This window comes from Cebidichthys violaceus, unplaced genomic scaffold, assembly GCF_023349555.1.
Source record: "Cebidichthys violaceus isolate CVI_PGR_0920_01 unplaced genomic scaffold, fCebVio1.0.p SCAF_3, whole genome shotgun sequence".
Taxonomy (NCBI): domain Eukaryota; kingdom Metazoa; phylum Chordata; class Actinopteri; order Perciformes; family Stichaeidae; genus Cebidichthys; species Cebidichthys violaceus.
In genome coordinates this window covers 16,555,395-16,699,573 of record NW_027176483.1, presented here as the reverse complement: position 1 = coordinate 16,699,573, position 144,179 = coordinate 16,555,395, and the positions used below count along the sequence as shown (strand labels likewise).

General features: G+C 42.5%; 4 protein-coding genes across 6 annotated transcripts in view; 2 read left to right on the top strand and 2 right to left on the bottom strand.

Annotated features, from left to right (window-relative positions):
- The window catches only part of tspan9a (tetraspanin 9a), a 149,949-nt gene extending 100,217 nt beyond the window's left edge, over positions 1-49,732 (top strand). For all 3 annotated transcript variants that reach the window (XM_068722975.1, XM_068722974.1, XM_068722973.1), the window contains 6 exons: positions 29,355-29,546; positions 32,473-32,547; positions 39,863-39,964; positions 40,344-40,475; positions 41,596-41,679; positions 45,070-49,732. In XM_068722975.1, coding sequence (XP_068579076.1) covers positions 29,355-29,546; positions 32,473-32,547; positions 39,863-39,964; positions 40,344-40,475; positions 41,596-41,679; positions 45,070-45,141 — 657 coding nt within the window. In that variant the 3' untranslated portion in view covers positions 45,142-49,732. The remainder of the gene's footprint in view (positions 1-29,354; positions 29,547-32,472; positions 32,548-39,862; positions 39,965-40,343; positions 40,476-41,595; positions 41,680-45,069) is intronic.
- A 3,219-nt stretch (positions 49,733-52,951) lies between these two features.
- tspan33b (tetraspanin 33b) lies at positions 52,952-71,370 on the top strand. Its single transcript, XM_068722711.1, has 8 exons — positions 52,952-53,047; positions 56,839-56,896; positions 57,484-57,611; positions 57,787-57,861; positions 63,216-63,311; positions 63,719-63,847; positions 69,594-69,755; positions 71,101-71,370. The coding sequence occupies exons 1-8, from the start codon at positions 52,952-52,954 to the stop codon at positions 71,167-71,169; spliced, it is 813 nt and encodes a 270-aa protein (XP_068578812.1). The 3' UTR covers positions 71,170-71,370.
- On the bottom strand, positions 71,225-81,931 carry ttc38 (tetratricopeptide repeat domain 38). Its single transcript, XM_068722710.1, has 14 exons — positions 81,851-81,931; positions 81,376-81,453; positions 81,133-81,214; positions 79,520-79,691; positions 77,369-77,542; positions 75,777-75,852; positions 75,502-75,621; positions 75,315-75,374; positions 75,048-75,086; positions 74,477-74,558; positions 73,842-74,007; positions 72,571-72,730; positions 72,062-72,135; positions 71,225-71,666 (listed from the first exon to the last, which is right to left on the bottom strand). The coding sequence occupies exons 1-14, from the start codon at positions 81,878-81,880 to the stop codon at positions 71,582-71,584; spliced, it is 1,398 nt and encodes a 465-aa protein (XP_068578811.1). The 5' UTR covers positions 81,881-81,931; the 3' UTR covers positions 71,225-71,581.
- A 977-nt stretch (positions 81,932-82,908) lies between these two features.
- mical3a (microtubule associated monooxygenase, calponin and LIM domain containing 3a) lies at positions 82,909-143,338 on the bottom strand. Its single transcript, XM_068722792.1, has 47 exons — positions 143,188-143,338; positions 127,305-127,729; positions 126,118-126,325; positions 125,908-126,024; positions 125,670-125,771; positions 124,829-124,984; positions 124,291-124,391; positions 122,560-122,817; positions 122,320-122,435; positions 121,793-121,919; positions 121,583-121,676; positions 121,410-121,439; positions 120,728-120,875; positions 118,171-118,367; positions 117,881-117,999; positions 117,732-117,794; positions 117,409-117,582; positions 116,311-116,412; positions 115,865-115,948; positions 114,001-114,111; positions 113,401-113,463; positions 113,075-113,188; positions 112,799-112,903; positions 112,274-112,387; positions 111,378-111,479; positions 109,912-110,019; positions 109,327-109,513; positions 108,472-108,566; positions 108,196-108,284; positions 105,512-105,712; positions 104,406-104,662; positions 104,014-104,106; positions 103,096-103,257; positions 102,567-102,629; positions 101,291-101,365; positions 101,028-101,141; positions 100,858-100,937; positions 98,723-100,775; positions 98,536-98,630; positions 96,710-96,760; positions 95,776-95,883; positions 94,008-94,101; positions 93,029-93,079; positions 91,880-91,930; positions 85,855-85,954; positions 85,139-85,212; positions 82,909-85,055 (listed from the first exon to the last, which is right to left on the bottom strand). Exons 2-47 carry the CDS (start codon positions 127,581-127,583, stop codon positions 84,871-84,873), a joined length of 7,470 nt encoding a protein of 2,489 aa, XP_068578893.1. The 5' UTR covers positions 127,584-127,729; positions 143,188-143,338; the 3' UTR covers positions 82,909-84,870.
- Between the last annotated feature and the right edge of the window lie 841 nt (positions 143,339-144,179).

The window sequence follows — 144,179 nt, the reverse complement described above, 5'->3', positions numbered from 1 at the left end:
ATCTGAAAAGTCAGTCAATTAGAGTTGAGTAATTAATCAAGCAAAAAATATCTGGATTTGATTGGATAGATTATTGCATTAAACTATTACATTGATTACTATGGATTTTGGTACTCGCATTCATGTCCGCCTCTGAATCATTTGTGATTAATTTTGTGATTTTTCATCCTACACCACTATCGGATCACAATTAAATTAGTCATTTATGTCCAAATACCCGCAAAAGGAATGACATTCGCATCGGCCTCTGTGCTTTTGGGTTTTCTGCCAATTGGAAAATGTTGAATGCTAACACACTAAACTAAGATGGTGAACAAACAACATTAAACCTGCTTAACATCAACATGCTAGCATTGTCATTGTGAGCATGTTAGCATGCTGAACGGTAATTATTTTGATTTTGAATTTATTGTTTAAGTCATTCTCAAACAAAACACGACATTTAATGACATCACCTTGTGCTCTAGAATGTTGTGATGGGCATTTTTTCACTGCTTTCAATTTTGTAGCACATTGAATCCAAATACTGCAAAATACTACATGTGGCAACCATTGTTTAATTAAAAACAATAAATCCCAGTGCCTTGTCATCCTTCTGCATTTGTTTGCAGATTGGGCCAAAATGTCAGATGTTTTTTACCCAGGCCAGTCACGTAAAGCTTGGGTTTGCACTGTGTGTGAATGGAATATGAGATGTACCGGATGATGAGCTGTCCTTGTGTGGAGAGGGTGGAAGGAGGACTAGACTGGAGAGGAGACAGGTGTTTACAGTATTATAGTGGAGGGGAATAAAAGAGCTTTCTGAGCAGCCATTGGGAATTCGAAAATAGTGTTTACAGCAGCCTCCTTCTCAGTTAAATCTATTACCTGTCATCCCTCTGCTTTGTATATCTCAGAATTCCTCTCTGATGTGCACCATATTATAGGTTAAACACTGCTTACCTCGCTGTGATGGAGTACAGAAAACCTGGACTGGATTAGCATCTGCTTGAAAGTCGACAAACATTAGAATCATATTTGTTGCAATTATTATTATTGTTACCTTCGTGTGACTTTTTCCTTTCTCGTTTGTTAGTCAGATTCGGTCTGAGTTATTGCACAAAATGGAAAGAAAGCATTCATTTGGGATACCACCATCTGCGCTTTTACCAAATACCAAATGTGGAGTTGGTGCTGGAGTAAATTTTGCAACTAAAACCATGTGCTCCTCTTTGACATTGATTGAAACCTCTTTTTAAACAGCCACGTGTGTTATTCCCATGAGAACTTTTCTCAACAAGTTAATAGAAAGAAAGATTTATCCTGAATAATTTAAAAACTCCATCAAAGTTGACAAGAGCTCACAAAGACATATCTACAGCTGCAACTGAGTTTAATAGAAACTTGTTATTTATATATATATAAGATTTACGTTTTGTACTCTCACATTAAGCAGAGGAACCAGTGTTTTCACTGATGGTAAATCATATTACAGCTCAGCCACAGGTGTTATGTAATGTGTACTATTCATTGGATTTGGTTTTCTGCTTTCTTCACACACATTAGTTGAGAAGATTGATTCCACGCTCGTGTCTAATGCCAACAGCCTGTTATCTTAGCTTAGCATAAAGACTGAAAGCAGGAGGAAACAGCTAGCCTGGTGCTGTCCAAATGTAACACACTCCTCCTGTCAGCACCTCTAAGGGTTAGCTATTTATCACCAGCAGGCCGGGCTAACTGTTCCCCCCTGTTTCCAGACTGGGTGCTATGCTAAGCTAAGCTAACCGGTTGCTGGCTGTAGATTCATATTACCTGTACAAACACTAGCGAGGTAGCGATCTCTGCATCAAACTCTCGACAAGAAGGCCAATACGCATATTTCCAAAAAAGTTTAACTAATGCTTTAACACTACTGCGTTTGGCTTATATAAAAAGCAAAACTAAATAATAATTAACATCCTGTAGTTTCAATATCTGATCAAAATATGAAGCACTAAACTGTAATCATTCATTAATCAGTTGCTTGTTTCCCAAGAAAGAGATCTTCAATTGTTAATCCTCCTGCAGTGAGTAAATCTCCTGTCATGGACCCTCTACTCCAGCTAACAGGACTGACGTCCACGCCCATTACTCAAACATTTGTACAAGGGCGTTCTCAAAAATAACAAAATCTTTCAAGTAAAAATCAAAAGACAAGAAGGTCTGAGGGAAAATGGTTGTACCAGGCTAGTAAATTACAGCTTTTCTATCACAAAATAACTTGCATACAGGAAATTCATATGTTGATGATAATAAATAATGTATGAGAAAATATATTTAGCATTTCCTGGAATGCCAAGAGGCAAGACGAACTTGTGAGCACTTATTTTGTTGTTGAGCAGGCACTCAAAGTGGCCCGTAACTTTGACTAGACCGTACTGTATTTAGTTCAGGAAACGGTGACACATTTTTGTTTTAGAAATGGATTTAGACTTATTTCATAATGGGTTATCATCCTCTAAAGTTTGCATAAGTCTAGACACAGAGTCAGGGCCGTGTCACCGACCCAGACTTCTTTGTCTGTGACTCAGTCATCCTGTGGTTTTATTCCTTCCCCTCCCTGCTTCACAGCATTCACCGTTATCACACAGCACAGCGCTCCATGTCATTCAGTGACTTAGACACGCACACAAAGAGAAACATAAGTGGATGCAAATATTCAAAAGACGTCTCCATCCAAGTGTCCTATTAACCTAAGAAATTAGCATTGTCGATGTATCACAGCCCTATAAATTTGGATTTTGACATCCTTACAATTCAAAATCAAAAACAATACGATCCTACAGAATTCACATGAAAATGTCTCTCGATAAAGGTGATGATGTGTATTTGAGACTCCAAGGATATTTAAAGCGATCCAAAGTATTTGGCATTTTTTTTTCCAAAGGATTTGCAGGCTGTCAAGAATAGAAAATGTGCTTTGACAGAAGGATAATTGAATTGACCACGTTCGCCGCCCACTGTTATACGCTTTAGCTTCACACCTCCTCTGTGTCGGTGCAGCGGATAGGGATTTCTTTGAGCTTCAGAGAGAAAATAGTAAGATGGGGGTGTATTGATCAGTCTTCTCGAGAGCTTCACAGATCACCGAGTTTTCTAGGCAGCCAACACTTTTGCACCGGTAGGGATGCTCTTCACATCCAGCCTCTGGTTATCTCTCAGAGATGAGCAGGGACCGGCAAGAGGCTTTACCTTATCATTGCCTGGAACGTAAATCACCTTTATTTATGCCCATCCTCTTGTGAATAAACAAAATAGGGAGATATCAGCGACCAGGCTTTTCTTGCAGCCTCATCACTCCGGCGGGAACAAGTATAATGAAATATTACGATAGACGTAAAGTCTAAAAACTAAAATGGAGCACTCTAGGCAGTCATCAGTTTCCTGCAGTCCGCATAGTGGTAGTTATCCTGCAGTGGAATGTAACTAGGCAGGAGCAGAGCCACGATCATTAATTATTGATACCCATGCAGGCAGATAGCAGAGAAGTGAGTACACGGTCGGTGCAGGTGAGATCTGCACGAAAAGTTCTTGTTAATGGATATTTTTCACACCCTGTCAGATACTATTGTCCTTTTTATGCCGTCTGAGGTTATTGACAATGACCTGTTCATTTCAAGATGAGGCTGATCGGGCAGAACAACAAGGAGGTGTTTATATTTCAGACATTTTAGATTGTGTAGCATTGTAAAGATCAGGCAGCTGGTGTAACTTGCCTGCAGGGCTTCAATGTATACCGTAAATGAAATGAAAGACCCTGAGATCTGCAGCCTCCACTCTGGCCCGCAGTTTGTTTACAAGCTCTGGCCAGTCGCTCACACTTACAGTATGACTTCAAGCATCTGAGAATATGTAAATGTGTGTGCAGTCATGTTTACTGAGGCAATTCATCTCTTCTTTTTTTCCCCCTGTTGAGGCTGGATAATCAGAGTTTTAGATGTGATAGGGCAGTTTTGTTTATGTTATCTAATCTCAGTAATGATGTAGGTGATCATTTCTGTGCAAAGATGAAAGGGAGGAAAAGAGAGCGCCAAAAAATGGGAGCATAATTCTTACCTTCGCTTTCTGTCCCTTCTCAGCACTTTCTCAAATTAGCAGCACACAATGGGTTCTAGCCTTAATATTTCAGCGGAGAGGAGCTTGGCAAGGCGCCATCTCCCTTCGGGCAGAATGTGGAAACCAAATGCAGTGATGTGTCAAGGCAACTTCCTCTAGCAGCCCACAAACAGAAGGATCTGCGTGTGCATGTACGCATACATCTGAGTATGTTTTTGGTGCGCTTCGTATGACCTTTCCCGATAGGCAATCATGCAGAACGGCTACAGTGTATAGTGCTTTTTTTCTCGCAACCCATATCCAGCGGCGATACGCCAACTTCAACACTACATGTATTTCTGTACTGTATTCTCATCTAATTACAACCCAATTATCTACACTGTGCAGCTGTGATGAGGATGCCACAGGGAGGAGTAGAGTCCTGACATGTTGACACAGACTCCTTTATATGTACTCTATCTTCTGGTGTGTGTGTGTGTGTGTGTGTGTGTGTGTGTGTGTGTGTGTAGGTGTGTGTAGGTGTGTGTGTGTGCGTGTGTGTTGAGAATGTATGAGAAGATAGTCAAGCAGAGTTGCTGGGTCGGATATGCAGATTATTAAAACTAGACCGTTTTCATCCTCCATGGCCAATCCAAGCATTTCATTGTTGTGTCCCAGAGGAGCTGCGTTGGTATTGGTTACCTGTAGTCTCACAATAACCAAATACAAATCACCACAGTATATCTCCACAGCTGTCAATCCTCAATATTAAACAACGTTACTATATGTTCCTCCTTGCGTTCTATCTGCCACAGCAGCCTGCATCACCGTCAGCCTCGGCCCGGCCCGCAGACTCACAGATCAGCTCTGTTACACTGGTTCTTCTTTCGGGGATCTAGAGATGCAGCAAGCGGGACAACATTGCAGGGCTGGGCGTCAGAAAACAGCCCAAAGATGCCAATTTAGATGTAATTTTGTCTTGAAGTCCATCTGCGAGAGGTGATGTAGGAGAAAGCGGTTATTGCGTGCAGTGCCTTATCATTCGCCAGTATCGACCAGCTGTATGTGGCGGATCCGGGGATTGGAGCGAGTGTTAGGTAACAGCAAGCGATTCTATCTGCTCGGCGTTTCGGCATGCAGGCAGACGAGTTTCTGGATCCCGACCGGCAGTTATCCAGCTGAATCCTGATGTGCATGCATCTGCAGCACAAAGGCAGAAATGAAACATGAGCTGCCTCCTGCAGAACCACTTGACCTCAGCCATTCTTCGTATAATCATGATAAGGTACACTGCATGTTTTATTCATAACCATAAAGTTTTCTTCCCACAAAGAGACCAAAAATACTAACCAAAATCATTTCAAACATGCTGTTAATTAACTGGAAGTTGAAGTGTGCCCCGGACCCCAGAGGCTCGGCTGGCTCCGTTGTGCGATCTTGTTTTCTTGTGCGTTTTCCTCAGCAATCCTCTGTCCCTGGTGTGCCCTACTGCGGTTGGAAGGCACTAATAGGCAGACTCAATCAAGAGGAAAATTAAGTGTGCACAACAATGCCAAATGGAGTGTTTCACTCTGGTAATGAATATAAGTCCAGATGAAACGATGGGGCATGTGACTAATGGACAGTATTATAGTCCCAAAGAATGTCAATGTTCCTGTTACCCTGAATTGGATTTGCTTTTATTGCAATTTTCAAAATTTTCAGGGTGAGATTGCTTGCTCAGGCATGTGCACGTCTGTGGAATGAATCCATTATATGATCTCTTTGTGCTTTTATCAGCATTCTTGTCATAATATATTTTTGATTTATTCAGTTTGAACACATCATGCAAAATAAGCAAAGGTTAAAGCCTTGTGAAGTAGAACGAATGAAATGAAAAAATGCTTTATTAGTTTGAGAGCACGTTGGCGACATTGTTAGTCAAATTCCCCGGCACAATAAGTGTTTACCCATTGAAATAAAGGAGCAGTCATTTTGACGTATTCAAACAGATTTTTCACGGCTTATTTGTTTCACCTGTCTGACACGCAGCACTGACATTGTCATTCATTATTCATCACCCAAATTGCCGCCTCAACTGTCTGTTGGAATGAATTGAAATAAAGAAAACCGCCTCGGTAATGTGAAGGAGCCTGGAGACGAGGGGACAGACCGTGATGTGGCCATCTGAGGAGTTTTCCTGACAGAAGTCACGAGCCTTCGTTTAATTTCTCCCATGTGGTGTCTCTAAACTAAGAGTCTTTATTTTTATTCGGCCCTTAATCCTCCCTCGCCAAGTCATAATTGCTCCTCCTTTTCTCTAAGCAGTAAGTGTGTGAGCTACGACCAAAACACCGAGCCCAAGGCAGGAGATGCCATCTCAAATTGGATTTGGAAAAACCCTCCGAGAATACATTGTTCAGGTGGTGCCGAATACAGAAGGAGCTTTCCGTATATATGCTGCGGGGGCTTTTTAGCAGAGTTCGTTCGAGGATAGCGATACGCTAAAACCTCTTTCTCTCTCGCTCCCTGTAAACCCCTCCTCACTCACTCTCTGCCTCTTCTTCCATTGGGGGACTGACTCTGCAGATTTTCAATTAACCAGGGCAAAGTTGTCCTCATTAATTACACTACATTAAGATGACGCAGGAGGATTTTATCAAGGAAATTATGCAAAAGAATTATGCAAGGGTCCCCGGAGTGGACCTGTTCCCTGTTGCTTGGTTGAATGTCCCTCGTGTTGCACTTAGCTGGAGCTTCCACTGAATATGAGAAGTGCAAGCATGCCAAAGCTGGGTTTTACAGCTGTCTGATTCTTAATGACAATCCATAAAACATCACTTAAGACTGAGTAGCTCCTCGCTCATTCCAGTTCATAACATTCCTCACTCCGTGTGGGTTTGAATTCTCGGTGAGCCCAGCTGTAGCTACTGTTCATTTAGATCTCTTTAAAGGGACAGTGTGTAAGTTTTGTGGCAGGTTGACCAACTAAATACCCCTCAGCCCTCCCTTTGCAAGCGTGTCGAAGTCTTTTCAATACTCGGTTATTCTACATGACTAAATATTTGTTTTTAAAAAGATACATAAGATTTTATATAAATTCAGAACAGAATCAGAAGTTATTTATAATTTAGATACAGCTAAATATTGTTTGTAGAGCAGCAACAGTTATGTTTACAACAATAAAGTCACTATAAGTCATTAATGTCTCACTAGAAACAAATGTAAAATGTCATAAAAGTGTATGAAGAATGAAGAACACAGACATTCGTCAGTATCAGTCATTCCTCCTGTCTTCTCTCCTCCTGGCTGCTTTGTCTCAGCCGGCAGAGAAGTTTACAAAAGAAAAAGAGCTTTTGGCCGATCTGTCATGCGGCGCTTGTGTAGACATACCGGCTGTCGCCGACTGAATTAGGTTTCAATTTGTTTTACATGTTCACAGATGTATTGATAGAGTATTGATAGAGTATTGATAGAGTATTGACTTTTTATTCGCATATATATTTTTTTTTTCCACGTACAGTAACTAGCGTAGTTGCCATTAACTCGAGCCTCCTTGACTTCACCTGGTTCACTTCACCGTAGAGGCATAGCTGCTCGCTCTTGGCGTTTGTTTGTGTCCATGTTTGTGTGTTTGTGTCCCTACTTTGACATAAGTGGCTTTTTCTCAGCAAAGGATAACATAACGATTCTTAGTTTCAGGTGATTGTACACTGACTAAAAGGTAGTTCTGAATATTATATTCAATATCTGCCAATAACCCCCCTAAATGTTACACACTGTTCCTTTAAGTGTGGTTTAGTATTATAGATCTGTGATTTTTTTTTTGAGATTTCGTCTGGTCATCTGAGATTCTCATTTGAGCTGTTTGAACGCAGACCACTGCCTTAGCCCTTGTGATTTTTTGAATTGTTTATTGCAGGCTCAAGGTGGGCTGCACATACTGCCGTTTTTTTTCCGTCCTGACCTGAATTTAGAGCAGCATTATGTGTTGTTTATTCTTATTCAGGACTCCCCACTGTGAAGAGGCTCTTTAGGCTCTCTAGACTCCCCAGTTTACAAAAATGAAATATAAAAATAAATGTGGAAAATACAGAGCTGCTCTCTGCCTTGCATGCTTATGGGTTTTAATAAAAATTATAGCATGGATCAACAGCCAAGTACACTTTAATGAAGACACAGACGGTACGGGGAAGTAAACTAGGTTAAAAAAGGCTAGAAAGCTATCATCAGATGAATAACGACTCCCATAAAACATAGGCATCCCCACTGTATTTGTTTATCTCTTTCTTGGGAGAACATTTTATCTGCGCACTTATTTTCAGTTTTTCATCAATAACCCAAATAGTCCCAGTGGCTGCCTTATTTTTGTGTTGCAGCGTAAATTACCTTTGAAAAGAAAATTACATCTCTTCTTAAAGAAAACCACAAATAGTTTAAGATTATGTTATGGTGGTGAAGACTAAATGAAATTATTAGATATAATTATAAATTAGATATGTACTTCTATGTATCACTCTGCAAATGTGTTCTGTGTGCATGACGTGTGAACCACCTGGAGGCTATGAAAGTGCGAGGAACTGTTCCTTCCTAGAATTTGGGAAGTCATCAGGTTGCATTTAGAGAAATTTAAATCCGATGACGTCCCCTTAGAAGCCGCTGTAATGGAGCAGCACAGGATAGGGTAGCCATAGATTTGCAGCCTCATGGAGAGAGAAAGAGGGAGGCATTAATGTCAGCTCGCAAATATAGCTCAGGGTTGTAGCGAGCCGGGCCACATGGGAGGGATATGGCAGTGTCAGGCCTCTGTGTGCCAGTCCTGATGGATGAAGTTGAGCAACTCGTCAATCACGAGGGCTCTATTTCCCCTAATAGATCGGGCCTCACATTGTGAGAACCTGCCCTCCGTCACCACCGACCCCTGATTCTCCGCGAGGCAAGAAGCCATTTAACCCACAGCACAAAGGGGCTTCCACACTGACCTCAGAGCAGGGATCCCACCTCCAACAACAACTAGCTCTGACACAGGGTCAGTATTTTGACTGTCAGTGACATTTCCTTAAGGTCATGTGCATATTTTAACAAGCTCAAAACTTTTCAAAAGCTTATTTCTGACCAGCTCTGGTTGCAGAGTTATCAGCCAAAGAATACAGCCCCACTCGCGGTATTGACATTATAGCAAAGGCCAGGGCAATTAACCCATCTCCAAAGGGTAATGAGAGTCTGTTGCTTCATTCAGATCAGCTGTCATATGGTTAGCGTCTGTCCAATGAATGATACAGGACTCCACATTAGACAATGGTGTTAATTCTGCTTTCAAAGCAAATATCACGGTTCACTCGAGGTCCGTCGCTACAGATTTAATCCTAAACATCCAACACATAATGCAAATTGCCACCTCATCAATGGCAATCAGTGGTTCATTTTCATGCTAGCGGGCGGTTTGTTAGCTTTTTTTTTTTTTTTTTTTTACTTTTCTTTCCTGAGCATGTAGTATTTCTTGGCACACAGAAAGCTGCAAAACCTTCAGCCACAAAGAAATTTCGACTTCTAAGCAGCTTCAAAAGTTCAAAAGCCTGTTCATAAGCTTGATTTTGTTTCCAGTCTCTGGTGGTGCTTTTATAGAACGGCATATTATTGACCAGCGATGTCAAATTAGATGAGACCCAGAGGAACTCACCAACTGACAGCTCCGGGCAGAGTCGTCGAGTGCACTCCAAAAACCTGGACGACATCCTGTAATACACACAAAATGATCTTCTCTGAGCAGGAATTTGTGTTGAATCCATAAGCAGGGACTTCACGTCAGGTTTGCCTAAACCGCTGCATTAAGCTTCGCCATCCACATACACACACATACACACATACACACACACACACACACACACACACACACACACACACACACACACACACACACCAAAATGCCGCAACACTGCTCAGGTTTCACAGCAATTGCACATGTTAAGTACTTCTCCCTGTGTAATCCGTGTCCTCTGCCCTCAGCACTTGCACCACACAAATCCAATTTTGAAGCCTCTTTCTTGTAATGGAGATTTGGGGATTTTTGGAGCTTTTTTATTTATTTTTTCACAGAAGTAACTAGTTTCATGGGGAAAGTGCACATTTGCAAATGAGTTTTCATAACTTGTATCTATAGTAATAGATATTATGCAAAAAAAGCCCTCAGTCTTCATTCTCCCTTCTCTGTCTCACTGTTTTTTCCCAAACAGGCTTCAGGGTTAACACTCCCCTTGCCAGCCCAACACAGTGTTAGTGCCTCAGGAAATCTCTGTTTTAATGTAGCTGAAGAGAGCATGTGTCAGGGAGGTTAAAGTCTGTTCGCACTTACAAAACATCACAGCATCCACTCATGAAGCAGCACAGCAGGAATAAGAGCGACAGAGTATGCCCTGCACACAGATGTGCTCTTTATTTCCCCTCAACATTTGATGCTCTGTGCTTAGATTATGTGTAAACTATATTATGTTTTAGATAACAAACACTGCCATCATTAATATTTAGCCATTGTTCACTTTGAAGGAAATAAGTGAAACCGCTTAAAAGTCAGCGCCGGCATTCCTAAAGTACGACATGTGCGCTTTAAATTATTCAGCGACATCTGTCATGCTGCAGATGTTGATCATTTGATGTTTCTTTTAAATGTGGTATTACAGTAATTGTATTAGCGAAGGCTTAAGTGGCTGCTCGTGTTTTAACAGGTATGAAACTAAATCTTTAAAAGACTTTAACAGGGCCTCTGCTGCTGCAATAGAAACACCCCGCTCAAAGAAAGCAATTGAATTTTCTGGCAGCGAAAAACCTTAGACGGCAGTATTTGCTTTGCATTTTCTATCTTGTTGTGTTCTTGGTGAACAAACAAACGCCCAATCCCGTATTGATCTGATTTAATGAGAATCCTCGCACATCATTCTAGACCTCAGGGATTTACAAAGCTAGGAATGCCTCACTAATCACCATCTGATATGCTTACAGTTTTATTTCAGCACCGTATTCACTCGCTCAGATTCTCCTATTGTCTCCATCTCTTTAGTTCTTTCCATCACCCCCTGGGTCAGCGGGGAATAGGTCACACTACCGTTAAAAAGGTGTTGAGTTCATGCTAGATTACACAGGATTGGCCACGGGAAGAGCACAGAGACGATCAGATCATTTGTAAAGACCTACTCCTTCATGAAAGCAGCTCTCTCGTGAGGTGACACAGGGGATGCAGCTTAACCTTCCAAGTAGGATCACAATGTGCGCTGCAAGTGATTATTGCATTTGGAGGGGTGATTCTGCAAGGGACGAAAGCAGGGCTTCTGAGGGGAAAGATTGAGGAATCACTCAACTTAATTGGACATTGAAGCAATAATTTAGCAAAGAGGTCAAATGAGTCATTTCCTCATGTGGTGCAGTCTTTAAGCTCCAGTCTTTGTGTTTCTTACTGATGACAGTAAGTAAGTGCAAAAGAAAATCGGCTTTTCCTTATAATTCTGGAAAATTAGCATGTCATTGTGGCATTTCTTAGATTTTGGAAAAGCATATTAGCTTGTTTGGTTATTGGCTCTGGCTTATAGTAAAGGTTGTTGCTCTTTAACTCCAAGTGATGAAACACGTCTGTTTCTATGGAGAGAGCGGCGCAGGTTGGGTGTTTGGAAAAGATAACCTAGAAGGCCTTTCATCACACCAGGCTGCCTGCCAATATCGTTATCTGTAATATTTTATAAGCTTTCTTTTTATCATGGGAAAGTGATGTTTTAATACAAGCTTTATAGGAAGTAAGCTGTCTGGACATCAGTAAATACACATGCTGTGCTCATGAGAAACCAACAGATAAGGCTTGATGACAAAAATGTCCTCTTTGGTCTTCGTTCAAATGGAAGAAAGGCTTAACTTTGCAAAACACATCCAGTGGGCTTTCCTCCTCCTCGCAGAAATGTGACTCACTTTCTCATTTTCATTCACTCCGAAAAAAGACACCTTGACACCATGAAAGGGTTCCTTTTGCCCTCCCCATCGACTGACATAATAAAAGTAGATATTTGAGGAAGGGTTTCAACGGCTCAGTCATGTACAGTAATGCCTTTATTTGCCCTCCAGTCCAGCAGTCACAGCTAAAGAGGGAGCGTGTGGACTCTGACATGACGCCTGCACACTGACCAGTCTGCTCAAAGGAATAAGAAAGACATTTTCGACATAAAAGCTTGCCATGTTATACTCAATCTAGCTCATAAAAGAAGTAATTTAAGGTGAAATCTTTGATTTTATCCAGTGGCGATCAGTATCATTCAGTCTATTTAGTCTGTCTTAACTCCCAAGTTAAGATTTAATCTTTTGCTGGCTGCCGTGTAGATCTTCATTTCCTCAATTCCTCCTTCTTGGGCTCAGCTCACAGGGATTATCGCTGTTAAAGTCCGCTAACTATGAGCAGCATGGATGACAGATGTAGCTTAAGTTAATTAATCAGCTCTGACATTTAGAGAGACACACCTCTGCTCCACCTCCTCTGTTGCTCTGCCAGTCCTTGTGTACAGTATACACAACACACACACACACACATTCATTCATTTATTGATTGATTAGATAGTTACTTATTCATGTGTTTACTTTGCACACTTAATGCGTGTGTGTGAGTGTGTGTGTGTGTGTGTGTGTGTGTGTGTGTGTGTGTGTGTGTCAGTGTGTGTGTGTGTCAGTGTGTGTGTGGTCCATACTATGTCTGGCATGTGCTGTGTAATGAACTTAGTAAGTAATGTACGAGATGGATGGTATCTTTTCATCCCCAGCTGATTTTTGCTTCATTGGGGAGACAAAAAAAATAATTCCAGCCTGTCTAAAGTCTTCATTGGTTATGCGCTGCTGTTTCCCTCTGTGTCTACTTTCATTTTCATTTATGAGTCGTGTATGAATGGAATTTCGTTTCCGCACTCACTCAAGAGTGATGAGTGTGTGTCCAGAGTGTGAAGATCATGCTTAATGAATGTCTTTCCATTTTTATTATAAGAAATTCCATCAATCAAAGAATACCCTTGTAATGGAAAGGGGCAAGAAAGAATGAGCAGAGACTTAAAGTAAAAATAAATAATAAATCCTGCACTTAATTCCATCCACATTGAAAAAGGCTTTTGTAATATATATATATATATATATATATATATATATATATATATATATATATATATATATATATATATTTGCATTTTGTCTCATATCATGTTGCAAAAAAAGTACATCAGGACAGAAAAAGTCAAAAGTCATTTTGTTTCAAAAAGTACAGATTTCTCTTTTTCAAATATCTGACTTACCGCTCACTGGTCTTCATATCTTCTTCTTCTATATACACTGCTTGATTTATCTATGGGAAGACTGTGTTACTGTTTTAAAAGTTACATAGTCTAGCTTCAAATTAAAGCGAGTGAGATTGAAAGAAACTCCTGTTCTTTCTCCCCTCCATCCCCTCATCATGAAAGTTGCTTAGTGATGCATGAAGTCTAAATGGCTCGACTGTCGAGTATAAAATGACTGGATCTTCAGCATCCATGGGCTCCATAGAGCAAGCGCACTAGCGTTTCCTTTAACACCTCCTTCCAGCCACTTGGTTTCAGCTTTATAATATGAAAGGCAGTTTATTTTGCCATGGAAAATAACTCTGGACTCGGCTATTTGTTCATTTTAATTAAGGACCTAATGATTCAAATGAGGACCTTTCGAGTTTTTGTATTAGAAAGTTGATTTACCTTGAAAAATAAAATGTAAAAGTCTGCCAATTTACAGACGTCTCCCTCCCAATGCAATTCTATGGAGAAAAAAATATTTTTGGGCCCAGTGCTTGGGGCTTCGGTATGACACCTTAGCTAATGGTGGCTAATGCTTGCTGTTAGCACATTTTAGAGATGTATTGCTGTGTAACTGACATTGTTGAGTTAGTTTGCTGACTTGATCTTTTTCTTTTGCGCTGTGTTTTAGCATGCACCACCGTGACGGTCACTTGAGGCCACAGAGGCTGCAGTTCAGCAAATACATTTTGACTCCATTAACTTTAACTTGATTAACAAGGATGTGGCAAGAATAACAACCTAGCTGTACAAACCCACAATGCCACTTTGCTGCGTGGTGTGATGGTATTTGCTTTGCTTGTGACATTGAAAAGATGGTCACACAGAAAACCCTCTGCTCACATGCACTGTATAACCCTACTCACATTAACATCTTCCAAAATACCGGGCTATTCACATTATGTACCCTGAATCCCAGCGTTATGTTCCCTTTGAGTCACAGAGGTAAAGGGTTGACCCCCGTCACCATTCCCCCCGCTGCCCTGCTTTTGAGATCTGCCTCTTAAACCCTCCACCAGGGCGGTGAAGGGTTTAAGAGTGCACCAACAATTAATGTCTCATCAGCCTCCATTTATTTTTAATTGATTCACTTCATCTCTTCAAAGAGATTGTTCTGGTTTGTGTCATGGAAAACAGTCTTGCTCCATTACGCCATTGGCTGATTTTAGATTAAAGATCTCGCACTAAATCACAGCAGGCCTTGTGACATAGCCCTAGCACGATCCCCTGGACAAGTTAGCTTGCCAGTGCTATCTATATTTAGCCACATCTATCATCTCAGCGGCTGGTTGGACTTCAGCTGACCCTACTGCATTATGGGTCTCATGGTTTAACTGAGCCTCTAGAATTAATATTAAACAATCTGGAAACTTAGATAATGACGGTCACGTGAAAAATGGAGACAGCCGAAGGCGTCAGTAGGCTAATATTCAGTAGCAATGTCTACTTGTCCATTAAAAAGGTAATCAATGAAGAAGCGCGGGGAGAAATGCAGTAAAACTTGCTCATCAACCTGCCATTTTTTGTGTTATTTCACTTAGATTTACTTTTGAGGAAGTACCTCATCATTATGATTAAAGTTATAATCAATGCGTAGTGTTTTCAGATGTAAAAAGCAATGATTAAGAGAGAAATAAACTACTTGTGGCAGGCCAATCCCCCTTCAAAGCCAGAATGTCTAGCTTGAGAAATACCAAATAATAAAGACTGCAGACCTCAAAGCCATTGAACTAAAATTACAACAGACCCAATTTTCATTAATCAATTCCTACAGAAATGTATCCCGTGTAACATTTATGATAGATGTTGTGGTTGCCATTATTCAAATCAGAGATGGCTGTCAAGTTTGGGGAAATTAATACATCTTTGTAGTTTCTATAGGTTTGCAAATCTCCATTAAAACACCAGCAACCCGACTAACATGCAAATAAAACACTTCCTTTGATCATTGCTTATGCCTTGTTTACTGTTTCCAGAGGCCTGTGTCCTTGCTACAAGGCCTTGGCTGAGAAAGATTTAGCGGTTAGGGAATCTTTAAAAATAACCCTTTTGAAATTCAAGGTGGACAAGGGTCAACCGGTCCTTGAGATACCCTCATGAACACTGTGGTACTTGAGCAAATCTCCCTCTTTGCCTGACTGGGTATAACTACTTAGGTCAGCATCTCTTAGAACTTGGTGTAGTCTTGTTTTGGTTCCAAGGAGAAAGAAGTTTCCTGTCTCCTCCAAACTTGCAGGCTGTACTCCAGGTATTTATTTATAACTGTTTTATAACTGAGGGGACTCTCAACAAATGATGAACCCTTCAGCTGTCGACACCCACATAAAGTCTACAGCCTGCAGCTTCACTTTGCATTTATATGACTTTGTGTCACTGCGAAAGAAGAACTTGGCGTGCCAGGAAATGATATGGATGGCTGTTGCTTACTTGTGTCATTTCCCTTCCGGGGACCTGACCTAGCTTAGCCCTCCTGACACTGACCTGGACCACAGGCGTGCTTGACAGGTCTTTAAATCAGCCAGGGAACACCGTATTCCCACGAGGACACTGTTAACAAAAGCAACCAGAGAGGCATGAAACGCGCTCTGATAATCACATACACCTCTCTATTCTAGGAAGCAGGAAGGGCCCAAAGGGATTTTCACACATTCAAACACACACATAGACAAAGAGTAGCATAAAAAACAGTGAATACATCTGAAGACTAGCTGCCCTGCGACATGTGAGGTTAGAGTTAAATGTGACCTCTGCTCCAACATGAAACCCTCTACCCCGGCATACTAACAGTACTGGCTTGACACCAGTGAGTGAGGGGGAGGTTGAGAGAGTATGAGAAATACAGTTGTTATACATGAAGCTTTTTCTGGTTCCGTTCGTGCAAAGATTACATCGTTAATCCAGAGAAAAGACTTACCAACAGAACTTCAATATACACTCGCTTACATTTTCCGTTGGCGTTGAACTGGTTCTCCCTCATGCACAGGAACAGGAAGCTGATTGCAGGAAATACAGTAGTGATGGGTGTTTGTAAAGGATTTGTTTTTCATCCTGTTACTTTGTAATCATGTTTTTTGGGATGCAGTAGAGGTTTGTCCTCCTGTGTGATATCTATGTTTGCCAGCAAGCGTTTACCCCACATGAGAGCCGCTCAGCCTCCAAATACATCATCACAACATTTTGAGGCCGAGTAAACAGAATCATCTTATTTTATCTTATCTCATCTAATCTTGAGACCTTTTATTTTTTTTTTAAATCAACCTTCAACTAGTGTAGGAAAGTGAATTTCTCCTGCATTTCAGTTTTTGCTGTAAATATAGAAAAGTGAATTTGGCCTTTATTGAAGCTTTTACATATTTGATGACTGATGTGGAATTCCTCCCAATAATGGCTGTTTTTGTGTCCCCGCTTTGAGCCTTTTTGGCTGCCTTGATTTTAAATAGTTGGATCTGTGATCATGTGATCTTTTAAGCAAGGTGGCAAAGTTTGTGCACAGTCCTGCTGACCGAAAAAAGGAAAGGTTAAACTCTTCAACGATCACCATACTTCATATTTGAGGGCCGTTGACAAAATGTTACACTCTCCAGGTTTGACTCATGCTTTGGCGCAAGACCAAGCTAACAGTCAGTGTGACGGTGTTGCGATCACGTACAGAAATTACACACAATATACTGCTGAAACTAATCCTCCTCTTAGTTTTGTCTTTGAACTTGTGTCTGATGACAGACTGGCCTCCACTGCAGGCGCTAGAATTCTTCAAGTTATGACTGGAGGTCACTAATGGCAGCTGGAAAGTGAAATACACATACATGCAATCATCACATAGGCTCACACGTGGTCTTGAGCACATTAAGCTGTGTAATTTATTTGATTGTTCCCTCCACAGTATATATAATATGCACCTTGATTTTGACATATGCTCTGCATACACCCTACAGTGATTGATTGAGGTTTTCCAAGAGGTGAGTGAAGAGTCTAGTGTTCACTTCTATTTCGGGACGATAAGATGACAGTAATTCATTGAACTCTCCCAATCTCCCACAATTAGTTTTTTTCTGAACTGCAGCTACACTTAAGAAACCCTTGCACATGCTTTAGTAACTCATTCAGACACTTAATTTAAAGTGTGGCCATGCATTAGCAAAGTGAACTGTGCTTTTGCTGAACAGAAATGTCTATTTTAATATAGTTGCTCAGAGATGACGATAAAACCAGAGGACATATTCTTGGTTTTTAATATATGAAAGATTCAATGAAATGTCATAAATGTATAGAACACCTGTTAAAATACGTGATCAAGGCCTTACACTATAACAGGAGACGAGGGATGATGTCATTCAGATAAATGAATGACTGTGGTGCTTTTCATGCACGTATTAACTGTCCCCATGGGGCATTTTGGAGCCATCCCCACACTAGATAAGTGTGATGAGAATATGGGTGTGGGGATTGTGTGTCTTTACTGCTGTTGGACATACTGATGGGGGCTGTGCATTGAAGCACCAACTGAAACAACTGAAACCCCACCTTACTCTCCGCCAGCTGGCAGCCAGTTCTCGGATTTCTGCAGCATGAAACAGGCTCCTTAACTTTCACACGCTCATTGGGGAGTAACATATATGGTGCTGAAATATGGTGCTGAAAGGGTTAGTTTGACGAGCTCGGGGCAAGTTCATAGATTGGGCTACAGAGATTCCGTTTTACTGATAGACTTTAATGCAGGTCTAATGAGTATTGATTTATTTCAATACTATTTCTGAGCAGGCATTGATCCATAATGATCCTTTTCACTTTGTCATCCAAGCTAGTTGCCCTGTCCCCTGAAAACAAGAATACTCTGTTGTTTCGTAAAAGGAGTAGACCTACTCAACCGTTATTTTATTGACGCTTACGACATATCTTTTATGGACTGAACCAGCATTTACTCAGGATAGGAAGTGTAGTTCTGGGAATTGTTGTGCGTTGATGACTTCCCAGTGGAGGTCACAGATGGGGTCGTATTACAGCGTCCTTAATGCAACATTACAGCCAGAATGAAGCCTCATTTATTCTCCTTCTCCCTGAATCCTTCCCCCCCTCGTCTCCTTCTCTTTCAGCCTGAGGTGGTTTACAGTGAATAATACAGCGACTACTATATCACAACATTAAAACAGGGATTGATGCCCCACTATTATTTAGTGATGTGTGTCTTTGTGTGGTCCAGTGCATTGAGATGAAGGGCTGATGGGGATTCAGGGGTTGGCTGACCAGAAAAGAGTAGTTACACAGTCCATTTCCCTCCTGCGCTAATTAGCATGTCAACTGTGAAGTCGCCTCCAATGAGCCGTTTAGGAGAGGAGAGGAAGAGGGGCAGAGCCAGTCAAGGAAGCTTTTCTGCATGTGCCATCAAACCTCCACTAAAATCTGACCTTTACACCGGACAAAAAGGGAGGACAGCGTTTTCTAGCAGCGTGTGTTAGGCGGTGGGGGGTTGCCGTGTTATGCCCGGGGCTCTTGTTTGCAATGGTTTGTGGTCGTGTGTGAGTATTGAGTGGAGGAAAAAAAAAAAGATTTTACCACTCAAGTGCTGACTTAAGGTAATATCTTTTAGGGAGCCCTCCATGAAAAGTTTCATATCCTCACAGAGCTCCAGATGCACACAATGCCTCCTAATTCTCCCCCATTCATCCCACTTGAGCTGTTTTTGAATGAATAAAAAGAAGCAATAGGATTCTGAGGGAGAGGAGGTATAAAGGGAGATAGCTCCTGCAACAACCACAGGGAACACTGATTAGTGCTTCACCATATGGCACTACAATGTCATTTGAGGCACATTAAAAGTAAGAAGTTTGAGTTTTTTCAGAATAAGCTGAACACTTTTATCAGTATAAACTGAAGTGTTTCAGGAGTGTCATTTTTTTGTTAACGCTACAGCTGTCAAGGCTTTGTTTTGCGTCAATAGTCTTTCTTTTTTGTACCTCGCGGTCTTGTCTAAATCAAGAATAGGTTTTCATAATGATGGATGAGCAGAGCTTTTTGGCCTTTAGACAAGACTCGGGCGGTGCGGCTGTCATGCCAAAGGTGAAATAGAATCGCTCCGGACCCCTCCGGATGAGGAGCAGATGCAGACGGAGCGCCATCAACATTCAGATGGCGCCCACGGACACGCCGCACCTCCCATGAATACAGATTAGCTCTCTGTATTGGTTAATGTAAGGTGTTGTTTTCATTCCGTGTTCTCTCACACTCTAAGTTTATTATCTCCAAAGTGAAGTCAGTTTGGCACACGGAATAAGGTCAACCTTCCAGGATTTGTGCCGCTGCAAACTTGTGAGTGACAAGAGAGGGGAAAGAATTTCTGCAGAATTCCCTTATTCCAGCAGGCCTGCAAATATTCCCGGAGCTCTTTTTCTTTTTTTCTTTTTTTGTCGCAATAAAGCATGAATTATGGCATGAATAATAGGATGCTTGGGTAGAAATGAGTAGGGAAAGAACTGTTCCCTGCAGCCTGAAATTAAGCAACAGGGGGACAAATAAGATTTAAGGGGATGGGGAGCAGGTCCAATAATAAAAGTCTAAGTTGTACACTGTCAGGCTACTTAATCACGTCATAGGAAAGGGTGTAATAACATTAGCAAACCTCTCCCACCACCATATGTTCCCTTAGCTCTGCCTTTAAAAGTGTGGTGAATAATTTACAGTGTGAAGAAAAAGGGGTATTAAAAAAAAAGCCCTTTATACAGTAAGTGCAGGGAAACAGTCATTTACCCTGTGGCATGGCAGGCAGAGTGACTATTGATTATATGTCTTTCAATCTGAATATCCTCTTTTTTTGCTAGACATCCGCCTGGTGCTTTGGTTTTCACTTAAGATGATGTGCATATTTTGCGTCTTCATCTTCCTTCTGTCCCTCCAGGGATGCATAATGCCTCGCATTGCATAACAGGAGTGTTTTCATTCACAGTACCGCTGCTCTAGGAATAAACATATTCTTAACTCTTATGCATTTGTGAAAAATTTGTTCCACCCCCTCCTGCAAAGCATCTGAAAGCACAGAGAATAGACCCTGCGTATTTTTCCACCGCTGCAGTTGGGCTTCAATTCACCCCCTCATTTTTCGTTTACAGTCACTACACCCGTTGGCGAATGAATCCTGTTCATTAAGAGCGCGGGTAAGCCTTTATCACGTTGTCGTGAAACGTTAGGCCATGTGCTTGTTCCAGGGTCTCTAATGGATGCTGTGTTCGAGCAGCGGCAGGTCAGATCTTGGTGGGCTGTGCAGTACTCAGACCACCCCTGCAGCAAGGCCACGCACCCACTCTGTGCTTTTTCCAAGTAACTATGAGATAATACACACATCTGCATGGACACTAACACACGTGCGCTAACACATGCACGCTCACTATCACCTTTCTCCCCTAACAGCTCGCGGTGAACCCTGCAGCTCGTCTATTTTTGCACGCGGTCAGACAGACTGACCCTGTAGATAAAACTATGACAATGCTCCTCTGTTGCCCAATTGCTTCCCTCATTTCCAGGGAGAGATCCCAGGGCTGCTTTTCACCTAATATTTGGCCCAGCAGTTGTCAAACACTTGAAATACATTTGCAACGACATGTTTTTCTCTTCCGGCAATCTCAAACATAGCCAGGCAAGGTCGCCTCAGTTCATCCCACAAAGTCCCCGTGCCTATTAGGAAAAATAAATTACACTACAATTGTTTATATTGCCAGTGGAGGTTCTTATTTTGTTTGTGGTTTTCTGAGATGAGAACTCGAGTTAGACGATGTGGGTGTATTAAATATATGGACAGCTCACACAAGTCTTTTTAGCTGTTGCCCTACACGGTGACATTGACTCTTGGGCATATTTCAATACTTCGAGGGGTGAAAAGCAGCAGAGGAATTTGCTGAGTGTAACATGCCGGCTTCCTCTTTTACTTACAGCACACTACAGCTGCCATATAGTGCATTGGGGGTTTCGTATTTCCTTGAGCCCTTTGGTCCTCTGCTCCAGGTGCTATGCGGGGAACAGGTCGAGTGTCCAACCTGTCTAATACACAAGTGTCTGGCCATGCTCCTACCTCTGCTGAGCCAGCATTCTCATTAAGCCCCTTCAACTAGTGAAACTCAATGGGAGAGCGTCCAATCGTCTGCCTGCCTCTGAGGATTTTCGGCATGGCTGCACTGGCAGACCAGAGTGAGATATTTATACGGGCCAAATGTTGGTGTGCTTCTACAGGCGAGGCAGTTTATGTTGAGGAAAACAGGCACTCGTAAAAAAGGCACTGCTTTCACATAAATAGATATTTATTCTTCTTAACGCATTGACTTTTTATTGTATGCAAATGCCTCGTAAGACATCTTCATAAGCACATTTGATGTCAACAGCAAGCGGCAATATTCACATTTAATTAGCGCCTTGTGGAGGAACGTCTCCCTCTGTAATCAGCTCAGTTTATGTATTTATATCTCGTTGTCCTCATTAGAACATCACTGGGATTTTTATGGTCCTTCATCTCCTTAAAGGACTGAGAGCTTTGGGTTTCTAAGCTTTGGTCCAGCGCTGACTGGGAAGAGATACTATAAAAGTAAGACAGCACAGCTGCCATCTCTGCATCCACCCCGCCTCTGCAGCATGAAGAAGTAAAGGAGCTTTTTGCCTGTACTTGGACCAGGGCTTTGGTCTTTGGCACTGGGCTTTGTACTCTGTGCTTGACTTGCAGGCCCCATTTCCCTCCCTCTGACTAACGCAGAGCTTCTTCGCTCTCTGGCTGCAATCGTGGGATGACTTTCCTCTTCCTGGTGCTCGCCTTCTTGTCCTCGATGCATAATTGAAGTGCCTGTGGGTTCCCAGGCTGATTGAAGAGTCTTGTTGGAATGGTACAGATTTAACAGCAGAATTAGTCAGGGATGTCTAATAGCATTTCTTCTGCCATTGTCCTGGCTTTCTTTCTTTTTTACGTCTTGTCCTCTAAGGGTAGATAGAGGCTGTTGTCAGGTGTGAAAGTGTGTGGATGTGTCAGCGCAGACGGCAGGGATGGCTCTGGACAGGCAGCAAAAGGCTTGTCAGTCTTTAATCCTTCCTGGCGCAATTGATTTAGTCACTTTGCGGTGAATAGGCCTTTCAGCTCTTCTCGGGAGATAGAGAGGGAGAGGGAAGGAGACATGTCAAAGCCTGCATCATTGATGGGTGCATCACTGAATACCAGATCCTAAACAGGGTAATCTAGGATCCCTCTTCAAGGTGCCCTATTAAGGCATCCGCCACAGAATTGCTCCATTCTGAATACTGGACTAGGCTTGTGATGGATGGTGGGAATTCTTCCTATATGGAAACATTTCAGCAAGCCAAGTCTTTTCGTCTGTCTTTTTTTTAGATTGCCGAATTCAGTCCTGAAAGTCAATTGAATCATACTTCAGATTGTATAAAAGTGGACGCGGTCAAAAAACTGAAAACACACTGTGAAAGGGTTAAACTTGTAAGACGAAAACACAAACAACTCTCAGACCGGACAACACCGTGGTAGCGCTCTGTCAATCACAAGGTAGCCACGACCTCCAGCATACTCTGCTTCATCGTCTATTTTGCTCTAAATGGAACCATCATTTACAAAATGAATATCCTGCTGTATTGAAGAAGACTTAAGACTAGTGATTGAGACCATACACTCATGTTGACAATATTTACTGAGGGAATAAATCAAGTGAAATGTAGGGTCATTTTCTCATAGAAGTCTATACAATTAGACTTCTTTTTGCATCCAGAGGAGTCGCCTCCTGCTGGCCAATAGAAAGAATGCGTAAGAATGTTTAAGACAGCTTGGCTTCCTTTTTCAGACCTGGAGCTGCCAGGTTGAGATGTGTGAAACCCGATAAAAGCTCAATTGTCTCCGAATTAAAGTGTATGCATTCATAGAAAGCTGCCTGCTGCGTTATCAGTCGACCCGTCAGCGTGATTTTCTAGGTAATCTCTCACATTGTGTGAATCCACCCGGACTCCAGTGGGTAAATTAAATTTTAACCAGGCAGATATAGCTTTTTAATCTTATGCCCCGCATCTGTCTCAGCCTTATGAATTCAAAGTGTTTATTCTGGGCCTGAAAGCACTGTTTCCCTCAGCCACCATCACAGACCCTGTGAATAATTTACTTGTTATACAACTGACATGAGCTTTGCACTATTCAATGGGGAATGACTGCGATGCCTTCAGGAAGTCTAGGGAGACAGGGATAGGGAGTTTTACTGGAAAACTCTATATTGCCTACAGCTTAGATGTCTTCCATCATCAGGATAAATACTGTGTAAAGGGATGTAGTGAAACACATGGGCCTCATAATGGAAGAGTTAGGGTTTCATTCGACTATAAGTAACCATGCTTCACTGAGAAATCTACTACCTATTCATGATTTGTTCTTGTTTAAATTAGTTTTTTTGTTGTTGTTTTTTATAGCAGCTTCACTTGCCCCAAGTGTCTTCAAGAGTATTCATGTGGTTCTGAATCGTAGAAACTTAAACCACAACTGCAGCATCCACTTCTCTGTTGTCTATCCAAATGTTTAGTTTGTTACAAACATTTCTGCTTCTGTTTGCTTCCACTGGTGCAGTTAGCAAACAACAAAGCAAAGCGGTGTACTTATGTTTTGGAGCATTTTAATATATGCACGAAAATTGTCAGTAGCTGTTAAGTGGCTTGTTAAAAATAATACATGTTGCCTATTATTATACACGTTTGTACTTAAATTCAACAAACAACCATTAAAATGAAGTGTCAGTGTGCTGCCATTGACACACACACATGTGGGTTTCTTTGGTCAGATTCAGCCGTCAGCTGCTATGTAGTGAAGCTGAGCTTTAATGAGAAGAAAAGGGAATGAAATGACCGTGTTCCTTATTGAGCAAACTATTGGCCATTAACAATAAAGGGACTAAAACCCCGAACGTTTCTGAAGACCTGTCATGAAGGACATGGTGTGTCAAAGAAAAACATCAAGAATTTAATGTTCTTCTGCACCACCTAGGCTTTATTTTTGTTTGCTCCAATGTGACCACCATGGAGGATAAATACAGTAAAAGTACTTCTTTATTAGGAAGAAATATTTTTCTGACAGGTACACACAAACACTCTCTTGAGACTCTGTTCTCAAAATGAACCATTTTTCTTTCACAGCATGCCTCAAAGAAGACCTTTTCCACTTGCTGGGTAGAAAATACAAATAGCCTGTGTTTATTTTCAGGCTTTTTTTTCCCTCCTATTTGATGTTTACATTTGCTTTATCATGTTTGGTGTTCTGTGATTCTGATTCCCTCTCGTCCTGTAGTTGGCAGGCTATTTCGTAGTTATATAGCAACATGAATCACGGGCTTGCGAGATCACATGGTGAGAAATGAAAAATGGTCCTTTATCTGAGGTCTTCATTTCAATGCAAAATCAATTCTGAAGCAGAAGATGCTGTGTGCCGCAGGACAGAAAAGGTTTTTTTATCCCAATAAAAAGAGAGATGGAGTTCCAGTAAAGGGCAGAGGGGATTGTAAAGTGATAAAGTGGCTCCATCCTAAAGCAGTAAGGTTGGCATTTCCCCCAATTTTATGGTTTATTATGCTGTAAGGGTAGAAGTGCTTTCTAATTACTTAAACAAAAGGCTCGTTTTTAGTATGGCACGGCAGATGTCTATGGAGGCTTATTATGTCTGTGTAAAAGACGCCTTCTTTCGTTTATTTACCCTCTGTTTTAAAGCATTAAGTAAACTGAAGTAAGAGGCTCCAACACACACACACACACACACACACACACACACATACACACACTCTCAATGCACTCACAGCCACACACACACACACACACACACACATCACTCACTCAATCAAACTTTATAAACTCATTCACAGGAGAGTTGAGCCACCGAGGACAGTGGTAATTTGACAAAAGCTGTCATTCTCTATGACAGGATTGTGACCTCTCTGAGTGCTCAGGGTGTTAACGGGTCAATATCACCCAGCCTCCGCGTAGAGACACACTGCACAGCCCGCTCTCAGACCCCCCTTTGTCTGGGGGAGATTGAAGTGGGGTCCTGTGTCGAGTGGCTCCGTGTCACTGAGCCAGTTTACTGCAGCAACTGATAATTCTCTGAGCCAGCCATTCGGATGAAGGGTCAGCCTCTATTTTCTTCTTCTCTGACTCTGAACTCAATCTCTCTTTGTCTTACACACATCTCACGTGCGCATCCAATCTTTCTGGCTTTAATACTTTCTAACCCTCTTCCACACATCTTATGGTTTGACCCCCTTTACCTCTCTTTCCTGTTTGAAAAGTTGCCTTGCAGTTGATTCACCTGCTATTATTGCAGCTATTTCCACCCTGAGCTTGTTAAAGGGCCCCAAACAGCAGGGCCCCAAACAGCAGGGCCCGATTTATCCAGTTAGATAGATTCACACCTCATGTCCTCCAATTTCCTCCTCTCGAAAGTGAATGCTGCTCTACTCCTCTCCTCACTGCTGGGCTCCTTTTGTCATTCCTTCCACAAATGACATTTAGAAACCAGACTCCATTCTGTCCTGCCACGGAGGTGCTCTAAAAATATTGCCCAACACGTGTGAAAAGGGCACACATTTCTGCTGTCCGCTCTAACCCTTTTTTTATTGATTTTCGGAAAGAAATAACGCAGTTTCAAGCACAATATTACACGTGCCCAGCATCCCTCCCTCCTGTCAGAACTTTTCCTGTTAACTTTCCAAATTCAATTCATTGTTTAGAGCAGCAGGTTTTGTGTTCCATACTGCAAATAATTTGTCATTATCACGGCTGGAAGTTTCTGATCAGCCTCCAACATCTCTGCGCTGCGTGGATCCGTGGGGGACCCATTGTCAACGAGACAAAGCAGCCAAGTTTTGACAATGGAGCTAAACCAGAAATACATATTTGAAAATCTAGAGGGCTAAAAGACTCACTGTCCCTCACTGAAGCTTGTTAAAATTGAAATAGTAGTGGACCTGGCAAGCCGTCATGTGTCGCCCTCAGTTGTTTGATGATAGGTCCTGCGCTCTGCAAAGTTGCATACATGAATTGTGAAAGCGGAGTAATAGCCCAGAGCAACCGTGCGAGCTGCACAGATTTCCTAAATTGGCATGTAGCGTTATGCTGGCTCAAGCAAGTTGCACAGATAGGGACCCTAACAATGAGAGAATGCGTAAACAGCGGCAAGGTCAGTAGCACTTTAGGACATTTGTACCGAGTAGATCAATTATTAAGTGTGAACACTGGATCTTCAATCAGAAAAGTCAATTGCATGAGTCACTCATTTGGTCATTCAGATCAAAAGCGAGTTAAAAAAACACCATTGCATAAACATTTTTCTTTTCTGTGTCCCTAGAAAATATGGTAATAGGCCAATTTATTCCTAAAACCCAAATGTTAATCATAACCCTGCAGCATCTGCCGCTCCGATTGATGTAAAAACAATGAATGCCTTAATAGAAAGCCTTCTCCGTGACTGTTTACAAGCCTCCCCGCTATTTGGGGATTCCTTGATCCTTTCCCCGCAGATGGGATATCAAAACATGACCGCCCCACAATTAAAAGTAGATAAGGAGCTCAGCGGATAGCCTTCGAGGTTGAGCTCAGACGCACGCGCCAAGGTCAGATAGCCGAAGAGATCAGAGCTTATACTGGAGGTATTTTACTGTGGCACCGACACAAAGGTCCGATGACCACATGTTGTTGTTGTTGTAGTAGTAGTAGTGGAAGCAGGGCAGAGAGATTACTTCTGGTAGGCTCAGATCCGACAGATTGTGCCGGTGGCTGGGCGGTTTCACAGTCACTTAAGAGAGCGCCACACTTGGACGAGCTCCCTTCACTGGGCATTAAACACAATTAAGTGAAGGCACTGTAACCCTCCCCACTTGGACTCTTAAAGCTCCTTGTGTTCCCCTCGCGAGCTTTAAGACCACTCCATCTCCAATCTATCTGTCCTCTTGAAAATTCCTCCCCTGCGTCCTCGAACACTTCCTCCCTAATCTGTCCTTCTGCAGAGTGTCAGCAGCGATATCGTATTTTAGCCTGCTCTGCATAGGGACATGACCTTTACCAGCCTTTGCAATTGACGCTTTCATTCCGCCTTTTTTTTAATCAAGGAAGCATAAAGGGCCAGCGGGCACCTCCCAGCAAATACAGTTGTCTCTGAATTATTTAGATGATAGACGATTGAAAGTCTTACCAGCACCACTCAGACCACCCGTTCACTCCGGGTGAGAAATCCAATGCGACTTTACTGTCATCTATATGTGACTAAACTAGAGTCTCTTTCTTAGAGTCTGCTGGGCAGGTAGTGTTTACAGCCTCCCTTGCCTTCAACCTTGACAGCAGCACTCAGACTTTTATTTGTTAGAGCGTCTGACTCCAATCGTTCACAAAATCACACCCTGGGCAGCGCAGTCAACTCTCAAATAGGGCTTTTATCTGTCCTGATTCTTTCTCTCCGTGTCCTCTCTTTTAATTGCATCTAGTCATTACTTAGTCCTCAGGAGAGCATGTGTATCATATAGCCACCTGAGTGTGCTGCCATACCTACTGAAGGACACGGAGGCTGTGCTGCACAAAGTCAAACCTCACTGCTCAAAGGTTGCAGGTCAATGAGAGGGACACTATCTTCATCTGACACCTGAGAGGGGGCTGTGTGAACTCAGCTTATTTATCTACAGATCCTATAGGACTCATTAGACCTGAGGCGTCTCTCACCAGCTCATGAGGCTTGCATTTGAAACCCCAAAGTGTCTCTTACACATCATCACCTAACATCTCTGAGAGCCACTTATGAAGTTTGTTGGACTTGTTGTGTGCTTGAAGTCACTTTGTTTTAACACGGCGTGACACAGCTGATCAGCAGACGTAGGCTGCGTGTTTGTTGTGAAAGTGCTGCAGCACATTTCCAGGTTTGTTGTCAGTTGTGCCATTTATCAGTTCAACGTTGTCAGATCCAGAGGTGAAATGGCATTTAATTCATTTGTTTTGACAGAGAAAAAGGAAGCAGAGATTTATTCATAACTCTTACCTGATGATGACTGTGTGGGTACACCGTGTGCCTGTGTAGGTGTGTGTGTATGTGTGTGTTTACATGCACAGGAGGTTTGTTTCACATATTGCTGACAGGCGTTAAACTGTTCTGGAGCAGCGGTGCAAAGATAAGAAAGGAGGGGAGCGGTGTGAATAGAGGGCTGTGGTGCGATGATTTACCATGGTGCCGTTCCATATTTTACCTCATTTGGGATTCCTTTTTTTTATTTTTTTATTCATAGCAAGATTGCCTTGGGTATTTCATTCTATTAGGTGCAGGCAAAAATGTCACCACTTACCTCCTAGCCGATATTTCACAGAGTGGTGGGCATGCTGTATGGCTCTTATCTCTGATAGATGGACCAGCACATCAACAGATGGGACACTTTGGCTATCAGAGCCCTCCGTAAACACTTCTTTGCATTAATGGACTCGCATTGCGGACCTCACACACATCAGCGGGAGCCCGGCAGTGTGACTGAGGGGGAATTAGTGAATTGCTCCCTCTAGGTGAAGTTCAAGTCTACTGCGGGTGGTTTTGGAAGTTTTCATTTGAGAGGGTGGCAGTAATTACGTCTCTGTTTGTTCTGGATTTAACGTAATCAGCTCAAACATACAAAATTAGCGCGGCCCAAGTCCAATTTTTCCTCTAATCTCTTGCGGAGCTGTTATTGGCTTATCATAATTTTAATTGGTGTAAACCCTCTTGTTTTTTTGAGCAGTGTTTGGTGATGGATGACTGTGTGGGCACTTGAGCCTGTTGCGTTGGGCTTTTTGAGCTGGGATTTGCCTTCATCTATAGCTGACGTTGCTCTGTAGATCACCGTATTGTTCAGAAGGTCTATCATTGTGTTACAAGCAAATCCTGCCAAGGGAGAGCTGCAGATGAACTTTTTTTGTAACTAACTGCCTGCTGTTGGTTTGCTAACCTTGTGGTCTGTCTCGTCTCTTTTCTTGCAGTTATGCGGCTGCGGGCTGCTCGGCGTGGGCATCTGGCTATCTGTGTCGCAGGGCAGCTTCGCCACCTTCTCGCCCTCATTCCCCTCGCTGTCGGCTGCCAACATGGTCATCGCCATCGGCGCCATCGTCATGGTAACGGGCTTTCTCGGTTGCCTGGGTGCCATCAAGGAGAACAAGTGCCTGCTTCTGAGCGTGAGTTCAATCTACATGCAGTACCTATGCAATACCCCATTATAAATGAGACCCATACAGACGACTGTCTAAGGATTAATTCAAACACGGCAACTCCGCTTTCACTCTTACTCTCCTCCTTTGAATTATTCCCTTATTCCCCCATGTCGGCCATGCAAATATTGACAAAGACGTCTTGTGGAGACAACCTCTCACATGTGTGGCTGTCTATACACCCACACATGCTGGTCACAGGGCAGCGAGAACTCAGCATGGTATCTGTATTTGTCTTCCAGCCAGAACCTCAGCAGAGGTAGCCGACTGCGTTGTTTAAAACCCCAGGGGCTCTCAAAGGAAAATTAGAGCTGAGCAGAAAGATTCTCCCTTTCTGCATATTAACACCAACGCATTCATGACATCTCCATGGCTTTGGTCACATCCCAGAAAAAGAGCTGTCAGTCAAGAGGCCTTCTGTGTCCCCAGCGTGGTTGAATTACTGTACGTACATAGCGCACTAAAAGCACTTGATATTTTTGTGCTCAATAATTTAGAATGTTCTATTATTCATTACAAAGACTCCTCTGTCTTGGCGTTGCACTGTTTGCCCAAAGTTGTGTTTTATCTTAAGCAAAAGTTAATTAAGAAAGTTCACCCAATGGAATGAGGTTTGTGTGGATCCGCCACAAAAAAAGAAAAGGAAACTTTCATATATAGGAACTTTAAATGAGAAGTGGAGTTTTGGCTTTGGGTAGTTAACATCACAAACAGCTCAATCCCCCGAAGCTCTTGCATCTGTCAAAAGCCCCACCAAATCCTCAGTGTTCGACATGGCTTCCTTCACCTGCCTAACAACTGTGAAGCAGAGAGAGGAAGAGAGCCGGGTGCAGGTAGGGGGGAGGGCGAGGGGGACGAGAGAGAAAAATGTAGAAAAAAGAGCGACTGGAAAATCTAGAGGTTCCGATGTTTTATTAAGTCATCAGTGTGCGGCAGCGTTTCATATTTAGCCATGATAATTCTGTTCAGTGCAACGGTGTCTGCTAGGAGTTGTTGTTTTCTTAGCATGACTTGTCCGGCTCAGCACACCCAGGGTGGGGTGGGGTGGAGTGGGGGAGAGCAGGACGTGGAAACATTAGAGTGGGTTTAGATCTCCCGCAGCAAACAGATCTGAGAGTCTACCTTGACATATTATCTCTGGAGTTTCTCTGCGGACAACTCTCTCTGGATTAGAAATACTCATAGCCCAGACATCCTTTGCAGTACATTTTCATTCTCTCTTTTTTGCTGCCAAAAAATGTTTACTTAAACAAATTTGAAGAAAAAAAAGTGGGAGAGATAACACTGAAATATCTGGCAGAAACTCTTTAAAACCCTGAAAGTGTGAATTGCTACATACGCCCACGAAGCTGTGTGTGTGTATACGAATACACAGACTTTCTCACACGATCATCAAAACACCACCAATTTAGTGTAAGCTGTCACTTTAACTTTCAGCACCGGGAAAATGTGACAAACCAACTGTGAAAGCACAACAGTGACACGCTAAACTGGCAACCCAGATACTTAACCAACAGCAAACTGCCGTTACTATTTCATTTGGGCCTCGACACAAATAATAGCCTACCCCCTTCCTCCCAAATGAGTTTGGAATTAATGGGGTTTTCTAGAATCTAGGTCTGCCTGCCTCCTCCCATGCTGCGCAGAAGAGCTTGGTAAATATTGAGCTGAAGGGGAGTCAAGTAGGGAGAGGAGAATGGTAGATGAAATGCAAGGCTGTGTTGGAAATGTGTCCAGGGAGGTATTATGCCTTCTTTCCCTCCTCTCACACGTCCACAAGCTCATTCTCCTTTTCTCCTTCCTCTGTCTCTCCCACCTTCTCCTTCATCTCTCCTTTTCCTTATCTTATTTGAATGTTTGTGATTGTTGCTTTGTTTTTATTATTGACAAATCTGTGTTGCTGTGTATTCTGCCCACACACTTAGATCATTGACTGTAATCTTGAAGGAATACTTCAACATGTAGCAAAATGTGCTTATTTTTTTTCTTGCCGAGAGTCATATAGAAGATCGATCTTCGTATGCTGAATATGAATCTACCGCCAGCGGTCGGTTAGTTTAGCTTAGCACAAACACAGGAAACGGAGGGAAACAGGCTTTGTCCAAACGTAACAAAATGTGTCTACCAGCACCTCTAAAGCTCGCTAATTAACATGTTATATCTTATTTGTTTGGGTGTTGGGCTATTTCTTGGCTGGGCAAAGTAACATCCTGCAGTCCTGTCGTCACGGTTAGTAAGGCTGCCAGGCAACCAGCAGAGACTCCAGTCCAGCGCATTACTTCCAATAAAACTAAGTGTCCTTTTTACACTTTGTGCTTTGTACTGGTTAAAGAAGATATAATGTGTTAATTAGTGAGCTTAAAGGTGCTGGTAGGCAACATTTTGTTACATTCGGACAGAGCCAGGCTCTGTTAAGTTAAGCTATATATATATCTATATATATATATATATAGAGATATATATATATGTATATATCTATATATATACATATATACACAAGTAACTCTCGGCAAGAGAGCAAATAAGCTTATCTCACAAAATGTCAAACTGTTCATTTAACCTGAATTGACTGATCATGTTTCTATGCATAGCTACAGAAGGAATCACATACTCACACATTGCATTTGAAGGTAGAGTACGAATCAAAGCACTGCAAATCCCAGATGCAGTGCACATTGAAAAATGTATGTTGTAAACTGTCATGTACTGTATGTCATCTACAGTCATGTAATTGCTGTTTTTCCTCACATCTTGTAGCACTCGGAGACACAAATGACTGCAATAGAGACCTCTCAGATTGATTTTCAACGTGTTTACAACGACATGACATGGTAGAATAAAAATACTGCCAAAGCAATTGTTAAAACAAGGCTCCTCTCCCTCTCTCTGACAGTTCTTCATTGTCCTGCTGATAATTCTCCTGGCAGAGCTGATATTGCTCATCCTGTTCTTCGTGTACTCAGATAAGGTAAGTTAGTTTCCTTTTCCATATTACGTATGCCTGGATGTTAAAAACAGCATCTGTTATTGTTCCAGTACACTATATAACGTTTTCTTCATGCAGTCTACCACTTCACAACGTCTTATCCATATATGTGTACCCGCAGTGTGACGGCTGTCCGGCATACATCACAGTTTGAACAGCCTAGCCTATACCACTTGTTAGTGGTATAACCATATCTATCTCCAGTTGCTTCTGGAGTATCTGAGTTCACTCTTTTTTTGGGTTGTGTTTCTCAGACAGGAGGTTGAATATCTTTATTCAGCCATTAACCCAGCAGCCAAAGGTTAGGCCACAAAATGCAGCCCAATCCCCACCAGTTGCTCCCTGTAGTTGGCCCCAAGCACATTTCCCATGACCCCAACATGGGCTCAAGTCAGGTGAATGCCTGTGTGGTGGCAACAGATGATGCTACGTAAATCTCTGGAGATTACTGACATCCAAGAACAGACTAGATTCCACTCTGGTTAATCAAATGGCCCCACAAATGTTTCATCCTGAACATGACAAATGTCTTGCGCAGGGAAAGAAATGAAGACTTTTTTTTCTGTTTTCAAGGACGCGTCGTTGATAGATCCGTCTATTTATACATTGAACGTCTCTGTCGCCCAGCCCCCGGGGCGTCGGCTAATTCTCACTCTTTGTTCTGAGGTTATTGCTCAAACTTAGTCTCTTCGGCAGATAAAGGAATTCATTCAGCAGCCAATCCATTCTCAGATTTGGATCAGGTCTCGGAGGCACACCCTGTCGGGAGTAAATATGTCTGTTGCCTTATCTCCAAAATATTACCGGCTTAACTTTGGAGAAAAAAAAAATCCAAACTCTGATCCCTCCGGTGGAATTTAAATAGAGAGACTCTTGACTTCACAGCAGTGCCTTCCCATCACCTGTAAAGTCTGGAAAAGATAGCCATGCTGGGCTGAGGATTTCTTAAATGTGAAATTAAAGTCTGCGTTGGTGCCGAATAGGGTATTACTCTGGCAGAACTGTCTGACTCACACCAGTACCAGTAGATAGCAAACTTATTTTTTGTTTCTCCCATCTTGCCAAATTGAGTGTTTATCCCGCATTAGACCCTAATGGGATGTGAAACCACGGTAATGCTAATCACTACCCAATATAATTCCCTTTATTGGTCTTCAAATGTCATTGGAAAGCAAGGTCATTACAGCAGATCATATGTCATTGGTGATGGCATTTTCAGGAAAATTAGGAAATTGTGTGGCGCTGATACTCAGACTGCATTATTGCATTCATCCGGATTGGATGAAGGGTAATCGCTGTCCATCACACAAGGCCATCACACAGTTTTTTTTCCTCTTCTCTTGACTTGCCTCTCTCCAGTGAGATCTAGTATGCTGTGTGAGCCTCTCCTCATCCTCTCCTACAGGCTGTGATCAGAGGAATCACTAATTCACTTCTCCTATTTGATCTTCTAATCACAAGGCATTTATTAACAAGTCTGGAAGACATACAGTAGTTGGCAGCTTTTGAATGTGTATAGTCAGAGGTCTGCAAAACAGATATTTTAGTCTTTCAAATAGGTCATCTTTAAGTCATGAGTGACGCCTCTACAAACTGTGATCTTTCTGGGTGACAAGCTGTCGACGATATGTAGGGAAGAAACGAACATATAGTATCTGGTTTTGCTGGAGGAACACGTTTTTTTCACTGTTTTCATTTAGTCTCCCCCTTATTTCTGCATTTCCACCAGTTTAATCCTTCTTAAGAGGTTCTGCTCTTTCTTCTTAATGGAGAATTTCTCTCCCTTCTTCCTGAACCCAGCAGTCTTGCCTCCAGGTATGGCTTATGTGTAGGTACCCACTCTTTCCCTCCACAGCCCAGTGGTGTTAAGCTCTTTGATTAAATGCCATGTAGAGGCCGTAGTATAATAAAGGCTGGGCCTGCAGTTAGCAACCAGCTGACTACAGCAGATGGCTGGGCCACAAACCAGATTACAGCCATCCGTCTTTAACGATGTGACCTCATTGTGCCTCCGTCGAACCAACATGCCGAGCCGAACACCAGTTTAGGTTAACTAGCTCAGAATGAGAAAGCAGAACCTGGCAAGCAGAGAAAGGGAGCACTCGAGCATGCTCATGGGGGTGTAGGGAGAAGGGAAAATGCAGAGGGGGGGGGGGTATGTAGAAAAAGCAGGTAGACACAGAAAATGTGAGGTGAGGGAAGGAAGATGAATGTGTTAGGGAGGCAAGGTGTTAGAGGAAAGAGGTAGAGGTACATAAATATAGTCTAAAGGGAGAATCAAAAGAGGACAAAAGTGAGGTGAGGCGTTCCTGTAAAGTCTTAGAAAGAGAGTTGGGAGAAAGGCAATGAAGTCATGGAGGAGGATGGAAGGTCAATCACATTATAGACTAGTTCAGAGAGCAGAGAAGGTTATGCCACATATATGATTTATCCATCTAACAACCCAGCAAACCGGCACACACATCTAGTCATGTGTTGCATTAGTTTACAGGCGAAATTATGTTCAATCCCTGGCCATGCTTTATCTTTTTCCAGACCAATTACAGAGAAGTAGTGGGGGTCTTCCCCTCGCTCTGTTGAGTGCCACAACCTCAGGCTACCCGGCACAGGCCTGCAGAGCAACTGAGGGAATTAAGTATCCTTTTTAATGATGTGCTGTTGGGGACCTCTGGCTGTGATGCTGCTACTCTCCACATCATTTATTACACTTTCCGGGCAGTTAGCTAACGCACTTGTCCAGAGTTGAGCAATGAGAGCAACAGTAAAATATCGTTAGATTTGATTCCTACGGTCCTCGAGAGTCAAAGGACGTGACAATTACAGCCAGTGTGACCTGACAATATACACGTGACCCGAGAATGATTGAATGATTGCGGAGCGCAGTGTAAAAGTGTTGAACACAAAGAGACATGTGACATGTGAAGAAGGTGTACAACTAATGATGTAAGATGTGACCGTCACTTTAGTGTTTGGTTATTAGCTAACACTCTTTCAATACTGTTGTACAGCTGACTGGAGAGGCTCTGTGATCCGACAGTACAGAGAGAAAACGTAAAATTTGTTTAGATGTGCAGCTGTATAAGACTTCAGGGAATGAGTCATGTTTAAAGACTGAAGACGAGATGAAAGGGAGGAGAGGAGGTGAATATTGTAGAACATGCAATAGAAATTTGAAGAATAGGCCTGCAAAATGGACATTTGGTCCGTCAAGAGTGCTTTCTTTTACAGTAAAGACCATCAGGGTTGGTTTCCATTTACAGTTTTACAGTTGACATGATTCTGAAGCCTGCTTTAATGGAAAATTTCATGTCATACTTTTCCTATTTTCTTTCTCCACCGTTTTCAACTTATGGTCAGCGTCATTCCCAGAGTGCAAATAGTGAGTGTGTTGTATTGTGTTGAGAATCTGCCCTGGTATTCTATGAGGGTAAATGTGCAAGTAAAGGAAGGTTTAAAGTGTTTAAAGTGGCTATTGTGTCATCAATATTGTTCATATCAACAATAGATCATGGGGCTACATGTATATGAAAGGGGTTGCCTTGCGAAAGCACCCACATTGAATTATCGAACGATTCCACCAGCCTTCAATTTTGCTGTATTGGTTCCCTCCCCCCACTCTCACCACATTGTCTCTGGCCACAGCAAGTTTTTAGCCCAAATCTCTAAAAACCCACTTTACTCTACCTACCCAGCACCAAACGGCAGACACACAAAGTCAGTGGCTAGCTGGTGGTTATACTGACGCATTTAGGAGCCAGATATTTTTCTCAGGAGTTGGTAGAGACCAAACCAGCGCTAAAAGGAGAGTGAATATTGACCTTATGTTCACCACATGGCCAAGAGAATGTTGCTCCGTATCCGTAAAATCATATATATTAAAGGTTTAAGAGATTTTTCATTAAAAAGTTGGTGTTCTTTGCTTCTTTTCTTTGACTCATGCCTTGTCTCTCCCTCCGTTATGTACTTTATGGTGGGCTCATGCGTCTCTCCAAGCTCTGTTCTCCTGTGAGTGTGCACAGAAGGTGGCAGACTACTAAAACTTAATCTGGCTATGTTTTTACATACTGAATGTACCATTTGTCTCATTTCACAGACGGCTTGTGTTTTCATTTAGTTAGCTTTTTCCTCAGAGTGATAATATGTTTACTGAACCTCCTGCATAGTCTGCTGATGTTCTTTTTCTTTAGTGAAAGTTTACTGCAGAGACTGTGATTCATTTGGAATTAAACATTGTTTGAAGATTGTAATCCCTCAAAGTGATAAATAGCGGTTGGGTAAAAGTGAATTAAACTCAACACAATACACTAATTGCTCTTCTATACACCCATTGCACCACCTACTGTAAACAAGCAATACTTTCTAGTGTTTTGTGAGGAACTCAAACTGCCTTCCGAGACACCAGTTGTTAGCCAGTCGTCCTCAGAGGTTAAACTAATGAGAAAAAAGATACAGGAATTTCACTGGGGTGCATAATCTCTACACTTGTTATTGCAGAATTTGTCACCTACGTGGCACAGATGTCACCTTTACTTTCTGACCAGGGAAATTGGATTCTAGGTGCATATTCAACATTGAATGACCAACAAAAATCACATTTTAGAAATTTGGAGCAGTCAGCTCAGTCATGGCAATGCACTCCAGTAATGAGTAAGCAGTGTTGCTCCATATATGCACGGTGACAAGTCCCAGTGTACCCGGTCCCCGAGGTGTTTACCTGTCACCAGATCTGGGGCCAGATTCTGTCAGTAAGGAGTTCTTGCACATGAATTATTAATGTCTCTGTGGGATAAACCCCCCAAAATATGCTCTTGGTAAAATTGAAGAAAAAAAGTGTTTTGTTTAAATCAAAGAAGAAACTGAAAAATACATGAAGAATAACTTTAATACCTTACCATTTGGTAAGTTCAGCACTGACTGGCTGTACTATAATATTACACAAGTGACGGGCAGACAGGTGTTTATCAGACAATCCACCACCCACTCTCTGTTCTCTGCTGTTGTGCACAGTGACAGAAAACACACACCAATTTGGATAGAAGGCCTATTCCTTCAATCCCCGCTTCAACCTGTATATCGGCTCTGTCTCCCTCTGTTCCTCCCTTTTTGTGACTGTTGTGTGTTTGCCTACGGTGGTCGAGCTGAACCCTTTAGATTTATGTGATAAATGTGCTTTCCTGTATTGCTGAAACCACAAGCTTATCTATGTAATGAGAAGTATGAGCCGCGTCTCAGGGTTTTGTCAATATGCCACATCTGAGGAGTTGCACCGATGCCCTGTGGCGACTCTCAGAGTAAAAGTAACCTGGAGTTAGATGTTGCCAAAGTAAGGTGTTGCACTGTTATTTGTGAACAATTTCCCGTACCCGTATGAGCTTCAGTCAAGAAGTTAGTTTCCCTCATCAGAAGAACTAGGCTAATGCAACAAAGAACGTGTATGTATCCGCTTCTTTTCGCAAGGAGAGTTGCATCATCAAATCCCTGCTTGTTCTGCAGTGATTTGTCTTCCTCTCGTTAGCGGTAAATCTGGATCATTACGTTTCATTCCAGGCTGTAGCAAAGACTTCCACACATGAAACAGAAAAAATGCAAAGACTTATTGGCGACTCAGAAGATGTTTTTTTTTTTTTATTGTAGCAGGGCCCCCCCCCCCCTTCATGCTCTCTAGTGACTATGTTAGCGCGAGGAGTCAGTAATGAGCAAGCAGCATCACTTATAGCCTAGATGGAGAGGAAGAGATAATGGATAGAAACAAAGTACGAGGCAGAGATTGATGATGCTGCTCTTCATCTCATTTCCCTGCACAAGGACAGATTTGCAAGGGCCTGCAGCCCGAGGTGCACTACACAGATACGCTCCTCTGCATCAGCAAAGTCACTGAGCAAGAAAGACGAACGTGATTTGAAATGATACCAATCTTATTTCAAAGGTTTTAAAGGATGTTTTTAATGGGTTTTGCATGATTAGCGATAACTAAAGCATTTTATTGCCAGGGGAACTTTAATTACTCAGGAACAAAACTTTTTTGGCTTTTATGTTTGATTCAGGAAATACTCCTCTGATGCCAGTGAGCTCACAAAACAGGGGTTTTAGGGGTTTTGTTCCCATCAATAAATTGCTGAACCACTTAATTTAAAGCTTGATTTAGATTTATTTCTGGTCAAAGGGAGATTTGGTCTATCTCTCTTATTCACTACAGTGTACAGAATGCAGGTCTCTGCTGAACTACACAGGTAATTAGTCAAGTAACATTAAGATTCTATTTCTTTTAGAAAAGCAGGCTAGACATTATCTACAAGGATAATTTTTTTTACTGTGGGATTTACTGAGCAGCCTCCAAATAATGTCTAACTGAACACCAGTCCTACCTCTCTGAGTAAAGAAATTGAAGAATAGCTGAAAGCAGCTTGTTGTGTCAGGCGGTGACAGACATGATGCCGCTTCTCTTATTGTGTGAAGAATTTATTTTAATTTTTTTTCCTCGGGCACAGACTGAGGCCTTAAGCTTTAAAGCGAGTGCATTTCATTTTGTTGCGATATAACTTGCCTGTGAAGATGTGTGCATGGTTCTGTCGGTGCATGTCATTTTTTTCCAGTAATAATTACCCCATATCTGAAGCGCCTCTCAATCTGTCCAGGCAGTTAGCAAATCCCCACGGGTAATGCAAACTGCAGGAGAACTGAAGCTGTGATTTTGTATCTCATTAACACATCCAATGAGATATTAATCTCCATCAGACATGGCACAACCCTGAGCATATTATTGGGGTTCAGTCAAGAGGAAAATGATTTGCTTGCTCTGCTGAAGGGCATGAGTGTGTGGAGCGATGCGACACATGACATGTGTCAGATCTGCAGTCGTCATTCAAAAGTCCAAGTGACTGTAGCAGGGTTATTTTTAGATGACAAGAAAACAAGCTACCTGTAACTGAGCTGCTTTTGCTTTTTATGTTGGCAGCCACAGGTATTTTCTGTCTTTAAATTTCAGTAACAGCCGTCTATGTACCCTTTTCATCATGATTAGTCGGTTCACAAGAAAAAGGAATCCCAGTCAATCATACATAAACCTGCGAAAATAACTAAAAAGCACTTCACTGCCACTATCATCATATATATGATCATGTAAATCTACGTGAAAAAGACATAGACAATGAATGCACCCATACTAACACTTAAGCTTCAACTGCCTGCTCCAACATAAAGACTAGGATTAATATTGAAACTCAATTAACAGTTCTTCAACCGACCCCTTCAAACCAAGGTCTCTAATAGAGGCTGTTGTTTTCTTTTTCGTCTTCAGGTGAGTGAGAACGCCAAGCAGGATCTGAAGGATGGGCTGGCTCTCTACAACTCAGAAAACAACATAGGCCTACGAAATGCCTGGAACATCATCCAGGCAGAGGTAGGCAGACCTCACACCATGCATTACATCAAATATTAGAACAAATTAGCATGAATGTTCACTCGCAACCCTAGAAGGGACACATAAATGCAAAGTTTTACTAAAATATTCCAGCTAATGTATTCCCTGGCTTGGCAGTGGCTTTAATGCAAATTTAAAGTCAAAACTAGCTGCTGAAGTACGCTTCACTCCATTATTTCAGTGCTTTAAAGCAAAGGGACTAATTACAATACTGGTTACATTAAAGTTAGTTTGACGGGAAGCATTAACTCATATTTTGTCCGATGTGCGTGTGTGTGTGTGTGTGTGTGTGTGTGTGTGTGTGTGTGTGTGTGTGTGTGTGTGTGTGTGTGTGTGTGTGTGTGTGTGTCATTCACAGTGGAAGTGCTGCGGTGTGATAGCATACACCGACTGGCACGAGGCCCTGAAGGAGAAGGTAGTACCTGACCGCTGCTGCCAGGAGCATTACCAGAACTGTGGGCAGAACTCCACAAACATGTTCTGGAACAGGGTGAGTTCACACTGGCTGTAACATATTCAAAAAAATGTTTTTGTTCTTCATGCACTGTATGATATAGCTATGGAAGCATAACTGAATGAGTCTACTGAGGCTCAATGGGTTAAAGAGCCCCTTAGCTTAGAGGCTCTGTTTGACGTGACTGTAAACATTTCTCATTAGAAAGTCAATTAAACAACTACAAAGTGACTCAAAACGACCACAAAGAGATGCAAAATGACCAGAGACACTAAACGACCAAAAAGACACTCAAAACAACCACAAAGAGACTCGAAACAACCACAAAGAGACGCGTTTTGTGTCTCTTTTGGTGAGTATATACAGTATACACACAGACTTTAACGTTTGTGCATTCTCAAGGGACATAACAACCAGACGTCTTCGGTCCATCTGTTCAGTAGTTTTTAATTTTTTGTCTTATTGCTGATCACACTGGATTTGTTGTCATTATGCATTAAACAGTAGGCTTTTTTTCCTCAAAAGGCTTGGAGCACAACATTCAACAATCGCCCTCCATTACAAGTCTAATCTGCTGTACTTGGTCTGGCATGTGGTTTGTTAGCAGGTCCAAAGTAGGAGATTAAAAACTGTAATAAACTCTAATCGAATTGCCGAAACGAGAATAGGCAGACATTGAGCTGGCCCATTGGGAAAGCGCAGCACTCAAAGCTTGTGTGTAATCCTGCCCAGAGGAGACGGCCACACACTATATAGTTAGTTTTACATGCTGCGTCAGCACCCACACTCAAGAAGGGGCACCACTTTGCAGCTGAAACCACCATTAAGTCCTTCACCCCACCTCCCTGCCAGTGAGTGACCCTTGAATGAACCCAGGTGGTAATATATTTAACGGTCTATATGGCCCATAAGTCTGCATATAAAAGTCACCACTCATGGGCAATTCACTTGTTTTAACACCTCACCTGGTAGTTCATTCATCCAAGGGTATATCCCATGTGCAAAGAGATGCAGTCGAGTGGATAGATGTGAACAGGATGGTTGGGTTTTTCCTACTTGACCAAACAGGCAGCAACTGAAGTGACATGATTCCTCTGCAACACCGAAAATGCACATTTCTTTAGTGGTATTTTTACAAGCTTGTACTCCATCTTAGGGCTGCTTCGAGAAAGTGGAGGAATGGCTGGATGACAACAAGCACCTGCTGGGAACCATAGGCATGGTCATCTTAGTAGTGCAGGTAGGAGACTTATTGATAAATGGCTCTTTCATTCTGCATTTCTTTGCGCTTCGCTCCCATTTTCTCCCTGTTTCTTCAGTTTTGCTTTGTGTCTATGTGCATTTGTTTGTGTCTGCCTGTCTGGCAACGTGTTTTAAAAAACAATGTGTGCATCCCATGGCCTCTGTGCCACCATCTTCTCCTGTGGAAGTTATGAGGACTGTGCTCAGTAGGCGTTCTGGGCACCCACACATCTTGAAATATTGAAGTCACTGTCTCCTGCACCCTGATCCTGTCTGGGAGAATCAAAGCCACCTGGATTTGAGCCAAACAGGCTGTAGTCACGTATAAGGAGCGATCAGCGGAGATACTGAATATGGAGGAGTAGGTATAGAGTCTCAGATTAAAGGCAAGGCTGATAGATATTCCTCCTACGATACCGTTTCTCTTTTCGTCCTAAAATCTGCTTTACATCTATCCCTCTTTGTTCAGTGAGTGTCACTGACGTTGCAGTACATTTCCCACTTACTTGGAGGTTGTGTCCTAAAAGTGTCTGCAGACTGAAGAAAGCAAAGTGTACTTTTTCCCTCGCCTTTGCATACATTTGACTGCTGGAGTTTTTTTGCAGTTTGTGGTTATTCACTCCAGGCAGCCAGCTAAGTACCAACTATACAGACGTTAGCTGTAGCTAGCTAGCAATGCACCAACCATGACAGCTCAGACTCACAGTTTTTTCTGTAATCTTCCTTCAGTTTCTCTCCTTCTTCCTGCCGTCTATGTACGTTAACGAAATAGAGTCATAAAGCTCAGGGATAAGCGTAATGTTTTTGCTCAAGTTGAAACATATTTAGTTCCTGGGTTTGGTGGTTCTGCAGGACAATACCGAACAGTCTTAGATACATTTTTCACACAAAAACCCTGTTCATGCGATGCGTTGTCCGCTGCACTCTGCTTCTTACTTTTCCTTTCTCATGCTTTCAACATGCCCTCTTGCTTTATTTCCCCTGCCCTCGCTCTCCAGTTTGCTTATTCATGAACCCTTGTTCATTCAGAGCAAGGTGGCCTCACCATGAAATCCCCTTGTTGAGTTTTGTAAGATTCTTCACATTTCAATTGTCCTTGGGGAAAGATGGTGCTTGAGCGTCTGTTAAAGTTCACAGCACCCACTGTGAGAAAGTCAGCATTACTGTATACAGCCGCTATGTATTCATGACGAGATCACACTCTTCTTACATGGAATCATTCAAGCTCACCGACCCTCTTGTCTCTGTGTGACACTATATCTTCCCTGTCTGTTCATTCTTCTGCACACACACACACACACACACACACACACACACACGGGCTGCGGTTGAAAAGTCCATTTTGCTGAAGTATCTGAGTGGCCGCAATGATAGGAGCTGTTCAAATTCTCTAAATGCTAAGGAAAGGGGCTTCAATGCTTCCTTTCTTAGCTCCTTTAGCATAGGATACACTGGACCATCCTTTACCAAAGGAAAGAAGATAATGCTGCCCCACAATTCCTTTTTTAACATTTATTTTCATACAGTCATAAACTAATGGGGTTTATGTTGATGAATATGAAAAGACAGTAACAACCATTTTGTTTGATTTTATATGTATTTATTAAATGAACAGTAAATATAGCAAACTGTCCATGAACAAATTATCATTCTCAATAACAAGAAGCATCAGTAAAACAAAACAAGGTAGGCCTTTGATAGATTATTAAACAGTTAAGAAGCAAAATAGAACCGAATGGTTGAATCAACAATATTGCACAAAGAAAATATAGATATTGATCATTTGCATTGATATTGCACGAGTGAATTGTTTCTAGGAAGCAGTGTTGATTGTTAAGTGTGACAGCAGCAAGAAGGAAGGAGCTCCAGCTTCTTTCCTTCACACACCACGAGTGAAGAAGCCTGTCCCTGAAGGAGCATTTTATACCGCCTGCAAGCAATTACACAGTAGATTTCACGGACTCATGTTTTAGCTGTGCTTTTTGAAGTCCTTCTTCGCTGTAGTTTCGTCCATTGCAGACCTCTCTGCGCTCCGCGTTTGTCTTTTCCTAAAGCCTTATGAATTTTCCTTCAGATATTTCCTTTACCTCATCGAGGTCAAGGGAAAGTGGCTTGGAATAAACGTTAGGAGGTAACTTTTGGATTTTTCGACCGTAGCCACAGTAGAGCGGTGACAGATATTGGCTCTATTTGGAGACTGATAAAAGTCTTTGTGCAGAATTAAACCGAACAACTTCTTCTCGGCTTCCATTAATTTTAATGATCTCTCTCCCCCTCCACACACACACACACACACACACACACACACACGCTCCACATACTGCGTCAGGTGAGATGTGTGAGAGTCGAAGAACAGACCTTGAGCTGTCAGATTAGCAGATTCGAAGGAAAGTTGGGGGATATGATGGAGGTGAGCCTCATGAAAAGCTGATGCCTCACAAGTCTGCAATGTTACATAATTGCCAGGGGCACGGGGAAGTGGCTTATGAATGATTTAGACCAGCAGCATATATGCCAGACTTCGGCAAAAGCCCTTATGTATAACTTCATCCACAATGGTTTCAGAAATCTCAGCCGTATTTATATATTCTTAAGCATGGAAGGATGATGGAGCTTTGAAGAGCCTGTAGGAGCGACTGTCGTGCTGTCTCACTCAGACTGAATGAATCCGACAGCAAAAAACGCTCTGAGACTGACAGAGCTGCACAGATGAGGCACATGTAAATAACTGGGTTGGTTTTTCATTGGTTTGAACTCCCTCTTAGCTGAATGTTTACCTCAAACGCCACTTCATGTGTTGATTGGCAGCGGCTTAAGGTAGCATTTTCTCTGAAGCAGCCCCACGAATTAGGCTTTGACTTAAACTAAAGGAAGAGAATCGGAAGCTTTCCCAGGCTAATCACATTCCGTAGGAATCCCCAGTGGAGGCTGTTTGCAGGAAGTCCATGATGCCTTTTGACTGAAGACTGTGCACCATACAATACTTTGCAGTTTCCCTGCCATCCTAACTTTGCCAGATAATGGTTTTAGGATCAGCCTTGTGACTGTGTTTGATGTAGAAGTATCAGGGGTAATGGAAACTTCAAAGAGATAGCTGGCTACTTTGATTCAGTGGCATCTCAATTTACTTTATTGACTTAATGCTGGGTCACACTTCTACATTTTTTCCATCACAAAGATTCCAGAGCTTCCATTTGAAGGAAAAAAAAAAAAGAAGAGTGAAACGAATGAAAAAAAGTGCTTGTGCTTCACCACAGGATATATAGCGCATCAAAACTCATTGCAGCCTAAGGCATCAGCATCAAAAAGACCACACAGAGACACACATGCACACATATGTACGTACTACACATACAAATTCATCATCTCCTTCTCCGCTCTTCCACAGCTCCTGGGCATGGCGTTCTCCATGACGCTGTTCCACCACATCCATAGGACAGGGAAGAAGTACGATGCTTAGCCTTGGAGGGAGGCACCCAATGGAGAGGAGCCCCACTGCCTGATGGGATAAGACTCTGATTTAAACAGCTTCCCCCCTTCACTTTACAACCCTCTTTGCCCCCCCCCCCCCCTCCACCCCCACTTCCCAGACCTTCTGTACAGATTCCAGCTGTCTCCCCGCTCCATTCTGCTCTCTCCTCTTGCTCCATTCATTTTGCCAAAGAGTAACACAAGTGGAAGAGAAGGGACACCTACTTTTGGCAAGGAAGAGAATCCCATTGGTTGTCACTCCTCTTGAGTACATTTCTATTTTATTTTATTAATCTTTTTTTTTTTTCTCTTTGCTTGGACTAACAATTTGCTGGAAGGAAGGAAGGACATACTTTAAGACAATGAAGACTTTACTAATGCCCACACACCCTTCTCTGAGGCAAAGAGAACACATACAACTGATAGTACCCTCCAACATTTGTGGAGTTTTCCTCATGTTTATTAAAGTCAAGCCTCCTTTTCACTTGTAAATGAAAAAAGTTTCAACATGGCATGGTAGTTTTCTACTTTACTGATTTACCTTTGTCGTTGAAATGTCAAACGTCTTCATTTTGGTTTTTTGTAAGTTGTCGACGCTCCTGTGAAGTGTAAGTGTTGAACAGATCAGTGCAATGAGCTCTCAGATGGATTTGACGTCATGTTGCTGTGGAGGAACACAGACATGTGAGGATGCTGTTTAATGTAATACATGATTCATATTTTTTCTTTTCTTTTGGCTTTAGATGTTTTGGTTAAAACGAGCGTGATGGAGGAATGTCATGTTGGTGTGAGACATCATCGGAGGATTTATTTTGCACCAAATTCTGCAGTATTCTCTGAACAATAAATTGTCATACGCAGTGAACACAGACACACACACACTTTGTACTGCAACACATCAGCAGTATTCCCATTCCCTTTGAGACAACACAAATGGTGTAAAATTGCTGTTTATTAGGGCTCCACCCGGACTGTCAAGTGAAGAGATCTGGGTGATTTAGTTCCCCCTTCGAGAATACAGACTCAAATGTGTGTGCGTGTGCGCGTGTGTGTGTGTGTGTATGAGACTTTGTGGGTGGGTTTTATCACATTCTCCAAACTGCAGGGGGGGGGGGGACAAAAACATAGAAACACGGTGCAAAGCAAGGGCATGAGGGGCGAAAGCAGTGTCATTTCCACACCAATGCGGTTGCGAGGAGCTGCTGCTCGCCATGGTCAACAGGTGCTAATACAAAAGCCCTGCACAGCCACACAGGTGTTTTCAATTACCTTGGCTGATTAGATCCATCCATTGTGGGGAATTGGAGGCTAGTCTGTGGGGCATGAATTCCACACTCAGAATTCGGATACTGAAAGTGTGGGACTGTAAAACAAATATTTTTTTAAATGCACTGTCTAGTTTGGGGAGCGTGAGGACTCAACAAACCCTCATCAATGAGCACAAGACTTTTTGTCAATTGTTAGAAATAGTCTGAGATGTGAGCAGCAATCCAAGAGGCCGGCCTATATGCTTCTTTCCCCATCCGACTTCTTTTTAGAGGCCACATTTCCAGATCTCTGCAAAGACTTTACAGCACCATTACCGATAAGAATGATGGCCAAAACTACCACAGTAAGACCCAAATATACTGGAATTATCAGGAGAGGACAGGTGATCATTTCCTGTTGGAAACGGAGTACAGAAATCATTGGGACCAGACATTTCTGTGCTCTAAATTGTATCCGAGGTAATTATTGACAGGAGAGTTTGTTGCTTTGGATGAAGCCTTGGAACTCAGACACTGTGCATTGGCACTACATGGGCAAACAAGTGACACGGCATGACCCACCAAGATTCACTCATTAGACATTCTTCCAGTCTGTCAGCCTGTATGCCTCCGAGCATCACCTGAAGTCATTTTTAACAGGGTTTTTTTTGTATTATTGGTTTGATAATGACTTAATCTGAGAGACACATTTTTAGGAAGAGGTCCGTGCTTCAGGAAGCAGCAGATCTGGGCTGTTATGTGCACCGACACTGCTGGCTGTGATTCACTGCCTGTCCCCATATGCTCCAACTCTTCTTGTTGTGTCCACGGGGGGAACATGACAGCTGCTGATGTACAGCGCAGGCACGAGTGGTCACATCTCCTCTGCTTGGCTGCCTCCACAAACCCCTCCACACATCTCTTATTTACTGCCTGGCTCTGCAGACACCCAGCGCTGCATATACAGTAGCTGGCAGCACTGACACTGTGGAAATACAGCTGTGCTCTTAAGACTTCTGGAACCAGCTGTGAGGTATATCCCGAACACGGGCATGGTTATAGAACTAATAGCTTGCCTCTACTTCTGGAAATCCGACTGCATTGTAACGCTAACTGCGTAAAGTTCAGAAAAAAAAACTTTTGTTGTGGCGCTTCATCTCGCATCGGGCGGAGAAGTGTTTAAACTCGGATGCCACAGAAAATGTGAGAATGGAGTGGAATAAAGCAAATCCAGTATCTGCCTCAAAATCTGACGTCATGCTTCAGAGAGCAAGCTTGCAAACTTTTTGCTTCCGACTGATCTGACTCTGCTGACATTCTGACATTTTCTCCTCCATGTGAACCCCCCTTCAGCTCTGCCACTGTCACCTAGATTTCATGGTTTTGTCAGAGAAAATGTTCCTTCGTGTTTGTAGAATGCAGGGATTAACGCCGTTTTAACAAAAGCAGATTAATGAGGTTATTTTTGTACATTGGTTGTCGCTCTGTTTTAATGTTTGTTTTTATACGATATACTGTTGTTTTTCTTGTTGTAGGCTGTTTTAAATGGCTTCTATTTGTTTCATTCATGACAGAGGCTCATAGTCTCTCATTGTGAGAACATGAAACCATTAAGCATTTGTCTCTTAGAGGATTAGTCTTTGCGATGTTCCTCTACAAGTTGCAAAAACGCCTTTCTGTCTTAACACGGCTACAGGCAGTTAAAGCAGTTAAGTCAGAATTGATAGAGAGGGAAAATTTGGCACATAGCATCGGATGAAGCCCACAAAAGACATAATGCACGCTTGTCTCCGTGCTTTTCTGTATTAAGACCTAGTAAAATTAAATTAGGACGTGCTGACATAATCTGCAGTATGTCTTTTAAAACTGCCAGTGTAAGACCCATTATGTATTTCTAGAGCATGATCTATTAGATGACACTGTACAACACAGAGCTCATGTCACTACAGTATATCAGGCCTGTACGTTAGCCCCGGATGTAAATACGCTCATTTTACAACTGATGTAACTTACTGTTATACTTTACCTCTTGTAATCACATTGACAGTTTCATTGCCATTGTGAATTGCCTAACAACCCATGATCCTTTGTGCTCATTTAAGGACATACCTTCCAGCCATACGTTATTCATTCTCTCATGTTTGATAGTTTTTCTGCCTCTGTGAAGTGCAGGAGCCGTGTCAATTTGATGTAAATTTGTGTTTTTGTCAGTATGGTTTTCATATTTTATTTGCATCTTGTAGTAAGACACACTTTTCCGTATGATCTTTTTTTTTATTGGAAGGAGTATAAAGTATTCCCTCTTATCCATGGAAGCACTCCCAGTAAGCCACAACGCTGGTAAAGGAAGAATGCACATGCAGTAATTGGGTTTTGTCTGCTGTGAAGAATTTTGAGACCTAGGAGCTATTTTTTATTTTTTTTTGCCACCTCCGACATATTATTTCTGTAATATCCTCCTAATCCTTCTCCTGTGCTACAGCTGAATATCTGAGCAGTGGAAATGTATGCTCTGGAAATGGTGTGTTTGATGTTGTGTTCTGCTGGGGGGCACTATCTGATACCTGCCAGCCTTGTCCTGTGGAGTTTTCTGCTACATGTGAAAGCACTCTAAATATCTATAATAGGTGGTGCACTAACTTCTCTTTATTCTCGAAATCAACTATTTTATAAAAAATAAAGGAAAGAGTGTCACAAAATCCCACGATACCGTACGCTCATTGCCTTTCATGTTTAATGACTCGATGCTCCTGATGTATTCCCTTTTTAAGTCACTGTCAATTATTCAGGCAGCATTTAAACAGTGTTTGATGCTGATTTTTTTTGGTGGGGGTTGAAAGACAGGACTTGGCTTGAAGAGCAAAGTGAAGCGGTGTCACAGCGGATCCCATGGTGTATTAAATGAAACCGAGTGGCATCGCCGCCCTAAAAGGGCTTCTTTTTTAAAAGAATGACAAAACCTGAGGCTCTGTTGTCCTAAAGACACTGAGATGGGCTAATGGTAGTCAGCCAGTCGAGCAGAGGTTTTTTTCTTTTTTTTTGTCAAGAACAAAAGGGAGATGATGAAAGTGGAAGCCCTCGCCAATTTGTCTCTCATTTCTACAGCATGGAGTGAGCAGCAGAGTATTTTTGTACGGAGCTCTATCCCTTTTTTAACCTAATTGTTATCAGGCCCATGTGTGATAGTGGAGTTTATTGTGCCATTCCATCCTGGCTTTCTGTTTTACATCACTTTTCCTTCTATGCAAAAAATATGACCTATTTTAGCCTTTGTACAGATTATTTTGTATGAGTAACATGTACTGAAATAAAGTAAACAGAATCAACCATGTATACTTTTTTTCCCCTAATTGTTATTACAGCATTTCACTTTTTTTTCCCCTCATCCTTAGCAGAACTCATTACATTAACCTGAATTGGAAAGGGTTTCATTTTGATGAGACCGTGTAGTTTGTCCCCACACCGCATCATTCAGCTTGTTAACCTGCAGTGGACCTAATTTCTGCAGGTTGTTTCTGCTGCTATCAGTTCTCAATCAGTCTCGTTTTCCAGAGTAAACTTGCTATCTTTTTAACTGCACGGCAGCAAGGCTTTTAACTTTGCCATGACTCCACATGCAAAAACAGCATGACTAATGCTGCTGTAGGCTAACTGTAGCCTCATACTGTTTGTTCTTCTTTAAAACTTTACAGTTTTACAATATTTGTATGAATGTAATAACGGTAAAAGTGAGATTCTTTTGGAATTAAGGGGAAAAGCTGCGGGGAAATGTGTTTATTTGCTGAGAGTTTGATAAGAACATTGATTCCAGTCCCAGCTACAGCTGTCAGTCGGTAAGGTTAGCTTAGTTTAATATAAAAACTGGAAACAGCTCATCTGGCTCTGTCCAAAAACAATAAAATCCACCTAACAACCGCTCAATAATTAACATACTATATTTTACTGCATTTTGTGTAACGTTGTGGTTTTACGGGGGCATCGTGTGCTAGACTATTTCTTAGCTGGGTGCAGTTAGCAGTAAAACCACAACCTTTTTATTTTTGGATGTTGACTTCCCACTGTTTCCACTTTTTAATGCTAAGCTAAGATAACCAGCTGCTGCAGTAGCTTAATACTGTACAAACATGAGCATGTAAAAAACTATTGTTTTTTAAAAGGAATCCTTCAGCATTTTCTTGCTGAGAGGTGAATGTAAAATTTATACTACTCTTAGGTTTTTACGGTAAATATGAAGTTAAAGTTAGCAAGTGGTTAGCTTAGCACAAAAACTGGAAACAACGAGCCTGGTTCTGTCCAAAGATTTTTTTTAAATGTGCCTACTTGCACCTCTGAACATCACCAATTAACAGGTTGTGTTAAATTCGTACAAAAACTATTTTATAATAGGGGCCTTCTGTGCTGTTATGTTACCCCTATAAAACCACAATGTGATTTTTTTTTTACTCTTTGCTTTCCCCTCAAGATGTTGTCTTTATGCTGAGCTAAACCAACCAGGTTCAGTAGCTCAGGGCTGTGCTTTGCCACCAATCCTGTTTGTAGTATTCATAGACAGGATATCGAGGCGTAGTCATGGGGAGGAGTGTTTACAGTTCGGTGGACTGAGGATTGCATCGCTGCTGTTTGCAGATGATGTGGTCCTGATGTCTTCATCGGGCTGTGACCTCCAGCACTCACTGGATCGGTTTGCAGCCGAGTGTGAAGCGGTTGGGATGAGGATCAGCACCTCTAAATCTGAGGCCATGGTTCTCAGCAGGAAACCGGTGGATTGCCCACTCCGGGTAGGGAATGAGTCCTTACCCCAAGTGAAGGAGTTCAAGTACCTCGGGGTCTTGTTCACGAGTGAGGGAACAATGGAACGTGAGATTGGCCGGAGAATCGGAGCAGCTGGGGCGGTATTGCAGTCGCTCTACCGCACCGTTGTGATGAAAAGAGAGCTGAGCCGCAAGGCAAAGCTCTCTATCTACCGGGCAATCTTCGTTCCTACCCTCACCTATGGTCATGTGGACTGGGTCATGACCGAAAGAATTAGATCGCGGGTACAAGCGGCCGAAATGGGTTTCCTCAGAAGGGTGGCTGGCATCTCCCTTAGAGATAGGGTGACAAGTTCGGTCATCCGTGAGGGACTCGGAGTAGAGTCGCTCCTTTGCGTGGAACGGAGCCAGTTGAGGTGGTTCGGGCATCTGATAAGGATGTCACCTGGGCGCCTCCCTAGGGAGGTGTTCCAGGCACGACCAGCTGGGAGGAGACCCCGAGGGAGGCCCAGGACCAGGTGGAGGGACTATATCTCCAAACTGGCCTGGGAGCGCCTCGGGGTCCCCCAGTCAGAGCTGGCTGATGTGGCCCGGGAAAGGGAAGTTTGGGGTCCCCTGCTGGAGCTGTTGCCCCTGCGACCCGATCCCGGATAAGCGGTTGAAGATGAGAGAGTGACAGAGGTCATGTTGCATGAGTAGGGGCAAACTTTTCCCAAATTAGGTGTCTCTGGAACTAAAAACAGGAGTTTTATCCTGTTTGAAAAAGAGATCAATGTCATTAAGACTGCATGTAGCTCTGGCAATGTACTGAGCTACCTGAGGGACCTCATGTCCGAGACATCTGATGTAAAGATTAAAAAATGTAATGATTAAAAAAAAATCAACTTGTGATTAAGTATTCACATACAGTGTTCCTATTTCCAAGGACGGTTCTGACTACATTTCAGAGTTTGGAGCTGTAGTTAGAAAAGAGCCAGTAGTGTCTCCTTCATACATTCACATAAACTTTATAGTTATTTCTGTTCTCTGTCCTCAGATGGTCTCTCGTCAGTCTGACAGATGGGCCATGTTGCCGGTCGATTATCAATTTCGTTTCTACATCTAAATCTCATTACAGAATGGTGGCCTGACATCTTTGCTCCTTGATTCATTTGAGTGATGTGTGGCTGAAATTCAACAGACTCGCTCTCGAGCACAAAGCGACACGGCACAGCGGAAACATCACAACAAACTGCCTGATGTCATTTAACTACATGAGATGTTGTTGTCCAGCCTTTGTCAACTGTGATTCTACTCTAGTCTTTGCAGAAGAGCATCCGTCTTTGATGCTGTCATTTCTAAACTAGAACACAAGCCTTTTAGAGGCAATAAGCAATGATATTGAAACAAGTGGGCAATATGCTTGTCGGCCTTTTATGCGGCATCTAGGAACTTTGAAGCGACAGAGGAAGCAAGACAGATAGAGTGGCTGGGATGAAAGAAGGTCTACAATCTAGCAGCAGGCTGACAATACTCCAAAGCCCCTAAGCCATTCAGCTGCAGTCAGCCAGAGATATTTTCTGTGTAATCTGATCTTCCTGTCTACATAGACAGTTCTGGGCCCCACCAGCATGGCAGGGCAGCGTCACAGCCCCCATGCCCCCTTTTTTAGCCAGCCTGACACCCCCACAGCGGGCAAACAACCCCCTCCTCACAGATCCACATGGTTTCTGAGTATCTGCGGGGTGGGGCTCGGCCCGAGGACTGTTTTGAAGTTCAACTCACTGCAGCACTTTGGTGACTGTAGAAACACCAACAAACAATGGACAGGAAACAGAATCTGAACCGAGCCGAGACGTTCTCCTTCGTCAACCCCTGGATCAGATATTTTCTCTTCTTCTTCAGCTTCTTATTTTGGGTGAGTAGAGCTTCTCTGTTGAAGGATTAGTACTGACAAGAACACAGCCGTTATGGTGTCCCGGGACTGCATATATTCTTAATATTTGTGAGCATACAAATCACCAGCTATCAGGGAGCTGCAGCTTTCCAAAAAAAAAAGTCAGATCTGCTAGAAAAGGAGGCCAAATTAAAACAGGCAAAAGAAAAAGTGCTTCTGAATAATAAATGACCAAATATAATTCAGAGAGTACCCGTAGCGGCAAACAACAGGAGCACCCAGCCACCCTGCTGCTACCTAATTTAACACTGGCAGTGAGATTGCTCATACATCAGTACGGCAAATGTTGAGTGGTGTATTCTTATCAAATCAGTTGAGCATTGACTCATACTGAACTACAAAACATCTGGCAGCTGTGGAAAGCCTGCTGGTAGTCTGTATCACAATGCTTCGATATACATGTATTTTCTTCCACATGCTGTTACTTGATAGCCACTGCTGAATTTATTGTAGGTTTTATTGTCTAACAACATGACTGCACAAAATTAGAATCCATATTATATACAGCAGTGATTCCCAAACAGAGGCTCTTGTACCCCAAGGGGTACTTCTGCAGTTGCCACAGCTATGTAGAGAGAATATGGAGTAACTAAATAATCAAAAAAAATAAAAGAAGTAAAGTAGTAGTTAGCAAGCAAGTGGAGTTAAGCTAATAACAGTTAGCCAAAATGAATGGATAACCGGTTGAAAGAGATAAATATCTATTTTAAGCATTTTCTAATACATGTAAGCTTAGAGTAATTAATAAACTGTTTAAAATAATCATAAACGTCATAAAAATCATAAACAGTTGAAATTCAGCCAAAAGTAAAGTATGAATTCTCAGAATAGTTAGTTAAAAGGAAGTATAAATTATTGAAAAAGAACGTAAAGGACAAATGGTTGAAAAAACAGTAACAGATAAAAAGTTTAAATTTAAAATGGTTTTCCATTACTTTTAGCTATCAATAGATGATAAATGGTTAAACTACTAAACTACTACTACTACTACTACTACTACTACAGATGCAGCCAAACCCACCTAATCATTGAAGTTTGGAAACATTTTAGTGTCAACACAATATCCACTTCCTTCCAGTTTAAAAAAACCCTCAAAATGAACACCTTTAGTTCATGTGGCAGAGCTTCAGGGTGCATCAGATATAAAGTATACAGTATAAGTACAAAGTCTCAAGTTACACAAGCTTCACTGCTGGTTGTTAGTGTAACTGAGAGGCCAGGAGACAACTGTTAGAGAAAGAGAAAAGATTAGAAGACGTTTTGCTGCAGTCATTAAACCTTCCATCGGGCCTTTTTGTCTCTCAACAGAAGTTGAGTTCACACAAACAGACACACACTTTAGACTCTCTCTGACTCCCTCACTTCCCTACCACATTACTACTTCAAGCGCACGGATCACATCTGTAGCTCTGTGGAGTCCCTACACCTCCATTATATCCCTGTTCATCCGATCCTGCACAAACACAGCGAGGGGCCAAACACTGTACCGCACCCGTACTGTGTTTGGAGCCAATCAGCAGTAACTGCAGCCCCAGCAGCCGCACAGCCCGGCCCGCGTTGACTTTGTTTATCAGACACGGGCTCACAAGTGAACACTGCAGCCCTAATCCATCAGGTCTTTGTCCCCACGTCCTCACGACTCAGTTCAGCTGGCTTTCACCTCTGCACACAATCCTCCGGGAGAAGCCTGATTCATCCCTTTGAAAAGCCTGAAAACAGAGCTGGAATACATTCACTGTGTGTGTGTGTGTGTGTGTGTGTGTGTGTGTGTGTGTGTGTGCGTGCGTGCGTGTGTGTCTGCTGTTGCAAATGCACGCTGTCACCCGTATTCACATAAACACACACAGGTTGCAAACTGACAAACGGAGCTGCTGGTGCATACACTCCAACACAACAGAGGATATACTTTAAAAAACAAACAAACAAACTCTGCTTTCACAAATCTGGAACACATTGCAGTTCCATAGAAAATGTGCACCATCGATGTCTTGTGTTTTGTCAGCTATTGTCTTGTCAAGTCATATTATTGTTTGAAAAAATGTGAGGGAGATGCAACAAACCATTTCAAAGTAACAATTTACTTCCCCAGAGCACATAAGAAGAAATAGAGCTGGACGTGAAGGCATCCAAATAAAAATTGCAACTCTTTCATAGCAAAAAAAAAATATATATATATATATATATATATATATATATATATATATATATATATATATATATATATATATATGCCATGGCCCATTGATCCTCATGACCTCCAGAGATCTAATAGAGGTTTTTCACATAGAAACAGAACAAATACAGGTTGTATCAGGCTGTGTACTCACGCTGACACATACACAATCAGTAATCAGGTGACTCTGTGAATCTGGAGGCTGGAAATGAAAACCATGCAGATTGTTATTCAAGGTGAGAAAAACATTCTCGGAAAGGAAAGAAATTAGTGTTGACAATGCAATCAACACGAAGCTCTTAGTCCGCCTACTTTCCTTTGCTGTTTTATTGTGTAGCTTCTGTTAGGGTAAGCTCACGTCCTCAGCAGCTTTACAACATTACAGGACACAAACACACACACACACACACACACACACACACACACACAAGGCCGCCTGTGCCTGTATGCTGTCGCTGGTGTGAGACCTCATCAAAAGGACGTATTCTTCCCTTTATCCAATGCATGCATGTTGAGGGCTGCTAACGTCTCTTTTGTGATCAATATGTTGTACAGTAGGATCTTTTTAGCCATTTTAATGTAATGTAATGTAATGTAGCAGGTCTCAGACGGCCTGGACACTTCACACGCACACCGTATCTCGCATTCACCTTTTTCCTCTCTGACTACGTGTTTCTGTTGTAGTTCATGACACTGAAAAATAATCCGTTGTCCACCTTCAGTAGTGAAATCACTGCTGAGTAAAGCGAGGCTGGATAATAGACATGATTTCTGCTCCACGGGGAGATTCATGCAGAAATACTCTGCATGAATCTTTTAAATTCTGAAGGTGGACTGAGTTTGTCAGTATTTCTCCACTTTGATGTTCCACATTGACGCTAACCAAATTCAGATGATTAAAGCCGAGCTCCATATGTTTCGTTATTTTTTTTTTGCCGCTGACTTCCATCTGTCTGTTTATGGCAAAGACATAAACTGTCGCTGTCGCCACGACTACAGCTCTGCACACTCAGCACCTGAGGAAAGGCTTATCGTTGCTAATCTGATCACACCTGTCCCCCTTGGAAGTGCAAATAAAGTCTGTTCAAAGCCCGTTCAATAGAAGCACTATATTTTCCTCGCAACTTTTCACACATCCAAATAAAGAATACGCCCAGAAGAATTAAACATCAATAACCGATGCATTTTCTAGATGTTTCAATGGATAATTAAGTAAAAGGTGGATATGTTAAACTTTTAGGGAATAGTGTGAGTTTTAGGGAATTATGTTAATCCCTTTAGAGAGTTAGCAGAGAACATTGATTCCACTGTAACGTCTCCGTTAAATTGGAATTAAAGCCAGGAGACTGTAAGCTTAGGTTAACATGAAGTCGTAGGGGGAAAGAGAAATTAGAGAAATACAGCTTCAGAGGAGTTGGCAGGTCTTTTTTTTTACCTTTGGACAGAGCCACATAAGCGGATAGGGATGAGAGTTCATCTATCTTTTGTATCTTAATAATAAGCGTATATCCAAAACATGTATAACCAGGTTTGCTTCTCCAGTTATTACAGCATTTTACAATTTATCTCTTTTTCCCAGGTTTTCTCCTTGTTGATTGTTGCCATTGGGGTGTATGCTCAAGTCCAGAAAGCGACAGGTACATGACACACTTTTTACATATTCAGGTGCATATAGTTTCTCCACACTTCTCAAGCTCTTCAATAATGTCTATTACTCTGTGTTTTAGCTACAGAACATGATTTTTTTTCAATATTTACTTCATGTCAATTTATTCCTGTGTTATTCCATTCATTGCAGTCTCTTGAGCTGTGCTGGCGTGAGATGGTGGTCTCTTTTAGCTGCACACCTGTTGAGCCAGGCTGACACAAAGCAATCGCTTGATACGTTTAGTGGGTCGCCGAATTTGAGCTTTATCCTCATTTTACCTCGTGTCATTATTTCAATTTGCAATATGCAGTAGATGGACAGCAAAAAAGGATTTACCTGGGCTCACTCGACTGATTATGTCTGCCTAATCCACAACAGTGCATTAATATTTTAAAAGAATGACGGCAGCCGGTGGAGAAAGAGAGGATTGTAAAACAAGATAGGAGGGGGGGAGGGAATTAATTAGGTAGAATGAATAATGTTTTGAAAAGTAGAAATAAAAGCAGGAAAGGAAGTAAAGGTAGGAACAGAATAGGATAGACTATTCAAAAGGGGCTTTTCCTGTCTTTCTGCCAGACACGGTGCGGGACACGTTCCTGATCGACCCGGCTGTCATCCTAATTGTGGTGGGGGTGGTCATGTTCTTCATCACTTTCTGTGGTTGCATCGGAGCCCTGCGAGAGAACATCCGCCTCCTCAAGACAGTAATAGACACATAACTAGTACTGGCACTGTGCTTTGCTTCCGATATGGTTTCTTAAATTACATTTAATCCAAAGCCAAGTCTTACATATCTTGTGTAGCAACAAATCTGACAGTTATGATTCTGTATTAGTCAAACTGTGTTTTAATATGTATATGTTTCTTTTCTCACTCTAGTTCTCCTTCAGTCTGACATTGGTCTTCCTCACTCAGCTTGCCATAGCAGTTCTGGGCTTCTTCTACTCGGATCAGGTACTCATCTGACAACTCTGTGCACTAGATTGTATTTGAACATATAAAGTCACTATAAGGTCACATCTGGTCTCCAGTTCTCTTCCACTATTGACCATGAATACCCCTGAGCTTCTGTGATTTAGTGTATTCTTCCCCAGCTTTTGGACATTCTGTGCATTTGTAAACGACAATGTAGTAAACTTAACAAGGCATACAATCTGAGCCCACAGATTGGCCCACTGAGCCCACAGGGGGACTGTCTTGTCAGTGTCAGAGCCACACAGCATACAGGCAAATAAAAACACATCAGTGGAAATCAGTGTTTGTATCGCTGTCTATAAGTCCTGAGACTGTGTGTGTGTGTCTCAGGTTTGTTTTGTAGACAGCCAGAAAGGAGAGGAAAGCATCCCAATTCTCTCAGGATGCACTGACGTAAATCGACTTGACTGCTAAATACTCTCAGTATAATTCCAGTTTATTACAATTTAGGCCTTATTTTCATAGTTTTGACCATCAAAGAACAGTGTACTCAAGACGAGGCAAGAAACAAAAACAGTCAGAGTGATCCTCTAACCTACAAATACTGTATACTGTCCTTTGACCTACTGTCTTGCCATAGCTGTGCATGGACAGAGTTTTTCTCTGATATTAGGGCTTATCCCATTACAGACTTTTTGGATACGTTCATTTTTGATTCAACATGTTAAAAGCAATGTCCAGGCGAGGGTTGCTTTTCTGGGGTACATGGTCCCTGATCCCTTTATTTTAACACATTGAAATGTTGGCTGACATTCTACACTGTGTTCAGACTCAGAGATAATGAAACAGCTTCGCTGGTGAAGCCTACTTTTTTCTCCCATCAATAAGGTAATTGATAAAGAATCTGACGAATAAGCAGAATCGATAATGACAATGGTATCAATAATATCTTATCACTTCCCATCCTTAGTACTAACAGCTTGCATGTATATCTGTGTCTTAATCTCACAGATGTAGTACATACAAATTCTAATTATAAACACTTCTTAAGCATGTAGTGCAGGGGTATTCAATTAACATTCCAAAAGGTCCAGATTGAGAAAATCTCCTCGGGCAAAGGACCGGAACATTACAATAATATCTAACTTGCGCTATTTAGTGCCATATATATATATATATATATATATATATATATATATATATATATATATATATATATATATATATATATATATATATATATATATATGCATAGTTACAAAATAGGGTTAGGGTTACTGCTATCAACCTCAGGTTGATAGCAGACCCCCTCAAGGTGTCACTCAGAGAGAACCAGGACATTCTGACAATTTGTCTAATTTCAGATTATATTTTAGAGGAAATGGTGCATAATTACAAAATCATTTCACCTCAGGTTAAAATTAATTAATTCATTTTAGAAAAAATAATTTCACTGAATTGCTATGCATCCTTAAATTCAGTTTATTCAGGTGTGAAGTGATGTCAATCAAAAAAGCCACGATATTATATTTTTCTCATCTTCTAACAAGAGAAATGTGTGAGCATGGACTTTATCTGTGGTTATTAAACTACTTGTTTCAGCTCTATTACCTCTGTTAACATCATAGTTGGTCAGTGACTTCATGTGTTAGGATTCTGATCATATTGGGCTTTTAGGTTTATTTTCTGTCTTCATTTCAGATGTGAGTGGGTACGTTTGCTCAAAAGAGTTGTGCTTTGTCTTGTAGTGGCACTTCACATTACCGCCTTTAATAATCGTCACGGTCTCTGAACATATGAGACACACTGGGTTTAAACTGTCCGTGGAAGAATTAACCTCTGAAAGAGTCATTATTGTTTAAAGACTCTGGTCTCTCTGACCACTTCTCTCTCTTTGGAGAACGTCATGTGAAATAACTTCTCTGACTCACGTAATAATACTCCTCGTTCTCATTCCTCGTCTCCCCGTGTGTCTACATCTCACTCGAGTCAGGAATCTTGTCAGAATACCCATATTTGATTGGCTGAGCTGCATCACGTGATGTGATTTACGCCGCTGAACAAGTGCCGTAAAGGCTGGAAAAGCTGTGCCGGTTAAAATAAAAGCGCTCCGTCAAAATGTAATAATTCTCAATTATCTATCGGTTTTAGGTCCTGGGTCCGGATACAACGGCATCTGGGTCCGAATCCGGTCCGCGGTCCGCCTATTAGTGACCCCTGATGCAGTGTGTATAAACTAGAAAAGACTAAAGCTGTGTCCCAAATTCGGACATTTAGATTTGTCTCATGTGCAAATTTATTTTGCAGCAAAATTGTTAAAGGTTCAAGATCCGAGATTGGGAGCATTTCAATTGCCTGTCAACGGCTCTCTTTCCAACAGCCAACAATCGAGCGTTAAATATTTCAATCACACAGACAACTTGGATCATAGGCTCATCTCGAACGAGCCTGTGATCAGCGGTAACCTCAATATGAGCAGTGCCGTGTGGCCGCAGTGGGCTAACCAGTGGGGCACGCTCCCATGTATTAACATGCACTAACAGAAAGGCGGGAGGCCCAGCTATGTCAACAAAGCAAGGAGAAGAGTGACTTCATTCTCTGCTCAGGGAGACATTACTATATGTTGAGCCTCAACAGGATCAATTATACATCATTTAACAAGGAAAACATAGTTTAGAGAAAGTCCAAAGAATACATATAATTGTGTGTGAAGGATTCTTTTTTTCTGTCCATTAAAAAAAACAATATTTTTATAATCCCTTGTTCTGATCATTGAATAATAATGCCTGTGTCTGTATGAGAACAGGTAATCCATTCAATGACTGCATGAATATATGTTTGTGAAATCCTATATCCATCTGAGCACCACATATGATCCCATTGATTTAGTATCAACTTATCTCCTTTAGAGTAACATCCCATTAGGGCTCCTTTGAGAATAAATACATAAGAGCCAGCGGCGGCAACGTTCTCTGACACCAATGTGTGCCCAGGTGCCGGGTGCCTGATGACACCGCTCCTCTCCCTTGTGTTCCCTGTCAGCGCTCGGACTGCCTGCTGCTAAACAGAGCAGTTTAACAACCCTCCCAGCATCCTTCCTTGCTAAATGATTCAAATGCTTCGGCACTTCAAAGTGGAACCAAATGTTCCATTTCAGCAGATCCCTTGAAGGAGACTTTGCCACTAATGACATGGGGAGGTGTGACGGTGGGAACCGAGACCCACAAGCGTTCTGCACCACGTGGAGAGACAGAAAGAGAGGGGAGTGTAGGGTGAGAGTGGGGGAACGCCGTAAAAATACTAACACAATTTAGTAAAACTACTTCAGGATAAAAAATGTTGGGCTATATTGATACAGCTCACTGTATTTATCAACATAACCTGTTCTAACGTCGGCTATAACGAGAACAATTCAGAGAGCCTTCAGCAAACTGCTTTCAGAAGTTAATTTCAGGCTTAATGAAATTTTTAAGTTCAGTGGTACATTAACATACAGTGCTCCTATTAGCATATATTACATCTGAACTCAAGGCTGTGTAACCATGGCCCCCCTTGTTTTGACATTTCTAAAGGATGGAGATTTGTATTAAAACCATTTTCTAACCCTATTTATATGTGTGAATAGAAAAACTAAATAAAATGAAAATAATATCATGGGCAATGAAAGCTAACAAAATACAGTAACACACAATTTGAATGTCTGAATCAACCGTATCTAGTTTAAAATCCTCATTACAGATTATTCAAACAAGTCAATGGATTTAATTTATATTTCATGTGGGCTTTGTTTATTCAGCTCAAGTGGAGCTGATGACAATTTCCAAATGGGCAAATTCAACCAATTATCTACCGCAGCTGAAACAGCGTAAAACCTGTGTGTGTGTGTGTGTGTGTGTGTGTGTGTGTGTGTGTGTGTGTGTGTGTGTGTGTGTGTGTGTGTGTGTGTTCTGTATTTGGTATGTGTCGTGTACATTGATTTCAAAGGCATGAATCATTTGTATTATTGTCATTATATTGCACTCCAGCCATCACACTGCAGCAGTTCCTGCTCTGCTGGCGTATTGTTGAGCTACATCCCACAGGATGCTCATACAACGCACACAAGAGGATGTTATGTGTCCCCTTCATACATATATTAGTATTATTTGTGTTTATTTTCACGTGGGCAGATAGATGAACATAGATGAAGAGAACTAGCGCCGCATATCATAGCGTTTATAGCCTAAAAGCTAATTTGTAAAATGTGTCCCTTGGTGGCCTTTTATAAAGAATACATTTGTGGTGCAATGCAGCATAATATGCATTTAACAATAAAGGTAAAAGTAGATCAAATAAAAACAAAGCCACTGGTTTAACAATGAATATGTGCCTGATCTCTCTTGAGAAATGGTTTTAACTAAGATCTGAAACTATCCCAGATATGATCCATTTTTAGTTGTGTGAGGATTTCCACAACGTCTGTTCACAGGACGTGTCAAGAAAACGCACTTTGCAATCCTCCATAGATGCAGCCCAAGTGATTAAGGGAGCCCAACAACCTGAGAAGTTCACTGCTCACTGAGCACTTTAGCTGCCTGGTTATAGAGACATTTGTCGATAAGTTCCCCACTGGCAATTTCAATGTATTTAGAAGATAGCAATGTTGTTATTAACGGTATATAATTCTACAGTTTCCTAAAAACCAATGCATAGACTTATTGCACACACGTGTGTGGCGGTGTCTGTATGTACATTTTGTACATATTTTTTTTTTGTCTTCTTATTTTGCTGTGTTAGCGACGTTTCTGGGTGACAGCAAAGACTATTTTGGTCCCCCATGGGTGTGTAACCCCCAGCCAATATGTGCAGCCCAAAGGTCAAACACCACTTTATCACGCACCCCGGTGCACCAAGGCTCAAGGTATGCGGCGCTCTTGAGCGGGGAACAGGTTGTTACGTCGCTGCATGTTCTTATGCGCTTCTTTCTTTTACCTGTCTCTGCTATGCGGTGCTATGTCAGACTGTCAGACTGTCAGTGACAGCACAGGGAGAGCAGACAGGCAGCCACAGCAGGAAAAAAACATGCCTTGGGCTGCATCCATTAAAAATATGGCACCCTCCTGCAGGTTTGTGAGGAGGTATGGATGTGCTTGTGTGTGCTTTAGAAAGTAACTGCCGTGAAACAATCACAAAATAAAGTTTTATTCTTCTGATTCACGGCTTTGTACTCACTCTCTTCATCCAGTCTCCAGATTGCTCGTCCACCTTTGCGCTCCCTCTCTCGCAGGTAAAGCTGGAGAGGAAGGGGGAAGTTTGAATGCTGTGTTTACAAACAGCAACTGACAAAATGACTTCATGTGATACCTTTAAAGCTATTATCCTGTGTATAAACTCCTACATGTCCCCTCTCTTAGACTCGGGATGCTTTGGGAAAGTTTGTGAAGAAAGCCATCGTGCACTACAGAGATGACCTGGATCTGCAGAACCTGATGGATTACATCCAGAAAGAGGTGCGCTGGTCAATTCCACTTATGGAGAGCTTAAAGTGGCTGTGTGTGTGTATAGCTATCCATATCACACAAGTCTATAAATTGATCACAGCTAGTGGTTTATTGAACATGTCTGAGCACTTGACCAGGAAACCACCACAAAAGACCACAAAGCTGTATGACTTATGTTTGTTATTTTGGCTTAGGTGAGGGATTTCCACATGAGTGGCTACACGTTACGTACAGTTCCTGTACTCTGCGGGACTCCTCATGTGATATTCCTCTTCCATCTGCACACACTGGCACACTTGTGGGCCTGGGTTTTCCCATGGGAGAAGCCCAGACTGGCAGGATGTATAGTTCACAGCAAGACCAGGGTTCTAAATATAAACCTGCTGTGCTCTCCTCTCCCTCTCTTTGTCTCTCAGTTCAAGTGTTGTGGGTGGAACAACTACACAGACTGGTCTCGGAACCTGTACTTTAATTGTACACATGAGAACCCCAGCTCCGAGCGCTGTGCTGTGCCTTACTCCTGCTGCACTCCTGTTCCTGGAGAGGTGTGTGTTTCTTGGTGTAGCGTAATGACATACCATGTGTGGACAAAAAACTCACCAGCTAAAAGCTTGATGGAAAACCGCTAACTGTACAGCAATTTAAACTGTTAAACACTCCCATAAAGAAGACTCAGATTAGGTTGAATGCCAGTTAAAAGCATGTTTTAGCGGAGTTTTCAAAGTAATGTGAAGCAAGGTGCTCTGCGTAAAAACTTAGTTTTACTTCATTTCAAAATCGAGTTTGCATAATGCCTTATGCTGTGTCTCAGCAGCATCCACTGAAAAAAAACGATTGCCCTTTCCACCCAACCAAGTCTGAACTTGGCCATGACACACTGTGATTGGACCCCTTAGGCCTACATCACCGAGCCTGCCCAGCAGTAAATAGTATCACAGACTGTGTGGAAGCAGGCACTTTGCCAACATTAAGCTAGCTAACATTAGCTTCGTCGACAGTTGCTGGCTAGCCATGGAAGAATGTATGCGTTGTTTCGACTGTGGTTCACACATGATTAGGAGGGACACCCACACCCGCTGTTTCCGGTGCCTGACGCTTTCGGGCCGGAGAGAGTACGAGGAGTTGCCATATGCCAACTACAGTGAACTTCCATCGGAAGAGGACGTGGAGGACGTACCGGAAGAACCTCTGGTGCCGTCCAATCCCGCTTCAACGAAGGGTCCATACCATCAGGAACTCGTGAATCTTCTCGAAAGGGCCGTTGAGAAACTGGTAATTACGTGGCCGGATCACGAGGCCCGCCTCGCCCTCTCCCGATGCTGCACGACAATAACTAACGTGGTGAGGTTTTCCTGGGGCTCCCCTCAGAAGACTCGCTCCCCCATCCTGTCTTCAGCGCGTGGACCACCCACCCATGGAGCCAGAGTTGGGTTACCACGCCATACTGTACCTCCGCAGGAAGAGTCCCTCCCTCACAACGGAGGAGAGGGTCTCTGCGCCCTCACCCGGCTTTTTAGCTTAAGGTTATCAAAGCCAGGTTCAAGTCTACACTCGCAGAACTTTCATCTTTTTGCCTCCTCCTTTTCAATCAAAGGAAGATGAGAGGGTCCAGACTTGGTTGGGTGGAAAGGGCTATCGCTTTATTCAGTGGATGCTGCTTAGACACATCATGAGGCATTAGTACGAGCTCTCGCGGCCATTCGTAAAAACCGATGTATCAGTCAACAATGAATGGATGCAGCTGCTGATAGCATATTGCGCTTAAGACTAGGTTGCTTTCCAAATCTCAGTTCTTTGAGTGAGATGTTAGGATGCAATGAAAGAGAACTGCAAATGCAGATTTGCTCATGTGCGCCATCTCAAGGGAATTGGGGAAGTAATAGCTTGTGAACAGATGCGCTACCTGGAATTTTAACAGGCAAAGAACATTATCCTGGTCCCAGACCTCTGAATAACTGCCCATAACTGTTCAAAAATTCAAATAAGTCTGGTGTAGTGGCCACTTAAAGCTGTTTCCCCACAGTTAAAGAGAGAAATGGTCAGCAATACGTATTATGCAGGATTAGGACTGGGGACATCATCTTTATACATGGCTAGTACAGTACATTCATAAAAAATATAGATAGAAAAATGGTGACAAGCATGGATGAGATCAAGGCAGCTCTACAAGTTGTTGTAAGTGGACTTAAAGAGACAACAACTCTTAAACTCTTTGAATCATGTGTAAAGCAGAAAGTTAATTGATTAATGCAGCCACTACTGCAGCTTCTGTGTCAAGTGAAAATGACAAGGCCTGGCATGGGACAGATATGTCACTAATACTGATTGGTTATGGCAAAACAAAATAACCTTTCATCTCAAGAGGGCTAACATGAACTCTAGGCTGAATGAATGAAGTGAAATGGCAAGTTCATTTCCTGATTATCAGGCATCATGAATGTCACAAAAGCATTTATTTTTTTACAATTGATAAATATTTTGAACCAATAAAAGTCTTGCAAGTTTTGCACGCACACACACACACACACACACACACACACACATATATATACAGTATACTGTATATAAAAGTCATAGTATGGTATATCATAAAGTAGCCATACCATGATGTAATAAAAAGTCATAATTTACTGTAGTATGTAAAAAAGGCATATGATAGCATGTCAACATAAAAAGTCTTTAAAAATGTATATTAAAGTATCTCTTAAAATAGTAATAGTATAGTGTGTCATAAAAAGTCATAAAAAGCTATACTAGAGTATGTAATACAAAGCCATAATAAAGTATGTGATAAGAAGTAAAAAAAAAGTCATACTATGGTATGTCATAAAAAAGTCATACTACAGTATGTCATAAAAAAGTCAGTGTGTAAAAAAAGTCATAGTATAAGTAAAATGTCATATGTCAGAAAATTCATACTATAGTATACCATAAAGTCATGGGATAGGATGTCACAAAAAAGTCATACTATACTATGTCACAAAAAATCATAATATAGTATGCCATAAATAAACATATAGTATTTCATAAAAGTCATAGTATAGCATGTCGAAGAAATCTTTAAAAAGTCATAGTATTGCATGTTGAAAAAAGTCATAGCATAGTATCTTGATGAAATTCATAAAAAAAGTCATAGTATAGCATGTCGAAATATTTATTTTTGAAAGTCATAGTATAGTATGTCAAAATATTTATTTTTAAAAGTCATAGTATAGTATCTCGAAATTGTTTTTTTAAAGATTCTAAGCATTGCATGCCAAAAAAAGCCATAAAAAGTCAATGGGACGTCAATAATGTCTTGTGATATACATATATAGTAGAGTATGTAAAAAGAAAAACGTGAAAAAGTCATAGTATAGAATGTCGAAAAAGTCACGGCAAATTATCTTGATAAAAGTCAGAAAAAAGTCATATTATAGTATGTTGAAAAAGTTTTTAAAAAGTCATAGTATAGCATCTTCAAAAAAGTTATAGCATAGTATATTGATAGAAGTCATAAAAAAGTCATAAAAGTCAATGGGACGTCAATAACGTCTTGTGATATACATACTGTATAAAAAACATGAAAAAGTAATAGTATAGTATGTCGAAATGTTTTTTAAGTCATAGTATAACATGTTGAAAAAATTCATAGTATAGTATGTCTAATTTATTTCTTAAAAGTCATAGTATAGCATGTTCAAAAGTCTTACCATAGTATATTGATAAAAGTCATAAAAAGTCATAGTATAGTATGTCAAAATTGTTATTTATAAAGTCACAGCATAGCATGCCGAAAAAAGTCAATGGGACGTCAATAATGTCTTGTGATATACATATACAGTAGAGTATGTAAAAAAACAAACATGAAAAATCATAGAATAGTATGTCGAAAAAAATCCTTAAAAAGTCATAGTATTACATGTCGAAAAAAGTCATAGTATAGCATGTTGACAAAAGTCATAAAAAAGTAATTGTATAGTTTGTCGAAATTGTTTCATTTTTAAAAAGTCATACCATAGCAGGCCAAAAAAAGTCATAAGAAGTCAATCAGACGGCAGTAAAATCTTGTGATATTACATTTTTAAAATAGTCATGCTCTATAGCTCACCAGGTAGAGCAGCTGCAATCATTCATATTCCTTATTGCAGAATCAGGTGTTCAAATCCAGCTCTTGGCCTTTATCTGTATGTAGTTAACCCTCTCTCTCGCTACTGTCTTTCAATTGATAATTCAATTAATAACCAGGAAGTGAAGGTTCCTTTCTGCAAAATCCACATTCAAATCCAGCCCGTGGCCTTTATCTGCATGTAGTTAACCCGCTCTCTTGCCCCTGTCTTTTATTCTTATTAAAGCAAAAATGTATTAAGAATAATATATTGTTTAAAAGTCATAGTACAGTCATAGTACACCATGTCGAAAAAGACATGGTGTACTACTATGTACTACTGTCAGAAAAGAATATTTTATAGGATATTGAAAAAAGTCATAAATAAGTCACAGTATATCATGTTACAAGAAGAATAAAAGGCCCTAATATAAAATGTCAAAAAGCGATAGTACATATTTAACAAAAATGTCATAGTATAGTATTTCGAAACTATGTTGTAAAAAGTCTTAACATTGTCATCGTGTAGCATGTGGAAAAAAGACAAAGCATATTTTCTTTAAAAAAATACATAAAGAAGTATATGTCGAAAAAAGGTCATCATATTGTCATAGTATAATTTGCAAACAAATTTATAAAAAAGTCATAGTATTGCATTTTGAAAAAAAGTCATAGCATGGTATCTTGATAAAACTCCTGAAAAAGACAGTAGTATGTCGAAAAATGTCATAAAACGTCAATGGGACGTCAATAACGTCTTGTGATATAAATATATAGTAGTATAAGTATGTAAAAAAAACATGACCAAGTCGAAGTATAGCATGTCAAACAACATCGTAGTATAATATGTTGATAAAAATCCTATAAAAGACATAGTATGGTATGTCAAAATTTGTTTTAAAAAGTCTTAAACAGTCATGAAAAAGTCATGGAATAGCATGTTGAAAAAATGTCATTGTATAGTATTTTGAAAAAAGTACAGTATGTCAAAAAAGTAAAAAAAACAAAAGTGTCTTTGGTTGAAGTAAGTTGTCGTGTGTAGAACTGGTCTGATAATGACCAACCAGTTTCTTCCTTGTGAAGAATCTGCAGCTTTCATGAATGACTGGTGTTTGACTTTGAGAGTCTAATTTAAGAACCAGCTCCATGAGGTTATTTGCAACAAAACAAAAGATCTAAATAATGTAATAATCAAGGGTAAAGTGTCTAAAATCAAGCCCAAGCTAAAGCTAGCCAACTGGTATATAACGCTCATCTTCAACATATAGAGCGTCGATATGTTGTCTGATATGCAGTCTGCAGTATCATGACCAACCTTTAAAGCAGTGTTGGCAGTGGCAATTTATTTATATTTATATATAGATATATATATATATCTATATATATATATATATATATATATATATATAGATATAGATATATATATTTATGTTTCAAAAGGTTTTATGACATTTTTTCCGCGTAGAACCAACACTCACAGCCGTCTGCACAGGCATAACAAATTAAATGTGTGCAGATAAGGATGCATGCTGGAGCACAAGCAGTATATATGTAAATATGTCCTCATGAATGCATGAATACACTCATTTGCACTCACACAAAGACACATTTACAATGCTTGTCTAACCTATGCAGACATACAGCAGCACAGCTTACAAGCCAACAATTCCTTGTATTCTATGTGAAGACAGTAAACAAAAGACTCCATGTAGATCAATCACACTAATATTGATTATACATCATGCTACACGGAAAACAGATCACAGCAACCTTTTTCTGCATGGGTGAAACATCTATTAATTAAACACTAGAGGAGCTGTTGCAGTGCTGCAACCTGCTGTTCATAGCCTGTAACTGCACGGCTACTTCAGGGACTGATTCATCTTTCTTGTCACATCAAATGGACGTGGTTGTATCGGTATCTTGCGGTTTTCTTTCCCCTTCTTTACTCACAAGTCTCTACAGTCAACAAAAGCATCTGCAGAACTCTCCCTTGGCTGTCCAAATAGTGAATATATTGTCAACGCAAAATAACACAAGAGACGGGAAAAGCAGCTTATGAGAGTCTCTTCTGAATACTACAGTATTTCCATTGTTTCAGGTTTAGTAGACAAGAGAAAAAAAAAGTAAGACTGAAGACAATCTCTCAAACCCTCCCGTTTTCTGTCTCCCTCCATCTTTGTCTTTGTCTATCTGGCATACAGACAGTGATCAACACTATGTGCGGTTTTGGGGTTCAAACCATGAGCTACCTGGAGGCGAACAAGTCAATCTACCCGGTAGGCTGTGTGGACAAAGCAGTGGTGTGGATCGAGTCTCATCTGTTGCTGGTGGGGGCTCTCGCCTTGGGCCTGGCCTTGCCTCAGGTAAACCCCACACATGACTTCACTTAATTCAGGCTGCGCACTAATTGACAACAGACAATTTCCCATTGGCAACCTCAAGATAAATCTGGCTGAGAAATGGCTCTAGTCTGATCTTAAATAGGTTCTCACACTCACACACTCACACACACGCCAATATAATTGAGCGTGTAGCAATCAACATATTGACGGGCCCTGCTCCCTCTAAGGCAGACTTGCATGGTGTATTTGGACACGGCTAAAAAGTAGTCCGGCAACACTTCATCTGCACCTTATTTGAAGGAACGCACACACTGTAGAAGTGCAGAAAGTCTCACATTGAATAACCCTGTCCTTGTACAGAAGTTTAAAAAAAAGAACTAATGAAATTCTTATTCTGGAAGAAACCCACGGGGTGTAGGGTTAATGTGAGGCCACTGGGATAGAACTGATTTAAAATGGAGGGTTATACCTAGACAGCAATAACTAGGCACAGCGGGACAATGAATTTTTAACTGCACATTATTCATTTATTGCACTGTTCTAGACCGAAAGCTCAGGTTAATGTGCAACCGAGGTAGAAGTCTGCGTGCGATAATGTCAGCTTATGAGCCTGAGACAGAAGCATAGCGACTATTCCCTGCTACTCACCACTGCACAACACACCTAACGTACAACATCAAGTACTGTTAATAAGTCAAGTCAAAATGTTAGATTGGCCATGAAATCAACTAAGCACTTATCAAAAGCTGCCTCTAAATAATTAGTGCGCTTACTTATCAAAACGAATGTCTGTCACACTGCATTCTGCCACAGCATGCAGCTTTGCCACTGGATCTTTTGCCCGATCTGTCTCGCTCTCATATCTGGCTGATTGGGTCCCCAAAGATCCTGCTAAGAGGGAAGCATGTGAATTACCCATGAGTCCTGTCAAAACAATTGCACTAGTATTCCAGTTTGCCTTGATGTGCAGGGAATCGGATTATGAAGTTCTCTTTTTGGTCTTGCACATCTTAACTATAAACACTATTGCTGGATTTGTCTGCATAACATACCGCGTTTAAATCAAACTGTTGATTATTGAGCTCCGCCACCCTGAATGTGTGTGTGTGTGTGTTCTCGCTGAGAAACACTCTGTGATCAGCTCTATCGGAAGTGAGATATATATATATATATAAATAAATAAAAAGTGTTATAACCCAGTTAATATGACTATACAGTAAATTCAAGTGTCACAATCCAGACATGTCTTATCTCATTTTGAAAACTGTTCCTCCTTGTGCCAAAAGGACCTTGACATGCTCTGCACAGGCTGTACAGTCACAGCGAGTCTGTTCTGTAATCTAAAGTGGCTGCTACTGTCCTCTAGATTGCAGGCATCGTGCTGTCCCAGATCCTGATCTCTCAGATCCAAGATGAGATTACCTCAGTGTTGTGAGAGCGGCCCGCCGCGGGGGGGAAAGCGCCGAGAAGAAAAGAACTTGCGGTACTCGTTTGACATGTGCAAGGGCATCTTTTTTTTATTGCTGCTGTATCACTGCGACATCCAATACATTTCTCATTTCAACGTGCCTACAGGTATAAAAGTGTAGTCATCACATGCACAATTTAAAGTGTATATTCATTGGTTTTGAACATGACTTTTGTATTAGTTTATTTATTTAAATGTGACAGTTACACTGCTCTATACTGATTAGAAGAATAAATGTGTTCACTTACAAAGCTTAAAAGGTCTGCATCTAAAAGAGCACCAAGCTCTAGTGCTGTTTAAAAGTTTTAGATGTCAAGTAAAAGTTAAGCAAGCACATTATGCTGTTGACGTTATTAGCATGAGAACCGCTCTGATCGGTCTAGTGAAAAGCCAGCGCTCTCTGCATCAGACGACCCGTCAGAGGAGAGTTCGGCCTCATGGCATCGCGCTCCGCCAGAAGACATCTGCAGGAATTCCGCACAACACAGAACAGTATGTTAAGTTTTAAACACAGATTTACAGAGACAAGCTGAGAGGCTAACCTGATCAATAATACAAGTCTAACATGGTGTACAGACAAGGGGATGTGGATTGCATAATGGGAGCACGCAGCCTGTGTTCTGGAACAGACAGCAACTGAGGAAAACTTGAGTGGACAGCTTCATCCCCACCAGAAGCTACACTGAATCATGATGAAATCCAGTGCTTCAAATAGTGCAAGATCTTTCTTTTTTTTTTTTTCCAACCATAAACTCTTAGCAGACTTTCACATAAAAACACAAATGGCAAAGACGTCCAGCACTGAAAAAACAGAAGATTGAAGCATTCTGTTTGGCTGGAAATCCCTGTTGTGCATTACCTTCCCAGTTTCTGATGGTGCTTATTCTCCGATTTCATGGCTGCATGAATGAGCAGTTGATTGAAGACATCCCTCTGAGAACAACAGTGGAAAACATAACCCTGGTCCAACACTGTACATAGAGTCTTTCTTCCCTTTTGTGTTGTACTGTATGCATGTACACTTGTGCACCATGGGGAATAGTTCTCTGAACACATGGAACATAAAATGCATGAAGTCCATCGGCGTCCATCACAGATTCATTATTCATATGTCAGTGCACTGTGCGCCGCATTCTCACACTTTGTTGTGTGTTCATGGACTGAAAGGCTTTGGCTCTTATGCAGTGTTATTCACCTCTGGCCTATTTCACAACAACAGGGGTTTCTGTTTTTCAAGAAAACACGACACACAGTATGATCAACGTTATCTAAAGAGAAACAAGTGAAGTCTCATGGCGCTACGCTTAAGAGAACCGCAGTTTGGTTTGGACTTTTTTTACCGCAGTTACCCGTTCCTGAGGACCTTACCTGTGCATCACTGCCACCCATCCCCACCACGTGGTAGCGTATAGGGTACAGTAATTCCATGCTTCGATCGTAGTTGCCCTGGTTGTACTCCATCATGGCCTGACACATTGATACACCTATAGCTCCCGCCAACTGATGCTGTTGATTGTCCCCTGGCTCTCTGTCGAGGAAAGAAGACGAGACGTTTATTGGTACAGCTGGAAAGTTGGGTGTAGTTTTAAAGATCGTAAACGAACAAGAAACTGCTAAAAGACTTTCACAAACTGCTTTCCAAACTATTTAGAACTCAGGAGATAACAGTTAGAATTTGGAGGCAACTTCACACAACTAGGCTCCTGCCATGTTTACAGAGGAAACTCGTAAGGTTTAATGAAATGAAAGCCGTAAATGTTGCTGACCAACGCTTGTAATCTCCTACATTAAAAAAACATTAACATCAACAAACTCTATTGAACAACTCCAGGTTGTCTTATTTCTTTTACAGACTGACAGGGGTGTTAAAGCATTGCTCCACTTAACTGTGAAAACCTGAACATCCGAGTAGGATTCACTTCACTGTAAGGCCAAGGAGTCCACGCTGTTTAAGCTGATGCTGGATACTGGATTAGCTAATGCTTAGAGTCATTGCCTCAGTTTGTAAGAGGGTGTATGTGAAATGACATCATGGCAAAAATATGGATTATGTTAACCTGTGCATTCCTCTGAAAACCAAGGTAATAAGACGCGGCATATATATATATATATATATATATGTATGTATATACTGAGTGATGGAATAAAAAACTAAAATGCAAAGCTCAAACATCCTCATGTCTGATAATTCCAAGTAGAGCTGCGTTGAAGAGAACATTTCTGTTTCTTACTACCCGTCCCCGAAGATGCATCATTCCCCAACTATTGTGACTTGCATTATATTACATAACACTGAAAAAGAGGACAATTTAAAGAACTGGTTTTAAGTGCTAGCTTTTTCTGTGGACTGTACGCCGGACAAAAGAGCACAGGATGTCTGTGGTGCCAGAACACATTGTAACCACAATTCCACAGAGGCAGCAGCTGCTGGTACATCTGCTGTAGAGGGAAGACTCCGGTCTCTGAGACGGACTGCAGCTCTGAATCCCCCCCCCCCCCCCCTTCTGACTCTCTAGCTTGCCAGCCCACGCTCAGCCTCGTTTCTGTCTCCGTTTTACATAAGGCCTGTGTGGCTCTTATGTAAGGCTGACAAGAGTGTTGAGGTGTGCAGTGAACAGAAGAAATGGTGCGGAACTTACTTAGCCAATTCCTGGAGGCCCTCCAGCAGACGCTGAGAAGTCCCGCTCTCCTTGGCTCCCAGCGACGCCATGAGGAAGTGGACGTCGTTAAACAAGGTCACGTGATCGTCGGTGTGCGGGCGCGTTACCTGGAACAGCTCTTGCCAACGGTCCTCCACGCACACGCCTGGCACGCGCACCAACACACACAAATATTGCTTGAAGGCTACATAATTATGAGACAAATTTTGAAATGTCCGCAGGTCATTTAGTCTGTTTTGGTGGGAATAGACTACGAAAATGTGGTCAAAGGTTCTGCAAATTACAGCCGTTTCCAACACAGTTTCAGATTAATGAGGTATGATAATGAGATTATCTCATCTCATTAGCAGTTTCACTTAAGACCATACTGTCTTAAATTATCCCAAATTAGATTTCTGCAGTCGTCCTTCAGCCAATAAGCAACACATTAGCAAATGTTGCAACACCTTGATTAGGCCGATCAGTGTAATTCTGAAGAAGTGATGCACTGTGATAAGTGGCATCCAAGATATCCTATTTTTTTTAGATGGACGGTAAGATTAAAAACTACCTTTCCAATTTCCTCAATGCAGACAGTGTTTACATTTCCAACGACACTTCAGCCTGTATCTTACCTTCCATTTCCAGTCTGCAGAGCATTGAACTGGCATCCACAGTGTCCAACATGGATCCTGTGGTTTTGCAACGTCTGAAAACCTAATGCAGGACAAACATTTACTATTCACCTTGAACACTGGGGGACGTAACATGTAGCTGCATCCACACAATGACATTTTTCAGAGTGAAAAAAAAAGAGACACGTTTACGTCTCGTTGCGTTCCCCTGATGTGAGCGCCTCAAACATTCATGAGACTCTTCTGACTTTATGTAAGAACTTTCTGCCGCGTTCAGACTTACGGCAATGTTAAGTAACATTATGAAACGTTCTCGTCTTTCCTATTTTTAGAGTGAATAAAAAAATAATCAGCTTTGGCAGTTGACACTGAAATTTGTCATCACATGGATCTGACTTCCATTTGCACACACTTGCCTCCTTGACTCACAACAAGCACAACACACATTACTTTTAGTCTGAATCCCTTGTGTGTCGGTACATGCATGGCTCTTGAAAGGACTCGGTGTGTATGCACTCAGACAGATTTAGCATTAAAGGTTTGATGCAAAAAAATCTCAACACAAACAAACCTGAGTGTCGTATATTTGCAGAGCGGCTTCGTACTGCCCCTGTGGAGGAGGGAGAGGTGAGGAAGGTGAGTGTGAAGACCTCCAGACTTGAGAGATAAGCGGGGTTGATAGATTGTGTGGCACAGATGCAAACACAAATTAACCTCGCAATATAATCAACTTCAGACTTCAAATTACCCAGGGGAAGGGATATCATAAATACAAGTCCCACCAACACTCTCACTGCCAACTATTCGCATGGATGAGAAAACTCATTATGATATTTACCTTCTCGATGAAGTATAGAGCCCAATGCCAATAGTTATGACTGGCAAGCACGTCAGCTACCTGAAAGTAATTAATACGAATTTGAAATATTTATCCGTGGGCTATTTCAGTCTGTGATTGAATTCAGTAGTACAAGCTGTACAAGGTCGCTAAAATGACACACACCAAAGAAAAGCACAAGTTGTACCTGCCAGTCTTTCTCTCTGCTTTCCAAGAATTTCAAGCCTTTGTCCACTTCTGCTGTCATCTCATAAACATGGGCGACAGAGTGAACGGACCAGGCATCATCCGGAGTCAGAGCGAGGCCCTGCACCAAAGAGTTTGACGGTTTGAAGTAAGGAGAAGCAACACAAATGCAGATAAAATGCTGTATTTCTGACACCAGTGTAAAATCAAACATAATGGCATAGCACTTCATCAAGCGGCTGTCATGTCGGACTATGATGGAAAAGAAAATCTCACCTCCATGGCTACTTTCAGAGCCTGGTCGTAGAAGCGAGTCTCCAGCAGACCAAAGGAATACATTCCGTTCAGATAGCTACGAGAACAAACACACACACACACACACACACAAAACAATCACGACTACGGGGCAAAAAACGAGAGTGAAATGACCCCAAATTGTTTTTAAAAACATGATCATTATGCTAATAACTGCCTTCAAATTACTCCTAAGTAGGAAAATGGGCTTTAATTTCCGCTGTGGTAAAGTCGTGACAGTATATTGAGTATTTCTCTCAGTAATACAGTGATAGCTTGAAGATATATTTGTCGCATCAATGTCACCTTTAAATGTTTAAATATGAATTGGATTTTGTTTGGTCTCACTCACCTACAGCCTGTGCTTGGACTATGTGCTGTTACATGACAGATGTGGAAGAAAACCAGAATTTACTTGCTTCAAGTTTTCGCCTTTTAAAAAGGACATAAAGGAAGAGCGAGGCTTCCCGCAGTGAGAGAGATTACCCTCTGCAGGACACCTCAACAGCCTCTTCTAGAAAACACTTTGCTTACAACCACTAGCTAACCAGCCACAGCAAGGTAATGCTGCTATAAACAGGAACATTAGTCTCTAAACTATCCGTTTGCACGCGCTTGTGTGACTTTAATCTTTAATGATCCATGTACAAACTGATCATTTTCTTGCATACATCTTATTTTTTTCTTTTATGTCTCCCCCCCCCCCCCCCCCTCACCTGCATCTCAAAAAACATATGAAGTTCATACCTAATGTAGTTTTCTGTTTTCTTTAGAGAATTTGCATGTACAGTATTTAATGAGCTCTGGGCCAGCGGATACAAGTTGTTCACACAACATAAAAATGTCATAAACATTACATGAGAAATGTCATTAAAAAGACATAGCAGAGTATTTCATAAAAAAGTCATTGTAATTTTTATGACATTTGTCGTGACATACTATATACTGTGTAGTACGCAATATAATGTCAAACAAAAGTCTTAGTAGAGCATGACATTTAGTCATAGTATATGGTATGCCATAAAAACGTAATAGAATAGTACATCAACATATTCTATAACGTTGATATGGAAAACAGTTACTTGTCCATAAAGACACCTTATATTAGTTTCTTCCCTGAAAGTTTTAATGCTCCCAAGATGATTGACATGCCAAACTATTTGTAGATGGTTGCTATGAGATATCTCATTGATAACTGTTAAATAAACTAAATTATTATGATTTAAAACAATCCTATAGACATGTATTCATGCATATTGTAGCTATTGTATGTAGTATAAACTCCATTCTTTTTTCAACATGCTCAATATTACACACTGTACATATAATATAATAATGATTAGCTTATGTGCAGCGAGTCAGTTTATGAGTGAGCAGAGATTTTTCCTATTGCATTAAGGCCTATGGAGGCCCATTCACTCCCATTGTACATACAACTCAGCACCTGTATACAGAACAACCCCCCATGTCTGAAGTGTTTTAAAGCCCACTTTCACTCCCACTACATATACATATATATAACTAGGGCCAATACATTGATCCAAAAGGCTTGTAATGTTTGCCGTCTTCTGTACCTGTAGAAAGGCATATGTGGTTTCCAGTGGGGCAGCACCCTGGCCACAGAATCCCTAAGGTGGGCCTGGGCTCCGATGTAGAAGTAGCCATCATGGGCAAACTTGAGAGCCAGCATATCAGTGGGGTGATCCACCAGAATGTCTTCCCATACGTCGCAGGCCTTTCTAAAATGTCTGCAAGAAACACGAGTCACTGTTAAAGAAGTCAGTGGAGGACATGGAAAAGGTGTACCGTGAGAATCACTCAGACGTCAATACACTCTGTGCTGAACGGAGGAGATGAGAGGCCCTTGAAAAACACAAGTATCCTCTAAGACAATATTGAGAAACTAAATGTATTTCTCTATATTACAGTTTATAATACTGTACCATGGGGAAATAAGACACTGCAGATAGAATCTGAATATTACTCGCTGCACTGTGACTGAAATTTACATAAGAGGCTTTGGAACACAATATAAAAAGATGAACGTTGTGCATGTGAAGCATGTGACTGTATCACACGGGGGCAGAAAAACATTCTTGTAGTCTAAAAAGAGTTCTTTCACAGGAAACTTCCTCTGTGAAGATAAACAGAACTGATCTTTTCTCAATTTGACCCCAAATTGACTGACTGCACTGTAGCCCTCACTCATTAAAATCAGTGAAAATGTCTCTTCGTAAGATTATACTGATATTTGAAACCATTTCATAAAATATATTCCATATTAAAGAAACTAGATGTAAAGTATCTATGTGAATATACTACAGTTTATGTTTCTAGAAAAAGCAACTTGCAATAAGTGCATTCAACCACAACCCAAAAACTCTAAGTATCATGCAAGTACATCAACTATAGCAAATATGTTGAACTGCGTCAAGTACTGCATTCATAAACAAGAGACGGAGTATTTATAGCTTCATGGCAGTAGCAGATTGTAGCTTACAGGCTGGTTATTGTTTAGTAAATATTTTAATAACACATAATTCTACAAACACTGCTCACATGAAGTGATTTGGCGTATATTTAGCTTAACTTTTTCTTAGGAGTGACCTCGAATAGTCACTGGTTAATCTAAGGAGCCCGACTCGACTGCCAATCTCACATTTGAACCGTTGCAGCAGCGTAGTCGTGGCTGTAAAACAAAAGATCCTCCTTAGTGCGCATGAATAAATAACCATGTATGGAGAAATAGCTTATTGCAGCGTGCGTCTCTCTCTTGTTGACTGTCCCTTCGCTTCCCTGTGGTTTTACTTCGGTCTGTGGATTGCTACAACGGAAATGGAACTTGGGCCAAAAGTAGGAAAAGCAAGCGGCCTAAGAAACCGTGTCCGTCACTCAATCAGTACTTTGGAAAGAGCCTCATCTTCAGACAACAAACGCCGCTGTCTATTTCTCTGAAACAACAGCGAGAGACAGTCACATGTATCTCGGCCAATTATTATTATTTATTTATTTTAAACATTTTCTATGGATAAATAAAGCTTGAACAGAGGGTGATCAATGAGCAAAAAAGCAATAAAAGCAAACATACAGGCAAGTCTTGAACAATTAGATTTGACTATGTTAAAAATGTGTTATTGTTATTTTCAATGCAATTAGACTATTTTTTTTATTAAACATGTAATTTTGCAAAATGCTTACACGTCCGTTTTATTTTAAGATAAACATTGTAAGATGATGTATATTTTGATTTTTTTGGGTTTAATTGATGATTAGTGATGAATATTTAGTATTTACCATTCACCAATAACAGTGTGATACTTTATGTCCAAACCTTTTCATTTTCAAAGATAGGTAATATGCAGTATGTATGTATGTATGTATGTATGTATGTATGTATGTATGTATGTATGTATGTATGTATGTATGCATGCGTGTGTGTGTGCATTATTCCACAGAATACTTAAAAAATGTTGTCTTTTAGAGGGAACTACTGCACTGCATGATTTATTTTATTAAAAAGGTTTATATGTATAGGGTAGAATTCTATACATTTCATTAAAAGCCCTTATGTGGAAGACAACAAAGCCTGGTGGGATCCCCTCTTACAACATCAAAGAGCACTTGAGGTCTTGAGACGCTCTTTCGTAACCACTGGTATCACCGCATTCCTTTTCATCCCTCTGTTTGGTCGGTAGGCGCTGTGGAAACCTGGCTCTGGATCTTACCCATGTGAATACTGCTCCATGGCCTCGACGTGGAGCCTCTCCCTGGGAGAGAGGACCTGGCTGTTGGCCAACTCCACTGTTCGCCTCACATCGCTGGCCAGGCGCTCATTCGTACGGGTGGAGCTCGCCGTTGACACCAGCTCCAGCCCCGTACTGATCACATGACCCATGACTACAGGGGGAAACAGATAACACTGGACTTTCTTCTGGACTTTCTTACCGCAGTTTAACAATTTACATGACAAAAATCACATGCACTTGTAAAAGTTTTCCTTTTGATGAGAAGTAACCGCTCTTAGGAAAGGCCACTTAACTTGTGTTTGTGTTTAATGAGATGACGTTGGTGTTAAAAAGGCCCTCAGACTGTTTTGACTAGCGATCGATCAGTAGTGGATTTTTAAAGGCCGATATAATGACAAACGTTTGCAGCAGGAAACCCCTCGATACAAAAAAAACAAAACAAAGGAAACAATAGATCTGAATGAACAACCTTTGACTCTATTACAGACTGTAAAAAACTGAACTACCCTGTGTGACTGTGGCTGCGCAGCCATCAGCCCAGCTCATCCTGTCTGCACCGTTCATTTGGACTTTAAACTGGATGTTCTGTTATGAATTACATGAGGCTAACTGTCCAACATTTTAACAATCCAACAACAACAACTTCAGTACAGTTTTGTGTTGGTTACAAAGTTACTAATAATTCCAAATATTGTTTGACAAATGCTTTGTTTTCAATCCAAAGACAACTGTTGTATAAATCAGATCCATTGACTCTGACTCATGTTAACAATGTTATTCAACCTGACGACCCCAATTAGTTTCCGTTACGCAACCAACATTCAATAGCCAACATTTCAATGGTCTGAACCCTGTATTTTGAGTCACAGCCAAAAGCAGCATGCAAGTTCACGGCAGCATCAATAATTGCTGAACTTGCACAACAACAGCTTGATTCATTTGCATGTACAACGACCAAACATTTAGATGAGAGTTCAAACTCGCGGCGAAACAAACGGCAGCATCTATAAACGTCGACTACCAGTCACACAATGAGCTTTGACTGACAGACAGATACTGACTCATTTCCAGAGCTCGCATGCAAAATACCAGGGTCACGGAACTGGATCATCTTGATTTGCAGCTGGTACTGTCGCTGTACTATGTGCACTAACGTTTTATAACGTATCAGAAGGTCTATTGGGAAAGTGCTTGTTTAGCTGAGCGGATCTTTGCTTTTTTACAGGTCATGGTCCCTTCTATTAATGCGCCCCAAAGTACGAGACATGACGATAAGCTTTTAAGATTGATGCTCCCTCTAACTAGAGCCAGGACTTTGAGGATCTGACCTTTTCAATGTTTATTTAAAGTATCTAGGGTCACAGTCATTCCTAATCAGGTCTCTTCAGCAGTAGATGTATATTTAGCACCGTTGCCTTGATCCCTTTCCTTGTTTTCTTTTTCTGAACTTTTAACACTGGTGTGCTGATGTCTCCTTTAATATGTTTTTCACTCTGCTGCTGCCTGACTTCCTGTGTCTCATCAGGACTTACCAAGTAATGCAAAATGTTAAATAAAGCTAATAAATAACGTTTGACCAACTATCTATTTACCAAAGTTGGGGTCAGCTGTCTGGATAGCAGAAATGCATCCTTCAAACCCTCCCAAGGTTTCATCATTCCGCCATGTCACATACTAGGAGACAAAAAAAAAAGAGATGTTGTTAATTGTAAATGTATCTCTCACTACTACAGCCTAGCCTGCAGACAATATCTATGTGTGTGTGCGTGCGTGCGTGCGTGCGTGTGTGTGTGTGTGTGCGTGCGTGTGTGTGTGTGTGTGTGTGTGTGTGTTACCTGAGTGAGTATGGCGTCATATAGTTTACAAGCCTCGTTGCTGCTGGTGGACAATGGAAGACCTTCTGCATTCCATGCCTGTAAGGGAGAGAAAGCACATGTATAAGGATGCAGATGTAAATACTGTACAGTCACACAGCACTGTAGGTGTTGTATTCACACACACACACACACACACACACACACACACACACAGTAACGCCATATGGCTACGCGGCACTATTTTCTTTCAAGTCCACCTGTGCACTCGTAAGATTGATTCAGCGCACTCAATAACGGACAGGCCGACATTAAATGTAATTTAATCCTCAACGTTATGTAAACGGAGTGTGCCACACCTATCCCACGAAGCCCGTGTATCGCTTTAGTTAACTTTAAACATGCATGCACAGCGAACATCGTGCTTTTCTAAGATTATATGCGCAACGTTTCCTATATATGATGATTTTATTCTTCCTAAAGCACAACCACTCACCTTGCAGTCCCTGAAACTCGATGCCATCATTACTGCAGAGCGTTCACGTCTCCAAACTTTCGACAAGTACTCACTGGCGCTGCCTCTGGTAACTTTAACGAAACATCACCGGAAGTCAGTTTTAGTGGCAATTCCTTTCAAAATAACAGCATGGATCAAACGTGTAAAAAAAAAATTGTATAGAAGTAATTCAACAGGTATCTCAATTATACACGGTTTAACGTGTGCATTTTGTTAATAGTAGTGAGGAGTTGTTAAAGGGTGCAAGGTAGGAGATAGGGAGCATTCTGATCGCCTCTAAATGGCTCTCAACAGGGATTGCCTGAGCTGGCGGCTAACGGTGCTAACAACAGCCAACATAACAATATTTACATAAATTTAAATAACAGGCAAACCTGCAGACAGAGCTAACAGTGTTTACCTGAGTGAATTAACACACACACACACACACACACACACACACACACACACACACACACACACACACACACAGGGAGAGTAACTTCATTCTCTGCTCAGGTAGATATTACTCAACTGTATATTTGCATTGCAAATAGTCGTTTGCTGCTATGTATGCTCTGAATATGTTATTTTGCTCCTTATTTCATTTTTTTAATTCCTTTCCCATTGATTGGTACATAGCCTTTTCAATGTTGAAGAGGTATTCCACTGATTTTAAACATATGTTAGTTTACCTGGTACTCAAAACATGCCTGTCCCTTTTTACTAATATATTAATATAGTCACTTTCTTCACCCCACGTGTTCCCATTTTTTACTCCTGTATTTATATGTTTTGATTATGTGTGTTTTTTCTTGTGTGTCTAGCTGTTTGTTATTTCTACTGCCGTTTCTACGGTGGAAAAACAATTATAAATGCTACCTAAATGTAAAAATGTTTCAAAATCCCTGCTGACTCAGTGACTGCGTTACTTAATCAACTTTTATATATATATATATATATTTGGGTTTACAGTTAATCTCATTGTTACAGTATCTCATGTTCTCAGATTTTTAGCCGAACCATAATGCATTAAAAAGTGAGACTTCAGACCGACATTTAAAAGAACTGCATTGTTTTATTGCCATTTTCAGCATACATCCAACACCCCTATGCATTTAGCTACATGAAGCACTTACATTACAAGTCATGAGTCAACAGAACAGTTTAAAAATTAGGATTCATTTTCTTTACATATAATACAGTTTGCACACATGTTAATAAATATCAATACAATCATGTCAAACTTGTCACACATCATCTAAAGCAACAACCCTTAAAATTATATCACTTTTTTTTTTTATTCACATGTCATACCAAGTCATAAATATAGCCTCTAGTGTGTCTGTGCTGTAAAACAGTGACCACCTGGATTTTTACAGTTGTCAAAAAGGCTATTAGATTTGACTAACCACCAGATAAACCATAATGTTCCTGTTTGATGCCAGTTGCTCATGAAGCACTTTGCATTTCTTCAGCGGCCCCATTTAAAATCATCTGTTTGTTTGTTTGTTTGTTGGGGGACCTGCTGTATAAAAGTGTTTGAAAAATAAAAGACAAGTAAAAATCTTGAGTTCCAGTGGGATACACATATGTGACTACCTCAAAAACAAGTCAACTCAGAAAAATAAAACATAACTTTACTATAGAGAATGAAAATCAAAAAGGCATCTTGTTCAAGGGTAACGTATAAACACTGCCATATAATGATGAAAGTGGTGTGTAGTGTGAAAGTCCTTGTGGTGAACTCCTCAGATACTGCAGCACATCTACCAACAGAGACAGTCAGGTGGCACAAAATGAGTACTGTGATCTATGCTAATCTCCCATCAACAGTGAAATCGGCTTCATTAATGATATCCCGACGTTGACGCACACGGTACAAAACGCATCTAAACTTGAGGACACAGTTCCTTCAAAGATAAATCCATTCAACGGCTTACCATTGTAGGAATCATAAACATCCAATCTCGACTATGGACAAGTAATTGTAAACGTTAACAGTCGGTGTGATATACAGTGAACAGCATGTCAAGGAGAGGCCCATCATTATCGAGTCATGTGAAATGCTGAAGTGTTCATATAGAGCATAAGTCTGTATTCTATGTCCTAGCTATACAAGACAAGGTAAAGGTATTCTATGAGCCTGCAGCCTTCATTCCTGACATGCAATGGCTTATGGGTGCATCTAAATCATGCACAAGTGCAGGATAATGAGATTGTGGGCACTCTCCTGTGAATGCAAAACAAAACAAAAATGTGTATCTGTTAAAAGCAAACAACGGTAATAAATACACAGAAAAACCATGGCCATATTTTTAGTGTTGACTCACTAAGTCAATCCGTGAGGGGGGGGGGGAAAGAGCCTTTTATGTTGTCTTTATGGTTGATAAGGATGCAGAAGTCAGTTTGTCTCTGGATCGAAAGGCAGCTTCAGCAGAGGATGTTCGTCCAACAGTCGGACTGAGACGGGTAATCTGAGAGACTGGAGACATCCCTCCAGCATTTAAACACACCTCTGTAGCAGTCCTTTTTCGGAAAAGAGAGAACCCTCAACCGCCGAAAAATGTGACTTGTTCTACACAACTATACACAAAAACACAATTCTTTACAATTCCTTTACATCAGCAGGACCTGACTGCATTCTTCCCTTTAGATAATCGAGAATGGAACAAGTCTTTAAAATTTCTCCCTCTCTCTCTCTCCCCCCTCTCTCTCCATTTGAGAGGATCCACTTCAAGGCTGGGATGATAAAGCTGTGAATGTACTCGCCTCTCCAGGGAGGGAAAGCAAAACTGCAAAGTGATTAACTGGGACTGCTTTGTGTAAACGTTGCGGACTGCGTCAATGCCAGAGGCAGTCGTAGTGTTTGAGAGTGTGTGTGTGTGTGTGTGTGTTGGGGGAATCTTTACACATTCACTGCTGCGGGTGTTCAGCAGACCATTCTGATCAAAGGTGACCATTGAACACCGATCCCGAGCCAACTTTTTTTTTTTTGATGAGCAATTATCTCACTCCTCTTAAACCCAGTTGAGATTGAAGCCTTTGGAGAGCATAACGCCCTCCAGGTCCTTGTCCTCCTCCTTCTCCCGGAGCCTCTGCTCATCCAGGAGGGCCACCAGGGCATCGCGCTGCTCCACCACCTCCAACATCTCATTCAGGATCTGCTTCTCTTGACTGAGCTCCTTCTCTGTCTTCAGGTTGTCTGAGAGACGCACGGGGGGGGGGGTTAAAAAGAGGGAGCAGATTGTATACAGGTCTAAATATTCACAGCTACAGTGCATTCACCTTCCACAGCCATTCGCTCCCTGAGTTCCTGCTGCAGTCGGCTCTGTCGGTCCTCCAGCTCCAACTCTCTGGCACTTGGGGACGGAAAAGAAAAAAAGATGAGCGAGCTCAACGTCTCACCGGGGAATCATAGCTTTCAACATTATCTTGGCAGGATCTTTTTTATTATTTGTTGTTTTAAAAAAAGATGATTATATAATCTAAAAGCTTTTAGTAATCGATCGTGAGATAACGCTGGATGATTTAATCACTTGTCAGCGAGTAATAACGTTGTTTCTCTAGTGGATTGCAAATATGATGACATATCAAGATGAAAAATGATGATGACTTCATTAGGGCTACAACCTTTTTAAACTCACGATGTAATAGCAATCGTAAAAATAAGAAAGCCAGTATATTACCTTCTGTATAGTCTGTTATAATTGCCTTGTACTTAAAATGATGGAACATTATATCGTCATCATGCAATTTATTTCTTGCATTGCATTTTTAAGGATGACACTATTGTTAATTGGTAAGTTCATTGCTTTGCAGACAATCATGATCCCAGGAATCAATGCTCCGGACTTTGGTGAACCCTTAACATGAATGGGATGAATGTACAGCTTAGTTCAGAACAGTTGGCATAGCCACCAAGAACACACAGCTAAGCTCTGCTACCCGTCAATGCAAAGCCCCTTTGACAAGTCAGTTCAACAGTCGAGAAATGCACTTACAATATCATGAGTTCCGACTCATAGCGGACCAAGGCATTTTTCTCCTGCACCAGCTTGAACCACTCTTGCATTAGCTTGGGATCGTCCTTCTTGCCCATGCCTGGAGGGAAGGAGGAAGCACAGAGTGGGAGTTAAGACGCCAGATGGCTGGGAGATGACACTGATGTCACACAGACAAGGACTGACACGGGCAATGCAATGACAGCCAAGCCAGGATGTCCTCGCTGAGGGGACGGTGAGGTGGAAGGATGGACTCGACAATGACGCGGTCAGTCGCACCATACTTAAGAGATGGCGCACAGAAGATGGAGTGGAGCTACAGGTTTCAACTTAAAAGGTAAATGCGCACACGCACACACGCACACACACACACACACACACACGCACACACGCACACGCGCACACGCGCACACACACGCACGCACACACAAGCATAAACAGACAACACTCGTATTTGCAAGGTTGAGAGTTTGTGTCACCCAGTTTGGACTTTGTGTCAGACGTAGCTGCTCTTCTGGAGCAACTACCTCCTCCGAAGAGTTGTTGTTGTTTTTCTCTCCAGAGTGGGTGGGTTGTAAGAGAAAACGCAAACACACCAACCAGTAGCTAAGACATTACAGAGAAGTAAACCCAAGGACCCTATAGAAATTCTTCATCCTCCCCTGCCCACACATTGACCCACCAGCAAAAATAGAAATCCTTTTTACATCCCATTCATGCTGATTGGTTTGAGGGTGAAAGAAAAAAAAAAAAAAAAAAAAAAAATTATTCTGCTGTCTTAACATATTCAATTATAATGTCAAGTGTGACTCATCATTGAGACCAACAGTGAAGTTCACACTCCTCTATTAAGTCTGCCTCAGGGTAAAGCATGTTCGGCGCCAATGGCATCATGCACTGCGCGCTTTTCATAATTATCACAATCAGTCAGAGAGCAGAACAGCTGCACACTTCTCCTGCAGTCCGACTTTATGCGGAGAAGACCGCTCTACGTGGCACGCTTAGAAAGTTCTCCTGCCGGGGAGATGCATCCTTTTCATTTATCTGACTGCAGCAGGCGGAGCCAAGCAGTTTCAATGACGCACCGGAAGGCAAACCTCGATGCAGCGTGACATACTTAGCTGGGGAAGAGGAAAAACAACGTAGGCGCATAAAAAAAAATTAAAAATGGCACGGCCGTGGTCTCGGGGGCTGCCTTTAGCTAATTAACAGACACAGAGAGAGGTGAAGCTCGAGAAGAGCTGCTCCCACTGGAGAGGAACACAACATGTGGGTTTCCAAACCTATTCTACAAATAGATGTTCTTCTTTGTCTCTTGAACTACTTCAACTTGTTCCACCATCATCACCCCTCAGCCCAAGGCTCCAAGCACAAAGGAGAGCCGTCCGGTACGAGGCAGAAACAACAATAAAAAGGAACAAAACACCAGATCGCACACAAACACGAAAGCATGTGTCTTTACACGGATTAGAAGCTCGGGCAAAATGTGCACTGACGGGTGTTAGATACTGGAACACACCACACGATCCATTATTTTGTTAGGACTTGTTTTGTGTAAAACTTGAATATTTAAATCACACCAAGCTGTTGCCCCCGCGACCCGATCCCGGATAAGCGAACGAAGATGAATGAATGAATGAACCAAGCAGGTTTCTCCCTCGTTGAACCACATACTGTACTTGCCCGCGAGCTAGCTGCGTCTCATGTGCTCACCCCCAGGGCTGTAATCATGTAATGAGTACATGACATATATAACTTTTATTCAAGGGATAATAACGGCAAAGACGGATACTGCAAAGGACTATGCAGCTTTACAATTAAATTTAGCGAAACAGAAAACAGACCACATGCTGTTGATTAGACACACCACAGCAGAGTAATTTCCCCTTTGTGTGAATGCAGCCGCTAAGAATTAGAGGTGGAGAAAAGATCTTTTTTTCTTCTTATTCTGAGACGCTGTGCTTGTATGGTTACATTGAGGCTGGTGGTTAAACTTGAGGCTACAATTGGCCACTCTAAACCCTGCTCCTGAACAGCAATTGTTGCCAGATTTGACTGACAAAACACCCCAATCAAAGCCTAGAGCCCCCCAACAATTGACACAAAACTAGCCTAATCATTCCTACTTTGGAGATGTTATATTTTTTGTTGTTGATAGTTACAATAATGAAATTATTTTCCCAAACCTCTATTATATGTACATCTTTGTCTTTGATCACAGAGCTATGACACATCACAACTCAATTAGGAAATACGTTTTCACCTAGTTGTAATAAGGTGGTTCAGGTTACACAACCTAAAGAATAGCTGCTCAGGCCTTGAACATCTACCCTGTAGGAGCCAAGATGCTGGTGCTGTAAGTTAGAGTTGAAAGGAATGATATTGGTTCTTTCCAGCTCCTTATTTGGTCAGGGGAAGATGACAATCTACATTAAATAACTGTCGTGGGAAACAAGTGTAAATTAACCAACCGGCCAATACCTTTAACAGCATACATTCTGACGCAGAGAGCAAAATTGTGATGACATTGGAGATTTTTTTTTCAAATCAGTTTCCTCAAAATAAATGCCTCAATACTTCACTGAGTTTTGGGAACATTCCGGGGAAATCTACTGAGCCTGATCACACACACAAACAGGGAGGACAGGAAGAGGAGGAGGAGCAGTCGAGGTGGGGGGGGGGGTCTCCACGGGGTAGCCCGGTTCTGGAGATCCTTACGGTTGCCATGGTAACCCGCCACAACCGTCAGCAGAGGCGGCGGGGTTACGTTACCTTCAGGGGAACAGCAGGGGCAGAAGGAGAGAGGTCTTCGTCGTGGCATCCCCACAAAGGACTCAACTTCCCACAAAACAGGGGGGGGGGGGGGCATGAGGGAGTGACGTAGACAGGCGCATGGGTGGGTGGGAGAGAAAGAGTGGTGGAAATAATGCAGGAGGGAGAGCAGAGGCATTACAGAGAGAAAAAGAGAGCGTAGATGGAGGGGGAAGCGGAAGGGTGAGGAGGGAGAAAGAAAATTGAGGAGAAAATCAAAAGGAGGGTAGGAGCACTGTGACAGAGAGAAGACAAATCACCTACAGAAAGGAGGTGGGAGAGATCAGCTGTGTGGTGTGAGGGATGAAAAAAAGGGGTAATAATAGGAAACGGAAACAAGAAAAGACAAAGGAAAAAAAGAATCCCCCCGTTTAATCTTTCATCGGTAGTTCTTTAGGTAATCTGCAACAGCTCCCTGTGTCGATTACAAAATGGGAATCGCCTACGCATACGGCCAGCCAGCGTTTATCACAGTACACAACAGGATTTAATCCCATTATTGAAGCCATTACTGATCAGCAGGAGATACGTCTCCTTCACCGACACGGAGAATTGCTTCCGCTTTGAAGATGTTTCAGCCGCTTCTTGTAAACACTACTTGAACATGTTCGGACCATTCGGCCCAATTAGTTGCTCGTGTGGTGACTTTTAAAGTGTAGCTACTATTGAAGTGCAAATAGTTATCTAATATGCACCCATATTTCTCATTTTCTCGCAAAGGTGTGATCAAAGATAGTGGCGTCCTACCTTAATAAACCCCCAAAATAAAGAAGATTTAGGGAAAATGTGAAGATAACTGGGGGAAGCAGATCTTTGATAGTCACACATCTTTGATAGTCACACATAAGAGGCAAACACAATGTTCTCAGGAGCAAGGAGCGTGAAATGCCAGATCATTACTGAAAGGGACCATCACAGAGAAAAAGTACAAATCTTTTGGGAAAACTGCAGTTTAGAAAATCTATTGTAGACAGATTGGAGTAAGTATAAGGATAAATCAGATTCAGAGTAAAAACATGTTGATCCCGGCTTTAGTTTTGTCGCCACCTGCAAGGCTAAAATACAACCAAGCTGATAAAGCAACTATGCACCTTACTGCAAAATTCAGTATTCAGTCAAATATCTACAATTCCCCAACCTGTGATAAAACAAGGTAAGTGAAACTGCTCTTTCATTTCTCTATTTGTGCCTCCTCGCTTCCTCTGTCCTCCATCCTCTTGCCTGTGACCCGGAAATCGATCGCAGCTCATCATCTCGAAGGATTTCTCAATTCCTAAAATGCATCTTCAGCAGATTGGAGCGAGGATGCACAGGTGTATCCTTTGAGGAAGTCTTTTCGGCACCTGTGACGTCTAAAAGAGGCGTTACAAAGCAATGGACAGCTGTGCCACACGTAGGATTGATGTCGCTTTAAAATGACGACATGGAAGCACGGATGTCGACTCCTTGCCTCCTTTCGCTCGCATCTCAAGTGGGAGGGACTAAGATGCCAGAAGAGGAGACAAGGACAGGGATCGAGGATGTACAAACTGAGCAATGAGAAGAGCCCAAAAGACGAATCTTCCTCCGTAACGCATTCAGAACACTACGAACACAGGGCTTCCAGTTGCAAAGACTCAAAGTGAGACACAAAGAAGTTGTTAGTAGTCACACATTCTTCAATGAATGAATCAAAAATTGGATTTGAGCTCAGAAACGTCAAGCCCCTGTTAGAACCCTGGTCAACCAGTTATGTTGGAAAACTCCTTTTGTGTACACTTGTTCACTCCACGCAATCTCCTGTCTAATTAGTGACGACAACCAGCAGGACATAACCAACAGGGAAGCACAGGCCTTGCTCAAATATTTGGAAATGCACCTTTATTCCACTCCTGCTGGGACACTCCACTGAAACAGAATAAATATTAAGCAAACAAAGCCGGCTGACTTTGCCGTACACACGTGGGGGAAAAAATGCATTGTACTCATATTTAAACAAGGCCACCGTCTACACAAGAAAACAACAGATACCACGAGACGTCTCTTGCAGACAGGGTGGACACGGTGTTATTGGCCCATAGCAGCTAAGGGTCAAGGGTTGCAACATTGCCTGTTAGCACACACCACACACACACACACACACACACACACACACACACACACACACACACACACACACACACACACACACACACACACACACACACACACACACACACACACAATTGGGAAGTTATGCAACTGAGCAGGTATGAGAAAGTCAAGGGAGCATTTGCTGGGACTACAGGGCAGAAGTTCAGCAGCTCTGAGGGGAAGATAGGAGCCATGCCAGCAGATTAAAATGTGAAAGGTCCTATTATAATACTAATACTTTTACAGAGAGTGTGTGTGTGTGTGTGTGTGTGTGTGTGTGTGTCTTTTGTACGTACACTATGATATTTTTGTTACAACAACAGAAAAGCTGTTGCATTTGTTGGGGAGTATTCTCAGCTGTGGAATAATACACATTTGATGCACTAGTATATGGCAGTACGATAGAGTGCTTGTGTTTCCCTTGTGCAAAATTGATGTGTTTTTTATTAGTTTTTTGACAACAACTGAGCTCTATGACACAGACGCATAGACTGTATCGGCTTGAATTTGCACATAATATACTAGCTAGTAAAATCAATATTCTATTTTTTTTATGGGGTTCACTGACAATAAGAAAATATAGAATATCAGCATCTTTAAGCTTTAAATCAGGATCCAGCCCTTTGAAACACAATTGCACTTGTCCCCAGCGCGTGCACAGTGTTTCTTTTGAATGCAACAGGAATCTATATTGCTGCTTGGATTTCTGACTCTGCAATATGTTGTTGTCTCTACTGCAGTTTGCATGATGAAGTCTGCGTGCTGAGGAGTCCCAAATAAAAGTTACTGATTCATTCATCATTTATGAGTTCATAGAGATCAAAGACAATCTTAAGAGGACAGCACGAGGCCAAGTGTCTGATCTCTGTTTGATGTAAAGAGAGTCTGAACTAGAAACTCAGTGCGGGTGGAGGAAATGGGGGGGGGGGGGATATTGCAATGAGGCTGAAAGCCTGCCAGTAGCTGAAAGCCTGCCAGTAGCTAATCAAGGTAGATATGAGGGGTACAAAGCTTAAGTAGTAAAAGGTGAAGGGGGGGGGGGTAGGAGGACAGATGGGTTAGCCATTAGGTTAGTTTGAAGCGACAGATTTGAAATACATACCGCCCAGATGCAAGTCCAGGATTTCACTGTAATTAGAATCTCCCCAATAGTCTACAATGACAGGGATATATTAGAGATAGGCGTTATTTCACACAGCCCCAAACTGAGCACACAAACACACGCACAAAATTCTCCAACAACAGCAAGTCATGCATGTTCTTGCAAATAGTTCTCTCACACACACACACACACACACACACACACACACACACACACACACACACACACACACACACACACACACACACACACACACACACACACACACACACACACACACTGCAGCAACACTCAGAACAAAGAGAGTCCATCAGTACTCACCACAGTGCAAAATGCAGTCAGGCTGAGCAATACTAATATATGGCATTTATTTAAAAAATGATAACAGGCTGCAACATAGATTTGCTGTGTTGCTGTTTATTGGCTCAGTCTGTTTAATATCACACAACGCCTCTTGTAATGTGTTGAGGAAATTATCAATTTTGTATTGCGTGCACTTAATTTGACAAAGTTGTAGTTAGAGCAAACAGCGAGAAAAGCTTTCATTTCTCCAGTTACGTATCATCCAATCCATGTGCACAAATGTTCCGATTGCAATAATTCAATTATTTAACACTTAATCGTTTCAGACTGAAAGAGCAGCTGAGTGTTAAGTGTGATCATTGAGTGCAACAGACAAAGTCATAAACAACTCTGGATTGCTGTTACTCACCACAGTAAAAAAATAAATAAGAAATGGAATAGATACGATCTCAGAGAAACATCTGTATCAAGTCAATCAGCCACAGCAAACGTTTGCAGAAAATATTGCGATAAACGAAGTTGTCAGCCTGAAAACCAATTAATATTTGGTTTCTCGCATTCTGATTGTATTTATGAAATGTAACGTGATCGGAGTCTTGATCAGAGTACAGAAACAGTCAGTCAAGGCAGTGAAGGAGACAAAACACATCCAGAATGAGCAAACACAAATCTATGTCGGGACACACATTCTCCTGATCGCATGCAGCTCGGACTGACAAGTTATGAACGAACAAAAGATCAACATGTTCAGAGATGGAGAAATGGTGCAGTGTGTCACCACAGATGGAGCCTACATAACAGTGTGACATGTCATTAATAAAAAGGAAACTACGGTAAATCTAATACCTGATCTTCTTTTGTGCTGTTTGGGTAATGTATAAGTACCTTTATACAATCCTTTAAGAGAGTAGAGTAGTAAACAAGTTAAAACATACTCAAACAATTGGCTGGAGACACAGCTGATGGGAAAAGTAAAGAGTTATTTGGTTGGTAGGAAAATTGGCCGAATTTAAAGAAATGTTCATCTGCGTGCATGCATTCGTAGATAACAGCGTATGTTACCATCATCATCATTAAGCCCTTCTCGCATACAAAACTAACATGACGTAAATGATGAGTTATTACTACTGATGTGCTATTCATGCTTCACACTCTTATAAAACTGTACCCAATAATGAACTGTACTGCCCTCTAACACATAACGCATTCTTCCCCCTCGGAAATATATCGTCTGTGATAGTCCCTTGTCCAGACCAATTTAGGCTTATTACTTCGGAGAAACAAATGTCTTTCTGCTCCACACAAACCTACGTGCTGGAATATCTGCTTCAGTGCGGCTGCGTGAATTGGAAATGCAGACTGTGATTTCAAACACAGCGTAAACGACCGCAGAGGGACAGCTTTTCTGAGTTAATGCACTTTCTTGGTTACATCATCCTAATCATCGATATTATTATTATTCCCTTTAGAGCTCTAGAAAAGGCTGAACTAAAGATAAAACGTGGTCTCACGGAGCCAGCGCTGACACAAATACCAGACTTAATTGCCATGCATGCAGTAAATCACTTGTAAAATGTTAATATAGAAATTGTTCTAAGCGTTATGGAACTTACTACACCCTTTGGTTCACTGAATGTGGGTAATTTGTCTAACTGCAGCAGCACTACCGGTACATCAACGCCACATGGGATGACGAGATTGACTTAAAAAAAATGAATGAAGGTTTAAGAGGAAAGTTAACTTTCAATTCAATTCATTTAAATGGTTTCAAATCATAACAGAGGTTTTTTTCCCCATATAGAGCAGGTGTAGACTGAACTGTTACCTGCTTCTCCTCTCAAAGCTTTCTCCACAGCTACGCCCCTCTCTTCCAGCTGCCTCTGCTTCTCCTCCACCTGCTCCAGCTGCCTCTGGATGATCTGAACGGACAAGAGAGTCACGGTATTAATGAAACACAGTCCATTACAAACAATCCCAGTTATCTCACATGGCTGCGCAGAATAACATCTACCACTAAGTCCTTATAACTTATTCGTGCCACACGTTTCTAAGGGAGGCTGCTGCGGAGGTTACCTTTACGGTCTACTAATGCAACAGTTTACCCTCATTAAAAATAAACCTATCAAGGCACAGCGGGAGCACTGTGATTAGCACTGCTAATGAAAGAATACAGGCACATGAGCCTGCTGTGACGGCCAAATATTTCGCGAATTTGATCAGAAACGATTGATATTTCATAGTTCTCCCCTCTTCGGCCCACACCACGCTCTCTCTTGTGATTGGCAGTAGATGATAGAGGGGGTGCAGCCTCTTAGGACGTCCGGGAGCGGCATGCAGAATATCTCCTAAGGGCTCTGTTAATGGAGGCCAAACCCACCTACTTTTAAACTATTAATGCTATGAGGAAAAAAGTTAAGGACATATTTACATTTTGTATGTAGCAGTAATTCTCTTTTTAAAATGTGCTGATAGGCGATGTCTTTGAGTGACCCATGTACAAATAGTTCAAACTAGTTCAAATATGACTTGATAAATGATTAAATGGTTCAATGTGGGTAAAGGTGATTTAAGGGGTAGAATGAGAGATGTACAAAATGAGCAGAAACGGCTTAATCCAAAGACTCGAACTTCCTCTGTCAGTGCTGAACTTTATCAGTGCCATGCAGCAAGAGGAGCTAAACAAGAAGCGTGGTTTGGGTTCTGCAAATAGCCACTAAAAGGAAGAGGCAGAATTTAGGCCAGCTAACCGCAGCTCCAGGAGCAGAGACTTTAGCTGTAGCTTAGTGCTGCGTCAGCGGACTGGAAGCCGGATGCAGAGTTTCAACATCAGTAAATTTCCTAACCAAAGTATGAATTTGGCCGCAATCCAGGACGGCGCTGGGAATAAGCACCAGCCACCAGGCCAATGCTGGTAAAATATGCAAGTGGCTGCTAGATTTTAAAATCCACCAGCCACAGAGGCAGTTGGACAAATAAGTTCATTTCCAATTTCGTACATAAAAAAACTAAATAAAGAAAACAACTGGACAACACTGAGTAGCAGTGAAAACAATACGTTTGTAGCCTATTTCCAGCATGCCACTAAAAATACATACATAAACTTAACCCACTTCTTTTATAAATAGTTTGACATGAATGAGATGAATAATGGTTTGGTGAAACGGTTTAAAAAGAGCTTTTCAGCACATAAACACCACAAGTGAACGAACACAAAAGAATGCATCAGACCTAATTTCAACATGACATCAGAAGACTGCAGCCGAGAGCCTGCAGCCACGCTAGCAGCTCTGTGAGTACTTAACCACAGTGATGCTAGGAGCTGAGCCTACATCAGCATGCTAACGCGCCAAATAAAAAGTACAGTGAAAGCTGATGGGGATGTCGAGTATCTCGCTGCGAACCAAATTATTAGACCAACTGAAAATGTTGACCTGATGATGGAGGGCAAAATGAAAAGTTAGACGATCACCAAACGTATTAGTCATCCAGAGGAGAACATAAATGTCAATCCGTTCAATAGTTCCTGAGACATTTAACGAACGAATGTCCACCTCACAGCGGTGACGGAGGAAAAGCCCCCAGAGGTCAGTTACCTGAGCTCTGTGCAGCCTCTTCAGTTCCTCCTGCTTGGCTTGCCGCCGTGCAGCTTTCTGGACCCTTCGTGTCAGCTTGGCATTCAGCTCTTCCTCCGTGTAGGTTTTCTGGTGCAATAACAAAACAAACGCAGGGTCAGAGAAGTCTCACTCACAAGCTACTAATATGTTGACTCCATGGGGCCCTGACCCTTCCGAAAAACTGAACAAGAGAGGAGGGGGGGGGGGAAACTCATTACATCTCGTAGGAGGCGAGGGTCAACATCGACTAGCACAATAAAATCTACTTTGGGATATTTCAAACTTCACTCCACAGAATCTATCTACACACTACACATTATCTACAGGCTTCTAGTCCTACAAATTGCAATTTCAAGGTAGGGAAACACAATAAAGAGCACAATGTGACTCATAAAATAGCAACTTCACTGCAGCTCTCATATTTATAATCCTTCACATTATGAAATCTTCCGAAATAATGGGCGATACAGTATGTGAATAAGCTATCAGCTCACTTGCGAGGACATAAAAAGCTGGCATGAATCAAGAGAAAAGAGAGAACAGCACTGGAGGAAAACGTCAACGTTATCCCTGTAACCAGACTGGAGTAAAAACAGTGGCGCAGTGACAGAGAGGCAGGTTAATATCACACCAGTCAGAGAGGAACAGCCCCTGATATCAAGAGATGCAGAGGCAGCATCATTGTGACCAGGAAAGTGAGGCGCTGTTGGAAAAGTCCATGTTTTAACAGAGCGGATGTCCAGCAGTGAGTGAGCGGACGCTGCGGTCCGACTGCCACATGCACACAGAGAGGACGGTTAGTTTTTAGGCCAGATGCACATGAGGTGTTATGACAGTAAACTGGCACATGCGCTGAGGGGTTGGGGGGGGGGGGGGGGGGGGGGGTTATCAATGGGAACGTATGTAATACTACCTTTGTGGCGTACGATCTCTTGAACGCCAGTGCGTGAGGAACATAAACAGACTTGGGGAAGACAAAACAAAAAGGGAGGAAACGATGATGATTAAATGGGTTAATGATTATGTTAAATTGGTCAAAATTAAAAAAAATTATAATTTAGCTGGTACACTCAAAACAGGCAATGTTAATATCCCACACCAACACAAAAAAATGACAAGGTGCAGCAACATTTTATACATCTATGTTAATCAGAAATGAGTCGAACAAAACATCAATTACAAAACATATTGTAAGAAGATTCTAACACCAAGGATTGTACCATAAAGCAGATAGACAGGTCTGTTATTTTCAGTCTACAATAACCTCTACGGCAATATATACAATACACTCACTGATCTAGAGAACTATACACAACCACAACAGTCACTAGAGACTAGTCTACTGGATCCCTGTGGACTCGTATTAAATTGCGCACGGCCTGGCAGGCATGAAGCAGCTTTAACCTATTACTGGAGCTGTATAAGGTCCAAATTCAAATCACCATAATTGAAAACATAACAAAATGTCAATTCTTCATATGGGTAGTAAAAATGAAGAAAAACAAAGTGGGAGCGTGTTTGAGTTTTTAAAAAACGTGTTTACAATGGTTAATGAATTCATGCCTCGGGCCCTGAACTCGACTGTACCTATCTAAACCACCACACACACACACACACACACACACACACACACACACACACACACACACACACACACACACACACACACACACACACACACACACACACACACACACACACACACACACACACACACACAGCAGCACTGGAGACAATCATTTTGAATTTCAGTCATAACATAATAAATGCAAATGGCTTCAAATAAAGGAACTCATATGATAGAAATGTGGGTATTCTGTGCAGAAGTTCTGCATCGTCCTAATATTCCATCTGCATATTTAATGAATCCAGTCTTTTGAATAATTCCCTCATTTAGTAATTTTGTTATTGGCTGTCGTGATGACGTTAACGTGTCGTTTTGTGGTACTGTGTTTTATATCATGATTTGTTCTGAGATTACCTGGGGCCAGAATGTAAACACTCTATTTTAACACTACTTAAAGAAAAAAAGGATGTATAAAGTATTGAAGATTAATTTGAGGTCGGTTTTAAAGCCAGAAGCAAGCTTTGTGTACATTATAAAATATAATTTATATATTTGCCTCCTTACAAAATTATGTTTAGATGAAATTCAAACTCATTTAACCCCTTTCTGCACAATACCTCCTCATTGTCTTTCTCCTTTTCTCGATCAACCTCTTTTTCCCGCTCTCTTTTATTATGACTCTCTTTCAACCTCTTTCTTTCCTTTAACTCCCTCCTTCTCTCCTTCTCCAGTTTCTCCTCCTTAATCGCATCCTTCTGTAGGTCTGATACAAGGTCAAAGATGTCCACGTGTTGCTGGCAGGGGAGGAAATCATTTCAAGAAAAATGGTTTTCAAAGGAAGTTAAACAGCGAGGATAGATGTCACATCTATTGCATCCTTTCCTAAGCCACAAATGCCATTTCATTCACTGAGGTCTGGAAATCTAAAACAACAAGAACCAAAACGATTGAAAAATGTTGAGAATCTTCGAGTGGTGGTGGTGAGTCACGTCCTCATTTAGACGACCGCTCCCTGGAGTTTGCTGCCTGGCTCTGAGCAGCTGCTCTCCACTGATTGTCAGCAGATGTCTCGCAGACTAAAATGTCTTGGCATTTTAGTCTGCGAGGCTATACGCGTCTCAATACCTCATGGTGAAGATGCGACATATTTTACTGCGTCTATTATTACTCACATCTGCCTTTGACTTCTGGGAGGACCTCTCCAGAACATCATCACAGGACAGGTCCGACTCCTCAGAGAAGCTCAAGTTTCTGCGTGATTTCAAGTCTGTAACAAGCAAACACAGTTTTGTTTTTGTTTTCTAGAAATACTACGAACAAGTATCGCATTCACAAACTGCTCTGGATCGCCTTTCTTACCTGAAGATCTCCCAAGAGGTGACGTTTTCTTCTTCCCAGAGTCCTGAGTGGTGGAGCTGGAGGATGGCGTGCTCGGACAAGATTTATCGTCCTTCTTCTTTTTGTCCTTCTTGTACCCCGAGAAGACAGCCTTCCACAGTGACTTGTGTTTGGGCGGGGTCTCGTCTGTGCCGGAGGGCTTGCTGCTGTCATTCTTGGCTTTTTTCTCCTTCTTATTCTTGCGCGGCGAGAAGAGGGAACTTCGTTTCTTGCTCTTACTCGCGGAGGAGCCGTCCGACGAAGCCACCGAGCTGTCCAGACTCTTGTTGCTGCTGAAGAAGCGCTCGGGTAAAGTCTCTGCCTTCTTCGACTCCAGAGCTTTCACGGCTGACGTCTTTGGAGATCCGGCGGACTTTTTACTTTTTCCGGCAACATCTGGGGTTACGCTCCAGGCCACTTTAGGTGAGGCACCCTTGTCTATTTCAGACTCTTTCATTTTATTTAGCTGCTTGGCCATGGCGTCTTTCAAAGCCTGGCTCTTAACGGACTTTTCTCTGGCCTTCATCCTCTCCTCTGCGATCTCCTTGGCCTCTGGGGAGAATTGAGTTGCCCTCTGGTTCTTAAGGGCTTGGTTGACAGGGATATTGGGTTTACCGTTTTCCATTGCTAGAGCCAGATGCAGTGGAGGTCTGTCCCTGCTGGGCTTGCTGGTGGGTGGCGTATAGTACCTGTTCATGCTCGTTTCTGGTGTCCGCTCGTCGTAGGACTCCTCCACGTCATCAGCAAACGGAATCTCCTCCACCGTCTCCACGAACGACTTCCTCACCTCCTGCGGCCGTGGCTTCTTCTTCTCCCTCATGACGACCACTGGAGTCGTTTCTGGATCTGCCTGAGGCGATTGGACCTTCCTGGGCGCGGGTTTTGGTGCAGACACGGGGCTCAGTTGGGTCCTCGGTGCGGGAACAGGACTCTTGGTTTTTGCCGGCTCTTTGGCACGCTCGGATGGAGGTCTTTCTGTTCCGTTGGTCCAGCACACCTGATGTCTCTGCTGCCTGAACACGGCTGGAGACTGATTAGCAGGCACAGGTGGCGGCGGGCTGGAGGGCGGGGTGAGCATGACGGAGTCAGACGTGTTGTAGCCGTCACTGTTTGCTGTCTGGCTCGTGGCCATGCTCCCATTCAGCCCCAAACCAGAGCTGCTGCTGAGGTCCCTCCTATCAGAGCCATTACTCTTGGGCTCCGCAGGAGCAATGGGGGTGATGACCTGACCTTCAAGAGTGATGTTGAGTCTGCGGATGACAGCTCGGCCAGTGAAGGCAGGCTTCTGCTCCTCTGGCACATCTGGAGACTGAGTCGTGATGGGGGTGAAGTCCTGCGCTGGAGCAATAACAACACTCTTCTCCAAGATTTTACTACTGCGGTCCAAAGGAGTCAGACCGAGGCTCTTCCTGATCTCGGCACTCTTCAACCAAAACTCCTCAATGATATCCGTCTTTTTAGATGGAGTTTCCTCTGTCGAGGAATCTATGGACTTCGAGGGTTCAGGCGTGCCCCTGTCTGTTTTGGTCATGGGCGTCGAAGTGACGACGCCGGGGATGGGCTGAGTTCTGACGGGAGAGTCAGAGGTGAGGGGCGACGAGGGTTCCTGGCAGGGCAAAGGCTGAGCACAGATTGGGGAGAGGGGGTTTCCCGTGAGAGGGCAAATAGAGCGGTGAGGGTAGACGGGAGATTTAGGTGTGCAAGTCTCTGGTAGGGGGGTGGGCTGAGAGCAGATCGGGGAGCCAGCGGGTGACTTGTCCGTGGGTCTGACGGGCGATCTGACAGGTGACTCGACGGCTGGAGAGTTGATGGGGGATTTGGTGAGTGAACTTAGGGGAGATGAGGCAGGGACGTTGACAGGGGAAGCAGCAGTAAGAGTAGGAGAAGGGACAGAGGAAGGATCCTGGGCTGGAGCAGGTGAAGGGCACAGTGGGCTCTTGGCGGCTGGAGAAGGAGTTGAGCCCTCAGTCTTCCTCTCCTCGGGTATGAACGGCTCTGGGAAAAAGCGTGTGCCAGGAGACTTCACCGGCGTTATCTGGAAAATAAACAAGAAGATCAGGATTTAATCATAACCAACATCACATATCTTTCACTTGAGAGGTGTGGAATTGTCTCACCTGTGATTCAGGCTCTGGAGATGGTTTGAGTGAGGAAAGAACAAACTCTTCTTTCTGCATGGGGCTGACGCTGGATGGCTCTGAATGGAAACAAAAATAGTACATTTTTTTTTATTCATGTAAAAATATTTCTGGGGGATCAATTTAGATGAATTATTAGGGACACATACCGATACTGGAGGCCATTTTCAGACTTTCTGATTTCCTGTCTTCCTCCTGGAGCACTTCAGTGCGCTCCGACGGGTGCAAACGAGCCTCAGCTTCTGCATCTGAAGGGATGTCATCTAGAATTCAGACACAACATTATGAAATATTGAATTGTTACACAGCACTATATTGTTAATCATTCACATTCTTTTATCATAATAGAGTTCTTTGTGAACCAAACATGTTGTGATTGAATTGATACATTATTATTTGAATGACCGCTCACCCTCATCCATCTCTGTGCCGGGCTCAACATCTGGACTGTCTGCTTCTGCTTCCAAATCGTCATCCTCACAGGGCTCTGACATGACAATGAAATGGCAAGAGTCATCTGGGTGACACATTCTCTACAGACAATAACAAAGCAGGAACCTTTTTCAACTTCTTAACCATCACTGAACTCTTTTTGGAAAATTCACCCCCTTTAGGCAAAATGTTAAAAGAAGAGCACCAGAGTTCAAAGACTGCTTAATAATAAAAAAAAATCTATCAAAACCAGTTTTGAAGAGTGGAGCGCAGTAATAGGAAAAAATTAAAGGTTGAAAAAGGATGAAAAGGCTTCAAAACCAAAATCCATAGGGTTTTTCTGAAGACAGCTTTTGGGGAAAGTTCTCTGGCAAGAAAATCAAACATTAGTTTTGCGTACAAATGAAATCCTACAAATGAGTCAATAAATATGAACAAAGGTTTTGGCTCAGAGCAGCATTAGTAATAGATACATGCAGCTATCCATTGTTAAATGAGCAAATGGATGACATTCAAACCAAGCAAAAGCAAAACCAAAATGTTAATGACATCGGTTAAGTGACGAGCAATAATCCCTCGTTCAAACAAAATTTGATGGAAGAGACTTTGTTTCTAACAAAAGCTAAAACCAATCTATTCAGTTTTTGAATAATATTTCAGCATCCATCACAGTAGACACTTTGTCCATGTGGGTGCACAGGCAAATCCTGAACGAACATCTAAGTCTAGTGGGTTTGAGCACAAGGATTGTTACAAAGCTTTTGACCTAGAATATAAGTGTTTCCTATGAATCCAAATGTGTGTGTAGGACTCTCATTACAGTCAGACAAGTGATTAAAAAGTCGATAAAATACCTCAACAGCCTCAATATCTGAACTTTGTGCGAGTAAAAGTGCCATTTATGGGTTAGTCCAAAAAAAAATAGCAACAGTAATACTTCACACATCAGCGCAAGAAACACATTGGTGTTAAGTGTTTTCAAGCATTGATGGCTCCTCTGTCTCTGGAGTACATTTCATTATAGTGTACTATGTGAGTGAAGAGAAAATATTTTGGAAGTTGGGGTAGGATAAGCGGTTGGGTAGTGAAATGAGTCCCAAAGAGCGCAGAACTCTCGAGTGCGACAGCCTTGCAGCATGCAAGATTGTGAGTTTACTGGCATCCGAGCGTGTTTTCTGCATGCTCCTGGAAAAGGCCAGACAGATAGAGAGCGAGTCTAAGGCGGGATGTCACGATCCCTTATGAGTCTGTGCTACCTCCAGACATGGACTCCAACCAGACTCTCACTGCCTCGCGTCGGGCGGATGTGTGGGCAGGGGCTACGTTCAAACCAGATGATACAGAACAACGAGGGATAGATGGCAGGGAAATAACAGTAAAGTAATTAGACACATGGGGAAAGAACACAGCAGAACACAAAAGAACAAAGCGGAACAAAATCAAAAGGAACTGACAAGGGGGTTATGCGGTGCACTGGGATGTGGTTAAACATTTCGTTCACCGCAGCGACTCTGAACGACAAATGAAAAGATTGAACACAAAATAAGACATTCCAAAAAAAAAAAAAAAATGACAAAAATGTACAAAATCAGAGATGATTATAAACAACAGGTGAGTTAGTTGTGGGAGGTGGCTCCTCCTGTCGCAGACACAGACGTACGAAACAGAACAGCAGCAGCCACACTGGTGAAATGAGACACCCTGAACCTTAACCTTGTAAGGCCTAAAGCCTTGGACTCGCCCAGCAAAACCTTCCCAGGTGTTCCGCTCCTCTGGGTGGGTTACCTGTGGAGGAGGGCTGCGTGAGCGCAGAGGGTTGGGAGAGTTGGGAGGCTGAGGCCAGCTGGCCCTCCTTGTCTTTCTCAGAGTCCATGTGGGTTCTCACCAAACCTGGAATGGCCTGGGGATCCACCGGCTGCAGGACTTGTTGGATCTGTAGGTTCCTGGCTAAATGAGGGTGTCAGCATTCGGTGGAGTGTTGTGTTTATGGTGTTGTGGGGAAGTTGTGTTTGATCCAAGAAATCAGAGACAGATAAAGAGAGAGAGCCAGATAAAGAGAGATGAAGGCAGGTGTGCCGAAAAGGTAGGAGTAGATGAGAGAGAGAGAGAGAGAGAGAGAGAGAGAGAGAGAGAGAGAGAGAGAGAGAGAGAGAGAGAGAGAGAGAGAGAGAGGAGGGTCAGGACAAAAATGAAGGAGAAAAGGCAGAGAGGCAGTTAGAAAACAGTGGCACTAAAATAAATCATCAGAGAGGCCAAGTAGAGGGAGGCTGCATGCACTAGACTGCAAAAAAATACAAAATAAAACCATAAACTTCAAAGGTATAAGGTTAAAGAAATAAATAAAATCCACATGTTGAAAACAACAATTCTGCCACTCAATGCCAAAACATAGCTGCAGCGCCTACGGGGGAAACACAAGAATCTCTCAGATTAGTGTATTGAAGCCATATACAAAAACTGAGGTATTAAACGGGTCAATGGCAGGTTAAAATGGCTCACAGCAAAGAGACCCACCTTTGAACACAACATCTTTTGTTAAAAACACAACTGCAAACAACAAACCAAAAAACAAAGACAACAAAAAAAAAGTAAAAGCCACACACTTATTGAAGAAATCCTTTAAAAATGAAACCCACAGCAGCCAGGATTATATCTCACGCTCATAGACACTGCAAACGCATCCACAGGCCGTTTTGCTGCTACCTTTAAATGTACCAACATCGTCTTCGTCTGTGAGGTGCTTCTCCAGCCAAAGGCCTGACTGGAGCTCTCTATCCCACGGGCAGTAGTCCCCCTCTGCCAGCAGGGGGAGACAGAGGCCCGACAAAACAAAACAAAAGACAGATACATACATTCATGCGGGCACACAAACACAGAGGACATGTGGGGGGGTAATGAAGAGGAGGGGATGGGGAAGGAGGAAGGCAGAACGGATGAGGAGAATGTTTGAGATTGACACTTCACATGAAACAGATTTGGAATAAAAGCAAGTGGAGTTTTGAACAGGGTATTAACATAACACCAAAGGAAACAAACTACATTTCCAATCTCTACAGAGACCGTCTTGAACTCTAAAGAGAGAAAAACTAATTTACCATCGCTCGACTCCTCATCCTCTTCCTCCTCATCGTACTCTTCATCGTCTTCGTCTACTTCCCCGTCTCGGCTGACCGCATCGGCCAGAGCCTCCCCCTCGTCCTCCCCCTCGTCGCCTCTCAGCTTGGCGTGGAGCTCCACCGCCTCCCTCCAGGGAACACCGCCGAGGTCCGAAGGGCTGAGAGGCTGCTGTTCCACCTCCTCCAGATCCAGATCCTCCTGCTCGTCCTCCTCCTCCATGTCTGACTCTGAGCTACTGTTGGAAAACAGAGGAGGAGTCCCAGTAAAGTGTTAGAACAAGTGGGAGGCAAAAACAGACAAGAGAAGCAGGGTCAGTGACGGGCTTCAGCTTATGGTACAATACACGTGTGGTATTTAGCTCTCAGGCTCACCTTTGTGTTATTCCATAGGTTCACCTGCAAACCTTTCAGGCGCTTAAGCCAAAGAGTACACTAGGGCCACAACTAACAATTATTTCACTGTTGATTTTTATTTGAATCATTTATTGAACTCTTAATCAGTAAAATGTCAGAAAAAAGCTTTTTTTTTCTATTTCTATATGTTCTTTTACTTAATGTTTCACTGTGTGATGAAGCGTGATCGACTGAAAAGTAGCTTTCGAATATAAACAGTGTGAAGGAGCTGATTTCTTTATTTAGAAAAAAAACCTCTGGTTCCAGCTATAAGTGAATATATTTGGGTTTTGGCCTGTTGGTCAGACACAAGAAGACATTTTAAGACTTTATTTTAGAATTTATTTTGGGCATTTTTCTTTTTTACTTACATGCCATATACCTAATGATTAATAGATTAATGAATAACATGATCACTAGATTGAAAATGTTTCTGTTTGTTAGTGTGTCTGCTGGATGGAGACTCATGTCTCTGAATGTTAGTTTGTCACTAAACTCAACACCTCATTTAAAGAAACACACACAGGAATAATGAGGATTATTTTTGTGACTTTGACCAACTAGAAACAACCCATCAAAGGATCAGCTGCAACATTCAATATCAGAATTAGAAAATTAGAAAACTCAAAACTCAGCATTCAACGACAGTGCCATTTAAAAAGTGCACATCTCAGTTGTTTTGATGCTCTTACCTGGAGCCCAGGTCGGCGTCTGTGGCCTTGTCCAGCACACTGCTGAGGTTGTGCTCTGCCAGCGTCTCCTCAGGCACCTCCTCAAGCTCCTCCTCCTTCTGCAGGGACAGACGGTAGTTCTCCAACTCGATGCGCTCTGGAGTTCCCCGCAGACGTTTAGCTAGGCTGGGCTCCTGCAGGCCGTTAAGCACCGGTACTGAGGTTGTCCAGGGTGGAGGTGAAACGGTGACATCGGGGTGGGGCGGCAGGTTGGAGGTAAGAGGAGCAGAGGGAAGAGAGCAGAAAAAAAAGGCAACTGAGAATCGTGTAGAGAACAGTAGAGAGAGGAGAACATCTCTGCAGAGCAGGAGCCATGCAGGGCTGACTGAAAGGCTAGTTGAAGCTATTTATCAGTCTGTGTAAATAAACTGGACCAAAACAGATCCACTGGGGCACTTTTTGTGAAAACGCCCGTGATTATGTGAACATAACAGTAGCGTTAAATCCATCACACATCCAACAATGTAAGTAGTGCATTTCCCCCTTTACCCCCACTAAACCAAAGCAACTTTCTACTTCAAGAACAAACTGACAAGGACACACCAATTGAAGATCTATAACTGAATTTATTGCATTAGATTATACTCCTACAGAAAATATTATCAACAAACACACATAAGTTTAACATTCTAAAATTATTGTGTCATACTACAGTTGTGAGTACCAGATTGGTGCCTTGCCTTTTTCCCATCCTGAGAAGCAAATCTTAAAACTGCATTTTTATTGGCCTAAATTTGTCTTTTGAATTTACTTGGATGTCGGTTAATATGAATGAAATGGATCAAAATAAGTATTTTTCACATGATACTAAACTTTTCGTCCCTCCATTTACTTAAATTGCTATCGAATTTGGACAAAATGTCAATAAATAAATCCCACTTGAAAAAGGGCCGGTGTGTGTGATGTTTGACCCGGTAGTTATTCTGTGTCGACACGGAATGTGGTCAAACAGCTGCAATGGTTTTCTATTTATTTCCCTCTAAATAAGGCAGCATGCCGGAAAACGCAAAACAGCTGTGAAGAGAAGTCCCCAAAATAATTTCACTTTCATGGGTCACCTTTCCACTAAAACCGAACCAAGCAACCCACGACTTTACAAATGCTTTATGCACCTTTTGGGACTTTCCAATATCTACATATGTACCTTAAATATTTAAAATAATGAATATTATTAACCCTATTAAAGGAATTACTAAACATTACATTAGGAGTACTGGAAATAAGTGTAGTCTAGAGGGATAAACTTCATCCAAACAATATGACATGATTTTACCTTCTGGTTATCGCAACACTATTTTTCCATCACGCCTATCATTAATAATGAAAGTAATTCTTCAAATGTATTATCTAAAATGAATGTCGCATATCTTTATAGTATCATTAAACGATATAAATGTATAATACTACACTTGCCACACAATGCAGCAGGCCTACACGTAACCTACTTACATTCATACGGTTCTTTTTCTGTTAATCTTACCAGCCGGTTCAGTTCAGCTCTTTCTAGTTTTGCTGTATTATAGTGAATAATATGCAATCCAATTAACGTCGCAAAGATGCACTATATTAAGCAAACTCAAGAAGGTCTTAGGGGTGAGAGGCCGAGGGATGCAGGAGGACAGAGGAGTGAAAATCACAAGAGAACCAATCACAGGCACTAATTCAAGCACTAGTCGAGCTCTCAGTTTTAAGCTGCTCTGATAGGAGGGGGAAAGGTAAAGCTCACAAAAGCACTGATACAGGCACTTCATCACAGTAGGGTGAGTTTTAGTAAAAGGGATACTGGAGGTGCAAAACAGCTTACAGAGAAAGAAACACATCACAAAGCAGGCTCTAAAAGAAACATCACACAGGAGGAGGTAGAGCTAAAAGAAAGCGGTCACAAGCCACCAGAGGTTACAGTCACAACAGAACGAAGCTTGGCTCTTCATTAAAACACCAGCAGGCGAAAACGTGTTCATGTAATTAACTTAGATTATAAGAATGTATTGCTACTTGTAAGTTTTAACTGATATTTTGAGTAGAAACAGCTGGCACATTACCGCCAGATGTGATAGTAAAATCAGCACGGGAAGAGAGTTACAAATAGCGAATATTGCTGCCTGGAGAGCTGACCAGAAGGAATTCTGACCAACTCTTTTTTTAATTACCAAGCCAAGAAAAATAAATAAATGTAAGATTCAATTCTAAAATCAAGCTGCCAGAGGGCTGCTTAACAGCCTCAACCAATCCCAAGTCATAAAATGTCGGCGACAGAAAAGAATGATGCATCTTCACGAGGTAAAATCAACCACTGAGACGAGGAATCACAAGATTTACATGAAAAAGGCCTCAGGCTCAGTGAGTCAATACAGTCAGCTAAATCTATACAATCCCATTAGTTGGCAAAGGAAGGAAGGAAGGAAGGAAAGAAAGGAGGGACAAGAGAGTCATGCTAGAGGAGGTTGAGCAGGACGTTGATGGAGAAACAGCAGAAGAGGTAGATGCAGTAGGTACACAGAAAGGGAGAGTCTAGGGGGTTGTGTGCCACCTGGTGGCAGGTCCAGGAGAGCGTGCGGCGGAGGGTACGCAGCCGGACTCCCGCGCCCTTGACCAGGCGGTAGGGCGCAGCCACCACAGCAAGAGAGGAAAGTCGGGTACCTGAGGGCTGGAGCTCGGCCGAGGGCGCTGCAGCAGCCATCGCCCTCCCGGGAGCGTCCACGGTCGCCGTAGGAGTTTGGGGCGCCTGGTTCTCCTGCAAAGACAGACGACGTCAAACACAGCAAAGTCGCCCTACTCAGTCGCTACTCCGCCGTTAGCTCTTGTGCACCTATGCCTCAGCAGTGTGTTTCGAAGATAAACAAAACAATTTATTTCTTCATTATTGTGCCAGTGAATTGCGATTTCCACGGGGATTTGAACTAGTAAACAGAAACGGGTACCTTAGCAGTGATTGGAGTCGGGGAGGGAGCCGGCCTCTTTCTCTGAGCATAGCCAGACAGACGGTAGCAGTAGTGGGGCTTGCAGTAAAATTTCCCTGTTGGATAAAGGAGACACGTAGCACATAAGCAAATAAACTCAATACAAAAATAAATGTATGCAATGCACATTCTGCAAATTTCACCCCGCGGAGTCCATAGGCTTCGTCTCTTCTGCAGGAGTACACTGTGTGTGTGTCATTTTTGAAGAAAAAGATCTTCCCTTCTGTCTCAGCTCAGACCGTCAGTGGGTTTAAGTCCCACGGCTGACTCTGAAAAACAGCTTCTCTGTCTCAATAAACAATCTGCTGCCTGTCCTTGAGCGAGAGAAAAAAAATGAGACTGGACTTGACTCTGAGGTCAATGCAATGTAACGTAAGCTTATGTCTAGAAAGTTGAGATCTACATGTTAAAAGCCAGAGGGTGTTGAAATGTCGTAGCATCTTTTAAACTATCTTGGCGGCATATGTGTTTGTACAAAAAGGAGACAGGCCCGGTGAAGCAGTCTACGTGTTGCATTCAGCTCATTTATCTCAGTGTCTCCGGTAAATAGCCATGGGTGGAGTGGGAGATTGTGTCCATCTGCCATAGTCTCTTTTTCTGATTGAACCACTGGAGAGCGCCAGAGTCTCACATGTTTAAATTGTACAGATAGTGGCTTAAAAAAAAAAAGAAATCAACTGAGCATGAATCTGTTTTTTCCTCAGATTGTTTTGTTTTTATTCAGCTGTTGTGAAAAGTTTGGTTATTGGAAACTTTAGGACAAACGAACAATCACAAAGATAAGAGAAAAACTTGTTATCTTGACAGCAGTCTTACCGTCCTCCACATCGAAGGCGTAGGAGGACAGTCGTAGCGTGGTGCCACAGTATTCACACTTGAAGCAGCTGCGATGGAAGAACTTCCCCTCTGCACTCAGCCTCTCCATCACGTACACGCGCTTTCGGCAGAAGAAGCACACATCGCTGCCACCGATGTTGACGGGGAAGTCTTTTCTGAGTGAGCCCTGCGGACGGATAACGCATTGATCAGTTTTTAGGGAGAGGAGAGGCTTAAATACATCAAAGATTTAACGGACATCACACACCAGGCCACTGCTGGGTATTGAGCTACTTTATAACCCAAGACAAGACCACAACAGAGCAAGTCAATGGTTATTTGTCAGTAGGAATGGGGATCTCCTATCATTATGAAAATGATCTACAAACACAACAGTATCCCAAACTGAAGTTACTTGTGGAGCAAACACACACTACGGCTACAGGGAGAAGGATTAATGTTGAACTGTGACAGAAAACTAACACTTCAATGTATCAACAACATATCAGTGTCTGAAACAACACGCCGATCGACACTCGTGAGCTACAGCCACATGCCTTCTACCACTGGGGGCAGCATGCTTACCATATCCGTCTTTTCACGTAAAGGCTTAGGGTCTCCCTGAGATTGAAGCTGATTGGCTATCTGCTCAGCCAATGAGCTAACTCCGCCTGTGTACCTCCTTATATAGCGCTATCAACAGCATTAAAGGGAGGAAAAAGAAATACAGGTGGACAAACATTAGAAAATGATGGCGGGAAAAAAAGAAAGATAATGTGAGAGACGGTAGAAGTGGGAAGAGGAGAGCTTAAACACAGAAGGCGTTCACAAACAACAGTGTCTGACAGGACATTTAGACATGACAAAGCAATGTTTTCATGCTTGATTGATCAAGCGTTTAGATGTGCCGACAGCCCCGCCCAACCACAAAACCAAACATAGCTCCAATAGCTGAGACTCACTGAGTATTTACTTGCCAACACAGAGCATTATTGGATTTGGGACATCATTTAAAAAAAAAAAAAAAAAAAAAAAGAGATCATTACCGCATTTAAAAAAACGATGGCGCTGCGAAGTGGACCTGTGCTTCTGTAACATCTATGAAGACCACTGTGCGTACACACTCGAGTATAGCAGTCTTGCGTTTGTCATTCACATACGCGCGCGCGCGCGCGCGCGCGCGCGCGCGCACGCACGCACGCACACACACACACACACACACACACACACACACACACACACACACACACACACACACACACACACACACACACACACACACACACACACACACACACACACACACACACACACACACACACACACACACACACACACTCTGCACTGCACTGTTGCTTTATCAATCGAGCAATAAATATGAACAAAAGAAAATGTTGGAAGGGACCATTCAACTGGTTTGTTATTACCCGTCATTAGTTTAAATCCTGAATTAATCTATTCCAGAATTCAGATATAAAAACTCCAAAAAGCTATGCAACCCCAAGAATTGAGGTCAGTTTGAGGCAATCGTAAGCCATGGAAACTATTACTGTGGCTGAGATTGGAGGACGCTTTGCAGTCCCACTGCATGCAAAGTTGTTTCCCTGCCACAATTGGAACTGTGCTCGTCAACATGGGAATTATTCTGAATTATTATTATTGCAGCCAAACTGCTCTCCCAAATCCAAAAACAACTACTAGAGACTCCCTTGGCAAAATAGCTGTGGGAATTATAATTAAGTTCAAACGCATGCCAGCGGAGAATATTTTTGACATCTGTCCAGATAGTCACAGTCACGAGAACAGATTTCTCCCCCACATACAAATCACAACAACAACAACAACAACAACAACAGAAAACAATTACCAGGTTGCAAATGAGTTTCTTGATATTTCACAACAGGCAGACAGCTTTTAAAGCAAGTCTCAAGTGAGCTTAAATCATGTTACGCAACACGTGTAATTAAGTGAGATGATGCAGCTTCATGAAAGACCAAGGGCAGTGTGTTAGCGTCACCACACCACATTCCTTCCAGACGACAAACGACTACCTGTCTCAAGGTGTCGGAGGTGGAGTGGGGAGAACCAGGGGGGGACTGGGCTCGGGCCAGGCGCCATTGTTCCATAATGAAACGTGAGGGTTTTTTCTTAGGCTCCACAAAGAACGAGGGAGAGAAGAGAGTAGTTTCAAAATAGTAATTTTTGACAATTAAGAAACCTAATATGAACCGTTTCACACCATTTAACTAAGAAACCTAACATGAACTGTTTCACACCACTTTCTGAAATCAAACTGTCAAACTAAATTGTGTTTGGAGAGCAGCCTTCTGGTCAGCTTCATCACCTCAGGGGGCTCTATGCTGACATGCTAGCATACATTGCAGAGTTTAGCTATTTCTAATTAATGTAACCTCGATGAACTTTAATTTTTTTAGTTTTTAGTACTATTACTTTCTGGGCATCTTTGCCAATGGCAAATAAAAATCACTTGAACTTGATTTAAACATCAAAATGTGTGTATTTCTGCTGTTAGCTGTTAAGTCATTCCCTCTCGTGTTCTGTGCTAATGCGTTAGCATAAATTGCTGAGTAAGAAAATGTTTTTACAAACTGCCCTTTCATACAGTTTACATATGAATTGTCATATTAACGCCACAGTTGTTAACAGTTCATATCCAGGAACTACATAAACAGAGAAACCATTTAGTTTAACTGCTATTATGAATCATCATTTACATGCTGCCCTTTTACGATCACTAGTTCAGCCTAATAATGAGTATTGACTACAGAAGCAGTCTACTGGGATACATGGATGGTTTTGGTGTCTACTCTTGAAAAGTTAAAGTTGACCAACAGGGCAAGTCTCCCAAAAACAATGTGCTCCTTTATCAAGATGTATGAATATTAGACTATCAATCAGATGTCTGTGTTAATGAGGGAAACTTCACCTGTGGTCCGGCTGGCTTGCCCTCAAACTGAGAGGCAAGTAGCTCAGCCCTCTCCTGAATACTAAGCACATATAAGGGCATTTCATCGTCACAGTGCAGAGGCCTTGCTGGCTCCTGCAGAGAAATAGATAATTCAATCACAAAAGGGATGTACAAAGCTTTAAAATGGAATTCTTCTTTCCCCTGTTAGTCATTTCCAAAAACAATCTCCTTTTCAAAAAAGCTTGCTGTAATAACCACAGATGGTTTGGAAGCCATTGTTTTCATAGTTCCAGTTGTCAACCTTTAATTCAAGCAGTAATTTAAGCCTGTGTGGGTAAACGAATGAAAGCAATGCAACGCACTAAGTGAGGCTATCTAGCAGAAATAACAAGCAGAACAACAGAGTACACTTGAGTTAAACACGGACTGAGCAAGCTTGAGAGAGCCTTAAAGTTAAGGCGTTGGTCTCAAAAGTAAAAACGTCCATAAGAGGTTACTTAGAGTGATGTGTTAGAGCATGGGTCCACGGCACCAAAACCTAACCTTTCTGGAAGAGTCAGGAGAGGATAGTGGTGACCCAGGACTCTCAGTCAGGTCCCGGGACAAGTGCCACTGCTCTAAAAAGAAACGGGACGGCTTTTTCTTAGGCTCCAGGGGAGAAAAGGGAATAGTTGAAAGAGGGAATTAGACTTAGGAGGATGTGCATACGTACACCAATTGCATGTCCTTTACAAACAGTGCAGGTTAAGAGATGTAACCAATACAAAGTCAGAATATTGGAATCCATGTTTTCATAAAATGTCCATGCATGGTGTTCACCTTTGGTGGCTTGTCAGGTTTGCCCTTAAACCTGGAGATTAGGCGGTCGGCCCTCTCCTGTATACCAGGTATGTGAATGGGTCTCGGCTCTGTCGGGTGCGGCGGCTTCCACTCCTGCCAAGGAAGCTCTATTGAGACTTGATGATGATTTGGGTGTAGCTAAAGGGCTCATGCTTTTAACAGCACCTTCTCTACATGAATGAAAGCCTGATTTGTTCCATTAAGCAGTCCGTTTACAGCTACTAAACCATTATCTCATTAAAAAAAAGCCAACCACAAACAACAGCAGTGAACACGTATCCATGCAATCACTCGTTTTACTCTACCCCGTATTTCAGAGGCATCTCGTAGTATTCAAGCTCCTCTTCCTCCGGACTTTTACGCAAACGCTTGAAGGCAGAAATGAGCAGACATACTTACTGTATTACTCTTGGTTTGCATCGAGCATAAACAGATTGTTACAAAAGGAGCTGTTGTGTTAGAGAACAGCTTGTTACACAAACATCTCTTGACAGTGCCTGGCAATAAGTAGAAAATAACCCGAGATCCCCCCCCAGAGTCTTACATTTCTTCACAAGCTGTCACATCCAAACAGCATGAAAACAGGCAGCTACTCTTGATAATGACACACTCCACTCACAGGGTCCAGGGAAGTAAACAAGACTGTAACCTCTATAGGTAGTTCATTTGGAGAAACGCAGCACTTTTTTGTTTTTATTCTTGCCACATACTGCAGAGGCCAAATCTGAGGTACAGCAGACATCATTAGAGGATGCTTTCTCAGAACAGAAAAAGAGAGTGGGGGTTAAAGGGGCCACTAGATGGGTTTGCCATGGATTTGTGGCAGAGATAGACACACACACACACACACACACACACACACACACACATACGGAGACGGACAGATACAGCAGACCGCGTGTCACCTCTGAGTGAAGAGAGAGCGAAGAAGTGGAGGAGGAAGAAGGGAGCAGAATGGTTTTCTTTGGGCAGCTCCGAGAGGCCGAGCTGGACAGTTGCTCTGCACCACTTCTGGCCTTGAGAGATGAGGGACAGGAACAGCAGATTCAGCAGAAGGTGATGAGAATGATGATGAAAATGATATTGCTAAGAGTAAATAGGCGTCATACTCCTAGTTCGCAGCCTGATAATGACTATCAATGCTTTGAAAACCTTGCAAAACAAAAGGTAAAAGTTATAGCGTCAAGATATTTACATCAGCACACATTTTGTTGTCCATTCGGTTAATAGGGTTAGTGTGGGGTACCACTCCACTTGCTTAGGTTCACTTACACTACAAGCAGCCTGACACACACGTTTCCATACTCATGACCTTTAAAAACGGACCACCCACAAAGTGTATATGGCAAAAATAAAACGGTTTATAAACACAGTCCAATGATCAAAAGGGGAAATAATTCACTGGTTCTGTAATTAACCTTGATATGTATTTTAAGTTTTCTTATATTGGTACCAAAACATGAATTAAAGCACAGAAAAGGGGAGCAAGAAAACCATAAAAGCAAGGCCTTCAGGAAAAGCACTTTCAAAGTTTTACATTTAAAACATATAAAAAATGACTACATGACTATAAGAGTGACTTTAAAAAAACCTATATCCTAAACAGTTTGTGTAGAGAAGTGTTTGGGATTATCAAGATTATTTCCAGTCTTTACAATAGACTGAGTTAATTCACTTTGCAGCTAGAGACTGACTGTGCAGTTTGAGGACACTTGAGAACAGCAGTGAATTAAATCCCTTTAAAGAGGGGAGTTTGCCGTTTAAATCCATCTCTGTGAGGGGAATGCTTAATCTAGTGACAAGACAAAAAAAAGGACGACTTTCTAAGCATCAGCAGGGGAAAACCGCTGCTGGCACTTCACTGTGCTGACTCCGATTATTTGCATGAGAGAACAGTAAAGCAGGATGGCAACCATCTGGCTACTGCTGGTCTTCTACTCGTAATAATCAGTAAGCAACATTTAGACACACCGAAGAGTCGGGTTGGTGGTGAACATAATAGCAAGCTTAATTGTATCTATTTCCAAAGTTGCTGACAAGGCAACAAGAAGAAAGGTTGAAGGTGTACATCATGGAAGCAGACTACCCATTCTGTTACTCTTCACTTTATCTGGGCTCGTATTTTGCACAGATTGACAGGTGGCTGTAGGCCAAGCAAAGGATCGATGCACCAGCAAAATGTAGGGATGAAGACAACTCCAGGGACATGGATGTAAACAATGCAGAATTCAAATCAAAAAGAAATCACAATAAGTTACCATTGCCAATGTTTTATGTGATAGAAAATGTATTCACCAGTGTTGTTAGTGCTCAAGGATATCTAAACCCCAATACTCTTTCACATGTCTATGTATACAATATTCTTCTAAAATATTTTGTGTTTTAAATAAGTAACAATTACTGCCCCGTCAGCATTTTATACATATTACCATGATTCCTTCCAACATCTGACTGAACAGACCCACCATTCAATGGGCTGTCACTAGTCTTTGTCTTGGTTTTAATGCAGTTACATAATCATGTTTCATTCTAGGTTTGCCGACCCCTGGTTTAGACAGTTGCATAACCATCTGAACATTTTGCCGATTGATCTGCTTGGGGCTTATTTAGCCCTGTTGACTGGCTTGGTAAGGCTACCTTCCCTTCCCCTTGCTTCCAGATTGTAAGGCCATTTCCATCTGTAGGAGGGGGAGGGGGAGGGGGGGGATCTGGACTTAACGGGATGTGAAAGTTGTCGGAGGACTACCAGGCCAGCGTAGCTAACCATACCTGCTCCCTTCTGCTGGGCAGAGTCTGACCCTTGATCATTTCTTTGTAGCGAATGCTCAGCTGTTCCTGCTGCTGTGTGCGTCTCTGAACCAGGACAGGAGAAGCAGAGGAGAGACCATGAAGGTGTCTCTCTCACACACACACACACACACACACACACACACACACACACACACACACACACACACACACACACACACACCTAATTGACTGAGAAGTTAAAAAGCACTCACACAGTTTTTGTTAACCACACAAGAGCCATTGAGTTAATTCCTCCAAATCTCAAACAACAGATCTGCGAATGGTCTACAGAGCAGGTGAGGCTCAGACTAGTACAGGTCAACACAAAGCAGCTTTCCCCACTATGACACACCACAAGGACATATGGTTAGGAGGTCAGCCTAGCTGTAAGTCTCTACGGGGATGAGGGGGGTCCACTCTTTTACCTTTCTCCATGCCGGGACAGGTGCCAGGCGCACTGGCTCATTCACAGGGGTTTGGGGCAGGGTAAGGGGAAAAAGGCGATCCAGATTGGGCAGAGACTCCCCCTTTGTGGTCAGACAAAGATGAGGGACAGCGAGCGAGGCCAGTGAGAGAACCGGACAACCATGCAAGGAGGCATCATGACATAGTCCATGATGAGAGGTGGAAACAAGGAGAGAGAGAAAAACAGAAAGAAGGAAGTGAATCATGGGAGGATGGAGTCAAAGAGGTTGGAAAATCATGTGTTCAAAACTAATAAAAGGAAATGACAGAGAGTCATACTCATAGGAAGACCATGCTGAGAGTTGTGTATTTGCACTGTGTATAGCACTTAGAGATATTTAAAAGGACATGTCATGCAGATGGTACATCAACAACAGATGGAAAGAGAGAAAATACACAAATGTGTGCATATAGTATCTCAAGCCAAACAATTGCTCTTCTTTTCAGCCTTTATAAAGCCTCAAAGACTTCCCATAAACCTTCAAGCTAAGTTCTGTCTCAACATAAATCGTATAATCAGCTATTTTCACCGACTTTAAAAGGCCAAAGAAATACACCATCAAAATCAGAAGCAGCTATTCCAAGACGCGTAACAACAAGACATTTTCTCTCAAACAGCAAAAGTTGGCTTTTCCCCCCATCAACAATACTGTCTAGTGTTCCCAAAGCCCACTACTTCCTCCCACTCTCAGTGGCAAGCGAACCAAAGCTCTGCGAACCAATTCACCTCGGAGCTCTCCGAACCCGGTCAGCAGTGTGAGGCCGCCTACATGACCCGAGGGACAATACCCAGCCTGACCAATATTAGCATTCTGGACCTCGGCTCATGAATACAGTGGCCTACAGCTCGTCAATCATGAGACCAGAGGCCCCGTCACACGGCGTGAGATCATCAAATTATTCATTGAAGGGGAAAACAAACCACAATAAGTTTGTAAAAAATAATCTGAACTCCAACAAAGTCCAGAAAGTCCGACCATCTATTCCATGTTGCTTAAGCCTTTTTTTTCCCATCACGCCAGCTGTGCTTCAAAATGAACCAGCGACTTCCTCCATACCTGTCGTTTGAGTCCCGTAGGCTGTGGAGCGTTCTCCTCAAACTTGGCGAGCAGCTGGGTGGCCATGACTTTGACTTTGTTGTGGTTCCCCACGGCGCAGGAGTCCATTTTTCTCTCCGACAGGACAGCCGGGACATACGGCCTGTCGTCACGGCCGGTCCTGGATACCTCCTCCTGTGAGAAAGCAGAAAAATAACAGTAAAAGCCTTTTGCCTGTTGCCGTCAGTCTCGTGGGATTAATTAGTCCGTTCTGGTAGGATAGGCTGCTCGAATCATAATCACAAACTCAACATCTGAGACGCTTTGCTGTCAGAAGTACTCACATCTTCAGACTGGCTGGTTTTCCTTCTCTTCCCCAAACCGTCCACATCCTTCTCCTTTTTGTCCTGTCGATGACACGTCATGAGCTATTTTAATTTTGACATTTAAAAGTGAATTAAGAGGTGCCAACAGGCATTTCTCGAACACTGACCTTTGGATTTCGTTTCCTGGATATTGCTATGCTCTGACCGAGTTTGCTGAGGAAGGAGATTGGGGATTTGGTGCTGGATATCAGCGCCGCCTTCTCCTCGGGACTCAAGTTGTGGTTATCTGTACAGAAATAATAGTAGAACAAAATTGGAAAATTAAGAGCACAAAAAAAAGCTGTTTAAATCCTCTCGGTATGAAGGGTAAGTATGTTTTCAAAGGCGCCACTGTATACAGACACCTCCTAACACCAGACGACAGAAGCAGCAGCCCTGCTGTATCACCCACCCTCACCTCCAGGTGGCACTGTGTCCTTAAACATCTCATAGAACTGGCTGAGGTACATGACCATGGAGAGTTTGTCCGGCTCTACCACAGAAGACATCTCCTTGCCCGTCATGCAGGGCGAGATGCCAAATTCCCTCTCTGCCACGTCGAAACCCAACTGGTTGTTCTTCTCCTGGTCTCGCTCATCCAGGGAATCGAAGTCACTGAGAGCGGCGGGAAGAGAGAATGAGATAAAAAGACAAAGATAATCATAAACCAACAAGCACTCATCTCAGTAATCTGAAATCTCTGCTGCTCCTGTAAATGAAGTTGTGATTCTTTATTTCTATTAATGAATTCTTAATGACAAAGACATTTTCTTCTGTGTTCAAAATAATGGAGAATGAAAAAAAAGTGACTTTGAATTAGCATTCTCCATCGATCACCCTATTGAAACCTGACCCACATTGTGTATTGTCATTAAGAAGTGATTCTATTTCATTTGACCCCTTAACAGTACTACACCACAGCCTTTAAGGTGTACTTTAAGTGTACTTTAGGTGTACTAAAGTGTGATATTTGTTCTCCACTTGGGGGCAACAGAAGCAAGCTGTGGACACGATATTGACATGGTGTAACCACATTGATATGGCAAATTTGTCCGAATTTTTTTGTCAAATTTGCTTATTTACAAATCCAACAAATCCAGAGCAACATTATCATTCACGACTCATTTGGAGTCACATTTGTGACTGAGGGAAGAACCTGGATCTTTAGCTGCTAAATGCTACACTATGTTCACCGGCTAATTGCTAACTTTGTCTGTCTGCCAGCATGTGGGTGGTTTTAAGAGTTGTTTCTCTAAAAAACAGTAGCCTGTTGTGGCTGTAAACAACGCTGTGAGAGCGAGAGTCAGTCAACTAAACAGTCGTGGGCTGAAGTACAAAAGCAAAGAGCCGACAGACGCTTTCAAGCACCCAAGTGGGGATGGTAATTATGTGGGCTGGTCACGATGAGTGACCCCTTCACATTACACACTGTCATTTGATTGCTAATTTAAAAAGTATTGATTACTGCAGCTTTTAAATTCTTTAATACAATCTAAATATGATTCCCTAATGTACAATGTGATTTGAAACAAAGACTTGCACAACTTTGACCTAGTTGATGATTCCTGATCATCTCGCACACCAAATCAAACAACGATCAAATATCGCTCTCATTTTATAATGAATCAGCAAAAAAAAAAAAAAATCTATATTTCCCAACCACAACTACACATCAGCTCTGGATATAATGGATATGAAGTGACACGGCGCCTGCATTAAACACTAATGAAGAAGCATTTGTGTACAGCCGGCTACTGTACATGTTGTGGAAAGCATTACTGTGAACGTCATTATACTGCAGCTGAACAATACCATTAAGATGGTCATCAATACATCTCAACTGCACATGCAGTCCATTTGAAAGCATTAGAAGAGCACATCAGGCACAGAGCCAACTCTCCACTCGATCCCTCTTAACCGCATGTCTTGTACACGTGAATGCAGTTTTCCCCAGAGATACCTCCACTCATCACCATCACCATCACCATCACCCCCCCCCCCCCCCCAACTGCTGCACAACCTGGTAAAGGTGAGGCAGGACACGGACACTTATAGCTTATAATGCTAATTGCCACGTTGCCTCCTGAGGGTAACAAATTACATTAAGCAATGCAGCAGGAGACTGTGTTGTTTTTTTTTACTGTGTGTGTGTGTGTGTGTGTGTGTGTGTGTGTGTGTGTGTGTGTGTGTGTCTGTGTGTGTTTGGGAGGGAAAGCCAGGACATGCGGAGGGCTCCCTTAAGGGACCCAAGAGGCCATTATGACTGGTAGCCGTCAACTCATTTACAGTGATGTACGACTCAATAGCAAGGTCCCAACCAGACGATAAACATCACTTGCAACCAACAAAACTCACGTCATTACAGGCACGGCAGGAGTTTTAACCCTTTCATTCTGACCATGAAGGGATACTCTTGGCACAGTTTGCGAATGTTTTCTTGCAAAACAAATCTGCCATCTGCGTTAATCCAGGCTCCTTGTGATGCGAGTTCTGCAAAGGGATGCTCCGCTCCAACTTATTCAGTCCCGATAGCAACACCTCGGCTTTTGGGCATCGGCCGATACAGAGTACCAATCCGATACAGTGTTTAATTAATAAGCTGTAAGCCTCACTGTGTGGAAGTGACTGGGATCATTCTTTGTATGTGAAAGAAAACATCAGGCTTGACCTAAACATTGCTTTATTACTTTGTAAAATATAACAAATATTTAGATATAAATTTGGTGAATTGTTATTCATTACTAAAATCATTTTGGTAAAAAAAATGTATTTTGTAAAATAATTTTCTAAATCTTCTAAATTTACAATAATTACAATTAAATTGTTAAACTTTTTATTCCTGCAACAAATTGGTCAAAACTTAAACCAGGAATTAAAATTCAACTATACAATGTATATAGTATATAATAAACATAGTATTGAACCGAATATATTGGCCCCATTGTCGCCGATAACTGATTCTTTTAGATACTCACATGAGGTCCGGTCGGTATCGGTCAATGAGGGCGCACAGGGCCATACCACTCTTCCAGGACATCGTAAGGTCGGTCACGTTAACACTCCTGTATCCCTCCGTTTGTCTCTGGCACCAGTTCAGCAGCTTACTGGATCGAGCTACGGATTCTGGTGAGGCAGAAAAACAAAATGAAAGACTTGATGGTAAAAGCAGCAGGATGAACAGAAACTGGATTAAGAAATATAAACAGTTTCTGGGCAGCACGACACATCGCTTGCTGGGCAATCTCATGGCCTTGGTCAGGGAAGGCTGAGCGTGGTGTCATTAAGTTTAGTCATCCATGGCGTCATCATCCATGTTAGTACTAGTTTTAACCAGCCAATGAGGAAGTATTATGAACTGTGAGAAGCTTTTAAAAAGGAGGAAAAGGATGCAAATGAGAGGTTAGGAGAGGATGCAGAACCCACAAGGAACCTTAAAAACAGCTGCAACGGACATTAAATAAAACCGCCGGATAAAACCGTGGTGCTTGAATGAGGGTATCAATGACAGAGTTAGTACACGCGGAAATAAATTCCATAGTAGTGCCATCATTCCACTATTCATTTCACATTATTAATTCATAGCAGGTAGACTTTTCAACTGTTAAAACTATTAGGAATCCTTGAAAAGCAACACCATGCATTTGGACTTTGTGTTACCTTGCAACTGCTTGTCAAGCAGGCAATTGTCTAGAGTGAAAATAGTTCAATATTACATTTCAGCAACAGAGATTGCAGCAAAAAACAAAAAATCCTACATTGATCAATCAGCACATCAGAGAATGTCTTATCCGCTACTTAAACAGTTTTTGAAGTATGTAACGGATACAAACCATTCCTGGCCAACTTCGGTGTCGACGAGTTGATCACATTCTCAATTTCGATGCGCATTTCCCTGGACTCCCCTGTGTCGCAGAGGTGCCTCACCTGCAACGTAATCATGACATATCATGACATATCGGAAGTACTATACGACATGAACAAAACATGCGTTTCCTGACTGCAAAAGATGGCAGCTGAGATTTGTCGGCTCTCTCACTCACCTGGCTAGGCTTGAGGAAGTTAAGGCTAATGTTGGGGTAACGCGTGGTTGGATCCACGCTGTAATGACTGAAGTTCTTACTGATGTTTTCTGGCGTGGTTTGGGGCAATAGGCGGTATATACTCTCCCTAAAGCACAGAGGAAAACATTCAATATATTCCCATATGCTATATAAGCAGAGTCTTATTGATGGGAGGAAGATATAGGGGGTTACTAAGGGAATAGATTACGAAAACTCATTAACGTTGTTATCAAAAAGCACAGAGAGTTATTGCGGAACAGAGGAGCCACATTCCATTCAGTCCTTATGTGAACCTCTTATCCCATTAGTGCTAGCAGAGGTGGGACTGGTGCTTGAAATCACATACAGGCGCATTTCCTCGTATAGCACTTAGAGATAAAAGGGTGTGTTTGAAGAGAGAGTACACGTATGTGTGTGTATGCTGTTGCTGTGTGCGCCTGCGTGTGTGAGAATGGAAGTACAAGAGCAGGGTGAGACTTTGTGTTTCAGTGTTTCCACACCCTCACCTCTCAGCTAGAACCTCAAGAGAGGTTTTTCCCTGAGCCCAGCTCCTCACCATCCAGCCGGAGTCTATGGCTGCCAGGAACCCGCGGGCGATGCCAGTGCCCATGGGCCAGAAGGGCTGCAGACAACAGCGAACACCACATTCAGCAAACAAATACGGCCACGGAAGAACCAAGGGTTTATGAAAACAAAAAGGGGAAAGAGCTGTGATCTCTCTCTCTCTCTCTCTCTCTCTCTCTCACCTCCAACAGGCTGTCGCCCACGAGCGCCACCAGCAGCTCGTGGCCATGGCGTTGGCGCACCATGGCGGCGTTCTCTGAAGCGTACATGCAGGTGAAGTCGAACATGGCTACGTCGGGCTGGCCGTAGTGGTTGATGGCGAAGTCCAGTGTGGGCAGCTGGTGGTTGGTGGAGAAATCTGCAGCCTCGCGGGCGTAAGACAGCAGGGCAGCCTGGTCCACGTTGGCCCTGGACAGCAGCAGCTCCGTGTCCGCGTAGTCCTACAGCAGAGACGAGACGGGTGTGATTAGAAGAAGCGGCATTTCGATGAAAACTAATAAAAGCAGAGCTGTCCAGAGTGAGTGTAATGAAGCTGCTTTCAACTTGTACAATCAGGAGTTCAGGAAGTAGCGAGAGTCTTCAAACTAAAGCTAGCCATGACGTAAGACCTCCTCAGCATATACAGAAAAGTGTTGGCACCTTCATCCAAGACGAGGCACAGCCATGTCTGTATCTAAACATCTTATCTGGATATTTTGCAACCGGATCGACCAGACCCCAGTTGGAGATTGTCTGGCCCACATCTGTCAGGTATTCAATGGTAAAAGCGACATTAAAAAAGGCTGAGCAATCACTTTCTGTGACAGGGTTATATGACATTCGGCACTCGTGGCATTGTGTAAAGTTTACACTTCGAGTTGTCCCTTAGTTTACACTGTAAATGTTCCTTATTTTACAGTTTACACTGTAAACTAAGGAACATTTTGAAGTTGACAGCCCCTGTAAGGCTCCACTGTGCCACAAAGCACGTGCAGTGGAATAAACTGAGCCGTTCACAAGCCTCTCCAACATGTAGCATCAAATCACTGCATTCTTTCAAAGTGACATGTTTTCACAGAGGGCGTAAGAAGCTCATTCTTCCATCCTCAAGCTCCCTGGTTGTCCAATGCCAAGGCCGGTGGTGGTGGTGGTGATGGTGGGTGAGGGGAAGGGCAGGCTAGTGGAAGATATGAATGTGTCGTTTTTGTGATTTGCTGCCTTGAACCGTGTGGCCCCGCCGCCCCTCTGCCATCTTTTCCGCCCTTCCTCTAAACCTTTCCAAGGGGCAGGACAGAGTCAATTTCATTGCTATAAAAAGGATCTGTCGAGGACTTTGTATAAAAAAAAAAAGGGAACTTCCAGAAGTTACTAGACCAGTAAATTATGACTTTTCATTAACACATGCCTACATACTCTAAAGCCCCTCGGGGCTCAGACTTGTGTGCACCAAAACCTCATTAATGTCATCAGCTCACCATGAAAACAATCACAGACTTACACGCACGTCTAAAATGATCAGCAGAAGAATGGCGACTGTGAACAGGACCGCAAAATTTAGGGCAATTTAGAATCCGAAAAGCCACCACACAAACCACACACACCTTCAGTTATGTTTGGACATGAAGACAGAAAAAAGGTCTTTCCTGTTTCCTGTGGAAAGTGGCCAGGGAAAGGAAACTACTGAGTATAGTGAGGACACAAACACTCAGTAAGTGTGCTTGAGTTGGCAGTTTGTGCCCGAACACTGTTGGCTTGGTTAGACCATTAGGCCGATACTGGGCAAAAATAGAAAGAAAATTTAAGGCTGAGAGAATGAAAGCGAGTGAGACAAAAAAGGCGAGAGAGGGACAGACTTCTGATTCTGTCCGCCTGTGCGTGCATATAGCCTTTATGTCTCGTACAGAGAGACTGAGATCTGGGCTTTGATCACTCACATGCAGAATGACTCCTTTCTCCAACAGGCTCTGTTTTTTGGCAGTCATCACAAAGTAGTGCGTGTCATCCTTGTAGTAGACGATGTTTTCCAGGTCAACACCTAAAAAGGACCCAAGAGAAAGACGTGCTGTTATATACACCAAACAATCGTTTTCCTTATTGCCACTGCTGGCTGTCATGTCGTCATTAGAGGAGCAATTACCCGACTCAGAGCACATAACCATGGCCCCGGGGACATTGTCGTGTCAGCAATAAACCGTGGCAGGCTTGGCATCAGACCTAATGTTAAGAATTTTAATTGGAGGAGCTGACAAATTCAGAACTGTGATCCAAGGACAGATGATTCATCCTGTTTACTTATATTTTACCAAAAAAAAAAAAAAAAAAAAAAGAAAAGAATCGCTGACTCCATGAAGTAGTTGGATAAAATATTTGTCATATTTTATGCTGTATCCTGAGGTGTTGCGTCTTACAGTTACCTGTAGAAAGCAACATAAAGTCCCTATATCGATGCAGTAGAACAGAGCGGCGACAGACCTGTGGCTTCTCTGAGGTCTTGAAAGAACTTCTGGTTGAAGATGAAGGCCACCCCGCTGATCTCCTCAACCTTGGCCTCCGCCGTCGTGTTCCTGTTGATGAAGTTAGCGGTGATGGCGATGGCGAGCTTGCCCCTGAACTCCTTACGCCGAAACCCTGAAGAAAGTACAAGAGGATGAGGAAGCAGCCATCAAGGCCAGGAATCAGTGGGCACAGGACCTGAACGGGGATTCCACAAATTCAAAAACAACAGAGTAAACTCAACCATTTAAGTGCCTTTACGACTTAATAAACCCTGCAAATGCACACTGTACACTATAACTGCAACCAGATGTTCTGTACCATAACAACGTAAACCGTTTTTATAGTGTTTTTTTCTGTGTGATTGCAGTTCACGGTTATCCCAGAGGGAGCCTGCTGCTTCCCTTCCCTGATGCAGCGGTCAGTAGTACAGAGAGGGGTCATGGTGCTCTACTCCACAGGGGCGTGGCCGTGTGTGTTCAAGGCCCCAACACTCGTAGAGGAAACAGACATCCAATTCAACGATTCCTATTCTGCTCTGCTGGGAAAGCCGTCAGAAATACTCTTCAGGCGCAGCAGCCAGACTAAAACAAACACGCACATAACACAGATGTGCACAAGCGTTCATTCATACGTGAGGAACGGAGTGAGGTCAGCAACCCGACCACAGCTGTACACAAGTGAGATCATAATCCTTCCGAGTGACCTCCAAGTAGGTTTAGAAAGCACAAACGGTGCCGTTTGTGCTTTCTCTTGTTCAGTCGAGGAAAACAAACAGCATTGCTCGTGTCTTTCTCCCAGTCGGTACACGAGGACTTGCCTGGTAGCGTGTTTCTCCTTCCATCTGCCCCGATGATGACATCAAACTCCAGCTCGTTGACAGGGTGTGTCCTGGGGTGGACCTCAGCCCTCCAGCCTATCCCTGAGAAAACACACAGCATGTGTAATCTGACAGAAATGCATCATCGCGGCCAGTACAGAGCCTCTGACAGACGAGACTCGTGTTTTTGCTTCCACTCATTTGTTTGACTTGTCTTTCAGCAGTTTGACCCACTTACTTTCAGTCTCTTGATCTTCTGGGGGCTCGATAAGACCCTTGAACTCTACGTTGACATGGATCTCGATGCCCACCAGGAGAGCCACTTTGAGCAGAATCAACTGAAGCTGACGAATACCTGCAACAAGTCAGGAGGGGAAATCTGAACGAACTCTTCCAAACACATCAAATCTTGTCCTACAAGCAAATAGGTCATAAACCGAGCACTCACTGATATGATCGATAGCACCAGCGCAGAACTTTCCGTAGAACTTCTTGGCCCCGAGGCCCCTGAGGTCCTGGATGGTGAAGGGCCAGAGGTGCAGCACATTGTTCCTCGAGAAGGCGTCTCTCTTCTCCAGCAGCACCACCTTTGCTCCGAGGAAACCCAGCTCGATAGCTGTGCGTAAGCCACATGGTCCCGCACCAATGATCAGACACTAAACACAGAGAGAGGCAGACAGATGTAACAGAGGAGCTACAAGACAGATGTGAACCGTACACATGAACAACAAGTCAGGACAGCTGAGTCATCATTCACCCACCTATTCAGAGGACACCTCGACAGCCCAGGCTAGCAAAAGAACTAACTAGCTTTTAGTTGTGAACTGTATTTGGGAGGGTTGCTCTTTTTGAGGTTGAGCTTAGCGACACTTGTTGTAAGCCACTAAATAACGGGATGCAATGCATGATGGGAACAAAAAGCCTATGGAAGCAATAGTTGGCAGTTGATAAGCAAAGCTAATTTAAGAGACAATTCAAGCTAAAACAAGCTAACAACGCTAATTATTTTGGCTGTGTTAGCGTATTTTAGCTTTACTTATCAAAGCTACAACATAACATAAGATATCACAAGCTAAGATAACATAAACTAAAGTACGATAAAATAGCATAGGCTGAGCTGACATAGGCTAAGCTAAGCTAAGCTACGTCTATTATTTGGTTGACTTAGGTAAACTTTATCTGTAAATCACAGTTCAAAGCTGCGCTAGTCTTTCAATTCATCAGCAATCAAACTATTCTGGGGTTGTATTGTTTACACTCGAAAACAGTGCAGATGACGAATCAAATTCCCCAGACTGAACTGAGGTGAACCGTCTCCTCGCCAGAAATGAAAAAGTGTTCCTGCAGTGTCCTTTCACATAAAGCACACACACACACACACACACACACACACACACACACACACACACACACACACACACACACACACACACACACACACACACACACACACACACACACACACACACACACACACACACACACACACACACACCCCTTGCTGGTAAATATCAGCATCGCATTACATGATTCCTTAACATCGAGGATCAAATTCTAGCTCTCACCGAACTGAAGCCATCTAGAAGCAAAGCCGTCCCTGAATGAACCACACACTTTGTAAAGATCAAAGCTTACCTTTGAGTTGGCACAGACGCGGCCCTTCTTGTACTCCTTCTGGCAGGCCCGCTTGTCTAACTTCGCCCAGAGCGCCTTGGCCTTCCAGTAGTTGAGTTTGGACTTGAGCTTGTGATAGAAGACCCTGTACTCGCAGGGCTTGACTTCCAGGTGGTCACAGAGCTCCTGGAAGGCCTTGAGCGTGCCCTTACACGTGGTCCCCTGGACGAACTTGTCGAACAGGACATGGGACTTGTTCACCCCATCTCCTCCAGTTGCACCGGCGCCTCCATCCCCCATATTCCAGACTCACACGGGGCTCTGAGGGTCCTTCACCCCCACCCCACCCCCCCAAGGCAGGGGTCTCTGGGTCCAGCCCCAGCCCTGGAAAAAAGCTCTCTCTGGTGGAGGGCTCTAACTCCCAGCCTCAGGCATCTTCATTCTGTCTGCAAGAGGGAGAGAAATAAAAAAAACTTAGTGAATCATAGAAGATAATGCAGAAAAGCAGATTTACAAGATTACAGCTTTCACACACTGTCCCATCCAACAGAAACCGTTCAGATTGCCAAACACTTTTGGCGCCCTCTTAATGAAACGTGCCTTTAATTTCTCTAACTAGACAATCGTAGATGTATGTCAGCAATTGAGGGTAAAGACCAGATTATTTATGGTCTCGCTGTCATTCTTCTGCAGCATCATGACCTCAAACAAACCCTTATCTGTCTAGGAATGAGGCTGCCGGACACAGGAAGGGCACTGAACTCGCAGAAAGCCAAACAGGAAACACTCGGGGTACAAGTGTGCAGATACGTTTGTGTGGCACAAATCGCTCCCGACAAGACTCCAGACACAGGAAATAGCCAGTTCATCCCAAAATCCTCGTCATTCAAAGAAAATTATTTGGCAATAGAACAATGTTTCAAGAATCCATAAAGCTTCCTGCGGGACATTTGTTTTTCGTTTAATTGCTATGACTTGCAGCAGTGCAACTGTATGGGTTGCATTGTTACGTGTGCATTTTCACCCCAAAGGGGGGCAAGATCATTCATGTTGTTGGAAGTCCGTGGTTCAGCCGTCGTGAAAGGAACGTCTTGAGATCTGACTGTTAAGCGGCATGAGCAGCCTTTAAAAAGGTCAGCGTTACTCAGCATCAGTGCGAGTATAAAGGAAAGATAATGGAGTAGAAGAGGATGAAAGAAATGCTGCAAAACCTTTTGCTAGCACAAAAGTGGTAATGGTGACTGCAGAGAAGAACCTGGATCGGTCCAGTCTATTTGATGAATAATACATTTTAAGTTCAGTAGTGGCTCTGGTTTGCTTCAGCTCCCCAGGGCAACGGTGCAGAAACTTGCTTTACTTGTTAGAGGTTCTGTTCAACATATCCCAAGAAATAACATCATTTATGAAAAAGAGACAAAATATGAAGTGTATAGTTTGACATCTTGGTTCACTTTCTTATATCATAATATCCAGACTGTTAGCTCAGCTTATTTTAAAAGACTAAAAACAAGTAAGTTATTATCTCAGTTTTTGTACGGACCACTCAAACAAGATATAACATGTTCATTTGTGAGCTTTGTGAGGTGCTAGTAGGCAGGTTGTGTTACCTTTGGAGAGAGCCAGCCTAGCTGTTTGCCCATTTACCGTCGTTACACTAAGCTAAGCTAACTGGCTGCTAGCTCCAGCTTCACATTTACAGTACAGACATAAGAGTGACAATCAATCTCCTCATCGAACTATTTGCATGAAAATAGTAATCTGTAATCTGTCAAGTCAGAGTCAAGACTTCCATCTGTGCATTTTCATCTACAGTAAAGATTAATGTAAGACATCATCAACAGATCAGTAATGGAGAGACATGTTTTCATGTTTCAGGCGAAGACAAGACTCAAAGTTACTGAAATCCAGAGGAACACACATGAGTATTCACTGTCAGACACTTTCTCTCGAAAAAGCTTGACTCCACAGTCCAGGGTGTTGAGCTGGTTCACGAAGACCAATGTAGTCCCAGTGGCAACACACGATGCCAACTCCTCACTGCAGTCCGTTTGTGCTGGCACTGCACCCTTCAGCCCGGATCCGGGCCTCCTCCAACACAAGCGTTTAGATGAACGTGCTACATCATTTCCTCTATGAAACAAGCTGTGGGGCCCATCTGCACACAGTCAGGGTCTGTGGTTGTGTGAGTGCATAGTATCATTTTAGTAGCTTATATGCAAAATAGTGTCTTAACACCGGTTCCTCTGTTTGACGGTCAGGATCAGACGGCATCAACAGTGATCACTAAACATAGTGGGGATTGGGTGTCATCGACAACAGCCGGTGTTCACTACAAATGACTCAATCTATGGCCCTTAATTCTTTAGTCAATAGTATTGACTGTGTGGAAACAGGCAGGGCAAATACATAAACGTCACTCAAAACAGTTATCAGGCATCTCAAGCCTGCTTCTGTTTATCTCCACAAGGACTCGAGATGCTGCGGTTGATTGCGATTCAGACTGAGATTCAGTCAGGCTTGCAGTTCCTTTAGTGTGCAGCGAGTGCTGGCGGGCCCCATCATAAAACACTGCGAACGAACAGAGCTGAAAGACAGTTTCAAGGTTATTTTCTACACAAAAATAGGCCACTGTATGAGCGGCTCAGTAGCCATGTAAATTGTGATCTCATCAGCTGCAGAAAGCCTGACAGAACAAGTCTGAAACGCCTGCTCTGAATTCTTACAATCAGCTCTTTGAGCCCGCCGATGGTTTTCAAACTTGCTGACAGGAGGCAAGCGAAAATATCGCAATTCATCCGCATTGAGACCGCTTTGTGAGGAGAGCAGAAGCAGGTCATCTCAAACTCGAAGCCTCATGAAGCCATAGTGAAAAAGAAGACGCATCAAACAGAAGGGGAACCCGGGAGGACGGTCTCTCAGGGCCAATAACTCACTTCATGGTGAAATCACATCTTTTTTTTTGAGACTCGGTCTCTTGCTATGCTTCTCTCGGCATTCATAGCAGAGGAACTAAGTGATTCCCCCTGAGGGCTTTCCATTTTACTGTAAGGACACACAGTTTATGGTAATGCATCAAAAGCCAAGCAGGGGAGATGAGAGGATACAGTCTGTAACCTTTATGACACACACCGGAGAAAGCCAACAGTAAACATCTAGCAGCTCTTTGAAGGTAATGCAACTACTGGCTGACATGCTGAGACAGTGTGTGTGTGTGTGTGTGTGTGTGTGTGTGTGTGTGTGTGTGTGTGTGTGTGTGTGTGTGTGTGTGTGTGTGTGTGTGTTGTCAACAGACAGTGCAGCTCAGACAGGTCTGCTGTAACATGCTACACCCTGACCCAGCTTAATGCCAACAATAAACCTGGCCTATAATTTGAATAATAGCAGCCTCCTGCAGAGACCCATATGCTCACTCGATAGTAAACGTTGCACCATGTGTCTCTGTTGGGCAGAGAAGAACGGTGACGGATTAGCACATTGACATTACCGGCCAGTAGCAACGTGACATTAATAGTATCAAGTAAGGGGGGGGGGGGGTTCTACAATACTAAAAATTCCAACAAAACCATTTTAAGTGGATAATAAAAAAAAAGAAAAATCAAAGCAGCTTTGGCTCAGCACGCACTCAAAATCTCCCGACATCAGGATGAGCTGCAGGATTTCTCACATTCGCAGGATTCACACAAGAATTTACACTCATGCATGCAAAGCTTTACACACACAGCATCCACCACCCCCCCCACCCACCCACAGGAATGCACACACACACACACACACACACACACACACACACACACACACACACACACACACACACACACACACACACACACACACACACACACACACACACACACACACACACACACACACACACAGCATGCCTCTGCTTTTTACTGGGAGCATTACATCATCCTCTAATCTAAAAATAGAGCCAGAGATTAGGCCACTGGGCTACCCGTTTGACATCACTGCTTCTACGCATAGTGAATGCTGTTACTACCAAACAGACAAGAAAAAATAATTGATTTCCAAGCCTGGATAAATAAGTATGTTAATTCATATTATTCAAAAACCTATAGTGGCTGTTTTGCTTTGTTGTCGTTTGCAAGTTTGGTAAAAATAAAAAAATCTGGGATGACACATTATTCATTTTTTTTGTTTATTTTGCCTGCATCGGATTTCATTTTTACCCCAGGCTTTGAGCCACAGACTGAGAGAATTGACAATAATATGTTGTTCAAACAGAAAACCAAGGACAACCAGACGGGTCTGGTGTGGCGCTCTCTTACTGCAGACACCATCACAGAAGCGTTGAGGTAAACAAGTTAAGTAAACTGCTTAGCCGCCACAGCGGCACTAAATGACTGGGATGACTGGGCTGACCGTAAGACTTGCGTCTGTGTCAGCGTGTGCCCTGAAATAGTGTTGTGTCCTCCGTCGGTCTCCAGCTCACTGACGACTGAGAGACAGAGAGGACACCCTGGAGATGAAAGTAACATCCCAACCCGTCTCCTCCATCAGGAGAGAGCGCAGGACGCAATGAGAGCAGTGGACGTCTTCACAATAACGGATGTACCAGCTGAACATTTGGTCCATCAAACCTGTGGCAGACCACACCTTATTCACCGGGTCTACAGCCCTGTAATAATAGCTGGATCGGAGTGTTTCATGTCTCCGTTTAATTCTTCCTGTTTGCCTTAAGACAACTGCCGTTTTGTCTTTATTCCTAACAGGTAATCATCACCTTCACATCCCTTTCGTACTCAGTATGGTAAGTCACTGGGGATGGCAGGGGCTACCTTATGGTTTGACTATAATGCTAATTACAGAGAAATGCAGCAGCAGGTGTGGTCTATTCATGGGCTGCCTGCAGGCTGTGAGGCGAACAACGAGTTCACAGCCGACATGTAAGAGAAATGCTGGGCTCATGTTTAAGAAGAAAAGCTCTCTGTTTTAGCGCTATAAAGATATACATGCACATGTTTGTACGAGGTGTCCGGTTACTGAGTGGTAACAACAAACCAAGCCCCTTTTTCCACACAATTCATTTTATTATTAATCATTTTTTCGATTTACTTTTTTATGTCTGGGTAGGTTGAACGTTTTTCAAAAAACCTGACAAAATCTATGAATGAAATTACAAAAATAATAATTACCACCAAGATGTATTGGTTTCAAATGGACACACACAGTATACAAGTGTGTGATTACTAGCATTTGCAGCATTACTTGCAGCCTCAAACAGCTTAACGTCTCACAAAAAGATAAATCTAAATTTCTGTCTGACATCAGTGTCATCATGCATGTCCTTTATATTTGCAAGTATGTCTATTCTGAAATATTTAAACTCGAAAAGCAAACGTTATGTTATGAACATGAGCGTAACACAATTATTATATAAAGTCTGAACATACAGTAATCCTATAGTCCCACATTGATTCAGTACTTTAGTGACACAGTGACGCCTCCAACTACAATTTCCTCATCAAAGGAGTTTGAGAGTGTGTGTGTGTGTGTGTGTGTGTGTGTGTGTGTGTGTGTGTGTGTGTGTGTGTGTGTGTGTGTGTGTGTGTGTGTGTGCCCTGTGCACAGCTGTGCATAACAACGAAGGTGCCAGCAGGAGGCACGAAAACAAGTCCATTGATAGAATTGGGATGTTTTCCCACGTACTTAAAAGCATCAGACTTTAATCTTCAAGTGTATTTCTTTTATTCACGTTTCTAAAGGACTGAAGCTTTGTCAGGGACGCTCCTCTTTACGATGTCTGCCTGTAAACCGTCGCTGTAAACAAAAGAAATGAATTTCAGAGCCTCGGGTCGCAGCACTATTATCCATAGTCACGTGTATAAACAGCGGTGTGGAGATCACAAACTAGTAGAAACAGAACTACCTGAAATGACAGCGAAAATGGGTCGGCACTCCAAACATGATCACTGCGTGTCAACAGGAAGATTATACGCATGAAGCTTAAGTCAACAAAGGTGAATGAATAGCTGTGTTACGTCCTTTGATGTCTGTTATTGTCCAGATATATTCATTATGCCTCTATGCAAAGCCCTGAGCTCAGTCCTGTTATTCAGCCTCCAGGAGCACAGTCACATCAGAGCTCAAAGAGCACATTTGTTGACTGAAAGTCGACTTGCTCCTGGCGGAGGCCGTCTCTCGAACCATCTGGCTTTTGAATCACTTCTGCTCCCGACAGTCAGACCGCCACAACCGATGCAGACTTTCCCCGACTCCGGCAACAGACCAGCCGCCGAGTCGATAAAACATATGATTTCCATGTTGTTGTTCCTTAATGGCACTGAAGGACACATTTAATGCTCAGTGCCCTGAAAAAAACAAACACATCATGTCCGCGGTCAAATTCATCACGACTGTGATGCTCTGGGCCTCAAAAGGACAACGTGCGCATGCAGCCTCCTCCGTTTGTGCCGACCTCGTCGCTGGTACCGGGCGCCATCTTCTCTCTTCCCTGACAAACTGCCGATTGTGTCTGAATTTATGCAGTTGACGCGATTTAAAAATGCAGTGCGAGTATTTGATGCCCTTTTCCCAAGTACCACCCCTTCAAAAGCGAGAACCTCCCAGGTGTCTGAATATATTTAGTGTGGAGAGTATGCGCTCTCGTGTGCAGTGCATGCTGGTAGAGGAAGCTGAACAGCTCAGCTTGACTCTCTTGAATTTTGTAATCGAAAAAGGATGAAGCGATTGCAGGTCAGAGGTCGTACTCCAAGAGTAGGCCCAATCCCAACGTCCCCCCTAAGGTCTTAAACCCTGAACCCTCAGGGACTTACTGACGTCACCTGGTATACGGTGGAGTGTGAGAGACTGTGAGGGCTTGAAATGGTGGAAATACGATGTCGTGTACAATGGTGTTTATGGACAATTGTGGGTATTTATTTTATACTTTTTACTCCCTGATTTGAACGTCTTCCAGGCTCTTTCCTCACAAGATGAGGTCATTTTAAATGATCTATTTACTTGTTTTTATCAAAACAGATTCAATGACAAAATGAAATACTTGATAAATAAATAAATATCCTACGATTTCATGTGTTCCATCTTTAATCATTAATGTTTCTGTGTAAATGTAATACACCAAGCCGAAGACACATCCGTCCCCTTTGTTTATGTCCCCGTGCGTCCTCTGGTTACACCGTGTTTAATGTCACATTGCAATGAATTGTGGGTAATTCCCTTGGGCAAAGTCTGCATCTAATGCTGACTTATAGAAAGGGTTCATAATGTCTGTCTCAATTGTTTGACAGTGGGACAGAAGAAGTAGACGTTTGTGGACTACACAGTTTTGAAGGCTCGAGTTTGACATTTTGGCCGTCGCCATCTTGGATTTTGGCCGCCACCTTCTTTGTTTTTTCATCCACAATTGACACAAGAGGAGGAAAAAACAACAAACACTTTTTTAAATTAAATGTTACAATTAACTTTCATGAACTGAAAACCCACCGTTTAAAAGTTATAGTTTAGGAGAAGAAAAGCATAACGGCGTTGTAGCGATGTGTCAATAACAAGGTAGCCCCGCCCTAAAGCATACCCTGCTTTATCGCCTATCTAACTCTAAATGGAACCATAATTTGCTAAATGAACATCATGCTGTATTGAAGAAGACTTGAAACAAGCAATTGATACCATAAACTCATGTTTACAATGTTTATTGAGGTTATAAATAAAGTCATTTTCTCAACTCTGCTCAAAAAAAAAAGAAAAGGAGAGTGAGGGCTTCACTGAATCTGAGCCCCAATACATTTCTGTTGCCAGTATTAGACCCAATCCAACCATGAAAGGGGATTTCTAATTGATTGGTTTCAAAGCTCAAAGTAGCACAGCCAATAAAAAAAATTAACATCAAATCTCTGTCTGAGACGATGAAGTCTTTTCTTATGAAATTCATATTAGTAACAGCTACAGAGTCTGAGCCTGTGCCCAGACCGCTTGCTTATGGGTGTCAAACACGGTCGATTAGAGCTGCCTGCCAGAACTTGCCGCAGCTATTTGATATGGGTAACCTCTATAATCCCGATTCCAATGCCACTTCTCAGGCACCGCAGCTATGCAGCCATAAACACAGCGAACCACAAGAAGGGGTTGGGGGGGGGGGGGAATGCAAAAATGCCGGAAAGCACAGCTATCAATAGCACTGCTCGTAAAAAAAGAAATCCTTGTGGATTTTGACATTTGGTTATCTGTTCTTGATTTACATGTTTCACACCGGAGTGTGTACGTAGTGAGATGAAGGCATGAATGTGGATACTCATATACTCAGATCCATCTTTGCCTGTGAACTAGGAGGTGTAATCTGAGACCTGTAGGCAAACACAGTCAACACACACTAGTCTCCAAGGCTTAGTCATGACCGTTGTGGAATGGAGGCATGCAGCAGAGAGGAAGAGGAGAAGTCGGACTGGCCACGGATTCTGTTCAAAATTAGGCCTGTAGTACACTTAACAATATCTAACACGAGATAGAATTCTCCATCTCAAATTGATTCCTTTGTCTCTCCGCGTGTGTTCAGACGTGAAGGATGACGGACAGGAATAGAAACAGCTGGGCCGAGATCTGAAAACTAACCTTGGAAGGCCTCATAACTACACCACACGTTTAATACACAAAGGCCTCACCAATGGTATGTTTCTTATTCTGGCAGGCCATGGGAAACTACAGTACAAATCTGTAGCGCTACTTTCTTCCCCGTATTAATTACAAAGCTAATAGTTAAACTTCCGAGAGGCTGAGCTCAGCGCAGTGTGTGTGTGTGTGTGTGTGTGTGTGTGTGTGTGTGTGTGTGTGTGTGTGTGTGTGTGTGTGTGTGGCTGCTGAATGTAACAAGAGGCAGGCTGGACGCTAGCGAAGAAAGATTGAGAAATAAACTGATATCCCCTCTACTGACATTGTGCGTTTAATTGCCAGGGTCGACTGAACTGAGAGGGTGAATGATGATATTATGAATAGTTCGTTTTTTTTAGGGGAGATTTGTCCTCTGACATTTGTCACAAGGAGAGAAATTGTTAAGAGAAGCGACAGAGGTAGGTGAGCGTATGTCTCTTTCTCTATTTCAGAAATGTATTTACAGGTGTGGGATTTAATTGTGACCTGTTGAAGACATGCAGACAACATAGAAAGAGCAGAAAAAGCTGCAATCTTCGGATGTTAAACGTTAATCCAAATAAGCGGTGTAAGAAACAACATATTTTACTGAAGAAAAACATTATAACAACTAGAGATGGTGACGATTCAACGATTCAAATACGCAGCAATTCTCGATGTTTCACGATGGATCGCATCCTCAATTTCCTATAATACTGTACACGACTACTTTTTCAAGATTTAATGCAAATAGTCAGATAAAAAGTGCCTTCAAAAATCAGACTACAACAGTTTATCATGTAAAAAGAAAATCTGTATAGTGTGATCCACCTCAGTACATAAACATTACATCAACAAAATATAAATCCTTAAAGCTTAGCTTTAAGGATTTGCCTAGCAGCAAGCGGACGTTTCTTTACTGGTAGATCTCGCATTCTTACTAGATTCACGTTTGAATTTCTGCACTTCTTGGACATTTTTTCAGCCATACATTGTTGAAGCAGAGCAGCCAATAGCGGCAGCGACGCAGGCAAGAAGTTAGAGGACTGCCGAGTGTTCGAATACCGTCTCAGAGCACACAGAGTGAGTGTGTGTTTAAGCTCCTCCCTCTGAGAAACACCAACAGAGAGGAGAGAAACTAGTGCGACAGTAAACCAGAGCAAAACAACTCAAATGAGACTCCCAATTATGTTCCGCCTCCGCATGGATGCAGAATCGCCCACGTCTGCGTCGCGACGCATCAAGACACTTCCTCACCTCTGACAGAAACACAGCCGACAGCTCTGTCCCAGGAACCCTCTACCACAGGGACCTGAACCTTCATTGTTCAACCTTCTGAGACTCATTCTTTCCAGATTCCCCGAAATCAAGCACCTCATTTTGAAATAACTTCATGATCAATATCACCCGGCGAGACCAGAGAAACCGCCGGCTGCCGTGCAAAGCCTTGAGGGGACATGCGACAGTGACACACAGGCAGCAAACCAGCCATAATCCTGTCACATCCACACTTATATATTATCTCAGCGCGTGGGTGCGGCGGCTGGGAGCAGTTCAGATGGTAAACAAGCTGCAGGGATGTGGAGGGATGGGGGGGATTGGCAGAATGAGCGACCGGCAGCGCTCTCTCCGCATTGACAATGACTCGCCAAAACCGCCGCGATGTCAGCAGCAGCAGGGAGCAGCAGGGAGCAGGCAACCCGGAGGGCTCCAGTTGCAGTTAAGAACCAGGTTCTGTTCTCACTCAGTCACCTACTAGAGCGAAGAGCAGGATACCGAATAGGCCGACTGTAAACTGAGGAGGGCAAGGTATACAAATATCAGCCATCCTCGCTGGTATGAGGTTTAGCGAGTGAGTGCACACTCACCTCACTGTTACATTACTGATGCATTCGACTCTTCGCTTCACTGTTTAGTTGCATGGCTAAGCAATTATATAAAGAGCATATAGTATATCCATAAAGTGTATTTCTCACCAAGAAAACCTGTAAATCCCAAAGTCAAGGAGCAAAATAAGGTGTAGATTGTACACGGATGCACTAGAATCGCACAATTGTGCCAGTGCCACTAAAGAGTTCAGCACACCCAGAACTCAGAGGAAAGCCGGCCTTCCTGACCCGCAGGCCGATCCAGTAGGAAGGTAACTGAACACCCACACGGAGCCGATAGCTTCACAGAAGAGAGAGAGTGAAAACCCTTTACAATCCTTTACACGTTAATCCCCCGACTCACATATTACAAGAAGCAAATCAGGTGCAGCACAGATTACATTTAAACATCTAGATGACGAGTGCTTGGCTATAAATCATGTTTCAGTAAATAAACAGACTGGGGGGGGATTAACTAGTGGCGAGGTGGAGCAGATACACCATAGAGGCAGAGCCACAGAGTTTAAGCGATGCTGTTTTAGAGGAATAGTTTAACACAAATGCAAAAAATGACTATATGTGATTTTAGGGGAAAGACAAACATTCAGCCACTGGGTTTGGCACAAAGTTGTGCCTGTAAAGAGGCCAAAGCTAACGCCTGTGTTCACAGAACATATCTGGCAACCTCTCCATCTGAGACACGGCACAGAAATACTAGGAACGCACCGGACAGACGAAATGTAGTTAGTCAAGAAACCATTTCTGGCTATGTACAGGTTAAACCAACACGATACAATACAACGTATCAGTCCTGATACCGATACCTAGGCTTTGGGTATAAGCATGTTTCCCAAATATATTGAACTGTTCCTTTAAATACTGCATTAACCAAACTCTGGCTGTCAGACAGCTGCTGCACGGAGCAGGTGTAAGCTAAGCATCTTTCTGTATAATTAAGCAGGTATGGGGGGGGGGGGGGGGGGGGGGGACACAGGCCCTCCAGTTACCACCCACACTAATATTACAGTGATAAGAATCAGATTCACAGGTTGCTTCAGTCACCGAGTGGTAAAAGAGTAGCTTCGGTCGACGCCGGCAAAACCCTCAGGCAGATATCCAGATATCCAGCCCCACTGTGACGAAAGAAACGCCGAAGAGAGACGAGGCCCGTGTGGGTTTGTTTACTTTGTTCTGGGAAGGAACATTTAGAGGGCTTGTTTCTCCATCAGGCCTGCCAGAGAAGAATTCATCTCTTGTCCAGATAGGCAGATAACAAGGCCCCGGGACACACACACACACACACACACACACACACACACACACACACACACACACACACACACACACACACACACAGAGAGAGTGAATGTGAAATACAATGTGGTCTCAAGAGGGATGAACGGTTTGCTGGAGTGAAAGGGCCTGACATGAGAGGAGGGTTCACGGCTATAGGCTGAGCAGCTGTTCCATGCTTCCTGAAGCCCGATAGCTGAAAGAAAGGGACAAGCTGTTATGTAGGTTTTAGAATACAACGTTGTGTCAGAAGATCGGACGAGTTACAGTAATTCTATCAGGCTACACCAGCCTGATGCTTGGTAACAATGATTTTGTACAATTCTTCAACGAGAAACTCCGATCTGCAAATCGATCAGCCGACACAATTGTATGAGTGTTAGTCGCCTAAGAATGAATTTGGTCGAGGACGGCCCTACTACTTATCACGAGTTCAGACTTCAACAGAGGTGGTGGTGAATGGTGCCCACTGACTTCTAAAATACCAGCAGAGCCAGACTGACACCGACTCCACCGGTGAAATATTCAGTTTCATATTAAACAAAACGTCTGAGAAGAATAGAACGATGACATCAAGCTTAAGTACAGAGTGCCGGAGGAAAAAAAAAAAGCTATTCAGCCCACACCAGGCATGATTGTCAGCAGTCAGCACACACAAACATAGCTAATACAAATATGACAAAGTCACGTGACCAAAGGTTGTATTTGAGTTACAAAGGTCTTTGTCAGTGGCCCCCACTGTTTGAATACGTTTAGATATTACCTTTAAGCTGATGTATGGAGTGGAAGCTTTGTGTTCAAGCAACATATGTCAAAAAAATAAATAAATAAGTGAAAACATCTGTAGAGCTGAGAGAAACTGAAGGGCTGAGTGATATTTCTTCTCTTCAAGCAGCACCTGTCAGAAGGCAGCGCCCTGCTTACAGAAGTATGTCACCGCCGCTGGAAAGCATGAGTCAAGTTCCATTTAATACGACCATTAACCTGCAGTAATCTGGATCAGTGTTTGTTCGCTGGAGCTCTAAATTGGAACGATGAGAGACATGACAGATATCACGTACAGGATCCATGAGTCACCTGAAGCTGGGTTTTTCTACGACTGACAGCCACACCGGAACAACCGTTAGACGTTGCTAAACTTTAAAACAATAACTGCATGCGAGTCAAGTTAGACCCAGCTGCTCTGCTATAAGGTCAGCAGACTGGCTACATGGACACAGCCCCGCTGGTCCCAGGCATGCGTCCGCTACACTGGCCTACGTCTGACCTGCAAGCAACAAGAAGAAAGTAAGTCTTTAATCCGGAGCTGTGAGAAATCACCAAAGCAAACGGAGTAGGGCCATATTTGTAAGTCACACACACACACACACACACACACACACACACACACACACACACACACACACACACACACACACACACACACACACACACACACACACACACACACACACACACACACACACACACACACACACACACACACACAACCAGCGGCTTTGCCGTTAGTCCTTTCAAATCTGATCCGCATAAAGCCAAGCTATAAAAATGGTCCGTAGGAAGGAAGGGGAATGGTGACAGAAACCATTATATTAATCATCTGTGTTTAGAAAATGGGAAAACAGTAACCTACTAACCTCCATGGAATCTTAATGGTTTTACAACGTCTGTCTGACTCAACACTCAGCAACACGCTAATCGTCACATGACCTCATTCGGCAGAGGACGCCATTTGAAGGAGGGAACGTGGACATTGTCATTCATCAGGCTGATTTCCTTACAGCTTGCTGCGGGACACAACCCTGAAACGGTTAACAACGCACCATTAGCATCTAGTTACAGATTCCTTTTAAGGGCCTACTGGCTGCAGACTACAATGTGCACGCTGGCTTGACATCAGCAGGTTCTGATGAGTCAACCACGGCGACGGACCTCTAGACCTGACAGTTGGGGAACATCCAGCGGCTCATGACGCAGCAGGAGCTGCTTTAAGAGGACTTCCTTCCTACTGTCTTTTCATGTTGGAGTGTGTTTCCGAACCTGTGGTACTTTGTGGGGTCCGGGGGGTCAGAGCTAGACAGGAACTCACTCTCTCCCTCCGAGAGACAGTCAGCGAGGGGTCAGAGTGACTCAGCTTCACTTTCACCTCTACGTTTCCACACCACCTTCTCCACAGATGCAGAAATCTAAAGTCAAACTTAGCCTCATTTATTTTACACTTTGTTACAAGGAAACTGCTTTTTAATGGTGTTCTGTCTCCAAAAAGATGAAGGGGATTAAATTACAGCACGAAGAACTGCATCTATGTCTGGTTTAGACACCGCGGACAAAACAAATAGGATAAATAGCAAATCTAGTTTATCATCACAACATCAATGAATTAAAAAAAGAAAGATACTTTGTCACATTGACATAAAAAAAAATCCTGTAAAACCAATATCGTCATAAAGAAGTCCTTATTGATTTGCAACATTGCTCACAATGGCTTCATTACAAACAGTGTGGACCAATCTCTGATGGTAGACAAACCTCTATCATCTCAGGATGTACAGTATTGTCATATCACCCCCTATGCTACATTATGTACATAAGTAATGTCATTTTCAAATATTTCACAAAAGTAGGAATCATAAAGGATTCAAGTCCACAGAACTGCAGATCTGATCGACACAAAACCGTCCTCACACCTAAGTTGACGAGTGGGCCGCAGACAGCCTTCTCCAGTTCTTCCTCGTGCCGAGTCATCCTCCGAGCAAACATCCTCCTCCTCCTGTGCTCCACATCCTGATCTCTTTAAGAGGTAAACAGTGACTTCTGGAAACACACGCGGCTTAACAGAGGTAGCACATCCCAATTAACGTCTGCAGGAGCTGGGACACCCTGTGACCCAAGAGACGATGCCCGGAGTCTTGCATTTGAAGCTGCTGCGGACCAACAGAGGAGGTGGATAGGTCAATGTCGCTGATCAATAGAACAACTGCTCCATCACTCGACCGAGACAAGATAAGAGCCTCTGTCCTGTCAGGTCAGGACCTCACCCCTCCACTGAGCCACAGACTCGTCTCTGGCGGCTGAGCGTCGACGTGTGGTCCATTCTGAGGTCAGCTGGGATGATATCTGTACAACAAGGCCAAAAACAGACGCATCGAACACGAGCACGCATCAGTGAGATAGTGTAGAGTGGCTTCTCACAACGCGATGCCAAACTTCTACAGTAAGACACCAAAGACCTCTGGGCACAAATCAGGTGCATCACAACAACATCCCTCACTCTCTTAGAGCTGTGACATCATCACAGCTCCTTGCCTTAGACATGATGCATGACTCAGTGTGAGACAGATGAGAGGATGAAAACAAGCTGCTGCATTCAAAAAAAACAAAAAACTATCCAGTTTCTAATCTTCTGAGCGAGAAGAAGGTAAAATCACTGATACGGTTTGCCTTCAACTGGACACTTTGCTACATTGCACTTTTGGGGTTTTTTTATGTTTTTAAACACAACCTTGGACCGACTTATGATGATGACTTATATGATGTTAAAAGTAATGTATGTGGCTGCAGAAATGTTCCATAGAAAGAGTAAGCAAAACCATAACAGGTGCTCTCCCCTGAGAGAATTAACATATTTGTTTTCTGCTTAGTTATGACTGTGCTATTTCATAACCGTGATCTCTTTGTACCCTTTGAAGAGTCACTTGAATTAGAAACATGATCTTTCATTCATTAACACCCATCTGATATGACGATCAACGAGATAAAGACAAGCTTCCAGGACCAAGAGGCTTTCTGAACCACATGATTGTGTCCAAGATGAGGATATTTCTGACGGATAAATATTGGCACCATTCAACACATTCCACAGGCTGTCTCCCTTCCCATAATGTAACAGACGGGTCGCTCAACTGAATTCAAACAACAGTTGGCAGATGTCCTCTGATGCACCATTTCAACTACGTGCACGAACAATGCAGATTCAAAATAAAATGGTCTGATTAATTGCATGACCGCGTAGTTGAATCGTCAGTTGCTCTATTAAAACCACCGGACCGTGACATTCCCAAACACGCCGAGGTGCAGTCCCGCGGATCCCTGGGTAACGTTACCAAACGCACCGCGTTAGTCAGACCATCCCTTCTTACCTCTGAACCCGGTGTGTTTGTGATTCGCTCGTACGTGGCGGGAATCAATCCATGCCCGAGTGTGGATCCAGATATTCCCGTAAAAATCCTACAGTGGCGGTGTGTTACTTAAGAAGGTAAAGCTCGCTGAGGCCAGAGCAAGGAGCCACACAGCAAAGGAGAAGGCGCGACTTGAAACTGACAGAGAAGGATCGGTCGAAACCATAACCACGACAAGGAGGGGGGGAGCGAGCAAGTCTATAAATAACAACACGTTACTGAAGCGTCACAATCTTATTTAATTAATTGTAAATCATGCTAAAGCGATAGGACTTATAGACCCGCTTATGTTGTACTGAGAAGACTCTGTGTTATGTTAGAAAGCGTCCGGGTTTATTTGAAATTTCGAGGTATAAACCCCCCACTACTCCTTGGATTGAGCCTGCGTGTTTTAACTCAATTTAATCCGATTGGTCTCTTCCAACGTGACGCAGCAGCACGGCTGCCTTCACGTGGTGTCACAAATATCAAAATTGGTTTACACAACAAGAGAAAGGCGGGCGGCATTTTACATGATAGCCGAATTGCAGAGATTTTATTACAATTCTCGTTTACTGTAAGGTACTCCTTGATATGTGTGATTGTGCACCCTAAATAAATACTGACTCGACTTGACATGACACGTTTAGACAGGTTAGTGTCAACAGCGGTTCCTGAAGAGAGCTTTAATGATGAATTATTAATAGTAATGGTAATTGTGCAGAACATTCAGTGATAACCGTCAATTAGATTTCAATAACATCAATTGATATGACATTTGTGTGTTTACTGAAACGCATGCCACGTATGTTTAGTCTTGTTGGGATTGAAATAAAAATGGCCATCTTTCTAGGCAGCATTGAGGGAAGGATAAGTCATTTCATTGGTCGCATGAGTCATGAATCTAATTCCTCAGGTTCAATGGGTTTGTTGCGTCTGTCTGCGAGTGTCTTTTCCACTGTATTGAATCTTGA

Coding starts and splice junctions, on each gene's coding strand:
- mical3a (XM_068722792.1), bottom strand. CDS start 127,583: ATGGGGGATGGAGGCGCCGGTGCAACTGGAGGAGATGGGGTGAACAAG. Junction 126,326..127,304: donor GCGTCTGTGCCAACTCAAAG/GTAAGCTTTGAT, acceptor CTCTGTGTTTAG/TGTCTGATCATTGGTGCGGG. Junction 101,142..101,290: donor CGGCACAGAGATGGATGAGG/GTGAGCGGTCAT, acceptor TCTGAATTCTAG/ATGACATCCCTTCAGATGCA.
- ttc38 (XM_068722710.1), bottom strand. CDS start 81,880: ATGATGGCATCGAGTTTCAGGGACTGCAAG. Junction 81,454..81,850: donor CGAGTTTCAGGGACTGCAAG/GTGAGTGGTTGT, acceptor TCTCCCTTACAG/GCATGGAATGCAGAAGGTCT. Junction 77,543..79,519: donor ATGGAGCAGTATTCACATGG/GTAAGATCCAGA, acceptor TGTTTCTTGCAG/ACATTTTAGAAAGGCCTGCG.
- tspan33b (XM_068722711.1), top strand. CDS start 52,952: ATGGACAGGAAACAGAATCTGAACCGAGCCGAGACGTTCTCCTTCGTC. Junction 56,897..57,483: donor TCAAGTCCAGAAAGCGACAG/GTACATGACACA, acceptor TCTTTCTGCCAG/ACACGGTGCGGGACACGTTC. Junction 57,862..63,215: donor GCTTCTTCTACTCGGATCAG/GTACTCATCTGA, acceptor CCCCTCTCTTAG/ACTCGGGATGCTTTGGGAAA.